Below are 144179 nucleotides of genomic sequence, written 5' to 3'. Positions count from 1 at the left end.
TGGTCTGAATCAGCTGACCGTGAAGGATTCTTACCCACTCCCGCGGGTGGATGAATCACTGGACTTTCTGTCGAGAGGGAAGTTTCTCACAACACTAGACCTCGCTCGAGGTTACTGGCAGGTCCCCATTGCTGAAGAAGCTAAACGAAAGACTGCTTTTATTATGCACTGTGGCCTGTTTCAGTTCAGAGTCCTTCCTTTCGGCCTGTGTAACGCCCCTGCGACTTTTCAGCGGCTTATGAACAATGTTCTAGCTGGCCTGATTTATAAGTCCTGCGCGGTGTATCTAGATGACATTGTTGTCGCATCACCGACCTTTGAGCAACACCTGCTTGACTTAAAAGAGGTCCTTGGTAGGCTTCAGTCCGCTGGCCTCTCTTTAAAGCTGAGCAAATGCCAATTCTGCCTTTCAGAACTCACCTTCCTTGGTTATCGGGTTACGCCGGCTGGCATTCATCCTGACCCTGACAAGGTGAGAGCTGTGACTGACTTCAGAGTGCCGACCACAACAAAGCAGGTGCGACAGTTCCTTGGCCTAACTGGCTACTATCGCCGCTTTGTACAGGACTACGCCCACCATGCAGAGCCACTCTTCGCCCTCACTAAAAAGGACGTGCAGTTTCACTGGGATGACAAGTGCCAGGCAGCTGTGGACTTTCTGAAACATTCTATAACCTCAGCACCAGTCCTCAGGTTCCCAGATTTTTCGCGTCCATTCTTCATTCACACTGATGCATGCGATGCTGGTCTTGGAGCAGCATTAATGCAGAAAGATGAGGATGGCAAAGACGTTGCTGTAGCATTTGCTAGCTGTGCTATGTACAAATCGGAAAAGCCCTACTTAACTCCAGAGAAGGAGTGTCTGGCCGTGATCTGGGCCTTGGAACATTTCCGACCCTATGTCGAAGGCTTGCACGTAACCATTTACACTGACCACAGCAGCCTCAAGTGGTTGATGTCTCCACCAAACCCCTCTGGCAGGCTTGCTCGGTGGTCTCTTTGCCTTCAAGACTTTGACTTCAGCATTATCCACAAACCTGGAGAACATAATAAGGTGCCCGATGCCCTTTCACGTAATCCTCTACCAGATGTGGATGCCCCCATTGATCTTCTCCCTCCCTACGCCGTGATTGGGAGCATGGACCTTCATGCTCTGCCTTCTGTAATTGTTTCAGACCGCCCGCATGTTCGTCAACTGCAGCTTGAGGACCCAGTCACAGGCTCATTGCTCAATCAGCTGGAGAGTGACCAACAAACTGGGGAGGATAATCAAGATCTGGAAAACTATGTTGTACATGATGGTCTCCTCTATTTCCTCGACCCAAAAACGAAATGTGGTCTCCACCCACTCAAGCAGCTTAACCCTTTAAAGCCGGTCGGAGCGGGCACGCTCCATTTTGCGTAACTATTTTTAAATCCCGGTAGCACTGCAACCACGTAAGCTAGCGCAATAATTTTTTTTGCATATGAAACCAGAGGAGTTGTACTTACATCTTATGCCATCAGCTTGTCCTCGGTCACAGTTTCCTTCCACATATAGCTTTGCAAAAACTGCATAAAAAGCACTTGCAGCAACAAAAACATAATATTCCAGAAACACGCTTTGCCGATCCGATCAGCTGTTTGTAACACTTCCTACGTCCATCAGCGTGAACTGTCGCATGTCTGCCATGACCTGCCCGAAACCGGAAGTGACGTAATTTTGCGGAAATGTAGTTTTTTACGATTGGGGCCTTATGAGCCTACACTTGTGTTTTTAAAAGTTATGTTTGAGTTTATGATTTTCTGTGTTGTTTCTGGGATGCTTACGACTCATATTGCACTGCTGGAAATAGTTTATTTTGATGCATATGCTGTTATTTTGCATATTTGCACTATAATATTTATTTTCGTTTTTCCTGCAGTGTATGAAAATTGGTGTATTTCAAAAATAAAACTATGAAGACACTTAAAATAAATTTCTTGTGGTGGGAAACTAGTTTGTCCAACTTTTTTGTATTTACAGTTTTGAGGGATAAGCCTCTTAAATTTCTCTAACTAGAAATATATGTTAAAAAAACAAAAACGATTTTCAATATTTTTGTAGTTTATTGCACTTTTTTGCAATTTATGTAATTACAATGCACCTAATGCAGACATATTATTAAAGTTTGGGCTATAATGGTTGTATTGATGTATAGCAACTTGAAATGCTCCCAAAAATGGCTCCACAGCATGTAAAAATATAATATAAGCTCTGGCGAACTTGGTTCTATGGTAGGTGTTAAAGGGTTAAACTGTTTGCTCCTACTACACTCCGTGGTTATCTGCTCAAGTATTACCACGATCATCCTACATCCGGACATCTGGGCATTGCAAAAACGCTGACACGCTTGCGTCTCAGATTCTTCTGGCCACACATGAACTTTCAATTCAATTCAATTTTATTTATATAGCGCCAAATCACAACAAAAGTCGCCTCAAGGCGCTTCATAGATACAGAGAAAAACCCAACAATCATATGACCCCCTATGAGCAAGCACTTTGGCGACAGTGGGAAGGAAAAACTCCCTTTTAACAGGAAGAAACCTCCGGCAGAACCAGGCTCAGGGAGGGGCGGGGCCATCTGCTGCGATTGGTTGGGGTGAGAGAAGGAAGACAGGATAAAAGACATGCTGTGGAAGAGAGACAGAGGTTAATAACAGATATGATTCAATGCAGAGAGGTCTGTTAACACATAGTGAGTAAGAAAGGTCACTGGAAAGGAAAAACTCAATGCATCATGGGAATCCCCCGGCAGCCTACGTCTATTGCAGCATAACTAAGGGAGGATTCAGGGTCACCTGGTCCAGCCCTAACTATATGCTTTAGCAAAAAGGAAAGTTTGAAGCCTAATCTTGAAAGTAGAGATAGTGTCTGTCTCCTGAATCCAAACTGGAAGCTGGTTCCACAGAAGAGGGGCCTGAAAACTGAAGGCTCTGCCTCCCATTCTACTTTTAAATACTCTAGGAACAACAAGTAGGCCTGCAGTGTGAGAGCGAAGTGCTCTAATAGGGTGATATGGTACTACAAGGTCATTAAGATAAGATGGGGCCTGATTATTTAAGACCTTGTATGTGAGGAGCAGGATTTTGAATTCAATTCTGGATTTAACAGGAAGCCAATGAAGGGAAGCCAAAACAGGAGAAATCTGCTCTCTCTTTCTGGTCCCTGTCAGGACTCTTGCTGCAGCATTTTGGATTAGCTGAAGGCTTTTCAGTGAGTTTTTTGGACTTCCTGATAATAATGAATTACAGTCGTCCAGCTTGGAAGTAATAAATGCATGAACTAGTTTTTCAGCGTCACTCTGAGACAGGATATTTCTAACTTTAGAGATGTTGCACAAATGGAAGAAAGCAGTCTTACATATTTGTTTAATATGTGCGTTGAAGGACATGTCCTGGTCAAAAATGACTCCAAGGTTCCTCACAGCGTTACTGGAGGCCAAGGTAATGCCATCCAGAGTAAGAATCTGGTTAGATACCATATTTCTAAGCTTTTCAGGGCCGAAAACAATAACCTCAGTTTGATCTGAATCAAGAAGCAGAAAGTTAGCGGCCATCCAGGTCTTTATGTCTTTAAGACATTCCTGCAGTTTAACTCATTGGTGTGTGTTATCTGGCTTCATGGACAGATAGAGCTGGGTGTCATCTGCATAGCAGTGAAAATGTATGCTATGTCTTCTAATGATGCTGCCTAAGGGAAGCATGTATAATGTAAACAGAATTGGTCCTAGCACTGAACCCTGTGGAACTCCATAATTAACCTCAGTGTGTGAAGAGGACTCTCCATTTACATGCACAAACTGGAGTCTATTAGATAGATATGATACAAACCACTGCAGCACAGTACCTGTAATACCTACAGCATGTTCTAATCGCTCTAATAGGATATTATGGTCGACAGTATTGAACGCTGCACTGAGGTCTAGCAGGACAAGCACAGAGATGAGTCCACTGTCAGAGGCCATAAGAAGATCATTTGTAACCTTCACTAAAGCTGTTTCTGTGCTGTGATGAGCTCTGAAACCTGACTGAAACTCTTCAAATAAACCATTCCTCTGCAGATGATCTGTTAGCTGTTTGACAACTACTCTTTCAAGGATGTTTGATATAAAGGAAGGTTGGAGATTGGCCTATAATTAGCTAAGACTGCTGGGTCTAGAGATGCTTTTTGAGTAAAGGTTTAACTACAGCCAGCTTGAAGGCCTGTGGTACATAGCCAATCATTAGAGATAGGTTGATCATATTTAAGATCGAAGAATTAATTAATGGCAGGACTTCTTTGAGCAGTTTTGTAGGAATGGGGTCTAAAAGACACGTTGATGGTTTGGAGGAAGTAATTATTGAAGTTAACTCAGAAAGATCAATTAGAGAAAAAGAGTCTAACGTAACATCAATGGTACTAAGAGTAGCTGTAGATAATATTACATCTGTGGGATGATTATTGGTAATTTTTCCTCTAATGATAAGAATTTTATTTGTGAAGAAGTTCATGAAGTCATTACTAGTTAACGTTAAAGGGATGGTTGGCTCAACAGAGCTCTGACTGTTTGTCAGCCTGGCTACAGAGCTGAAGAGAAACCTGGGGTTGTTCTTATTTTCTTCAATCAGTGATGAATAGTAAGATGTTCTGGCTTTGTGGAGGGCTTTCTTATAAAGCAGCAAACTATTTCTCCAGGCTAAATGATGATCCTCTAAATTTGTGACACGCCATTTCCTCTCCAGATTACGAGTCGTCTGCTTTAGGCTACGTGATGGAGAATTATACCACGGAGTCAGGTACTTCTGATTAGAGACCTTAGTTTTCACAGGAGCTACAGTATCCAGAGTCGTACGTAGTGAGGAGGTGAAATTATTAACAAGATAAACGACCTCTGTTGGGGTAGCGTTCAGATAGCTGCTCTGCTCTGTCTTAAAGACATAAAGACCTGGATGGCCGCTAACTTTCTGCTTCTTGATTCAGATCAAACTGAGGTTATTGTTTTCGGCCCTGAAAAGCTTAGAAATATGGTATCTAACCAGATTCTTACTCTGGATGGCATTACCTTGGCCTCCAGTAACGCTGTGAGGAACCTTGGAGTCATTTTTGACCAGGACATGTCCTTCAACGCACATATTAAACAAATATGTAAGACTGCTTTCTTCCATTTGTGCAACATCTCTAAAGTTAGAAATATCCTGTCTCAGAGTGACGCTGAAAAACTAGTTCATGCATTTATTACTTCCAGGCTGGACGACTGTAATTCATTATTATCAGGAAGTCCTAAAAACTCACTGAAAAGCCTTCAGCTGATCCAAAATGCTGCAGCAAGAGTACTGACAGGGACTAGAAAGAAAGAGCAGATTTCTCCTGTTTTGGCTTCCCTTCATTGGCTTCCTGTTAAATCCAGAATTGAATTCAAAATCCTGCTCCTCACATACAAGGTCTTAAATAATCAGGCCCCATCTTATCTTAATGACCTTGTAGTACCATATCACCCTATTAGAGCACTTCGCTCTCGCTCTGCAGGCCTACTTGTTGTTCCTAGAGTATTTAAAAGTAGAATGGGAGGCAGAGCCTTCAGTTTTCAGGCCCCTCTTCTGTGGAACCAGCTTCCAGTTTGGATTCAGGAGACAGACACTATCTCTACTTTCAAGATTAGGCTTAAAACTTTCCTTTTTGCTAAAGCATATAGTTAGGGCTGGACCAGGTGACCCTGAATCCTCCCTTAGTTATGCTGCAATAGACGTAGGCTGCCGGGGGATTCCCATGATGCACTGGGTGTTTCTTCTTCACTCACTATGTATTAATAGACCTCTCTGCATTGAATCATATCTGTTATTAACCTCTGTCTCTCTTCCACAGCATGTCTTTATCCTGTCTTCCTTCTCTCACCCCAACCAATAACAGCAGATGGCCCTGCCCCTCCCTAAGTTCTGCTGGAGGTTTCTTCCTGTTAAAAGGGAGTTTTTCCTTCCCACTGTCGCCAAAGTGCTGCTCATAATTGAATTGAAATACAAGCACACACACAGATGAATCGACAGAGACATGCACCCCCACCTGTACTGATACCTCCACATTCACACAAATCTAGGCTCAGCATATGGTTCTGGTATTCATAAAGTAGGTCTAATGTACACAGTTCAATGCTGTTATAATATGTGAACATACGTGTTGACATATGTGTGATCTGTGACCTTTGGAGTGCGCATGGCGCCTAGATGTCTGCCGTATATGGACAAGGGAGCCTTCCCTTCCAGAGGGCCACCTTAAGTACGAACAGATGTGGGAGCTGTGACATACAAATGGAGTCAAGAGTGTTGTTCTTCTTGTTGAGGATGGACATCAGCCAACTGCAAACATCTTCTTAAATTCAGTTGTGTAAATCCACAAAGAGGAGCAGGTCAGCTGATCGCAGCCTGCACACAAAGCAAACCCAGTGGAGCTTATTATGAGACGTGACTGTGAGTTGCGATTCTTTTCTCTAAGCTGAGCCACTGTACAGAACTTATGGTTCCCTAACCTGCTGACTCCTACTGTAACCCCTGACTGAACTCATTTTACTGTTTATGTGTGGAGGCAAAGGCCCCTCTTAAATGCAGGCAACAGAAAATAGTTATTTAAAAAAATGATCTTTTGCTGCATGTCTCCTACATAACAGATGACTGAGTACTTTCATTAGAATAAGAGTAATATTTGTACTATCGTCAATTTTACTTCATTATTATATTAATGTAGCACAAGGTTCAGTTACCCTTGTAACATATGGTTAGTAGATTGTCCTTCCTGAGAAGAAGGGACAATTGATATGCTGGATAAAGGATGTTGAATATGGAGCTGTCAGGCAGGAGGAGAAGAGGAAGGGCCCTAAGGGAGCAGGCAAAAAAAGAAGGATTTAGGGTTGCTTTCTGACCGACTGTGTGCTTGGCAGACTTCTGCAGCAGCTCCTGGAGTTTCTGGTACTTTGTGTTTTTCTTAATAGTTTTTTTCATGCTAAGCGGTCACTCTGTATTCACATACACTTGGGACCAGCTACTAGTGCTCTCCAAAACAAGCTGCTGTCCGGAGCCAGACTGGTCATCTAGCAGAAACTCAAGAGGAGACACTGCAGGTGCCGGGTGGAGGAAGAGTTAAAGCAACGAGAAGGACATGTAAACTCCATTTCACTGGGCATCATGGGGAACATGAGGTCTTTGGCTAATAAGATGGATAAATTCAGCTTTTTCAGTGTTCGGGTTGACGGACATGCCAAGATGAATGGTAAGAAAAAGACTGGAGGGATTGAAGTATTTGTTGAAGAAAGGTGGTGCAGTTCAATCCATGTTACCATGAAGGAACAGCTTCCCCCGCCTGACATTGAACAAACTAATCCATAAGGCTGGAACCATCACTGGTCAGAATTTGGAGGCTTTTGAGTCAGTGAGTGATAGGAGCTCACTAAACAGACTTCTTTCCATCATGGATAATCCACCTCACCTGCTCCACTCCATACTTCTGAGGCAGCAGAGCTACTTTTACCTTACACTGATTCGACCCTACTACCAAAAAGAATGCAGGAAATCATTCCTACTGTTCTATATCAAACTGCATAATAACTCTGTATACCCTCTGCAGCCCGAGACTTCGAGGACACCAGAACGCATGAGCATCGTGATCGTGTCGAACCTGAGCCACCAGCATCCTGTGAGCCCTGTACTGGCCAGGCCTTTGCTACGAGCCTCCTGCTCTGCTCTAACATATGGATGGATGGGAGTTAACTTTAAACTAGATTTTACTCCAATACACACATGGACAGCTGGAGACCCAATAGCTGAGTTGACATTCCTGTTATACTCCTTTGATATTCTCAACTTGGGGAACATGCATCGTTGGAGCATTGTAATGTAAATTCTCTGAGGAGGAATCACTGCCTGATAGCAAAATTTACATTACCAGGTCCCAAGCAGACTCACAGATGCAGAATGAACTTTAGAATGAACTCCAGACTTTTTACTGATCTAATTTAAGAAGAAATTTACACTAAATGAACAGACTGTGGCTTTTCAAGTGGTTTTAATATATCGTATTAAATTATTGTACTAAACAAATTAGGTACACCAGTTAAATTGCTTGTTAACACAAATGTCAATCACATGACAGCAACTCAATGCATTCAGACATGCAGACACGATCAAAGCAACCTGCTGATGTTCAAGCTGAGTTCAATCAGAATAAGGAATAAAATGGTTAAAGTGTCTCTGAAAGTGGTATGGATGATGGTGCCACACAGACTGGTCAAAGTATTTCAGAAACTACTGATCTACTGGGAGTTTTTCTCACATCTGTCTGTACGAATTACAGATAATGATCATAAAAAGAGAACATATTCTGAGTGGCAGTCCTGTGGGTGAAAATGACTTGTTGATGGTAGATGTCAGTGGAGAACAGCCACACTGCTGATATGGAAAACACAGCTTCCAAGATTCAGTTATCTGAGTGAAATTCTATTATTTTCTTTAGCGTTACCCATCAGCAGGTATTGGTCTGTATGTGATTAACCCATACAATCTATAGATACACCTTGCTATCCAGGTTAGCTAATTCAATTCAAATTGTAATTTAAATTAGCTCAGTGATTGTTTTCCTTCTCTTTGTCCTGTTGTTCATTATTGTGCATCCTGTTGATCTCAGTCCTTCAGTGCAGGTTGGTCTTCCTTCCATCTTGTTTCTCCAGTGACAGCCATCATCTGCCTTTTCTTATCTGGGACTGAAAAAAAAATCAAAATGAAACTAAAAAGACACAAAAATTTGAAACATTAAATGATAAGTTTATTCATTTTAAGATTACCTACAAATTTAGCTTGTTGGCTAACACTTTATACCCAACACTGTATAATAATGACAAACTATTAAGGGATTAAGCATTAGTACAGTATCAGTAAGTGCTTAATTCATTGTTTAAAAAACATTACTCCTCAGTATGTAATTTATAAATGTTTATGTTTAGGCTGTGTAAAATGCTCAGGAGACAATTCTGCACATAACAGCAGGGTGCAAGGTGCTAGCAGGCACGGCATAAATCGAATGCCATAACCAAGCAGCCAGCATAGTGTACAGGGACATCTGTGCTGAGTACGGTTTGCAAGTACCAAGGGCGGGCGGGCGGGCGGGCAGATAGGTAGGTAGGTAGGTAGGTAGGTAGGTAGGTAGGTAGGTAGGTAGGTAGGTAGGTAGGTAGGTAGGTAGGTAGATAGATAGATAGATAGATAGATAGATAGATAGATAGATAGATAGATAGATAGATAGATAGATAGATAGATAGATAGATAGATAGATAGATAGAATTTCACCATAAACTGACCATGACCAGGGGCTCCCACAAGATTTCAGTCAGAGAAGTGAAAAGAATGATCAGAAAAGTTGTCCAAGAACAAGGAGAGCTACAGAAAGAATTGGAATCAAAGAAAACAATAAGCAATGCACTCAATGCATATGACTCCATACTGAAGACATGTTGAAGCTTTCATCACTCACAAAGGCTTTTGTCCAAAGTATTAAATATATTTCAGTAAATGTGCTCAATGTTTCCCTGTGATGTTTTCTAAATATTACACATAATTTGATTTGTGGATATCTATGGTTGATTTTTTTGCATGTGTGGAATGGATTGGTTATTACTGACATCTGGTGAGAATGTCATGTCAAAAGCACCTTTAGAAATATGTTTATTTTGAAAGTTGGTGACGTGCTTATTTAACCCACTGTATCAATGTACATCTAAATTGTTTGTTAATTACTTCTAAACAATACCATGAACAAGTTATAAACGATTCTAATCAAGAATCAACTTTTATATCTGTATTTATAAATTACGCACCAAGGAGCTTTTCAAAGGATAGACTTAGTACTTAATAATCTCTTACTTATGCTTAACAGCGTGTCAATATTATAAAATCTTACCACTTGTTTAAACTTTCCAGTATGTTGTGAAAAACGTTTTCACAGGATTGTGTAGAGTCCTGTGTAAAAGACCATGTGATTCAGTAGCTTATTGAACCACCGTTAGCAGCAATACTCTGAAATAATAAGAGTATTCTTCATTTTTCAAAGGACCACATAGCGTCTTACATAACTTTCTTTTCATATGACTGTACGCTCCGGCAAACACTCCAGAAATACTTTCCCCCTCTGAACTCATGTTACGTTATGAATAGTTGTCTCCTTTTTAATATATATGCAGATACACCCTGCATCTCTACATGTATGGAACTTTCATAGTATTTTATAAATAGTCAGTTAAGAGTATATATTCAAAGTGTGGTTTAATATATTTTGTCATAATTAAAACAACCATGACAAAAGGGGATAATCAACTTACCAACACTGACACTACACACAAATGTCCACAAATAGTGAATACATTATGAACAAAACAGCAGTAGCAGTAAATTCTCCCAAACAGTGAGGCAACAACAGCAATATAACAGTAATTATCAGTGTTTGTTGGCTCTGTTAAATGGACCAATATGAAAAATAGAACAGGAAACAACGGCTTTTCAACAGGTTTTGAAGCCTGGGTTGTGCAACTAAGACAGATTAGTCTGTCACTGGTACACTGCTTCAGGGGAATTTTGCAACCACAGTGCTTGAACCGTTTGAAAAACATTCACTGGTAACTGGCTGTAATGCTCTTCTTTATGATGAGAGAGATATAGTTAAGGTATTTTCTAGTAATACTAGTAGTACCAGGATTGTTCATTATTTTTTGTCTGGTATAAAAACCCTTTCTTGCATTTAACAGATCACTGTGCAATCGTCTCAAGGCTATTTAAATAACTTGGAGTTGAAGAAATGTTGAGTTTGTCAGTAATAAGGAAGTGGCCTAATGTTACACAAGCTATTACAACACTTCACACAATGCTGGTACCGCTTAAAGTACAAATCCTCCTTCAGAGCCAATTCCACTGAGCCGTGACCTAAGCCTTATAAATATTAATGTTCCCTCAACATGTTGAACCTTCTACTGCAATATCCCATTTTCAGAAAATGTTTGATTTTAATTATTTTAGTTGATGACAAAAACATTCCTTCATGTAAAACATCCAGTTTGGACAAACTCACCAGTTTCCACCTCAACATCTTGATCCACTCATCTGCCTCCACACCCGTCTTAGCGCAAAGGTAAAATGTTCGATCTGGAAACACGAGACTGTGGACACAGAGAGCAGAAGGATGAGTTTTACAACATCCTGTATTCTGACGTTTGTGACTGTGTACGGTGTGTGTGTGTGTGTTTGTGCATGTACATGTAAGAAAAAACATCCATCCATCTTCTTCTGTCTGTTGAGGGGTCCCATTCAACTGACTGACTCACTATCTTACAGTAAAAAAGACCTGTAGGGCCAGATTTACTACAATGGATGAACTAGGATGAAGTAAAAGACCAGGCACTTCATATAACTAATTCATTCACACATGCACTTTTTCTAAGCTGTTAAGCGCTTACTATCTAGCATTCATACACCAAACTGGAAGAGGATTGAACCACCAACCTTCCAGTTGGTAGCTGACCTGCTCCCCCACCTGAGCTACAGCCACACCAAATGTAAATACATTCATTCACAATGCAACCCAACAACAGCAGTGCAAGTCAGTGTAACGTTACAAACAAGCAGGCCTGCTGAAGGTATAAAAATGTGTAGCGATACAGTTGCAGCTTAAAACTTGTAACGTGCTTATTTTAAGTGTGATTGGTGCTGCTATTCTCCCCCTGAAGGGAGTATGTACTCAGCTGTGTCTGTTTGCAGGACTAGCATCCACAGTTTTCAAGATATGTTCAATTTTGTGTGGTGGTCGATACGAATAACAGTTCGAGCTGATTTAATTTTGGTGAAAAGTAAAAGTAAAGTCAAGTAAAAGTTAAGGTTCAGGGTTGTGCTCTATGAGTCTTGTAGTTTTTTTTTGTTGTTGTTTGTTTATTTTTTGCTAGAGCTGGAGCAGCACAAGCCACATATTTGGATCTGGATTTTTAAAGTTACAGTGCATCATTATTGCAACCTGTGTAACTATCCAGCTTCAAAAGGTACACTGAAATGATCGCATTCCATTCAGCCAAAGAAGTGTGTCTACTAAATTAATGCAACAAATGTTTCAGGAAAATGGTCAAATTAATGGACCAAAGATGTGCTGTTGGCTTGCCCAATTATTTTTCCACAATGGCCTTTGTGGCAAACAAAGTTTTGCAGGGGGAAAACAGAGATGTCTCACAGCTGCTGAGCACTTTGCAACAAATTTGTAATTTTTTTCATATCCATCATAAAATTTGGCTTGTAATGTTCAGGTTACTTTATTTGTCCCGATAGGCTGATTTGTTCTGCAGTCATGAGTCATCCATTCTCACATGCACACTGTCAGTACAACCATAACAGACAACAAATGAAGCTTATGCATAACTTCAATCATTTTGATTTCAGGAAGCATTATCTTTCGACCCCATCACAATCCCAAACCGTGAAGCTCTCCTGTGTAATAGCTGGAGTAAAAGTTCCTGCATTGCATTCTGTGAGGCCTGCAGTCTATTCTCCTCTCAGCAATTCTTGTTGCCAGCATTCAGCTTCAGTGCTGTGCAATCTTAAGAGTTGTTAAAAACCTGTCTGGAAGTTCTCATTATATATACCACCTTGGGAGCGCTGTCTCCTCAAACTGGCCTATGTTTTCATTGGCCGCTGCAAAATCGCTCTCTCCCTGGGCCACTCTTACTTCCACAACTTCAAATGCATCAAGTCCAATTTCAGTTACTAGAATTGCTACTGTTGTGATTTTTAGGGGGAAAAAAGTTCTCAAATCCTATGATTTACTATGCAACAGCATCACAAACAGCAGACAACAGGAAACAACAGCGAACAAGCTGTTAATCGTGACAAAGAAGACAAGGAGATCGAGGTTTTAAATACACACAAGATAATGAAGGAAGGGGGAACAAACACAGCTGAAACTAATAATGGTGGATGAGAGAGACGAAGTATAACTAAAAACAAAACACAAGTGTCAAAAACCACCCCAAAAAACATGGGAAGTAACATAAACATGAAAATATCTGACCCAGAGATGGGAACCTAATAAAGAATGGGGACAGAAAAGGGAACTAAGGTTATCTGTAACTAAAAAAAAAAGAGCTGAGGGGATAAAGAACAAAACAATAAGGAACCAATAAAAGGAGTGAAGGATTAACAGAAACTACAATTCAGTTCAATTCAGTTTTATTTGTGTAGTGCCAAATCACAACAACAGCTGCTTCAAGGAACTTTACATTCTAAGTGATTTGGCAATAGTGGGAAGAAAAACTCCCTTTTTTTTCTTTTTTTTTTTTTAAGTTTTTATTTTCATTTTTTAAATTGAAAACAAACAACAAACAAACAGAAACAAACAATAAAAGACATTCACAGTTATGGGACAGAGTAGGTATCATCAACTAGCCAAAGCTTGACTGGCCATTATGACCAAAAAAAAATAAAAAATTCTCAGGAACACACTCTAGTATCTTTATCTTTCAAACATAGCCTCAACCATCTGAGGACCGAGCACAGAAAATACGGGCGTATTAATAATAATAATAAAAATAATAATTATAATAGTAACAGTATTGATAATTACAGAAATTTAAAACAAAATAAAATAAATAAATAAATAAATAAATAAATAAATAAATAAATAAATAAATAAATAAATAAAAAAAAATAATAATAATTTTTAAAAAAGGAAGAAAAAAAAAAGAAAAAAAGAAAAACATATCGTGTGAACCCCTCCCACCATCCCCCCACCCCTTTACCCCTGTATGGCTCTCAACTTCATCACCTTCGTGTATCCAAACAGCCCATATTTACACCCGTCTATACACAAGAATCAGCACAACATTCAAGAATTCTGATCAGAAGGGCCTAACCAAGGATCAATTCAGGGTAAACCCAGAGGAATTTACGTCATCTCTATATTCTGTCAAGTCCAAAGACGGTAATACTGAAAGAAATGGTCCCCAAATTTTTTTAAAGGTTCGGTATTTCCCTTTTATACTATGCGAAATCTTCTCAGGTGTACAGTAGGATGCTAACTCATTAATCCAATATCTCAGTGTTGGAGAATTTTCAGATTTCCAATGTGTCAGAATACATTTTTTAACTGCAGTACTCGCAAGTAAAATAAAATATTTCTTGTGGTAATCCACATTTATAGAATCTATGTCACCTAAAATCCATAGTTTTGGGTCCATTTCGACTTGGATCCCAATTACCCTTGAAATTATTTCAGTAGTCCGTCTCCAGAACTCCTCTATTACTGGGCAATTCCACAGCATATGAAGGAGATCACCATCTATCACCTTACATCTCAAACATTTGGGAGAGTAATTAATATAAATTTTATGTAATCTGTAAGGTGTATAATATGTCCTGTGGAATATATTAAATTGCATTTGTCTATGATTTGTAGAAATTAACATGGTCTGTGCCTGTTCCATTAGATGGTACCATTCTACCTCTTCATAAACATAGCCCAGATCTGCCTCCCATTTTCTTTTCAGAGACGTTTTGTTGCAGTCAGATAATATTTCATTAATAATAGTGTATATTGAAGATGCTATTCCTTTTATTGACTTCCATGGTTTGGTGCAAAGATGCGTTTCAAAAGGACTTTCTTTAGGAATCTCAGGGAAAGTTCCTTTGGTTTTTTCTTTGATCCAGTCTCTTATTTGTAGAAATTTAAAAAAAATTTGGTCTGGAAGTTTAAATTTTTCCTTTAGTTGTTGGAAGTCAATAAATGTATCATTATTGTATAGATCGGCAACAGTTCGAATATTTCTATCCTTCCATCCCCGCAATATGGAGTCGGAAATATGATGTGAGAGATCAGGATTGCCCCATAGGGGTGTCCTTCTAAGAAAAGAAATATTTATTTTTAGAAGTGAGTGGGATTCCTGCCAGGCACGGAAGGTGTTTAATATCATCGAGTTATTTGTGAGCTTAGATAAACATTTTTTCGTACCTAGAAATGGGACGTCTTTTAATGATATGGGATTCACCTCATATTGTTCTATTGGAACCCATCGAACCTCACTCCTCTCTGCATGTAACCAGATCAAAATTGATCGGTATTGGGAGGCCAGATAATAATTCCTAAAGTTTGGTAGGTTGAGTCCTCCCCTTGAATAAGGGGCCTGTAATGAGGAGAGTTTAACTCTTGGGTTTTTCTTTTGCCATATGAAGGAGGTTATAAGTTTATTTAATTCTTTGAAGAAACTTTTAGGAACATTTATAGGGAGACACTGAAATAAATAGGTAAACTTAGGCAAAATGTTCATTTTAACAACATTAATTCTCCCTATGAGGGATAATGGAAAATCCATCCATCTCTGTGTATTAAGTTTAGTTTGCTCCAACAGTTTAATATAATTTAGTTTGAATATTTTATCCTCAGATTTACCAATTTGTATGCCCAAATATGTAAATCCATTATTACACCACTGTAGTGGATCTGTAAGAGCTCTAACACGATTATCTTGTATATTTAATGACATAATCTCACTTTTGGTATAATTTAACTTATATCCTGAAGCCGCACTATATTCTTTAAGACAATTCATTAATGAGGGAATTGACTTGAGAGGGTCCGTTATATATAGTAGGAGGTCATCTGCATATAGGGAAAGTTTATGTTCACTTGTACCGAATTTGATTCCAGATATAGCAACATTAGTACGAATGGCCACTGCTAGTGGCTCGATCGCAATCGCAAAGAGCAAGGGAGAACTTGGACAGCCTTGTCTACAGCCTCTGGTTAGGGAGAAAGTGTCAGAAAGCACATTATTTGTTATAATATTGGCTTTGGGGGCGTTAAATAGTATCCTAACATAGCGGGTGATCTTTTCTCCGAAGCCCATGGCTTCCATTGTCTGAAATAGAAAGTTTGGTTCAATCCTGTCAAATGCTTTATTAGCGTCCATGGAAATTATTAGCAATGGTTCTTGATTTTTTTGAGCGGCATTCAATATGTGGAGCAGGCGCCGCACATTATCTGCTCCCTGTCTGTTTTTAATGAAGCCTGTTTGATCGGCATTTATTATCTTAGGCATAATGTCCTCCAATCTATGTGCAATTATTTTAGATAATATTTTATAATCTGCGTTTAAAAGGCTAAGTGGTCTATAAGAGTCACATCTCTGTTTGTCCTTGCCCGGCTTTGGCAATAATGTAATTGTTGCATTTTCCAGTGATTCCGGTAATTTGTTATTTTCTAAGGCTTCTTTAATCATATTTGTAAGTGGTGTCAATAATTTATTAGAAAAGGCCTTATAGTAATCAGCTGAGAATCCATCTGGTCCAGGGGTCTTATTATTTTGTAAACACTTGAGGGCTCGAAGAACCTCCATCTCCGTTATATCTACATCAAGCAGTTCTTTGTCCTCATTATGTAATTTAGGAAGGGTTATTCCATCTATGAATCTTTTTGCAGCAGTACCATCGACCCCTTGCTCAGATTTATACAGATCTTCATAAAACCGTTTAAACTCTGCATTTATGAGTACTGATTCATCAAAAAGTTTATCATCTTCCGTTAGAATTGTCCGTATAAATTTCTCCGATGTTTCTTTCTTAATTTGCCAGGCCAGTAATTTACTTGTTTTGTTTCCAAATTCATAGTAGTGATATCTAGTTCTGGCCATAGCTGCTTCTGCTCTGTTGGTGCATAATTTATCATACTGCAACCTTGCTTTTGTTAATGTATTAAGACATTCTTCCTTTTAAAAAAAACTCCCTTTTAACAAGTGGAAACAGGTGGCAGAACCAGGCTCAGGGAGGGGCGGGGCCATCTGCTGTAACTGGTTTGGGGTTGAGGGGCCAAAGACAGAAATAAGACATGCAGTGGAAGAGAGCCAGAGATAAATAATAACTAATGATTAAATGCAGAGTGGTGTACAAACACATAGTGAGTAAGAAAGGTGAGTGAAGAAGAAACACTCAGTGCATCATGGGAATCCCCCAGCAGCCTAGACCTGGCCGGTCTTTAAGTCTGACGTTATTAGCCATGTCTAGGTCCAAACACCGCTTCAGGTCCCAAAGTCAAACGAACACTGCAGCATTACTGAGAGTTAAAAACTGTATAAATTCTTTCATCTGTAATAAAATGATCAGCGTTGCTGCTTTACCAGGTGTAACAAGTAAGTTTAACATCCAGGCATCCATGAAAACAGGATTTATTACATTTAACAGAGTTAGAAGTTAGCTCGCTAGTTTCCACCTAAGCATGATATAGCATGTTCTGACTGAGAGATTTAAAATTAAAACGTACAGCTCTGCTATCACTTCCAACATAAATGAAGTGGGGGGCGACTGTGGCTCAGGGGATTGGGAAGCTCATCTGTAACCGGAAGGTTGCCGATTCAATCCCCCTGCTCTCTCTGTCCTGGTCGTTGTGTCGTTGGGCAAGACACTTTACCCTACTGGCCAACACCAGCAGGCCCACTCTGCAGGAGTTTGTAGAGTGGTGTGACAGCTCCAAACTTGAACTGAACGTGAGCAAAACCAAAGAGATGGTGGTGACCTTCTCCAGTAAGCAGAGGGATCTGGCTGCTTCAGTTACCACCATCATCCACGGGAAGCCAGTGGAGGGAGTTGAGGAGTACAAATACCTGGGAACCATCTTTGACAACCTCCTGAAATTCTCTGCCAACACAGAGGAGATTCTCAGGAGGTGCCACCAACGGCTATACCACCTTACGAAACTCAACTCCTTTGGAGTCAGCACAGCCATCATGATGACTTTTTACTATCCCTTCCTGGGAAGCCTCATGACCTTCTCCCCACTCTGCTTTTTAACTCCAGCCGATAAGACCATTTCCCACACCAGAAACATAAACTACACTCTTTTTATACTGCCGACACTTTACTCACTTTTACTCACTTACAGTTATTTATTCATCTTTCAGTCACTTTAATTTTAAAACTGTGCAGTTTTGAAACTGTGTATATAATGTATATTCTGTGTGTTTATTATCTCACTCTTACTGCCTGTTTATGCCCTGTCCTTATCTTTAAAACCATGCTGCTCTGTTGTATGTTAATTGCCCCTTGGGGATAAATAAAGTCTTTCTGATTCTGATTCTGAGATAATCCATCCACAACACAAGGTTAGCAGTGTTGGTCAAGTTACTTGAGGAAAGTAATCAGTAACTAATTACTGATTACTTCCCCAAAAAAGTAATCCCGTTACTTTACTGATTACTTATTTTCAAAAGTAATTAATTACTTAGTTACTTAGTTACTTTTTAAAAACACGATTTACAACCTGAACAGGTAATAAAGTGATAGATCTTTCAGCCCAATTCTACTTTTTCTGCATAATCCATCATACAAAATGTAATCAAAGGGAAAAGTCTCTTTTTTTAACTTGTTTTATTAGTTTTAATCTTTTAACTTTATGCATCAAGCAAAAATGTAATTATATGCAACATTCTCTGACTGGAATAAATGAGTTTAACATTTCCCAGTGTCCCAGTGTCACAGTGGATCAGGTCAGGAGGCAACTGAGGAAGCTTCGCCCCAGAAAGGCAGCAGGCCCAGACAAGGTGTGTCCTAGGATGCTTAAGGCGTGTGCTGCTGAACTTGGGGAGCCGCTACAACGAGTCTTCAACCTCAGTCTGCGACTGGGGAGAGTGCCCGCCCTATGGAAGACATCCTGCATCGTCCCGGTCCCTAAAAGGAACCGGCCCAATGAGCTGAATGACTTCCGACCGGTGGCACTGACGTCACATCTTATGAAGACTCTAGAGCGGCTCTTCCTCAACCTCCTCCGACCACAGGTACAACATGCCCAGGACCCACTACAGTTTGCATACAAGGCGGGTGTCGGAGTGGAGGATGCCATCCTGTACCTCCTACACAGAGCCCACTCACACCTGGATGGGGGAAAAGGCACGGTCAGGATACTGTTTCTTGACTTTTCCAGTGCCTTTAATACCATCCGGCCCTGTATGCTTCAGGAAAAACTGAACAGGATGGAGGTGGACCCCTGCCTGGTGGCTTGGATCTCCGACTACCTCACCGACAGACCACAGTACGTCAGGCTGAAGGACATCACGTCTGACACTGTGGTCAGCAGCACAGGAGCACCACAGGGAACTGTGCTGTCCCCTCTTCTCTTCACCCTGTACACCTCTGACTTCTGCTACAACTCTGAATTATGCCACATTCAGAAGTTTGCAGACGACACGGCCATCATGGGGTGTATCTGGGATGATCAGGAAGAGGAGTACAGAAGTCTGGTGAGGAACTTTGTCGCATGGAGTCACACAAACCACCTGCAACTCAACACCTCAAAGACTAAGGAACTGGTTGTGGACTTCGGGAGGTCTAGAGCAGGTCCACTGCCAGTTCAGATAGAGGGGGAGGAGGTGGAGGTGGTCAACAAGTACAAGTACCTCAGGCTGTGGGTGGACAATAAACTGGACTGGTCATGCAACACAGAGCACCTGTATAAAAAAGCCCAAAGCCGACTGTACTTCCTCAGGAGGCTGAGGTCTTTTAACATCTGCAGGAAGCTCCTGAGGATGTTTTACCAGTCGGTGGTTGCTGGAGTACTTTTCTATGCTGTGGTGTGCTGGGGGAGCAGCACAGCAAAGAAGGACTCATCCAGGCTGGAGAAACTGATCAGGAGGGCTAGCTCTGTGGTCGGCATGAAGCTGGACACTCTGGTGACAGTGGCAGAGAAAAGGACACTAAAGAAACTGCTGGACATTATGGACAATGCTGGGCATCCTCTGCACACGGCCATTAACAACCAGAAGAGTCTGTTCAGTGACAGGTTGCTTCTCCCCAAGACAAGAACTAACAGACTTAAAAACTCCTTTGTCCCACACGCCATCAGACTGTTTAACTCCTCTCTGGAGGGGAGAGGGAGGGGAAACAGGAGGACAAAGGAGGGGGGAACAACTAAGCTGTAGTGCCTCTTCACCTCACTGTACAATACCTTGTGCAATACTTTTTGTAAATAGTCAACAGTGCAATAGACTCAATACTTGAAATGTGCAATTCACTTGTATTTTTATTTTTTATTCCTATTTATTCTATTTATCCCCTTCGTATATTTTATTTATATTTGTCTCTGTATTTATATATGTGTGTGTGTGTGTGTGTGTGTGTGTGTGTGTGTGTGTGTGTGTGTATATATATATATATAACAATTCTGTAACTGTAACTTCGGTCGTTGCTGTGCTTTTTGGAAGTCGAATTTCCCAGAGGAACCCACCCGAGGGATTAATAAAGTTCTATCTTATCTTATTTAAACCTATTTTCTGCACATTCCAGCACATAAAATAAAATATTTTTTGTGTTTACACTCAGTCTTTCAAATAGATGCAAGTAAAACACAGCAGAAAATAAATAAAGTCAAAGACTCAGCGGTCCTGTTGGATCTATTTTCACCTGTAAAGCAGGAGTGGGGTAGGCGGAGGTTTACCCTGGTGCAGGTGTGCCGCGGTCAGTGGAAGAATCCGCGAGTTTCTCTGTGAGTTTCCCATTACGTCATAGCTACTCGGTGCTTGTTGGAAGTTTAGGGGTTTTTTCGCTGTAAAAAGTTTTCTTCCCACGCACAGCGGACACTAATGTTTTTGTCACTTTTTATGGAATCAAACTCAAAGTAAGGTCAGTACTTCCACACTTTAAACGCTGCACGCTCATACTCTCTCCCACAATCGATATGTGATCCATTGTTGATCTGCACACAGCTGTTGTCACTAACGGCGCACTCGCTTACGTCACTGTCATGAGACATTCTTGCAAAAAATCACGGTTTTAGTAACGCAGTAACGCAGCGTTCCTACGGGAAAGTAACGGTAATCTAATTACCGATTTTGCAATAGTAATCCCTTACTTTACTCATTACTTGAAAAAGTAATCAGATTACAGTAACGCGTTACAAGTAATGCGTTACTGCCCATCTCTGAAGGTTAGTCATTAATACATAGCTGCATGGGCTGGGCTGTAGTTACATCATATTGTTTTAAAAACTGAGCTTTAAAATCAATAGCAGTAATAAAAACTGAGAGAAGCCGACAGTGATCACTGGCTGTTTTTAGGGGCTTGTTCGCATTAATTAGAACAAGATACAAAGCATTAAAACATGTTAAAAAAAAACAAAATCCAACAGCCTTATTAAACGCAGAGTAGTTTGGACCCCGAAGCAGGGTTCACCACGTCATCACTTAACCTCCTAGGACCTGGCGTCCACATATGTGGACATCACATTTCGGGTTGTCTAGACCAAAATACAAAATTTTGCTCTACAAGGGCCTGATATCCATTTATGAGGACATTGTACTGCCTCTCTTCTATCAAAATTTAAAGCAAATGTCATCATATGCGGATCTAATTTTTCTCAGAAACAAAAATCAGGTAAAAAAAACAATTTTACATTCATCTGGTCCCAATCAGCCCAAATGGCAAAGAGAAATTAAAAATGCATGCCATGAAAGAGTTCTGGTCTTAGGAGGTTAAAGACGGGATTTCAGCATAAAAAAGGGAGGATTCAGGGTCAGAGTAAACAACTCCATTCACACGGTCATGACATGCATATTGCTCATTATGTGGAGAAACTGTGCAAGGGAGGGCTGAAGATGGATGTTGACTCAAATGTATTAGTTTGCACGTAGACAGCTATGCAGACATAAAAAGATAACAAAACACTGAGAAGAGACCAGGGCCCTGTTTCAGGAAGCCGGTTTAGTGGAAAAACTGAGTAAGTATACCCTGAGTTAACGAAAACTCTGGGTTTTCGGTTTCACAAAGCGAGTTCAGCTGAAGCCTCAGTGAGTCACTATGACGACACACGCCGTGAAGCTAACCTGCCCCCTAGCAGGTTTACTACAACTAACCCTGACTGTCTCCGCCCCTTTGTCGGAAACCTGACAGTAGGAAGTGTCGGACATGGCGTGCTCCTTCCTTGAAGAGCCAGTAGATGTTGAAGCCCAAATTCTCCGCAGAGCTCTCCGCCGGGAGAGAGTGATCAGAGCGCGTTTGGACATTTTATCATTTCCTGATGATTTCCTGTGCGAACGTTACCGTTTCTCAGCACAATCTATAAGTTATTTGAATAACATCCTCAGGCCATATATTACGCATGTGACACATCGCGGACATTCTCTCAGTTCTGTACATATTATTTGTATTGCACTTCGGTTTTTTTGCAAACGGGAGCTTTCTGTATAATATTGGTGACGCTGAGCACGTTTCCAAGGCTACCGTCTGTCGGGCAGTCAGGAATGTTACAGTTGCACTGAAACGTCTCCTGTACTCGTTTGTGGTGTTCCCCGGTCATAGACCCACAAGATTTATCAAAGAGGGATGCCACAAAATTGCAGGTATCAGGATGACCAAAACTTAATTCATGATGTGGTGATACTTGGACTACTACTTAAATTTTACATTTATTCTCACGGTTCCCAGGCGTGATTGGCTGTACAGATGGCACTCACATTCCAATCATTGCTCCTTCAGTAAATGAAGGAGACTATGTGAACAGGAAGTCTTTCCACAGCATTAATGTACAGGTACATAGTTCCCTGTAGCATTTCAAACTAACAAATTATTTCATTATAGTAATGGATGCTAATTTGTGTTCTCTGCACTGTGACGATCATATGTGATGCTGCCAACATTATCACAAATGTGGAAGCCAAGTGGCCAGGCTCTGTCCATGACTCACAAATATTCCGTGAATGTACACTGAGCACAAAATTTGGACATGGTGAGTTGAGAATACTTTAAAATATATAAAGACCAATTGCTTCAGGGACATTTGAACTGAAGTGTATCCTTCTGTCTTAGGAGAGTTCACTGGCTACTTGCTTGGTGATAGGGGGTATCCATGTTTACCCTATTTGCTTACCCCTTACCCTGACCCTGAACCGGGCCCACAGCAGCGATATAATCTGGCTAATTGCAGGACAAGAGCCAGAGTTGAAATGACTATCGGAATGCTTAAGGCCCGGTTCCAGTGCCTGCAAAGACTCAGGGTCACCCCAGAAAGGGCATGTGACATTATTGTGGCATGTGTGATTCTTCACAACATTGCCACAATTAGAGGAGAACACTGTCCTTCTGAACCAGACATCAGCAGTGATCCAAACCATGAACATCCTGACCCTCCCACGGACATACAAGATGGAAGAGCAGTCAGAGACACCATATGTCACAATCATTTCTTTTGACCCATCACCTCAACATGTTGAAAGAAGAATAAACAGATTTTTTGTTCAACTGGCTTTATTGGTCGCCTGTGTTTCCTGTACACAAAGTATTAAAAGATGTAAACCTCATAAAGTGTCTCTGTTGCTTCCTCCTCTGTAACAGCTGTCAATGTTTCTTCATTATTTTCCTGTAGTAAAGAAATAAACAACATTGCTGTTCTACTGTAAACTCATATAATCTGTGGAGTATTACTCACAACTGCATGTTGGTCTGGCTCAACAGGAGGCTGCACCAGATGCAGTACACCACCACCATCAACTGATAGAATATGAGGTTTATACAGGTCACTTATAACTTACAAGGGACCAAATGGCAATTAACAAACATACCAAGCACCTTACACTTCATTGTCATTATGCTCTCAAAGACAACCAAGACTGAGGGAAGGCAAAATCAGTAGGAAAATAACTTCACTACAAAATAATCCATTATGGTAAAGAGTTTATCAAATGAATGAGCAGCACTGCAAAGGTGACTGTGAAGAAAGGATGTATGCACATCATGTATTATTTTGAATTCACCCCCTATGTAGGCACTTGTGTCTTGCGGGGTTATTGCCTCAGAGGATGTCCCCGCAGAGATGCCTTCGGCCACAGGGCGCCCACTGTTTTGGCTGAGGGCCAACTGCTCAGCCTCTGTGAGTGGTGGTGGTGGAGGACCCCCACCTGTTTTTCGGGCCTCCGCTTTTTTTCTGTTGGCTATAACGGGCCACATTTGAGCATACAGAGTAAGCAAATATGTACTTGTAATGTGCTCAGATAATTTCAATAAGTGCTTACAGAAAGAAAATTAATGTAGCCTCTAACTGCAATTGATTTACATGGGACAAACAGACCAAGCACTATGGCTCATAATACAATTACACCTTACCTGTTTGGACTATATTTTTATATTTCATTTTTACTTGCTGCCAGGAACGTTTGGGGCCTGTTGGGTTGCACCTGCGCTCACATCACATCACAAAATAAAATGTATAAAATAACAAATAAAATAACATATGATAAAATAACGTGTTAAATGGGTGGAAATCCCTCGATCAATGTTTATATTAACACTCACGCATTGACTCTGTCGGCTATGTTTTGCCATGCATGCTCCCTGTCTTTTGCAGCTGAGGCTGTGTTACTTTTTTCCGCGGAATTTGCGTGTTATCGGCATATGCTGCCATCAGAATTTCGGCCTCAAGCGCTGTAAAATACATTGACCGCGCCTTCTTTCCCTCCGTCTCCATGGTGACTCGCTTAATCTGTGCTCCGCTTATCAGGGCTTTATGTATCCTCGTCCGCGCGCTTCACTTGGGGTTAAAGCAACTCCGCGTTGACTGAACTAATTGTTATCAGCCTTTCTGAAACCGAATATTCCGAGTTGGACAGTTCGGGGTTACTCAACCCTGAGTATCGTTTTTCACTCTGAGTTTTCTAAACCGGCTTCCTGAAACAGGGCCCAGGACAGACTTGACACAAAAGGGTAGACACACATAATAAATACAAGAAATCAAAAGCTAGGAATATAAATAATGAAAAATCAGAGGCACTAGGAAAACAGAGCTCCAGATGAACTAATACAGAAAACTAATACAGCACAAGAACACAAGTCAACCTATCTTAATGATTTTAATCAAACCCAGGACTATGACACCATCCGCTGCAGGGTTTTTTGTTGTTTTTAGATCTACTGTCTCCCACTTGTCCAGTTTCTTGTTTTATTGCACACCATGCCAACATATGTTAAAATGTAGGCCAATAGAGTCTTTGGATATTGTTTATGCAAAAATATTATTTGATACTGTCAAACTATGTTGTATTTGGCATTTTTCACAGATTCAACTGAAAAAAACAGAAACACATGAGGTGTTGCTGTGACAAGCTTCAAATTCCTTGAAGGTCTTTGAGATTTAAAACTGGTTCTTTGTTGTCTTTTATGGACACTGGTTCACCCATTGACTTAGTTGAATTAGTTGCCTTTTGCTTGAGTGATTGATAGGTCCATGATAAGTGGTTAAACAAAAGAAGAAAAACACATTCACCTGAGAATGATCTGACTGAAAATGACTGAAATGGCAGCCAATGACAAACAAAAACATTGAAAGACCTCCAGAAAGCCTGGAGAACTACTCCTCAAAACCATTCACAGAAATTACGAGCAAATCTGACTGCTTGGTAATAAAATATGAAGAAAATCATGGAAAACTGAAGCTATAATATTTGGCCCCAAACATCTCAGAAACACACTCTGCATCCAAACATGGATTTCAAAACTTTGGCGTCGTATACTTCTGTGAGAAGTCATTTTCAACTAGGATCCTCTTTATAACCTTATAATACCTATTTATAAACTGAGTGTTCTCAACTGTAGATGGACAGATTTAGGACTCTTGCCTGCTAAATATTCTTTAGAAGTTATTTTGACATTTTGCTAAAACACATTAGACCCCCCCCCCCCTTTTTTTTTTTTAAATAACCATGCAATAGTTTTCACTGTCACAGGTACAATTTGTGCTTTCCATTTTGGCTCAGTATCTCTTAAATCAACTTATTAACTTGTGGTGGCTCCGAGTGTTACTGAGCCTAGCCAGCAATTTCTACTTTGCCTTGTACCTTCCATACAGAGATTTCTCCATATTTTCCTAATGTTATATTTTTATTTTGGGTTCCAGATTTTAACCAAAGTTCAAAGCTTGTAAATCCTCCAAAATGATTATTAATTATGATTATTAATAACAATATCTGAATATGAGTGTGGGTTGTGACAAAAATTCAAGTTAATAATTTGGTAAAATTATACCAAATCAGGCTGAGAGGTAAGGCAGTGAAAGTTCATGTGTTGGCCACATCTACAAAACGCTGTGTTGTGTTTCAGTTAACTTTCCAATATCCACCTTAAAGTAAATGATCACTTTCTCTTTATTCTAGTTAGGCACGTTCCTCAAATCTGTTGTTGGGTCACTTACCAAAAACAGTTGACTTTATCCTGAGAGTAGTCAAACTGGACTGCAGAGCAGGACCTCAGATCTAAGGTTCGAATGGGCTCCTCACACTGCAACAGAAAAATGATTCTACATACTTACTGTGCACATAAACAGGTAAAAAACACCTTCCCTGACATAAATGTAGCAAAGCCTTATTTTTGTAGGACAATTTTTAACTGCAGCTGCTATTTATTTTTAGCTCTTCCAGTAAAAGTCTAGCTATGTCCTCTGGCACTCATTCCAGCTCCGGATTTTCTGTACATCGAAACAGCTTTCTATGTTACATTACATCAGTAATACAGGTTACTGTGTTTGTTTACATTTTGTTACTGCTTTTTATGTTTTAATGTGTAAGTTCAATAAAGAAGATGTGTATACGCTCATCTGCCTGCATTGCTAGGTGTCGGGCAGCTTGTGTATTCTTTATATCACTAATATTTTTTAGTTGTGTGCAGCTCAGTACTGAAATATCAATTCCTCCAGTACAAGATATCTGTGTTCTAGAATAGTCTCATATTAAAATATCAATATTTTAGTTACTTGGGGAAAACTGGACTTTATCATTACCAGGAACATGGTAGAAAGTACAGTAACTATATTTTTGGAATAGTATAAACAATTTGTAGGAACTACTTCTTCTTCCGCCTGTCATAGGGATATACGAAATGTGTCACAGCTCATTCAGTTGACAATGTTGGCTGATCGTAAGCGGAGTCATGTAAACAGTGAAGATGCGTTTTGTGACACATGCAGCAAGGCCACAAACCTTGTCAAACACAATAAAAATAAATCATAACACAGAATATGATGAGTTTATGATAGGGCAAACTGAAGAGGAGAACAGGTTCTTCACTTCCATTCAGTTGTCTTAGATTTTAGCCAGGTAAGGTTCTAGAGTAGAGCATTTAAAGTGGATTTTGTCAAACCCATGTTCCGTGTTCGGCGTGTTTAGTTTTGCTTCCCGTGTGGCGTCATGTTCATTTGTGTCAGCTGTGTTCCCCGTGTGTTTCTACTTATTTCGTTACCCATATATGTATGTAAGTCTCCTTCTGTTCATGTCATCATCTGTTAACCTTCCCTTATCTCAAGTGTTCATGTATTTCCTAGTGTTCCTGGTTTTCATGTATTTAGTTTTACCAGTTTAGGTTTTTGTGACTAGTTTAGTTTTCGGCCACACTTCTTGTTATAATCTATTTCCGTTTCCATATTTCGTTTGTCTGCAATTGGGTCCACTGATCTCCACTCCACACGGTCTGCCATCGCAGATCGTGACAAACTGTGCATGTAGCCGTCTCCCTAATTTCCTTCGGGATTAATAAAGTATTCTGATTCTGATTCTGATTCCAATTCATGGTAGTCTCTGTCTCCCGCTGATAATGACTTCAGCTGGGCATGAGTGAGAGGCCAGTAGTTTTTCACTGGTGGTTTGTGAGAAACAAATTGTGGATAAACCTCTGGTCTTTCACTATTAACTGAAGGGAGACCAGTGTGCGAAGTAAGTTGGTGCTGGCGCTGCTTTCACTACACAGCAGGCATTAGCAAGTAAAAGAGTTTCTGTGATTTATCATTCTAACAGACAAATTTCCTCTTGCTAACCATCTTGGCCAACATTTGTAATGTAGAAAAGGTGGAGTGTGGAAAAATTGTTGTCTTTATTTCATAAGGATGGCAACTCTGACCAGTCAACAAAAAAAAGCATTAAAAAAACAGACAAGTTGACCAGGTGCAGGCTCAGACACCACTTTCTGTTAAACATCTATGAGAAATCACTTGGTTGACTCAATAACCAGCCGTTTTACCAACACTCCACCTTCATATTTTGAATTCCCCCTATGAATACGTCTGTGAAAGTTCTCAGTCACTCAGGTCATTGTAGTCTGAGGAGCTCGGAAAGAAACTGCTCAAGCCTTTTTTTTCCAGATGATTTTTATGTTATTAACATATTTTAATGTATTTCTTATCAATATATAGGTCCATGCTTCTGAATAATTAACTTTTTTTCCCCAGAGATATGGGGTCCTCCTGTAGGCCCACCACCCACAGGTGGCATCGTAGGGGTTGGGTGCAATGTGTGGTGGGTGGTGGGAACTGGGACATGAAACATGACTTCTCTGAAAGAGGTGACGTTTAGTTAAGAGAAGTGGCCTGAGATAGTGCGTGAGGTTGAGAGGTGGTGATATAGTCATGCACAACTCAATGCACAGCTTGGACTCTGGAACCAGTCTTCTGGGGAGGGATTGGACTCTGTTCCACTCTGGAGTTGCCCTTGGTGTAAGGCAGTGGGCTGGGGTGGATATCTGGGCATCCCCTGTGGCTTGCTGCCCTTACATTGGAGTTTTTCTGGTCGACAAGAGGGTTTGTTCCATGCGCGTTTCGGTTGGGGAACGGGTCGTGACTGTCGTCTGTGAGTACCCGGCCTTCTTAGAGGTATTGGGTGAGGTGCTTGAGGATACGCCACCGGAGACTCTATCATCCTTTAAACTGGAGGCTGTGTGTGCTTAATGTTGTCAAGCTTGTTATTCACAGGCTGCTCCTAAATACGTTTATAATAAATGGTTTGTTTTTGTGGCAAATGTAGGTGAAACGCTCGTGTTTCCATGGTAAGAATAGAGCCATGCCTTAAACCAAGCAGCAAAGCAAAGAATTTGTGTCAAGAATCTTTCATAATCAAATATTTTAAATGCTCAGTAAGTTGTTGCAACACTAGCCCATAGTGTGTGTGCCCACATTAAATGGAGACAGGCTGACAATGTACACACTGTAGGCTACCCTACGAGGGCCCCACAGTGGTGGGGCCACACATGCCCCATTCTTCACACCACTAAGGCCCAAAAGGCCCAAGCTCCACAGATCAGGGTGGTGCACAGGATGAGTGGGGAGTAGGGTCATGACATGAGAGTCATGCATCGTCAAAGACTTGGAGGAAGGTCATGTAGGACTAATGTCTAACATTGTAGTGATTATTGGTTATGTTAGTAACCTGCTCATTCACACTCAAGTTCTTCAAAATGATTCCTGATTGTGCCTACTCTTAGGTGCCCGAGTGTCAAGAGGCTTGCCTGGCCTGAGGGCTGATATCAGAGCAGGCAGGAGTGAAACTAGAAAGAGGACACATGTTTTCATGTCAGGATTTTTTGCTGGAGGGTGAACTTCCTTGAATGGACCTTCAAAGGTTGTAATTTCACAGAGTCACTGTATAGCGGAAAGAAGCTGAAGAGTTTTGACAATGGAAATGAGAGACCAGATTGTCGAGCAGTCAGTATGGCTGCAAAACCAAGCCGAGGTCTGCTGTTGGTCTGCCCTTGGCTTCTGAGTATAATGAGACAGTAGCGATGGATCTACATAAAAAAGGAACGAAGATGTGACTGGCACACTGCGCTAGACTGGGCACTTATGGCTAAAAACATGCTTAATCTACATGGTTATAGTCCACATCAACTTGTGTTTGGCCAAAACCCCAACCTCCCTTCTGTGTTGATGGAAAAACCACCTGCCTTAGAGGGCACAACTGTAAGTGCAGGAGTAGCTGAACATTTATCAGCATTACATGCTTCCAGGAAAGCATTCACTGAGGCAGAGTATTCAGAAAGGATCAGGGGGGCACTACCCAAGCAACTTAGGCCAACAGATGACAAATATAAGGCAGGAGATACAGTATACTACAAATGAGTCGACTGTACAGAGTGGAAGGGTCCAGGTGTAATTATTGGGCAGGATGGAGCTGTTGTATTGGTAAGACATGGTGGGACTCTTGTAAGAGTACAGCAGTCAAGGTTGGGTAAAGTGGATACAGAGAGTGGAGATAAACAAATACTGCAGAGTACTACTGATGCTGACACTGACAACAAAGACTCAGTTGAAAATGATGAGACAGAAGCACCCGATGGTGAACAGAGTAAGGAAGAAGACATCACTAGTGACAGAGAAACTAACACTACAGTAACATGTCTGTGACACAGCCTTCTACATACACTGATCCTGTCTCCTCTGCAGATGTAAAGTTAAGAGCAGGACAGCTGATCACGTCACTTGATCACTTACTAGCACAGACGACAGCGTTCAACATACAGCCAGAGTATTAGGCAGAGCAGGGAAAGCCAAAGGGCAATACAAAAACGGGTATAATGTGCAATATCTTGAGCTTGATGGTAGTTAAGGTGAAAAGAAAGCTGTAGACATGTCACTTGTTGATGGTCTTTGCACTGAACCTGAAACCAGAGATGCAGATGTACTCATAACAAAAACATCTCCTTTGATGCTGCCAAACAGGAGATTTAGAACTGGCAAAGTAATGGTGTATTTGATGAAGTGAAAGACCAGGATCAAAAATGTGTGTCTACTAGATGGGTCTGTACACTCAAAGAAACTACTAATGGTGTTGTCCCAAAGGCCCGACTTGTGGCATGCGGGTTTGAAGAAGTTAATACTCAGGAACTACAAAAAGACTGTCCAACATGTGCATCTGAGTCCCTCAGACTGGTGCTAGCTGTGATATGTCAAAACAAGTGGAAAGTGAATTCAATGGACATTAAATCTGCCTTTTTGCAGGGAATGGAGCTGTCAAGAGACATTTATCTTTGCCCCCATCTAAGGCTGACAAGGACAATGTTCTATGGAAATTTAAAAGGTGTGTATATGGACTTGCAGATGCTTCACTTCATTGGTACAATAAGGTCAAAGACATTATGCTCAGCACTGGTGGTAAAATATCACAGGTTGATCCCGAGGTGTTTTATTGGCAAAAGGAACAATCTGAGATCACAGGAGTGCTTGCATGTCATGTTGATCATTTCCTTTGGGCTAGTTCAAGTCACTCTGCAACTCATGTCATTCCTGTACTGAAATCTACCTTCCTATTGGGGCGTGAAGAACATGACAGCTTCTTTTTAATGTTGGTATGGACATTTGTACAGTTAATGACGTAACGTAACCAACTTTACATTGACAACATACAACCGGTTCAGTTACAAGCAGCACAGGCTGTAAATCAATCAATCAATCAATCAATCAAGGCTTTATTCGCCACATGCAGGTTGCCCTGCAGTGAAATGGGACACCCCCCCGACCTGACACACACAACACAGACATCACATGGGGATAAAGGTCGGTAGCGTTACAGAAAAACACTGAAATATACACTACAATGGGAAAGTACAAGAGGAAAAAAAGAGGCCTCTACTCATGCTGGGCTCCTGGGAGGACAGTATGAGAACAGGATACAAAAAAAACTCCTCTGCACATTATGATGGTGGTTTTTCTTTAGTGCGAACAACTCATGGGAATTTCAAAGCTGTTCTTAACAGTCCGACACTGGTCTCTCAATCTCCCGTTGGAGAGCCGCGAGCTTCTCCATGATGTGATCAAACTTGCGCTCCGTGGTCTTGTCATTCGCTCAGAGGTTATTCTGAGTATTCACAGCAGCCGTAAGCTTCTCCAAGATCTTATCCATGCTGCACTCAGTGAGCCCATTCTGAGAAGTCGCGCCTCGTCCCATCGTTTCAATCCCAGCGGACAGTCTTGTGGGGGTTTGAACAGCTGGTTCCGCTCTCTTAATTCTCCAATAAGTCAGGGCCAAGCCAGCTCCGATCAGCATGAACCCTGTTATCAGGGTTTCGAATAGGTCGATATCTTCAGCGTCCTCGATCGACAGTCCTGCCAGGCACACGATCCTCCATTTCTGCCACCCGTCCATCGTGTATCCGGCAGGGAAAGTCCCTCCAGGACACTCGGGCTCTCCCGAGCCCAGACTTCTCGTTGAGAAAAGGGTGTCAATAGCATTCAGAGACCAGTTAATCAAATCCATAATTCTCTTTTAGGTTTTAAAGAACGACAGTGAGAGACTGTTCCAGGGAAAAGTAAAAACACGAGACAAGACAAGGACATAAGAAGCTAAGCGGGGAAGATAAGGGAGAAGAGAGGAGAAAAGTGTGACCGCCTTCGCCGAGAGCCAAACGAGAAGAGGGAGAGGGAGGCTTCTTTAAGCGAAACAGAACGGGAGCAATTCAGGTCAAAATAGGACAGATTTTGTGGGTTACCAAACAAACGAGGCCAGATGTGATGTTTGACACATGCAGCCTGGCATCTAATATTAAAGATGTAACTGTGCAGTCCATTCAAGTGAACAAAGGTTTCTGTAAACCTAAGGCAGAGAAAGTAACTCTTAAGTTTCAGCACTTGGGTAACAGTGAGGATTTGGCATTGGTTGTTTTCAGTGATGCTTCTTTTGGTAACCTTCCTGATGGCTGTACTCAAGGAGGGGCATTAATCGTCCTTATGGGTAAAGGGGGAAAGTTTTGTCCTCTCTTTTGGCAGGCTAAGAAAATCAGGTGTGTGGTCAGAAGTACACTGGCAGGAGAAACTCTTGCCATGTCAGATGGAATAGACAGTGCAGTCTTCCTGGCAGCACATTTTTCTGAGCTTACAACTGGTAACACTGGTCTGAATGCTGTTCTGTTGATCTGTGTGACTGACAATCATTCCTTGTTTGATGCACTCAAGTCCACTAAGCAGGTTACAGAGAAGAGACTGGGGCTAGAAATCAGACAAACCCGTCTGAATTTGTTGGTTTGGTCAGATTCCAAATCTCAACTTGCTGATTGTCTGACAAAAAAGGGAGTTTCACCTTTAATCCTTCTACAAGCACTAGACTCTGGATACTGTGATCCTTTGTTTTTTTGCATTAAAATGCACTGTTATTTATTTTGTGTAGTTATAGTATGCTTCAGTTAAAGTGAAGCACATCTGAATTTCTTGAATGTTCATCAATGTTGACAAGTTGTTGTTTTTTGTATATATATATCGATAGATAGATAGATAGATAGATAGATAGATAGATAGATAGATAGATAGATAGATAGATAGATAGATAGATAGATAGATAGATAGATAGATAGATAGATAGATAGATAGATAGATAGATAGATAGATAGATAGATAGATAGATAGATAGATAGATAGATAGATAGATAGATAGATAGATACACATATGTTTTAAACCTGTATGTTTATATCTTTATTTTACAAGAAAGAGAGAGATTGTTAACTTGTTGTTTTCTGTTATATCGCGAGAGTGCGGTAGCCTGCGGTGAATTGTGGTTTGTGTGCGTGTGCGGGAAAATGTGGTGTGGAAATGAAAAGCTTGTGTTGAGGCTACAACGTCGTGTCTTTTGAGTTTACAACAGAACCAGTTTGGAATCAGTGAGAAGATACACCAATAAGATGTACATCTTTGGACTATGAGAGGAAACATAAGCTTTCTGAAAGATGGCAGTGCTAGCCACTGCACCACTGAGCTGAGCAGACTTACCATTTTGTCTTTGAAGTATTTAAGTTCATATCTGTTGAGCGTGAACCACCTTTGCTTCCAGTTCTGCAGAAAAGATTGACAGCATATATAAAATCAAAATCAAATCAATTACTTCAATGTTACTTCATGTCAAACTCTGAAGCCATGTTTCTGAATTATTCTTGTTTCACACAGTTACATAAGATTTCTGTCTGCAACGAAACACAAACAGATTTCCTAAGTATTTGTGATGAGAATCAGTTAAGTAACTGTTCTTGCATGTCAACTGCTGTTACCTTCACAATTGCCCCTTGCTTCACCAGGAAGCCTTCCTTTGTCCCCAGCTGAAAAAATAGAAAATACATTTTAAATTGTAAACATTTCAAGAATAACTGTGGTTTATTCCAGTTTAAGCTGCATACTGTGAATAAGTCTTGGCTATATAATCTTTAAGTTAAAATAACTTGTGTGAATACCCATTACGAATAATGCAACATATTTAGATTTTATTTAGAGTAATGTGACGTACAATACAGAGTAATAGGTCATAGGTTTATCACACCAAAAGTTGCTGTGGTCAGATAATCATTGTCCGTACATAAAGACTGAGGGAGAAATCTGAACTTATTGCAGTTGTTGCTAGTTGAATCCAAACGTGCTTATCACAACTGCAAAGCCTGATCATTTGAGCACAAAAAAGTCTCCATAATAAAAAAAGACTTTACGAATTGTTTAGGCATCATCAGAGCACACTACTTAATATTTAAACATGTGAGAGCTGCGAGCTTGTATTTATGACGAAAAAGAGCCCTTCCCACGAAATTCGTCAGATGTTGCTCACATGAGACTACATGGGTGTTTGCAATGGTTGTCGTACCGAAGGTGCATTTGCTACCAGATCATTTTCTGTGCGTCCTGTCTGTATGGCAGTGTGAACTCGCACAGATTCATAAATAGATGGCTCCTCCACACGCCATGGATACGGACTCTTCAAAACAATGAGGGTTCCTGGTTAAGAGACAAAGGTTGGTTATATGCCCGGCAAGCCGACTTTAAAACACGGAAGAAATAAAGATGGACGTACATTCCTGTTTGTCAGTATACTTCTTGGGTGTGTTTTAATGCAGTCTTTATGTGTGCATCATAGCTAGCATTACGTTTTTTGATGAAGATCATGGTCTGCATACCTGTGTCGCTGCCCAGCAGAGGTTGGTTAGCAAAGTGGTTGACAAAGTCTTGAAGGGTTGGAAACTCATTAAAACCAAACACATAGCCATTGCTATTTCGTGTCACCTGAAAATGCTTCACTGAATCCTTTGCCCTATGTCAAATGACAAACAGCATAAATGTTTCACTTTAAAAGTCATTCACAAGTAGAAGTACACTAACCACAGACCTGCAGATATTTAGCTTCAAAATTTAGCAAGTACGTGTTTCCTTTCTTCATCATTGTTAAGATTCACATACTTGCTTTTAACAAAGTGTTTCTAGGTGGTTCACTATCACCTCTCTGTTTTTCTCCCCACACACATGTGTGTGTATTTATATCCTTGTGGGGACATCTCATTGACATAATGCTTTCCTTAGCCGCTTACCCTAACCCTAACCATCAAAAATGAATGCCTAACCCTGACCCTTACTCTAAATCTAACCATAACCTAATTGTAACCCTGACACTAAAACCACATTTTGAGTCTCAGAAATGCCTTCAAACTCGTGGGGACCTGGATTTTGGTCTCCATGGGGGCTGTTTGTCCCCACAAGTACAGTAAACTACCAATTTTTGGTCCCCATGAAGATGTTAATACCCGTCCACACACACGCTTTGTGTGACTAATACTAGAATACTTGGTGAAAACTGCAATGAAAAACTTAAACCTTTAACCTCGACATTAAGGGGATCTGGTGACTCTGTTATTACTAAACACACCAGTGAGAAACCAAACTGTGCAAGACAAGACATGGGGAGCAAGGCGAATTTAACTAAAAGTAAAAAATAAAGCTATAATCAGGTAAGATAACTCTGCATCTGTTGTGACATCATTGTTTTGTCACTGTTACGGTTCCAAACCCATGGTGCACTTCCCTCGTTCACTCACCTAACGGACAGGGCGAAGCAGTCTGATCCCTCATTACTGTTTCTCAGGAGGTAACTTCCATCCGTCCCATTGGACAAGAGAAGGGCCTCTGCAGCATGGCGAGACAGGTCATAGTGGTACCACCTTCAAGGCAATAGTAATATGATTTTTTTTTTTTTTAAATCTAATAAAACCATTGTTAGATAAATGATATGAAAGGTCTAATTTTTATCTACATTTTGACACACGGCCCATCTTTTAGCTACAGTTCATTCTGTGTCAAATTGATTTCTAATATTTCAACAGAAACAACAGCAGTCTTTATACAACAGCATGGACAAATCACAGTAATCATCTGAGCTTGTGCTCAATTTACAAAGACTTGGAAAAACTTATTTGGCACCTAAAGCTGCTTGCTCAGTGTTACATGCTGAAACTTTTACATACAACACTGTACAGCAATGTTATTTCTCCATTTCACAACCATAAGCAACATTGGTGAGTGTTAAAATGTGACGATTTTGGACAACGACTTTAACAGAGAGTGAAGCTGGAATTAATCCTGGTCTAAAAAATGCAGATTTAAATAATCTGCCGTGGGCTTCATCTAATGTTTTTCCTGAAGACCAGGTCTGAATGAAAATGCTGACTTTTATAAGGAAAGTGTACTGCTGGGACTTCTGTCTCATATGCAGAACCTGTATGCTTTTTACACTGTTGTGCAAAATTACGTGAAAGAACAGGCTTATGTTATGATTCAAGGTCATCTCTGCAGTACTGTGAACCTCAGACTGTATGGAAATATAAAGGGAACTGGTAAAAGGATGTGAAAGTTCTTAATTTGCATTAAAAGTTGCTGGGACTGTTTAAAAATATCACTGAAGGCAACAGTTCAAGAAAAACCGCTAGATTCAAAAGGTTCTGATCATATTTTAAAACCAGCTGCAGAATTATCCGTTTAAATTCCACACTGAACATTACGTTTTTCTATTTCTTGTTTGCAGAGTGGCAGTCCTGAGTTTAAATGCACCATCTGGCCGGAGCCTTTCTGTGTGGAGTTTGCATGTTCTCTCTGGGTACTCTGGCTTCCTCCCACAGTCTAAAGATGTGTGATAGTGTGGTTAAATGTTAAAGGGCGTTTAAGTGAATGTCTGTTTCTCTATGGTAGCCATCTGCCTCCCTGACAAGGATAAGTGGAAGAGAATGGATGGATGGATGTTTGCAGCGTTATTGAGGTATCATATACGACTGTTCCAGAAACTCCATGCTGACTTTATTCAGTGCATTTATAGTAAGACCTCGTTTGTCAGAGCAGTCTGTGGATACATCCTGAGGATTGTGGATTTGGAATTTGTTGCGTTTACAGAAAGCTTCTCTAACAATTCGTGAAATATATAAGCACACTAAAAGTTCAGTCACCATGTGTGCAGCATCCTGTGGTTTAACATTATATTTGTCCTTCCTCAAAAAAAACAAAGTATCAACAACGTTAGAACATACCATCGGTATGATAGAGTCACAAGTTATTAGGCCAGTATGATCGTAACCGTTAAATACCAGCTGCGTGTTTTCGGAGTTGAGTCTCGGGCGCAGTTTTGTTCTGTGCGGCTTTAAATCGAAGCGATTTTGTCGGCACCCGACTTCCGTAAATCAAACAATCAAACAAACAAACAAACAAACAAACTGCTTTAAGGAGCGGAACGGGCAGTCCTCGACATCTCTGAAACGCGCCATGGCGCTTCTTTTGGAATTGCAAATATTGTCCTGAGTGGGTCTGATATGTGCAGGAGGGACCAGAACACAACAGAAAACTCCACAAAACATTACACGGAGAGAATTTATAGCTGAGCGAAGTGTTAATAGGCTGCACAGTGAGTCGGTACTGGAACTTGTTTTCGGCATGTTACAACTGACAATATTCCCCTCGTGCAAAGTAAATTAGAAGTGTACACATAACTTACGTAACAGCCTGTTAACACGGAACTCAGCTGTTTAATTTTTGCTTTTAGAAAACGTTATATGATAATCATTTATGTTAGTAAGTTACAATTCTTGTAGATTTCAGTTTCACACTGTTTCACAAAACACTGATTTAAGAAGCACATCCTGTCATTCCTAAATACACAGCACAAGACAGAGACGATGAAACATGTCACAATATATGGTCTAAAGATAAACGAGTTAGCTCTTTGTAAAAGGACTTTACCGTGTAACAACAGTGGTATAAAGCTATGGTCTTGCTTTTTATCCTGCTCATCAAATTGGTGCGCGCTGGTGAAGAATCGCGTAAAGTATCGCTTTTAGCAGCTTAATGTTTTCCAACAGGTGAAAGGTGTTTATAATTCCTAACCTGGCCTTACCCAAGACTCGCTAACTCGTCACTCAAGTCCTCGAAAGATGCATCACTGAAAGAACTCATCTCTCCAGCAGATTTCAGTTAACCTTAGTTCGGTGTTGGTCTAACTAGTGGAGCGGCCAAATAGAGAAGTAAAAGCTGCTCAGCTCAGTCACGCCTACAGGAAATACACACGCTCACCAACCGCTGAATTAGGCACACGAGATACTCCGACACCGTGCAGCTGCCGCAGATTTGTCACCTGCACATCCAAGATGGAATCTGCTGTTCCACCCACATCCCAAAAGTGCGTTAATGGTTTGAGGTCTGGCGATTGTGGAACCCCCATTTGCGTTTAGTGAACTCACTGCCTTGTTCAAGAAATCAGTTTGAGATAGTCTGAAGAACACTTAACTATACAGCATCTAACACTTTACGAGATAATTATAATATAAATTGGGAAGCTGAAACACTTAAATACTTGGGAATAATTCTAACTAAGAATATTTCTAATCTATCACAAGTAAAGTATGGTCCCATAAAATTTGGTTTAGATAGGTGGAATCTGGTGCCTTTCTTAAATTTAAATTCAAGGATATTAGCAGTGAAAATGAACGTACTCCCAAGACTCCTCTATTTATTTAGAACTTTGCCTGTTGAAGTAAGTCAAACACAGTTTGGGGAATGGGACAAATGGATTTCGCGCTTTATTTGGCATGGGAAAAAAACAAGAATTAAATTTAGATCTTTACAGTTAAGCAAGGCAAAAAGGGGGGGCAACGCTCGCATGCTTACAATACTACTATTATGCATCTCAGGTCATCCCCCTGCTGCAATGGTGTAACCCGAATTTGAAAGCTAAGTGGAAATCCATAGAATTCAATACAACCCCTAAATTCCAACTACGAGCCTCAATTGCGGATAAAAAAAATTGGCAGACCGTTTAGAAGATAAAGGACCATGGATTAGCCACACTTTAAAAATATGGAATAAAGTGACTAAAATATGTGGTAGTGAACGAATACTAAAAGTATTTAGATGGTGTGCTTATGACACAGATTTTAAACCAAATGAAAGTGATAATAGATTTCAGTCCTGGATAGAGAGTGGACTAACAACATTCCATTCCTTCACACATAAAGGGACACTACAGAGTTTCCAGTCTTTACAAATAAGAAATGGCTTAAGACAAGTAGATTTCTTCAGGTTTCTTCAAATGAAGGATTACTTTAATAAACACTGCAATATCCCAAACCCAAATATGGTTGAGTCAGAAATTTTTAAGATAGTTAAATTAGCATAGGATAGTTCTCTGGGAAAGGCAATCTCCAAACTATATGATGTGCTCCTTCAAGCAAGGAAGGATACTACTCAAAATGTTAAGATTAAATGGGAATTGGAATCGGGGATGGGTATAACAAACGAGAACTGGGAGAGGATTTGTAATTTTCATTGGTACTCAACAAGTTCTTTATCTTGGAGAGACCACTGTTGGAAGAACATTATTAGATTTTTCAAAACCCCTCATCAAACTAAATATAAAAATGGGACAGCAGAATGCTGGAGATGTGGATCAGAAGAGGCACATCATTATCATATCTTTTGGGACTGCCCTAACTTAAAAAATTACTGGCTGGGAATCCCTAAAACTTTGTGTGAGGTTTTTAAGAAAAAATTTGACATCAATTTTGTAAATTTGTACTTGGGCTTGGTTGCTGGCTCGGTCCGGGGAGGGGACACAAAACTCTTACAAGCGCTATTAGCGGCCAGCAAAAAATCAATAACCAGAAAGTGGTTAAATCCAACTCCGCCAACACTTGAGGAGTGGTTTAATGTGGTTTTCGAAATGTTTAAAATGGAAAAATTGACATTCTTTTTAAAAATTCGAAAAGACAAATTTTATAAAATATGGAATAAATGGATTAGCTTTGTGTCCCCCATCCGCCCTGAATTTAGGTAAGACCAGCCCTGAATTGGTGTATCTCCCATGTATTGTACAATGTCAGGTTGACCCTCAACTTCATAATATGTACCTAATGTAGTCGTTGTAAATAAGTTAAATATGCTGCATTATGTAACACACTGTCAAGCCAATGAGTTATTTTTTTTTTGTTATCAGAATGTAAAACAAAAGGACTAAGAAAAAGGTTGTTTTTTCTTATCCTTTTTTTTGGCTAAATAATGTCAATGCACTTTATTGTAACAAGTCCTTTTTTTTCTCTTCAATAAAAATATAATTAAAAAAAAAAAGAGATAGTCTGAAGTTTGTGAAATTGTCCAGCAATCAGAAGATGATAAAGGGATGGACATAGCAGCCTGTGGTGTTCAGTGGTGGTCCTAGCCTGTTTGGAGTCCCGGGCGAACACTCCCTCTGGCGCCCCCCCGCCCCATAAACACACTCTGATAGTTTCAGGATGAGCTGCCATTATCCAATCACACATCTGCTTACCTGCATCTTTTGCTTGTTCCTCCTCCTCTTCTTTTCTATTTTTTCTAAACTGAGCACCTGATGGCTTTGAACTTTTCTTGTCCATCTTCCATTGGTTTTAATTGTGCGCTCCAGTATGAACACAAATCCACCAACTCGAGGATCACCACAACATAACCTAACAGATGTACACCCAAGTTCACAGATTCACTTTGTCTAAGGTGTATTTCTGGGATTTCACACAACCCAGGATTCAAATCATGAATACATAATGGACTTGGATTTACAACATTATAAATGAAATGTGCTCTATTTGGAAGCAGCCGGTGTTGTGCCAAAAAGTGATTGTCTGCCAGAAAGTGATTGCCGTCCGCGGGAGCGCGCGCAGCTGCTTAAAGCTGCAGCGCCTGGATTACTTGCGTTGCCAGCTACTTCTGTGCAACTGATATAACGTGGGGGAAAAAAACCCAAACACATTTATGCCTTTGTTATTAGGCAAAGGTATGCATTTATGGAGCTTTAACGTTTCTTGTAACCGAATTATGACGCTTGTCAGAAGGTTGCTTTCAGTGTGCAGCGCAGTCACGAATGACTACACGCATCACGATGGAATAATTAATGCCTACAGGTTTAGTATGTCTACTCTCGTTGTTCATATTTGTTATAAGACTGTCGAATAGTAGTTAAAACAATAAAGACCTATTGTGCCAGTATCACCATGACTCTTTCTTGTTTGTGCAGAATAACGACTGAGAACATGGCATTTTAGCGCTACCAAAAAGTGATTGTGGCCTATAACTTGTCACTGAAACAATATTTCGGCTTCAAACTTGTTGGATATATTCCAGAAGGGTTACATGTGATATATTATATCCCAAAAACTCTCCAAGAACTGCCGAATAACTTTTACAGGAACAATAAAACTGATAATATGCAATTTCCAACCTGCCAAAAAGTGATTGTGGCCTATATCTTGTCACTGAAACAATATTTCTGCATCACACTTGTTGGGTATCATCCAAAAGGATCATATGTGGCACATCATATCCCAAAACAGTCTCTAAGAAATGCTGAATAACTTTTAAAGAACCATTAATACCCATAATATGCAATTTTCAACCTGCCAAAAAGTGATTGTGGCCTATATCTTGTCACTGAAACAATATTTCTGCATCACACTTGTTGGGTATCATCCAAAAGGATCATATGTGGCACATCATATCCCAAAACAGTCTCTAAGAAATGCTGAATAACTTTTAAAGGATCATTAATACCCATAATATGCCATTTTAAGCCTGCCAAAAAGTGATTGCCACCTATAACTTGTCACTGAAACAATGTTTCTGCTTCAAAATTGTTGGATATCATCCAGAATTGTTACATGTGACATATTATATCCCAAACACTCTCCAAGAACTGCTGAATAACTTATGCTTATTGTGTTTATATTCTGGAATATATGATCGTCCTGAAGGATGGCATCTCGGATCTGTCTCAGTGTGATGGCATTATTTGCCATCACCATGCTACAAATCTGTCTTTCCTGTTGTTCATTGAGCAGTTGTCCTCTGCCACCCACGTGAGGTTGTCGTCCAATCCTACACAAAGAACAGAATACAGTAAGTTACCAGTGTAATTGTGTTATTGTTTTACTCACAGTAACTTCACCACAATCCTAATGCAACATTGCACAGTGACTGGAATACTACTCTAAACTGTATAAATGATGTAATTCCATAGTTTACAGTAATTAGTTCAATATATTTCTTGTCATATTTAGTATCACAACATTCCACTAGTCCTCTCCACCTGCTAGTATAGACCTACTACTGTAGGCAGATGCACACAAAATCTCTACAGTAAGTTATACATTCTTTGCCTCACGCACAGTGCCCTGTCCTATACAGCATGTAACTCCATCATAGATTACATAGAGTACATACCTGTTTTCCCTGCGAAAGGTTTGGATGATGGAGGAGACTGTAGAGCGAGGCACATTCGGCTGCACTCGACGACCTGCCTCTGCCATTGTGAGGCCATGGTTTATGACATGGTCTATAATCGTGGCCCGAATTTCATTCGGGACAGCACAGTGTCTTCGCGCTCCTCGGGCTCTTCCCCCTATTCCTCCACCACGCATTCTCAGTCCTCCTCCTCCTCTTCCTTGAGGAAGAGCTTCCCCTTGTCCGTTTGCTTGGCCTTGTCTATCCATGTTCAGAGCCTCGGACTGGCTCTGGTCAAGCTCTATATATCTGTGTTTGGCAGCACACAATCATGGAACACACCTGTGTGTGACGCTCCCCCTTCGTTAGTCTAGTTTCACCTGACTGTCATCAATTTATCAAATATTCAAAGAAATTCATGTATGGTATTCATGGTATTATGTTCTTGACCAATTTTGACAATTGAACAGACAGTTGTGCATGCGAGTACTTATACAATGACATCATGCTGACATGTTTTGGAGGAATAATCATTAGACTGAGAATCAACTAATCAGTTTAGATCTACAGGATCTATTCATTTGGAAAATGTGCTAAATGTGGGCTAACTGTATAACTGTAGGCTACGTGTACTTAATCGTTTGCAAAGATGCACTGAGACAACTGAGACATGTACTAAGGCATTTGCCATTTGATAAAATGAATGAGAAATGCCATTCTGTTGTGAACATTTGCCAAGAGGTTTGGAGGTTTGTCTGTGTTATTTTGAGAATGTCATTTCTGTTTCAAGAAATGAGCCAAACCAATCGAGAAAAACTGTAGCAAACATGCCATATTATCCATATTCATATGGATAAAAAGTGTCTTTTTTTGCCAGCATCTACGAACAAATATAATTCTATGAAGTTCTTCTATATAGTGTGTAACTGTTATTACATTTATTGCTAATGCAGTCATATGGCACACTGACCTCTGAGGAAATTTTAGATGGCACTCATCATCAGAAAGGTTGCTGACCCCTGGTGTATTGTATGTACGGTCGGCAAGGTCAATTTCAGATGCAGGCAACTGCAACCGACAAAATAAAGGCATCCATTCATTCCTACAAGACTGCTAAAGGAAGTCATTCAATTAATTAATGTTTTAATCTTAAATATGATCTCTATTAAGCAGACATGTACCACAGGCCTTCAAGCTGGTATTAGTTGAACCATAACGTAAAAGACCCAGCTGTTTTAACTAATTGTAGGCCAATCTCCAGCCTTCCTTTTATCTTCCAAATCCTTAAAACAGCAGTTGTAAGCTAACTGATCATCTGTGGATGAATGGTTTATTTGAAGAGTTTGGGTCAGGTTTCAGAGCTCATCACAAAACCTAAACACTTTTAGTGAAGGTCAGCGTTAAAGGAAACTTATTGTCCCCAGTGGGAAATTGATTTGCAGTTTGTCCACACACCGAACAACACAAAACCCCCAAACAAGCAAAAGAGGAAGAACATCCCAAATTTTATCTGTAGCAACAAAGTGCAATGTGCAGTAGTGATGGCAACAACACTTATGGCTTAGTGTTATTGAGCATAACAATAGCAGCAGGTATAAAAGACACTCTATGTCTCTCGGTCTTCCCTGCGGCACTTTATACCAGCGACCTGAGGGAAACAGGTGAAAGTCTCTAAAGAGAGGATGGTCTGAACATGACATGACAGAGGTTGCCTTCCTCAGCACTGAGCTGATTAAAACAGATTCAATAAAACTTTTATAAAAAAGGTAATCATCTGAGGTGAAACGTTAAAATCTCCTTAAAAAGTACAATCGTTGTTTTACCTTTTTTTCCCTGTAGAGTCAAAATGTGACTCAAAGGACAGAGCCTTATCAAGAGCAACCTCCAAATACTTATGACTATCCACCAGTTCAATGGCTGCACCATTTACTACTGTTGGAGGGGGGCTTCCTGAAGTAAATTACCATGTCCTTAGTTTGTAAGGTTTTGATCTTTAAGGACTGATCACACCAAGAAGCAAACTCATCCACAGCAGGTCCATGGGACGCGTACAATGACTGTGTCATCTGCATATTTAATGAAATGCCTTTCAGCCTGTGTACTATGACAGTCATTAGTGTACAAAATATATAGCAGGGGAGAGAGAAAACAAAGCTGTGGTGAACCAGTGGAAGAATTCAGCTGATTGGAAAAACAGCCGTTTACTCTCACACACACTGAGATCTGTCAGTTAAAAAGTCTAAAATCCAACCAAGGTTACAAATGATCTTCTTATGGCCTCTGACAGTGGACTCATCTCTGTGCTTGTCCTGCTAGACAGCAGCGTTCGACACTGTCGACCATAATGTTTTATTACAGTGATTATAGCATGTTGTAGATATTAATGGTACTGTGCTGCAGTGGGTTGAATCATATCTATATAATAGACTCTGACTTTGTAGACTTTGTTCATGTAAATGGAGACTCCTCTTCGTTATCTTCCTCCAGTCTCCAGTAAAACTGTGAGGAACTGGCTCCCTGTCAAATCCAGAATTGAATTTAAAACCTTTGTCATCACATACAAGGTCTTGAATATCCTATTTTCATTTCATATATTCATATATTTGTTAGCTGTTGCCTTCCTTTGGGCTTGAAACAAACTGTCCATTCTCCCCATCCCTTAGCATCAACTAAGCATTTTTGCCCAGAGAACTGCCACCAACTGAATATATTCTCTCTTTCTTTACAATCCAATGTAAACCATAGAAAAATGACAGTAGTTTCTAAACCACTCAGACCAGTCTGCATGGCACCAACAGTCATGCCACTTTCAAAGTCCCTTTTTTTTCATTTCCCATTCGGTGCCTAATTTGAATATCAGAAGGTCGCTCTGATCTGTTGAGGCCATACAGCAACTGAAACATCAGCTGTCCCACATTTTTGAGAAGTGTTTAGATAAAACAGGGCAGCTAATCAGCGAAATTGGGCCAATCAAATGTGAAAAAGTGGCATTTCTACAAATCTAACTTTAATTTACTCATATAACAATGTAATATTATTAATAATATTTTTATGTGATATTGTTGTTAACATAATTTAATGGATTTAAATTATACTGAAACACATGGATTATTCCACCCTCTTGCAAGAAAGCCTACGTTTACTGTCTCCTTGATGCTTGAGATTTGGGAGCTGGAAGACAGTCTGACAAGGTCGAGGTATGAAAGAGGAGGAATGAGTCAGAAGCACGACAGCATACATGCATGTGAATGAGAGGCAAACATTCAGTGAAGATGCAAGGAGCAGAGGTAGTGAAGGCAGGTAACTTTAAATACCTGAATCCATCCAATGTGCACAGGAGAGGTGAAGAGGAGAGTGCGTATTTAAACTGGATCTGCCTTTTAATCTTATTTAGTATAATAATTGTTTTATGTACGTCTTATTTTGACTTCTGTGTTTGCTTGTTTTATATTTTATTTTTATAAGTTATATATCATTTTATATGTAAGTTACTATGTTTGTGTGTGCATGTGTGCGTGTTTATCTGGTTAAATTCAGTTTGGTTCAGACAAGTCTTCACGATAAAAATCCTTAATATGTTTTTGAAATTTGGTTTTGAAACATGTAAATCTATTTTTCTGTTTCCAGGCTGTGTATCTATTCATTTAGTGGCACAGCAATTACTTACATCAATACTGTGATTTTAAACGAGGGCTTCTGTTTAAACTGCAGGACAGATGAAAACCTGGTTGGATTCATTACAAACATAATCCAAAGCATAAAAACAAGGAGCTGAAAGCTATGACGAAAAAATAGAATAAATGTTTAAATATTGATCAGTCAAACCTGAGAAACTGATCAGTGTTTGTCTTACTGTCATTCAAGTACAGAGGTTAATTAGAGCCTTTGTTGAATGCTGAGCATCATAAGAAAAGAAAATAACGGGACGGTCTAGTATTAAGTCTTGACAGATAAATGCTTCACGCTCTGCTGCAAAAGCAGCCGTCAGTAATTTCTCCAGACCGTGGTCAAATTTGGTGCCATTTTTTGCCTACACACCTAACTTCTTACGTCAAATGATGTGCCGCACAGGTTCACAGGATTCTCGCACTCTGCCAAATCTCATCAGAATCCAACTGACATACAAGATAACGCGTCACCACAGCTTACACATGAACCGTGTGTGAGCTCCAATCCCGTCCCAAGCACGACACCAGTGCGTTTGTTCAAGAAAGATTATATAAAGATAAACATTGGGTGTGATTTTTAAACAGACGCTGAATGAATCACATGGATGGATTACTTTCACATACTTTATTCATAAAATCACAGATGCATACTTTTCATTCATACAAAACGCAGCCAGTTATATTCAGTGTTCTTTGGAGTCAAAGTCTTTTACTGAACCAAAACTTCTGTTCTGGCTGTGATGTACACTTCAGTGCGGCACATCAACAGAAACCTTTCCTTCAGTTTCAGGTATACTTTTCTCAGGGGAGATTGTGCATCAGTAGAGGTATCAAGTGCAACTCTCTGCATGTGCGTAGCTCTCACGCTAAGCTGGGCTCCAGGCCAGCGTTGTCGGCACCCGCCGAGAGCCTGTTGGTTTTGGAGTGGGTCATGTTCCAGCGCTGCATTCTCCTGCGGTAATTTTCAGAGTCCACTGTATCCATGTGAGCTGATTTCAAAACTGTAGATGGGTGCAGTGTGTTGCATAAAGCTTGAAAAAACAGCCTGTAGAGAAGAGCACATCAGTCAGTCCTCTAGAGCTGTGGCTGCACGTGACATTTTCAAACTTCATTGATTTCGCCTTTTTTTCTATTAACGACTTCGCTCTAAAGCAGTGGTTCGGTTTAGACTCTGCTTCATGCTGATAAAAGTCCTAATTTAGAAAACAATATGTAACGTGACATTTTGATTAGACTTTAACAAGCAAGCGGTTCCTTGTGGAGTGCCAGCCAAGTCTGGCTCCTGACATATATGATGGTGCTGTTACACGTTTGTTGCCTTACAATTAAGTAACGTCAAACCTTACACCCTCAACATTGACTGAAAACAGCTCAGTTAGTTTGTGAGTAAAGAACTATACTCAAGACAAAAACACATCACAACAACACGTCACCTTAAGGTACTCTCACTCACTGATAAGGGAAAATAAAACTAACCCACTCTAAGTTTGATCAACCCCCATTTCATTCCAGTCAGTTTTAGGAACACACACCAAAAAACCCCTCTGGGTTTTTTAAAAATGCGGACCAAAAGAAGGAAGTTTGGCCCTTCCAAACAAAATATGCACAATATATGACATTTTATTACTTCTTCTTCTCTTTAAACAAATAGACCAGGCCGTTCGAGGTAGGCCACTCCTGGTCCGCTGTTGGAACGAACTCCTGATGCAGCCGTTTGTTTAGCCTACCCTCAGACTTACTAAGTGAGGAGGATATAAATATGTTTGTGTTAGACGGAGTGAATGGGCTGAGCCCCTACTGAAACCCCAAAACCATGAAATCCAGCTGGTTAGCTGGGCTTGGACGTATATGCAATAAATAAACACAGAATAGGTGGCCTTCTGGCTATCAGTGTAAAATCATGCATCATGCATATGTTACTTACTACACACACTATGTAAAGTATGTTTTTAATCATATAAAGTCACATTAAAATAGTTTTATTTGTTCCTGTGAAAAACTGAGTACAACTCATGATTCAGTGGCTTATAGAAAGTCCTTTAACAGTCTGTATCATCACTGGGGAGGAATTCTGCTGCACTCTTCTCTTTGTTTCTTCAGTTGTTGAGATTTCCAGGCATTTGTTTCTGCAGCGCTCTCTCAACATCCAACCGCAGCATTTCAATTTCAGTTCCTTGTTTCTTTTCTTTTTCAGCCACTCAGTAGAGTTGCTGATTTACTTGAGGTCACTGTCCTGTTGCACAGCGTCAGTGACAGCAAAGTGCCCAGGTCCTGTAGCTGCAGCATAACAAACTGTTCTCGTTTGCTCGGATGCAACCTAAACCATACTGCTGTTCTCTTTACATGAACAGACTTTCTCCTGAAAACTCTTACAAGCAAGCCACACTTGCTCAGCACCAGTAGGGGGTGCAGCTATCAATTATTTTAGTAATCAAGTAATCCATTTATTATTCCACTGTTTAATCAAGTAATCAGATAAGAAATACTTTTGTCTTATTAATGAGAAATAGTAACTATTCAAAAGAGAAAGTTGAACTGCATACAACACCTGTCAAAAACCCCTCAACCCTTTGATTGTATGTACGTACCATATTTAAATTAAACTTTTAAAGAAAACTTTTTCTTAAATGCAAAATTATATAAATAATCTCATGTACTGTCAAAGGTCAAATCAAATAAGATAAATGTACCTTTGCTCTGTCTGCCTGAAAAACTTTCAAATTAGGGAGCAAGTTTTTGTGCTGCTGAAAACAGATGCAATGATGATGAACACATTAAGTAATGTAAATAATATTTAAGTATTCAACCCGTAGCTGGACTGGCCATCGGGCATACTGGGCATTTGGGCCGATGGTGATTTTTCGTTTTTATGGGCCGATGTTTTTTTGTTTGTTTGTTTTTTTGTAACTATATAAACAATAAAATGTGGTGGATTGGCCAGATGCTGGCAGATGTGTAAAATGTAAAAATAACTCAGTTGTTTGGTGGTGGCTATGACGGAGCTTCCACAGAGGCCAGCAGGTGGATGAGGGAAGGGGAGGCAGGAGGAGAGCCCCGAGGCAGCCACCAGTCCGAGTGTCAGGTGAACTGAACTTCAGGTAAGAAGTTATGACCTGCAGTCTCTCTGGGTCAGATATAAACCAAGTTTAGGTGGAGTTTATTTTCGTTGTGCTGAGTTTTTACCGTCAGTTACAATAACTCATACTGCGTTCTAGCCAGCTTGACGGAGTTTCTATACAGCTGGGTGGGTGCTATGATGTTACTGATAGTGAACTTTATTTTATTCATAAGGTTAATTATTAGAGTTTCCAACCATTCCGTAAAAAACTGAATCGTCTCACATTCAGAGAAAATATTACGCGTTTCGTGTTGAGGTGAAAAGGAACAGTTTGTCCCGGACTTCAGCTACAATGGAAAAGACACAAAGCTGGAATTATTCTGTGCACAGCTGTTTCTTCTTCTCTCATCCTCTCCCCCTCCCTCTCCTGTTGCTACTTCAATCATGAAACTGATCAATGATCAGCTGATCGGCTTTTCTCTCTTGTTTATTTATCGCCCACTTTGCGCCAGAAACAGGAAACCAGCAATGTCGCGCTAAACAACAGCAGCACGTTTAAGCTTGATCAGCTGTTGTTAGAATTTATTTAATATTAATTTCTAGTATCAGCTGATGTTTGCTGGAGCCACAGCTGTAAAGCTGCTGGTCATGATGTCGGTTTGGTTATCTGGTGAGAGGGAAACATGAAGATGAAACCAGGAGATGTCCTTACTGAACCATCAGAGCTGAACAGGTGATGGAGAAACAGGTTTACATTTTAGGTGACATGGATGAGTTGAAGTTATGAACTGTTTCTGAGAGACAAATAACACCAGGATCCTTTTCTAAGTAGCTGACAGCTGGTAACTGTGCAGGGGCGGGTCTAGCAAAGTGTTGCCAGGGGGGCAGGTAGGGCATTAACAGGGAGAGGGGGGCACAAAGAAAGACTTTCTTATTCTCATTTAAAATGTCTCGCTGTTATTAAATAATTATCTGAATCTTGCGAACAAAGTTTTTATCTGACGTAAAATGTATAGAAATCGTACATATACCAACAAGACTGTACATCACTGTCACAACAGCGTCTGTTTTCATTCAAAGGCTTTATGGCTTTAATACCTGGTGGGCCGGTCTCTAGTCAAAATGCCCGGGCCCAATCTAACAACAACGAGTTTAATGGCATGTGTAAAAAAAATGTGGCTTATGAAAAAAAGCTCTTATTTTCATATTTTTAAATTCTAATGCAACTGAATTAACACAATGTTTAACATTAGAAACTGTAATTCATGCTTTTATTACATCACGCCTGGATTACTGTAATTCCATTTTAATAGGAGCTGGGCACTTTGTCACACTTACAATTAGTGCACAATGCTGCGGCTCGATTTTTAACTGGTAGAAGGAAATTCGACCGCATCACTCCGGTTTTGGCCTCCTACATCGGCTTCCAATCAAATTTAGGATCCGTTTTAAACTTCTTTTATTGGTTTTTAAATCTTTAAATGGTTTGGCACCCGTTTATTTGTCTGATTTGTTGAAAGCCTTATGTTCCCACTCGTTCCCTCTGGTCAGCTGAGCAACTGCTGCTTTCAGTCCCTAAGTCACGGCTGAAACTCAGAGGAGACCGGGCGTTCTCTGCTGTGGCCCCGTTGCTTTGGAACAATCTTCCTCTTAATATTAGACAGGCTACATCAGTGCCGTTTTTAAGTCCAGATTAAAAGCCTATTTTTATTCTCTGGCTTTTAACTCTTTGGATGACCTATTAACTTAATGACCTATTAAATTAACAGGTCATCTGCATAACGTCTGAGGCTTACTGCAGATTACTCTCTGTGTGTGAATGGAGCAGCTACAAAGTTCGTTTTTCTTCACGTTGGAGTTGATCAGGTGCTTTGATGAAGGACTCGGCACTCTAGATTTTTCCCAGTAAAGGTTTTAATGGTCATCACTGGAACTGTGCTCCTGTTTTGGACGCCAGAAACACGTTTTCTTTCACTCAACCTGAGCTCGGTTTCTCGGTAACGCCTCCGCCTCTTCGTGGTGTGTAAACTACGGAGCCCCTCTGATGACATGGTCCAAAACATAAATAAATTGTGGCCACAAAATTCTACTTTGTGCCCTCGAAATACTTTTTGTGGCCATGAATTGGATAGAACGTGGCAACGAATTATGCATTTGTGGCAACGAAATAGATAACGTGCGCACAACATATTGATACAATTCCTGGACAGCTGCGTAGAGACATAAGCATAAGTAGGCTAAACCTATACACCGTGGACAGAGACGGTATGATTGAGTTTTATTTTAGGCTGGGAATGAGCTACAAATGCATTCTGAAAAGCCTGGCAATGCAAGGAACCATTATTACGGAGAGACATTTAAACAGGACATCGAGAGCCCAGTTGCTTTACAGACGTAAGTAGGACCTGGACACCGGGATAGATTTTATTGTCAACCAACTGCAAGGGAAGGATCACGGTTATCGGTCAAGTGTTTCATGGGCACAAATTAGCATTTCATGCGCACGTTATACCTATTTGGTGCCCTTGAAATAGTATTTTGTGGCCTCAATATATTTATTTTTTGGACCATGTCATCAGAGGGGCTCCGCAGTAAACAGATGGATTCTGGGAATCCATCCTACCAGGAAAAACATCCTACCCAATGTTTTTGCGCAGACGCGGCGCATGCGCACAACACCAACGCCAAATTAACTTCCTTTTCTCTCACCCATCCGGAATACTTCTTAAGGTTATGGTTAGTCGCAGGTCACCGTCAAATTATAATACGGGTAGGACGTTTTGCCAGAGTAGGATGGTTTCTCAGAACACCGGCTCCATGTTAAACTGTCCCAGAGTCATCATCACTGCGGCTGCTAGCAGCGTTTCTGTTTCAAACTGAAGGCTGTGTGGGCTTCATGTTGTCAAAACGTTATAGTGCAGGTCTGTTTTTAGTAGCAAATGCGGGTAAAGCACTCGCGGTCGTGTCGTTTAACACGTCGACACACTACAGGGCCTCGTGTGAAACGAAACATTGTAGCAAAGAATTTTTTGTGATTTTATTACTCAGTGAATTGTTGTAGCCCTATTTCAGTCTTTGCCTAATTTCACTGTAATGAACTTTAATATTAAAAGGTGAACTGCATCTAGCTGTCGGACTGCCAAAACCAGTCCTGTGAGAATCTTTTTTTTTGTTTACAACTGTAGTTATGTGTGTCGGGCTGTTTACTATTTACACATATATATAATACATGGAATTGTATGATTTCAGTTTTAAAACCATATAATTAAAGGTTAATATTTAAACCTTTTCCTAACAGGATCCCTTAAAGTGCTGTTGCCTACAGCTTATTATATATGTTTCTTTAAAAATACTGCAATATTTTAATTATGTATTAATTTTGATTGGTCCAATTAAAATTAGTGTTTCCAAAAATAGAAAATTGGAGACTCCAAAAGACCCCTGGAAACCATGGTAACCAGCACTATTTTACCTGAAGCATATGTCTGGTCATAAACAAATTAAAATATTTGTATTTAAAAACGATCCTGGATATCTGGGTAATGTTTTAGCAATGAAAGTGATGTCAGGTTTCCTGGGCTGTTGACTCAGTGTTTTCAGTTTGTACTTTGTCTCTGTTTATTTTCCACGTGCGTCCGGTTTTCTTGTGTTCGCCTCTGTCTGTGTGCATTCAGTCAGCCAGTCGTCTCATGTCCTGCTCATCCTGCCTTCACAATAAACATCCTCAACCAGCCTGCGAGTCCTGCGTTTGAGTCCACTCTGCCACATTGTTTAATTGAAATATGGAAACCACTGGAGTGACAAAACAAATTCAGTGTATAGCTGTGTCGGTGATGACGACATTGGCACCTCCAGGTGTCATTAGAGTAAAGCTCTTTATTATTAATGAGTTATGAAGTGCCCCCAAAGGAAATACACTACCTGTACATGAGTTTTTGCAGTGTGTGTGTGTGCGCGTACCTGGGTAACAGAGCTGCCACAGTAGTGAGAACACATGTGATGTAGAAAAGAGAGTGGGACATTTGGAGTAACTCAATCCCCAGAGGGTTGACAGGGGGGCTGCAGGTCACACAGAAGCCACTGAGGAGCAGTACAAAACCAAAATAGGAAGTGCAGCTGAGCACCAACACGACCATATGAATCCATGTCTGCAAAAAAGAAAAAGATTCAAAACTCCAGAGCACAACTAAAGAGAGAGAGCTGCTCCTGAATCTTTCCATTTTCAGTTCTGACTTGGATTACATTTTTCCTCACGCTCTACACCAAAGGTCGCAAACCTAAATGAGCTGAGGGCCACTTTAGTGTTCAAGTCATACAAAAAACAATCAAACAACAAAAAGTGTAGGTTTTCTGTTGTTTTTTAAATTTCAAATATTGTACAACAAACTGCAAACGTGAATGCAGATTCTTGTTTCGCACTCTTAACTAACTGAAGCCTTTCATTGAACTACCAGATAAACACATTGGTCCTGTCTTTGCGGACAGACACGTGCAGCACTAATTTTGTTCGTATGTAACAAATCAAAGTGCAGACATAAGTGTACACATTAGTGTGCGACTCTCACTGAACTAACACAGCCAATCCCTCAGCATGTTCGTGCTCTCTGCTCATCTTGCCTTCATATTAAATCATTTAAAGAATTTATTTTAAGATTGCACACAACAGCAAACAAATCTTCAAGGGACAAACTGCATTAGATTTCTTCAGGTCAACAAGTAGTGGTGACCTGTGCTGTGAGTTTGAGACCCCTGCTGTACCCCCTAATATAACACACATAACCTTTAAGCTACACACTTGTTATTGTAAAGGCAAAGTAGCTGAGACACAGCCCAGCTGAAGTATAAATGATTTTGAGTGGTGGTGGTGAGTCTGACCAGCGTGTTGCTCTCGATCACTTGGTGCAGCAGAATAATGAAAAGTGCTGATGCGTTGATCGGTGAGCCAAAGGACAGCACCCCAACATCTGATCCTGCGTATGCCTGTGAAAACAGAAAAAAGTCCCCTAAAACACTCTCACATGAAAATCTTAGAACATGAGGAGAAGACAGACAGACCCACGTGCATGTAAATAGAAGGAATGTGATAAGTAACGATTTGCATGGTGTACTTACAAAGTAAGGCACAAAAAAGCAAACGAGGCTTTGGTAAAAAGCATCCAGGACCGTGATCCAGAACATGTATGGAACAAACGTCTGTGAAGACATCACAATCATCTGTTACACTTTCTAAACAAATATGAGTGTTACTGATGTCACACATGCAATACTTGTTTGGCTAACACAGGCCACGACACTTCAATGAAAAACAAATGACCCATGCTTAACGATAATGAGGTAATGAGCTAGGCCAGAGGTCAGCGGTAGCACACAGATAAAAGGACCAACAGAAGTATGTTGGGACATGATCATATTGGTATGCATTTCTTTTTGTGCATTGTGATTTTTCTACTATATGTAATGTACACATGTATGGCTATGATAGTGCCCTATTTTCCATCTTCTGTTTCCTCTTTCTGTGCAAATAATAAAATGATGGCAGAAATGTAGCTGTTGACATATTAATTAAAGTGAATTTATGTGTTTTCCTGTTATACAGGACTGCTGTGATCATGTGTATGCACATTATGAGTTAGCAGCCCGGTTAGTGTGAAGCCTACATTAGTAGGTATTAGAGTTTCATCATAGCAAGTGCAGAACCAGTTTACATTCAGTAATTTAAAATACTTTGAAAGCCAAATAAATGTAGCGATCAATAAACTTTTCATAATTTAAGCAGTTTTCTTTTTTCATCGACGTGATGCAAACCTGCTGAGACTTCATGATGCTAACTGTGTCCGCTAAGGTTTTGTGTTCATAAGCTGCTCTGTTTCAGAAAATACATTTGTTAGGAGCAATGACCATACTCTAGAAAATGTTTGACAAAAATGAAAAAACAAATGAAATCCTTAAACAGCAACTGCCTTTTGTAGAGTTTGTACGTCATTTCTGTGGCATGTATGTGTTTGCAGTGACCTTGGAAGTTTGTGCATCCTGGTAGAGCTCGGGCAGCTCCATCAGAGTGTCAGCAGGTAAATCTTGGTTGAGAATGCCGTAAATGAGCGGAGGAGCTGATGTGAAGATTAGATTGAAGAGGATGAGCACCCAGGAGTTGGTCATGACACTCCCAGAAAAACCACAGAAGAACTGATACCAGAACAGCAGATTCACATACATCTGCAGGTAAGAAACACACAGTCAGCAGTGAGGAATTTCCTTACTTAATACTTTTTTTATCCTTGTGTGAACAACGAATTGCTCTAAAATCTTCTGTGTTTTGTAACGAATAAGTGCCATTTCTGGGAGATTCTTTAGTTTCAGGCAGAACATGAGCAGCTTTGGTGCAAGGAGGGAAGGAGCTCAGTGAACAACCATGCTCCATGCTGACACAGAGAACCACGGCTTTGTCGTGGTCGTAAATCACTGCACCAGCTCTTTATCCTTTCAGTGATACGATGATAAATGATTGTTCATTGATCGTATGTTTGATTTAAGCTAATAATGTGTCCTTTTGGCTCACACGTAAGGAAAACATGCAAAGTCCACATATAAAAGGCCCCCAGCTCTCTTTCTAATCAGGAACCTTCTTACTTTAAGGTGTCATTACTAATCTCTGCACAGGCAAAGCTCAACATCAACAAGTCCTCTGCATCATTGCAAGCTAGAGTAGGAAGGCTGCTGGGTGCCTCAAACCTGTGTGAGGTGTTTTGGGTTTGTCAGACTAGTGTTGACCTCAGGACAGATTTGAGACATGCTGGGAGAGCTGGACTCAGTGGCCGGGGAGAAGACCTGTCCCACAACAGGAACCCTCCAAAGTCATATTAAGTCTTATTAAATGTAGTCGTTAGTATAATAGGCAGAATAAACCGGAAACAAATATTTGGATGCAGCAACATGACAGAGACAAAACTGCTGTAAGACTAAAACAATGATTTGCTGTTGTTTTCTTGTGAGCAGGTGAGTTTAGGGATGACAGTGTAACTGCTGTGAGTTCAACACCCGCCTTAATGCGAAACGTCAGTCAAGCCGTTTATAACCTTTTTTATAAAGCTGTCAAAAAAGACTCTTACCACATTCTTGTAGATGAAGTATTGAATCATGTTTGCAAGACGAGAGTAACACCAGTGGCCGTGAACCAGCAGCAGCTTGCTGAGGTGTTTAAACCGTGAAATAGCAAAGTCACTGGACATCACAGCCTGGAGAAAGATTTAAAACAACAAAAAATGACCACAGAGCAAAATAATGAAAAGAAGAAGAAAAAACGCAAGCGTTAGCCTCATTTAGCGCCTGCTGGTGAGTGAAACCAGATGATACGGGCGAATGCAATATCACACTGAGTCTAATATAACCACAGAAAGCTACAGCTCTCAAAGAGTTCTCTGTCATGGTCTTGGATGGGAGGCTGAACTAAACCGATACTAACAAACAGTAGCTTCATAGTATTCTGTAAAGACCTCGGTTTGACAGTATTTTTTGTTATTACTAGTATTATTGTCATTTCTTTTCTTTGTTAATACCTGCATTCCCTCCTGTCCAGATATCCCAATGCCCACATCAGCCACCTGAATCATGCTTACGTCATTGGCTCCATCACCTGAAACAGCAGCATTGTTTTCCACTAGTTCGTGTCAAATTATTTCAAGCAGTGATGTGATAAATAAAGCTGACAGTACTCATGCAATGACAGATCATCTGTATTTCAAATGTTTAACAGACAAAGGGTTATGAAATGTCTTTATGGAATAATAAACAATCAGCTCCAAGCTGCTTTTCTGTTGGCTGAGTTCTTACCCACAGCCAGGGTCATGACACCAAGATGGTCCCGGATCAGCTGGACCACTTGGCTTTTCTGCAGTGGAGTGGAACGGCAGCAGATCACTGCCTTGCATCGCCGGCTCAGCTCCAGGAAGTTGCTCCTCAATTCGTCCTCCAAGGCCCAACCCAGCGTCCGGCCATCTGTGACCAGAATGAAGCTGCTGGACATGGATTCCCCATTTCCAGTAAGGGCAGTCAAACTCTCACCACCCTGGACTTCCAGTATGAGATCCTCAAATAAAGCTGCACAAGCATCCTGAAGGAAAAGAAAGGACCGTTATGTGCCTGAGCGGAGCGTAGCTGTTATATAGCAACTGTTTCTTTCATGAAATTGGTGGGCTGCTTGCTGCGAGTGAGTTCAGACATGGCTTCTCCTGCCCAGTGTTTTATTGGATTTGATTGATTGTTGGTGTTTTTTAATAAGGGGGAAAAATCCAAACCTACATGGCTCTGTGTGAAAAAGTGAATGCCCCCTAAACCTAATAACTGGTTGGGCCACCCTTAGCAGCAACAACTACAATCAAGCACTTACGATAACTGGCCACGAGTCTTTTACAGCACTGTGGAGGAATTTGGGCCCACTTGTCTTTGCAGAATTGTTGCAATTCAGTGACACTGGAGGGTTTCTGAGCATGAACCGCCTTTTTAAGGTCACGCTAGAGCATCTCAGTCTTGTGAGACTTCACCAGAGGTGCAAGCATCACAGCACATTTATGTCAAACAAAGTGAAGATAAAACACAGAAAAATATGAAGGAGATTTTCCTGGGCTGGATTTTTATAGTAGATAACCCCCAGTGAAGTGAAGCAGAGCGTCGTTACAGAGGTTTTGTTAGAGACACAGCTAAGCGTTTTGTAATTTGGCATAATATGTAAAAGTTGAAATTCACTGTGAATTCGTTTACCTGCTCTTTTGCTCTTTTAGCTGTTTGGCGGTTGTTGAAATAGTTTTGTGAGCTTTAAGCTGAGATTCTGGTGTTTCTGGCAAAATACATTTATATTTAAAAATCGATGTCAGGATTTAATGAATCGATATCGCTTTATTCAATATAAAATCTATTTGAATCTGGAAATTGATGTTCTTAAACCCACTCCTACTCCTGAGGCTGCAAGTGTCTTGCTTTCGCTGTGTAGTAAATTGTCTTGAACGTTCCAGCGAATAGGTTTATGCTACAAACCTATCACTAAGCAAGCCCTCAGGCATGGACAGCTTGCTGTAATTCGAATCTTTCAGCAGCTCCAATGATTGGCTAACTATCCGAGTTGCAGAAAGCGGTTTCTGCTGCGTATTGGTACTTGTATTTGTTTAGATTTTTATTATTTTATGCAGTAAAAGAAGCATTTTCTTTCCTAAAACAATGAATAACAATATAAATAAAAATAGAACACGTTCATTAGCACTGGTAAAAGTACTGGTCGATGGATGAGTCTACAAATGTCTATAGAAACCTTGTCCAGAAGAAACAACCCATCACTATGTTCCTCACCAACAAAAAGAAAGAGGACATGCTCTAATGCTCTTCTTTGCTGTACACTACATTCATCTCACACACAGTTGATTCACTGTGTACACGAACAAATGAGTTTTTAATAAGCATTTATAAGAGTGTAGACAGGATTTATAAGAAAGGTTTTTGAGGGTTTCATGACTGAAATATATAAAAATAATAAAATAATCATATGAAAAGTTTCCCTCTAGCCCTGTGGGTGGTCTATCCTTCAAGCTCGGGTCCTCTACCAGAGGCCTGGGAGCTTGAGGGTCCTGCGCAGTATCTTAGCTGTTCCCAGGACTGCGCTCTTCTGGACAGAGATCTCTGATGTTGTTCCCGGGATCTGCTGGAGCCACTCGCCTAGCTTGGGAGTCACCACACCGAGTACTCTGATTACCACGGGGACCACCGTCACCTTCACCCTCAACATCTTCTCGAGCTCTTCTCTCAGCCCGTGGCACTTCTCCAGCTTCTGGTTTTCCTTCTTCCTGATGTTGCTGTCACTTGGTATAGCTACAGCTATCACTACAGTACAGCTGGTTTACGCTCCTGCCTTCTGTCTCTGTGGTATGCTTCTTCAAGTGGCTGGCCAAGGCTGTAAGTCTTTGTTTGGGAGTTTCCAAGGCACGGGCAGCTCTTAGGTACCTCTTTCTTCAACTTTCTACTTTCAACTTCCCTCCGTGCTACCTTGATCTTGGCCTCTCGACTCCTTCTCCATGAACTGCGCTGCTCCTTTGGGCTGTTCATCATATAGCCAAGCATCTCCATGATCACTGCTGCTGTGGTGTAGATCAGCTGGTTCTTTTTGGTGATGGTTGCAGTACGGACTCTCCATTATGGTGCATTTACATCTTCTAGTAGACCTTCAGAGGGTACTTAACATATTCTATGTAACCCACTACGGAGGGTCCAGCTTTACCATGATCCTATCTTTCAGGTCAGTTTCTCTCGCACTCAACACTCCATCCGTCATACTTGGGGTGTCATGGTGTGACTGCTGGGTAGTCACAGGAGCATGTTTAGTGAGAGACTGAGATGAACCAAACGCACCCATCTCCCTGTACAACTCCTCCATCTAATGCAAAGGGCACAGTGTGTGAAGAAGACCTTACACCCTTTTGCACATGCTCTACAGTAAAATAACAAAGATTTTTTCACTCACTGACCTTGCTTCCACAGTTAGCTGTCAGCAGTTTGTCACTGGCACATAGAAGTTTGCAGGCATAAGCGATGTTGATGGCTGTTTCCTGTTTGTCTCCAGTGAGAACCCAAACTTTAATCCCAGCCCTCTGAAGAGCAGCAATGGTCTCTGGAACCTCCTCCTGGAGTCTGTCTACAATCCCTGTGGTACCTGAAAACACACGCATACGCTTTAAGTGCTGGTATTTCAGCTCTGACATCGAATGATTTAAGTCTGAGCTGCAGTGACTACCCAACAGAGTGAGGTTGGTCTCAAGCCTCTGAGCTGACTCCAGAAGAAGCTCCTCTCTGTTCTCTATGCTGCTCTCTGCCAGCATGTGTGCTTTCAGCCACAAGTCATACTCATCCTCCTTCAGAACCTGCAGGTAATCAATAACAGATCAAGCAAATATTAGTAACTACAAAGTCAGTAGTTGGCTGTCTGTCATGTATTCAAACCGACTGTGGGATCTTTCAATATGAATGGGAAATGAGACCAAGAAGCAACAGTGGGGAACAGAATCACAAAGCTCCAGTTCAGACAGACAGTTCAGTTGGGTCAAAGATTTTCACACCAGTGGTCTGCTGGAGCTCGTTTCTAAGGCCTCTGGCGGTGCTATCATCCTGTTCCTCCTTGCACGAGGGAACAGCTAGTGCAAGGAGGCCCTGTGCAGCTTTACTAGATTAACTGCTTGTCTCCTGGAATCTCCTCCATCCTCTTCAGACTGTGCAGTGACACAGTCTGAATGTACAGCAATTTGGTCAACTCTGTTGTTTTAAATGTGCTATATAAATAAACTTAGCCTTCATCTTGTGTTAGCTTAGTTAAAATCATTAGTGTTACAGGAAAATTTTAACCTTCAACAGAAAAATTACAAGATGATCATTTAGCCTGGAGAAATAGTTTGCTGCTTTATAAGAAAACCCTCCATAAAGCCAGAACATCTTACTATTCATCACTGATTGAAGAAAATAAGAACAACCCCAGGTTTCTCTTCAGCACTGTAGCCAGGCTGACAAACAGTCAGAGCTCTGTTGAGCCAACCATCCCTTTAACGTTAACTAGTAATGACTTCATGAACTTCACAAATAAAATTCTTATCATTAGAGGAAAAATTACCAATAATCATCCCACAGATGTAATATTATCTACAGCTACTCTTAGTACCATTGATGTTAAGTTAGACTCTTTTTCTCCAATTGATCTTTCTGAGTTAACTTCAATAATTACTTCCTCCAAACCATCAATGTGTCTTTTAGACCCCATTCCTACAAAACTGCTCAAAGAAGTCCTGCCATTAATTAATTCTTCGATCTTAAATATGATCAACCTATCTCTAATGATCGGCTATGTACCACAGGCCTTCAAGCTGGCTGTAGTTAAACCTTTACTCAAAAAGCATCTCTAGACCCAGCAGTCTTAGCTAATTATAGGCCAATCTCCAACCTTCCTTTCATATCAAACATCCTTGAAAGAGTAGTTGTCAAACAGCTAACAGATCATCTGCAGAGGAATGGTTTATTTGAAGAGTTTCAGTCAGGTTTCAGAGCTCATCACAGCACAGAAACAGCTTTAGTGAAGGTTACAAATGATCTTCTTATGGCCTCTGACAGTGGACTCATCTCTGTGCTTGTCCTGCTAGACCTCAGTGCAGCGTTCGATACTGTCGACCATAATATCCTATTAGAGCGATTAGAACATGCTGTAGGTATTACAGGTACTGTGCTGCAGTGGTTTGTATCATATCTATCTAATAGACTCCAGTTTGTGCATGTAAATGGAGAGTCCTCTTCACACACTGAGGTTAATTATGGAGTTCCACAGGGTTCAGTGCTAGGACCAATTCTGTTTACATTATACATGCTTCCCTTAGGCAGCATCATTAGAAGACATAGCATAAATTTACACTGCTATGCTGATGACACGCAGCTCTATCTGTCCATGAAGCCAGATAACACACATTTTTGACCAGGACATGTCCTTCAACGCACGTATTAAACAAATATGTAAGACTGCTTTCTTCCATTTGTGCAACATCTCTAAAGTTAGAAATATCCTGTCTCAGAGTGACGCTGAAAAACTAGTTCATGCATTTATTACTTCCAGGCTGGACGACTGTCATTTGTTAAAAACTTTCCTTTTTGCTAAAGCATATAGTTAGGGCTGGACCAGGTGACCCTGAATCCTCCCTTAGTTATGCTGCAATAGACGTAGGCTGCCGGGGGATTCCCATGATGCATTGGGTTTTTCCTTTCCAGTCACCTTTCTCACTCACTATGTATTAACAGACCTCTCTGCATCGAATCATATCTGTTATTAACCTCTGTCTCTCTTCCACGGCATGTCTTTATCCTGTCTTCCTTCTTTCACCCCAACCAATCACAGCTGATGGCCCCGCCCCTCCCTGAGCCTGGTTCTGCCGGAGGTTTCTTCCTGTTAAAAGGGAGTTTTTCCTTCCCACTGTCGCCAAAGTGCTTGCTCATAGGGGGTCATATGATTGTTGTGTTTTCTCTGTATCTATTATTGTAGGGTCTACCTTACAATATAAAGCACCTTGAGGCGACTGTTGTTGCGATTCTGTGCTAAATAAATAAAATATAATTGAAATGAAAACTTCAGTTACACTGAAGGATCAGATATTAAGTTATGACTGGACAAGATTAGTAACAAATTTAAATGCTAAATTTAAAAGCATTTACCTTCCCTTTTCACAAGTCTCTTTTATGTGACCTGCTTCAAACAACAAGAATGCACGGGGCAACGTATCCAATGTTTTTTTGCATTCTGATGTCCACGTCCAAAACACAGTTTCAGAAGAGCAGATCCATGTTAAAAATCTCAACATCACATGTGACCTGTGTAGTAAGTTTAACTGGATTCTCTAAGCACTGCAATTCTCTTTTGCTTTATCAGTTCTCCATCATGTCTTTCCTTGATAATTTACAAGGAGCTTGAGGACAAAAGATCAGGAAAGTGTTAAATCTTCAAACTGATTTATGGCTGTCTGTGCATCAAAGATCTTTGCATCCAGCTAAAGTGAGAAACCATTAAATTAAATACTACATTGTGAAAGAGTGTATTCATGGACATTCTGTACAAAGCTATTTGATTTCACTTCTCAGAGATGTTACCTTTTTAGCGATGCAGAGTGTGCGGAGGCCTTCTCTGGCATAAGCATCCAAATGTTTTTGGGTTTTTTCTTTGATGTGACTGTATACCTCCGTCTGATCTGCACCGGAGAACAACAAACACACATATAAAACACAAAGGAACACTGATGAAAGACATTGCTCTTATTATAAATGTCATTTGTTCTAAAATCATCAATCAGTAGGAAATCAATCTTAAATATTCCTTTTAATTACCTGTGGGGCTTTCAGCCAGGTCCATGATGACTGAGTCCGCACCCTTGGTGAAAACCACCACCTGTCCCGTCAGAGGGTGGCGAACCACTACGGACATCCTTTTCCTGTTGGAGTCAAAGGGCAGGATGTGGAGCAGCTGGATAGCCAGGGAGCCGATTCCTGGCAGATCCACGAGCAGGCTCTCTGCAGAGCGACCCCTCAGGGTACAGCGGTATGCTCGTGCTGCATGGACCAAAGCTGCCTCATCTGGACTCTCTGCCTCATACACCAGTTCATCGGTTATCTCTTCCACTTGTTTGGTCAGGTCTTGCATGCTCTGTCTTGCCTCATCAGGGTTTGTCTGTGTATCCTTTAAGTCATCCTCTGTCTCTTGGTCCTCCACATCTTGTTCTTCCTCCTCTCTGGCAGATAAGTCTGGTTTAGAGTCATTTTCCTGGCTTGAGCCTGACACGTCTGTGGTGTTGCTCACGGGAGTGGAGAGAGTGAGAGAGCCTCTCTTCCCCCTAATAAATAGCCTGCTTTTTAAGCTGTGAGGGCTGCCTTTGATTTGGGAAGGGGAGAGAGCGGAGAAGGGAGAGAAACTGAAACGCTGAAACATCAACTTAACTTCTTCCAGAGACTTTAGAGGTGTCCGTTCTTCAGGTATCTGTAGGAACAAGAAAACAGAGTCAGCTGCTGGAACTCGTGCTAAAAAAGTCAAGACGGTTTCCCCTGAAATTATTCTTTGAATTTTTACACTACTGAACACTGTATTTTTAATTAAAATGTAAATGAATCAAGCCAGAATCTTTCCCATTAGTCGAATCTCTGCACAAAGTGAAAACCAGCTACAGCTTTGTTACTGTGGAGTATTTTGTGTCAACTGACGAGGAATAAATATCCATTAGACTCAAAAATAGATATTGTGGTGATGTAAAGTGGAAAATCACGTCTCGTGATTTTCATGTTCAAAATCATGTTCAACCTTTACATTTTTAGGCATTTAGGCTCTTTAAGTTATTTATATGATGATTAAGAGAAAGTAAGGACTATTTTAATATGCAAACATATTTCAGCGTGCCGTATTGTCAGAACACGTCCGATCGTCTGGAGTCAAAAAAATCATGTTGAACTACTTTGAGTCTGGACTCTGAAGTCATGTCCACACTCGTCTTCAGTCGAGTTATCATTCCATTATTGATGTAACTTATATATTTGATTCCTTATCAGTTCTCGCTGTCTCTGTTTGAGGGTCACCATCATCTGTAAGCAGCGTATCAAAGACTTTACATCCGTGAATATTAACAGCATGTAGTATCGTCAAATGCTTGTTATGGTCAGTGTTTGGGTCATTACTCAAAAAACATAATGTATTACGCAGAACACCTTTCTTTAAAGGGATGTAAGTAATCTGTTACACTACTTGTAACATTATTTTTGCATTTTTCCATAAAATGGTGAAACGCATTGTCTCATATATACATGCAGGACACACATATTATCTTTCTCTTAGCAGTGGCATGCAGTGACTTTTACAGAACAAAGATGAAAACAGATAAAAGTGCTGCTGACCCTGCACCTGCTCAACTTCCCTGTTTTATTATAGACCAGACACGGTCAGAGCCACAGCCTTCAGCTTCTTCCTGTTAAAATGGAGTTTTTCCTCCCCACAGTCGCCAAAGTGCTTGCTCATAGGGGTCGTCTGATTGTTGGGCTTTCTCTGGATTATTGGTCTTTATGTTACAATACAATGTTGGCCCTGCGACAGACTGGCGAACTGTCCAGGGTGTACCCTGCCTCTCGCCCTATGACAGCTGGAATAGGCTCCAGTGCCCCCCGTGACCCTGAAAAGGATAAGCGGAAGCGAATGGATGGATGGATGGATGTTACAATATTAAGCCCCTTGAGGTGACTGCTGTTGCGATTTGGCGCTGTATAAATAACTGCAGCCACAAGATGACAGTAATGTTAATGATGGATACACATTCTAATCGACAGGCGAGGAGCTTTATGGCAGCGCTGTTTGTCATCAAAGAGAGAAATCACTTTACTTTGGTACATTTTAAATATTGTCAATAATGTTTATATTTGACAAGTCCTGATGGAAAGCCACTGGTATTTAGATATGAACACAAAGCCGGCAGCACAAAGCAAAGATGAAAACAGGACAAAGAGCCTTTAACTGCCACAGTGATTCTACTGTAGAAACATGTTGGAAACCAAGGCTGCAGCCTGACTGCTCATCCATTTATTACCTTTATTACCTGTTTAACACCAGGGTCTGGCAGCTTGACTGTTGGTGTTTGTTCAGCTTTAACATAAATCTGGGTTCTTGGCTAGCTTAGGTTTAGTCTGTGCTGTCTGTGCAGGGACTTGTAAAGAGCTGAAGTTGTGTTAGCAGCGTAATGCAGTTGTTTCTGTCGTGGATGCAGTTTCCACTTTATTATCATGTCTATATCTACACTGTAGACCGTGCCACTGTTTTCCTCCTCTAGCATACAATCTGAAATCAGCTGATTGTAGCACAAGTGCAAGTGGAATGGGTAAACGGATTCAATAGGCAGGCAGACAACAATGTCAAGGAACTGAACTACTGGGAATCAGTTCTTTTATCATCACAGTCCTGACACACATTTGTTTTTCTATCCAAAATGTCTGAACAACATTTTAATCCAAGTCAGGAAATATCAAGTCCTTTCACACTGATATTCTAAAGATTACGAGGACCTCTAAACATCACACTGAATGACATCACTCTACAGACTAAACTAAGCAAAATGTTTAAATAGGCTCGTCAGTACAGACAAAAGAGCAAATTGTTCCAACAACACCATGTAAGTCATTTCATTGTAAATCAAAACAAATGTTGGAAACATCTCTTATGTGTTATTTACTCACCACATGTCGAGGCTGGTTGGGCGAAGAAACCACCACACTGTTACAGATGGCCAGAGCCAGGAAGAAGTCAGTTATGTAGGTGAGTTCCATGCTGGATGGAGTCTCGGATGAGGAGTGGTTTGTCAGCCAGTTCAGCTTCCTGCCAAGTGCGGGGTCTGGTACCACCTCCTTTGCCTGAACACAGGAGCGGCAGGTGCTTACCCAACATGCCAACAATAGGAATAATATGTAAAAGCAGTGGAGTTCACTACATGCAAAATGTAGTGTGAGAAATATGCAAAAAACTAAGAATTCAAAAAGGGGGCAAAAACAGCACTATATTTACCAGTAATTAATAAAACCAACTTTTTATAAGGTCTCCAAGCCGAGTTTTTGATGTGCATTCCATAAATGTTGAACTGTCTGCTTTTGAAACCGTAACTATGAAGTGAAGTCAGCATACCGAGGGAATCTTCTGATTATCAGGATTCACTTACAGTAATATTTGCAGTCAGGAGAAATGATCACACAGAGCTGATTATTACATATTTACTCAGGGATTCTCCCACATTCAAATTAAAGAACTGCCACTTCCAACATCTGACCAATCACAAGACATGGACGGATGTCCTGACAGCAGAGCAACTGAATTTACAAATGAAGAGAAACTGTTCAATCGGCAAAAAGCAGTTAAACACTCTGCGCTGTTTTAACTGCAGCAGCATAACAGCTACAGATGGTGTAGATTAAAGTCTATCTGAGGACAGGAAGGAAAGCTGGCAAAGGTGCTGACTGTGTAACAGACTTATCAAAATGTAATATTTGTCTTTCACAAACAGGATGTGATGCAATCAGTATTTCATTAAAAGAATGTTTAAAGGACAGGCTTGTGGTGTTTTTTAAGAGTTTGAAAGTAAAGAAGTAATATAAGCACAAAGATAGGACTAGACTATGTTTTATTATATTTTAGGTCAACAAGTACAAATAGGTGTCCAATCCTAGAATTGTATATTAATACCGACAGAAGAATAAAACTGCAGCCAGTAGGAAAAAAGAATTTAAGGAATAAAGCTAAGGATCCAGATTTTATAGATTATATAACACAAAGACATTAGATTTAGACATTTTCTGGTAAGTGATTAGTCAGACGGTGATGATGTCATACCTGCTAATCTCTAATCTGGACCATGACCACGAGTTAGGTTTGCAGCATAAGGAGATGACTTGTGATGAGGCTCATCTTTTAATTAGAAGTCATTTCAGGTAACAACACTGTTTGACCACATGCACTACTGTCACCACATTTGTAAGGTGTTTGTCTTCTCTGTGATAGCAGAGAATGTTGGTGTCGTTGGGTAGTGAACCAACACTTGCCCAAAATCGCCGGCCTAGGGGATCCTCACGCACCTGGTTAAGCAGTGTGCCAGTGTGTGTTGTTATAGTAAACAGTAACTACTTTGTATTACTGTAACACAAGTCTCAACATGTGCCATTTCAAAGTTTTGATAACGTCACAGTTAAAAAAGGACTGACTAGATTTGTTCAGACTTTTAGCTGGCATTGTGTTTGGAGTAGACATGGCCTCTGATTATATACCCCAGGGTCCATAAATTATAAAATTACAAAATGTTTGTTTTATAAAAACATCTTTTAACATGAGTATTATTTTAACAATGCAAACATGATGTCTGATGTGTGTGAGAGAATCTGACCATGCGGCTGCAGAAGGCGCCGGTCCTGGGCTGGACGTGACCCGACAGTTGATCCTCCTCCATTGGCTCAGCAGTAAGCGTGTGAAGAGACGCAGAGCTGCGGTTGCAGCTGAGAGAGCGACAGCTCAGAGATTTCCCACTGTAGCCTGACTTCAGAGTCACAGAGCAAACAGCCGTCTCGGTGTTTTCTGATTCGTACACCTCAAGCCTTCGAGCTGACACACATAACAACACATCAACAATGATACCATGCAGGCTGTCATTAGCATGCCTGTAGTTTAAGGACAATGTGTGCTGTATTGTCTAAAATCTAATAAATCTTTATACATTCTCCACTGCAACCACTGAACATCCAAGGTATGGACATTGAGGCTGTGGACAGCTACAGGTACCTTGGTGTTCATCTGAACAATAGACTGGACTGGACTCATAACTCAGACGCCCTCTACAGGAAAGGGCAGAGCAGGTTGTACCTGCTGTGGAGACTCAGGTCGTTTGGAGTGGAGGGCCCACTCCTGAAGACCTTCTATGACTCTGTGGTGGCTTCTGCTATCTTTTATGGTGTGGTCTGCTGGGGCGGCAGCATCTCTGCTGGGGACAGGAAGAGACTGAACAGGGTGATCCGAAGGGCCAGCTCTGTTCTAGGATGCCCTCTGGACCCAGTGGAGGTGGTGAGTGACAGGAGAACGGCGGCTAAGCTGTCATCCCTGTTGGACAACGTCTCCCACCCCATGCAGCAGACTGTGACAGCACTGAGCAGCTCCTTCAGTGGGAGACTGCGGCACCCACGGTGTGGGACGGAGAGATTTCGCAGGTCTTTCCTCCCCACTGCTGTCAGACTCCATAATAAAGACTTTAACTGAACAAACACACACATCCATACATATGCAATAATACTAAGTGCAATAATCCTTTCTGTCATCGTTGTATTTTTACTCAGTTGTATATAGTATTTGTATTTGTATTCTATTTTTATCTTATTGTATATTTATTTTATTTTATTCTACTGTATATAGTATTTTATTTTATTCTATTCTGTACAGTTGTGTACTGTATTTATTCTTATTGTATTCTAATTTTTGCCTCATAACTTTTGCACTGTCCACTTCCTGCTGTGACAAAACAAATTTCCCACGTGTGGGACTAATAAAGGTTATCTTATCTTATTTATAATCAGATGTCAGAATGTTTTATTTACTGGATGTTATTCTCCTCCAGTTCAAGCATTTTGATGTTAATTTAATTAAATTAAGTTTGTTTGTTTTTTAGTTTAGTATAGTTTCATTATAGTGCCAAAAAACAACAACTGTCACCTCAAAGTGCTTCAAATCTCTGCTGATACCATTTAGACCCTCTTTCTTTCATTGTATTAAACAACAATAGAGCATAGACCATGGAGCAACAGCAGCAGACTGAAACTTGACGTATGTCATTAAATTAGAAGAACAGCTCTATTTAATGCTTAACTGAAATCGCCAATAAATTATAATGAATATCCATCCATCCATCCCGGCCACTAGGGGGAGTAGCTTATAAACCAACAACTCCTCCAGCTCCTCAGAATGTCGAGGCTTTTCCAGGTCGGCTGAGAGAGATAATCTCCAGTGTGTCTTGGGTCTACCTCCCCTCACTGATAAAAATGATCAACTCAATCACTGGTGAAGTCCAAAACCCACAACAAGTCAGAAATATTACCAGCAATGTAGACCAAGTTCTCAGTGTGATTGTACGCATGTGGAAGGTGCATTAGGGGAGTGGGATTCCCCATATACCCACAGCACTTTCCACAGGACATGGTCATATGCTTTCTCTAGGACCACAAAGTGTAACTCCTACTACATACCTTTGAGAGGATAAAGGTCTGGTCTAGTGTTCTACAAGCAGGACATAAACCGACTGTTGCCCTGAATCTGAAGTTAGAGTAATGGACAGCCTCTCTTCTCCAGTATCCTGGCATAGGCCCCTAGTCCCCAAAGTCTGTTTCTTCTATAGAAGGTTGTCTGTGGGACGGAGGATATGTTCAAACTCGTCTTTCCACTGCCTGACTATATCCTCAGCTGAAGTTGGCAGGACCTTAACTGCATTATGCATGTTTGAGCAGAGCACTGCTTTCGCCTCCTTAGTCACCTCAAAGAATTGCTTTGAGGTGACCGGTAACTACTCCCACACCTGAGTTCAGCAATTTCAGCCATTGCCAAACCTGGCCTGCTTTTAATTGTTAGCTGCCTCCAGAGTCTCACAGGCTAACCAAGCTGAATAAAACTCCTTCAGCTTGACAGTCCACTCCCATTCAACAACCCAAGGGTGCCGGAAAGCAACCCTCTTGTCCTCTGGGAAAACCAGGCAGCAGGCCGGGGGATAGACAGACCCTTGTTGTTTCCTCAGGCTACACCTGACCGGGCCCCACAGGCTAAAGGCCGCCTACCAGGCACTCTCCCTGGGCCCCCAACCCAAACTTGGCCTCAGGGTGGGGGTGTGGCAACTGTATCCTGGCCAGCGTGAACTGATTGCTTGGTTTTCTTCATTTCACAGGAGTCAATGAATTGCTTTTCACCTGGCCTTCACCCAGGACAACTTTGCCTAGTGAGACCTTACAGAAAACAAAGCCCCTGACAACACAGCTCCAAGACACACAGTCCTCTACGACAGTAAGGTGGTTTTCACAGAGGGATAATGATCAAAAACAAATACACTACGGAGAAGCAAAAACATTCAGATGAAAATGTTTTTGTTTCATGCTGTTCTTTGTTTTACTCCTTTGTGTCTGTGGAATTCCATGAAGAAGTTTAGTTTGTGATATTGAGTGACAACGATATTCTAGACAATGACCTCAACTAAAGACAACATTGTACAAAAGTTTAAGGCACTAAAGACAAGGTGAACATCTTGTCTGTATAAATGCTGTTGTGTAAGCACTCATCGTCCTAGCTGCATTCCTACTGTAATTACAGAATTCCCTTCAATGCTGAAAATATGTTAACAACAGAAGTCAATGAAATTCAAAGCATTCTAGCAATAATAGCGGTTTCTACCATTTTCCTCATGAGGATATTCAACTCCAAAGATACTGCAGCGGCAAAACACCATCTTATTTTCTGTCAGCGTTCCTGTTTTATCAGAGAACAGGTACTGAATCTGACCGAGGTCCTCGGTAATGTTGAGAGCACGGCACTGGATCCTAGAGTCCAGCTGTTTGTTGTACAAGGATAGGTCGTTGTGGATGAAGTAGATCTGGCCTAGTTTCACAATCTCAATGGACACGTATAGAGAAATTGGGATCAGCACCTGTTGAACAAAAAGCATTAATCCTTCTAAAAAATTCAAGCACAGGTTCCTGTGATTTTACACCATCAAGTTTGTGTCATTTTAAAATTGTTTTGGTTATCCTAGAAAAGACCACACTAGCAGCAAATGAGAGGCCCAAGTCTGAAGTTAACATACCTGCAACACAATGACCATAGTCCAGAATATATAGAATCCAGCCAGGGCAGGAGGCGTCTCAGTATCGACCTGGAAGATGGATTCTTTAAAGCTGTTCATCCAGAGGCCGTGGCCTGAACACAAATGAAATCCTTACTGGCCATTCCTCGCTGCTCTTATCGGCAACATACAATGTGCACTATTACAAAGTTTCCATCAGAAGAATACTGTGACCAGTCAAAGCTGTTGTCAAGTGAGAGCTGTGATACAGCAGTGTCAGTACAGACCTATAGCAGCAGTCAGGCACATAACGAAGAGTAGGACCACACACCAAAGGATGTCTGTATTCAGGTGCTTCTCCAGCTTACTGCGCTTATACCTCGGCCCGCTGTTGTTCATCATGGCTTTAGTCTCATGACCTGAGTCCATAACAAGAGAAGAACACAGCCATCTATGAAGACTTAATCTGTTGAAACTACATAAGCAAGACGGGAACAGCACTCTTTATTCATACACAAGTCAACATGTTTTACAGCCTCTAAATCTTTTAACGCAGCTTCCTCAGTCGCTTTGGTCAAACTCTGATAAGTAATAAGTGATAAGTATGTACAACTAATAACATTGTTTTTGCTGTAAATAGTTTTTAATATTGAGACATGGCAGCTTTTTATTAACTAAAATTCATGAAATTCTAAAGTGGGAAATCAGGTAATTTGTGTTTTTAAAAACCATTAATAAGGACGTTTTGAGGAGCTTTTGGTCTACTACACTTTGTCAGGCAGGTCCTATTTAAGCGATTTCTTGATTGAGAACGGGCATGGCTGTAATCAGGCCTTACAGTTATTACTGTAGGTTTTTACACAGGGCCATGTGGGTTTGGGTTTTTTCCCCTTAATAATAAACATGTCCATTCAAGTGTAAAAAACATGTAAAAAAACAAAACAAAACAGGAACTCGGGCAAACATTTTTTCACACAACTGTAAATGTCTTCACTTCCTGTTACTCTACAAGACAGAGCAACTTCCAACAGTCAAAATTGAATCGAGTCATTACCAGTGGACATTTTCGCCAAATCTTTGGCAAAGATTTTCTGGTCTCTGGCTTTTCTTTGATCATGTATGGCATCGAGAAGCCAAGATGAGACTTATTATGAACAGTGGCTATTTATAATTGTCTTTTCCTGGAACAGTTTAAGAATACAGATCAACAAAACGTTGACCCTAACCCTATTTATATATTTATATTTCACAAAGTAATAAACAGTGATGATTCCTGGGCGTGGGGTTACCATGGACAATAAGTATGAAAAGACAGATGGAGGCACTGGTACGGTTCCCATATAAAGCCTCGAGCTGGACGTTTTCTCTGTCCCAGTCTTGGTGTTTTAAAGCTGAATGTGATGAGCCAGGGACGGATCTGCTATCGAAACTGCAGTCTCATGGATAACAACTTGTAAGTGGGAAATTCTCCATTTAGAATGAGCATAACTTAATGTTCTGTTTAGTATGACTTCGAGCACATAAGGTTCAAGTAAAAGAGATAGCTAAACCGCTTTTACCACATAAAAACTTACTATAACTAAACATACAAGTTTTTCAAATAAAAAGAGTTTATGATATCTCGAAATCTGCTTGAGCCACACTTCTCCAGTTTTTCCATCGTCAGGACGTTAGCCCTGTTGTTCTCAACTACCTTTGGTGTTGACTCTCAGTGGGAAATTTAGTGCATACGAGGTGCAGATGTTCCTGTAAACTGTTGCAGCCAGTTGGTTGTGTATTATTGGTCTCCTGTGGCTGAAAGTTCACACCAGGTAAAAGTGATGGAGGATTTAAAATTTGGAAAAATAAAGGCATTCAAAAAATGAAAGACCTATATGCAGACGGCATGCTGCTCACATGTGATCAGTTATGTATAAAATATTTAATACCCCCAAAGCACTTTTTTAAATATTTACAATTGAAAAACTATTTGTCATCAAAACTGCAAAGGATTGCTGAACTTCCACCATTGACAAAAATAGAGGAGGCATGCATTAAGAACACAAAAGGGAAAGGTTTTCTCTCTGTATATTATAATTTACTGATGCTTTCCTCCAAAGACTCAGCAGCAGATAAACTGGATGCTTGGAGAAGCGAGATCCAAGAGGACATAGATGAAAACAACTGGAACCAGGCTTGCTTAAAAGCACAAAAACAAACAAACACACGCTTTAAACTACTGCAATATAAATTTCTCATGAGAACCTATATAACACCTGTCAAGCTTCATCATATGTCCAATGATATTCCGGATCTGTACTAAATGTTTAGTTGAAAAAGGGACTCTTCTTCATTGTCTATGGGAGTGTCCTAAAAAGATGTTATCAAATATCTGTCCGAAGTGTTTAGGGTAAAAATCCCTTTAAAAGGAAAACTCTGTGTACTTGGAATATATCCAAGGGAATTTAAGCAATCGGGGGAAAAAACTAAATTACTGGACTATGGATTACTTCAAGCCACTGCGCTATGTTGGAAGAGTATGGATGCTCCCTCCATGGGACTCTGGAAGAAGGAAATTGCAATCTCTCTAGGCCTGGAAAGACTAACATATATTGCCAAGGGCAAACACTGGGACTTTGTGAATATGTGGAAGCCATATATGGATATTTTAGGGAGTGGGGATGAAGGACATTTATGAAAAAGAAGGGAAGGAAGGGAAAATGTTGTCCATCCTAACCCATTGTATTTTTGTATTACTGTGAGAACGATGCTCATTTCTACATTTGAATGTGATGTAGGCAGGTTTGATGTATGGATGGGTGTGTGAATGTGAGGGTGTTCAGCATTTGTTTGTATTGCACTATAAAAAATTTCAATAAAAATATATGGGAAAAAAAAACAAAAACAAAGTAAGAGGCCAATATGCGCAAATTAACGAGTAAAATGTTGTGTTGAAACAACATTTTCAGTTTTTCTTATGAAAAGAAATTCCATTTCTTTTATGGATGTAATTTGTTTTAAACTTTGGAAAAAAGCCAGTGTAACTGTTAATGTTCAGATATGACAAAATAAAACTGCAAGCTTACCAGCATAGACTACGATGCCTACCACCGTTTCAGTGTTGCGTATGGTGCAGCTCCTGAGCAACAGGTTGCCACTATGGAGGCCTACACGAACCCCATTTGAGTGCTCCCTGTGAAACAAAATACACACACAAACTCATACAAAGACAAAAACAGTTGGCAATACAGTGAATACCAGCCTCTCTATGAGCAGTGCTCATTTTGACCACTTGAACTGGAAACTAAAAGGCGGTCTGAGGAAACCCTGACACATGGAAAAGTAAAAAGGGCTGACATCAAATAATAAAAAAAGACACTCACTTGTCAAATTAAAATATTTGCCGTACAATGTGTTCCTAAATAATCCAGCCAGGCAGCTGACAAAAGTCTATTTTTGATCGTCACCGTGTTTCCACGACAAGGTGACATCAACTCCAAACAGACAAATAAACAAATGTGTTAAAACACTCGAATAAAAAGAGACTCACATGTAACCTCTAAACCTGCTGAGGTCATTGTTGGGGTTCTCACACTCAATACGACTGTGGAAACTCTCAGGAGTGAACTCTTCTCCCTGCAACACAGACACTTTCTATCAAACATGCAAATAAATACATGTAGAAAGTCAAGTAAGCGAAGACACAAACACACAAAAGAAAAGACTAGCACACACTGTTGTGTAAGAGTCCCTCTTATTAGTGGCATTGCTGCAAAGCAACAGCTCCTTTGTGTGCTGCGAGCTTCTATTCAGACTGTTGAGATTTGATAGTTTCTGAAATGTTCCACTTTTTCTATTGATAGAGTCACATTGACTTTGAATGGAGAGACCAACCTCTCTTCCCTTTAGGCTGAATTTCTCCCACACCATTTGTCCTGCAGACATTGTTGTCGCACCAAACTGAGCAGCATGAGTGTGCCTACAAAACCACCTTCTGTCACGATCCTGGGTCTTCTGACCCAGCATTTTGACTTTTACTTTTTCTTTTTATGTTTATGTTTAAGTTCATTAGGTTATCTAAGTTCATTTGTTCATTCCCCTTGAGTCTTCTACCCCTGTGTTTTAGCCTCCCTTTGCCCTTTGTGTTTCATGCTGTTTGTCTTATGTTGTCAAGTTTGTATTGTCATGTCTGCGTCTCATGTTTCCTCTTTTATTTTGAAGGTCCATGTCCTACGTCAGTGTAGTCAGCTTTGCTTCCTTTGTCTCGTTAGTGTCAGCTGTTTCCCCATGTGTTTCCACTTCCCCTAATCACCCTTGTGTGTATTTAGTCTGTGTGTTTCGGTTCATTCTTTGTCAGGTTGTCTGTTATTCACGCCATGTTTCATGTCCAGGTTTTTCATGTTGTTTGTTTAGTTCTCCCAGATTAGGTTAATGTTAGTTTTATTTCAGTTTGCCTTGCCCTTTGTTTGTACCTTTTTTACCAGCCTCATTAAACGGCTCGTTGTTAATTCATGTTTTGTTCCATTTTGTCTGCATTTTGGGTCCTCTACATCACTCCATACAGTCTGCCTCTGCCAGACTGTGACACCTTCTACGGTTTTTGAGTTATTTAAAAAAAAACTTTCACCAAAAAAAAAAAAAAATCTGTCAGACGTGTCAAATGTATTACCTGCAGTGGGAAGTCTGAAACGACTTGTCTCTGTTTCAGGTTGGTCTCCCCATCTAGGTTGGCAGTTTCAATGTAACAAACCCCATGAGGGTCAGAGGAATACAGCAGCAACATGTCAGCTGGGATAATTTCATTACAGGACAAATGAACAAAGTCCCCAACTTGAACATTTTTCCAGCACTGGTCAACGTAGGATTGCTGTGTGCTATGGGACAAAGAGAGAGAGAGAGAGAGAATTAAGTATCAATCAAAGAAAACAAGTTTGTTGGCACCTCTTGTGGCTGTAATCCCAGAACCAGGTGGTGGACACCGGAGATTAAAGAAGCCGTGCCAATGAGTACCCAGAGGCTCCAGCACCCTGCTGACAGGTACCAGCAGGCCAAGCAAGACAGCATCTCTGGCAAAACCCTTCAGCCAGATGATGGCAGAAGACTTTTTGGTTGGCTTAAAGCAGTTCTGCCAAACTGTCAGTCAAGTCAGGAGGGGTATTCTAAACACAACATTGAACCGTTCGATACAGTGCTTTCGGTTCGGTACGCATGTGTATCGAACAATACAAAATTTTAAATTTATTTTATCAACTTTTCTTCCGACGATGCCGTCTGTGAGTGCTCAGTGGATCTGCGTTCGACTACTGCGTCTAGGCTGCACAGGATCTCATTCAGATCTGGCGTTTGGAACTATCTTGGTTTTCATGTGACACATGACCCTGAAGGTAAGCTTGTCATGGACTAAAGTAAAACAGTATGTTGGATCTGCCACGCAATGCTCAATTCTTGGAAACTAGTGCGTTAGCGCAGTTAGCTCGTTAACGTGTTGACGCCGTCCAGCCCCACGCACGGGGCGATCCGCGGTAGCTCGTTAACGGAGATTTGCCGTGTTGTGGCGTTAACGTCATTTCAGATTAACGCTGACAGCACTAGTGGGAACACAACGAATATGACTGCACATTTACTCCGACATCATCCTAGTGCAAAGACAAGTGGAAGCAGACAAAAACAACAAGCACGCATGCTACAAACTTTACCCGAGTCATTTAGACAGCCGTTAGCACAGGATTCTCCTTATGGGGACCTGATATGTTTAATATGCTGCTGAGAATATAGCCCAGAAGAAGAGTATAGTAGAGCTTTTATTTTGGAAGGAGACATTTCTCTGTAATAAACTCTCTTTTCCAAAGATGAGTGATTTCTCGATCCGATTTTTTTTTCTCATTATTTTTTTGTTTCAGCAACATTAAATTTAAAAACTGTACTTATGAGTTAAAATACATATTTATAATTTTAATAAATGACAAATTAAAAAGGCATGAACTTTTTTTTTATCGAAAAGATATCGAACCGTGAATTTAGTGTATCGTTGCACCCCTAATATATATGTGTAATGAAAAATGATTATTTTACATGCACTCTTTAAATCTGCGGTTTATTAATTGTCACTGAGCAGCCGTTAGCTTTAAATCTGATCTCTCTTCTTTCCTGCAATGTCTTTCTTGCAACTTTGTCCATCTGTTAGTGAAGTAATCCCTCTTCTCTCCTTAGAAATACAGCAGCTAGACCTTTAGCTAGCAACACATTGTGCAGCAAACTGCACACAGACAATTCGTCGTTTGGTGATGTTGAGCTAATATTAGAAATGTTGCATTTGAAATGTTCTAACAGTTAAAAAACTAAATGTTGCTCCCTCCAAGCTCACTCTTCTTCTGTGGGGCTAGATGCTGAAGTGCAGCAATCACAACTTTTTTCTTTTCTTTTTTTTAGACGAGTACTTCTGACTACAACACCTTTGCCCCACTTTAAGCCCTGAGTATAAACTATAAATGATACAGCTGAACTTAAAGTAATGACTTGTTTTGTAAGTGTGAGGAGTAGAAAGTACAGATACTTGTGTAGAAATGTGGGGAGTGAAAGTAAAAAGTTGTCAGAAACATAAATACTCAAGTAAAGTGCAAATACTTGAAAATTAGTATTAGTACTTAGTAATCAGCAGAAGTGAGTAACAAAGTTGAGTTTATTTGTGAATACTGTAAACGCTGCTTTCTGTAAAACCCACTGTCATGTTTTTTGTCAAATATAAGTTACATTGTTAGAAGTTACTTATGAATATTTCTGAAAAGTTAAACATCCAAAGAGTTGTTGGACTTGTCAGTTCCTGTTTTGTGGAACCTGCTTTAGTGGAAGTCTTGACCCACCTTTGACCACATCTGGTTTAACAGCACAGAGCAGGGTGAAATACACTAATGCATAATTTCCCTGTAGACTACAATATAGTTGATATGTACATGTTTTTAGCCAATGCTGTGATATTTCAAGCTTCATCTGTGACCATAGGAACTGTAAAAAAATTAATTAATACTATATTACCTACGAATATATTACAGCTAAGTGACTGAAGTGCTTGACATGACAAAACATACCATCTTTAAAGGGACCAGTATATTCAGGGCCATTATAATAAAATTGACCCTACCTGCTGTAAACACGACACAGAAGCCCATTGATCAAACGATCAGTCTTAAACCTGCGGTAATCTTCGCAGATATCCTTCAGAGCTGTTAATGACAGCACCAGTACAATAGGAACCAGAGCGATCTCTGGCTGAAAGGCTTCCACAACAGGGACAAAGTTTAGTGCAGCAAGGAAAATGAAGTAGACGTTAGCGAACCGGTGGAGCTGCTCAAAAACATTCTTGGGCAGAAAGGACAGAAAGGAATACTTTGTTGTCCGGATCTTGTTGCTTTTATACAGCTGTAGGAGCTCCTTCAGTTCCTCATTCTCTGTGAAGGAAGGTACCACGGTCCTCTTCATCCGGTGGTGCTCCTTGGTAGCATGAGGGCAGGATGGTTGCTCCGTGCTGTTCATGAGTCCACTGTTGCAGCCGATAATGTTTGTCAATTTGTCCCTAATCGTAAGCCTTAATTTTCCATGACTGCATACAGCTCTAATCTGAAAAATATTCTCCTTCAGCTTTTATTCTGTTCTTTCTTCTTACTCATCCTGCTGTAGAACTGTTTTCCTTTTCCTATCATACCTATCACGGCTGTGGAAGGCAAGGTGGGAATGATCAAAAGACAGCTGACAGTCTTACAGAATTCACTGCCACTCCTCTAAAGGGAAGCAGTGCTGTAAAGAAACTCAAAGTTCAAGTTTTATAACTGCCAGAAAACACAGATCAGATACACCAGACAGCAGAGTCACAAAGCAAAGATTGTTTCCTGACAGTCCCCTTAAGATCAGATGAGTCCTTGTCCACTGAGCAGAAGGAGTTTTACATTGTTTTTCTATGTTTGACTGTAAAATGTGAGATCTACAGTGCAGTCACTGGCAGCACCCATGTCCCCATTGGCAGAGGTTACAGAAACCATCTATTTTTTAAATGTATATTGTGACTGAGAGCCAGGCTCAGCTTTTTCAGACCTTGGTTATATAAGAGACTGAGCATGTCTTCATTTGACTGATGAGAGTGCAGTGAAAGCTTTCAGCGATGAATGCTGTGGTTGCCATGAGCACAGGATTAAGAAAGCAGTCAGAGGGCTTGAGCACTGTCACTGCTTAGCTTTATAAGATTTGCACAGAAAATTAATACTGCTGCAAAAACAGCTGATTGTGGGCAGAGCAAACATGCAAACTCCACACAGGAAGGCTCGACCAGATGAGCATTAGAATACAGAAAGCTTCACTTCCTGCCCAGCTCACACCTTTACAGGCAGCACTTTAACAAGTTCATTCATTTAGTATAGCTGAATGTCCTTAAAACAAAAGAACTCCTAACGGACTTCATGAGGCACAGACAGGTGGGAAGCAACAAAGTATAAATACTTGGTTACTGTACGTACATAAAATTTTGAGCCATCTGTACTTTACTTTTTTCTGCTAACTTTTTACTTTTACTGCCTAAATTTTGAAACAAATATCTGTACTTTCTACTTCAAAACAGACTGGTTACTTTTGGTTCAGCTGCATCACTTACAGCGTTTATACCCTGGAGTTAGAGGGCCAGAATGAGTGCAGGTGTCCTGTTGTGTTTGCGGAACTACAAAATCTAGCTAGCGGGATAGAAGAGGAAGAAGTATGAGGGGAGTGATGTTCTTTTTAAGTGTCAGGTCATTTTAAATTCACCGTTTCTATCAGCTCAACAAACATCAGCAAACACACAAACTGTCTGCAGTTTGTCGCACGGTGTGTTGCTAGGTAAAGGTCCAGTTGCTGTATTTGACAGGGAGAGAAAAGAAAGAGCGCTAACTTCACTCAGAGATGGATCATACGTGGGATTTGTTTATTATCTGTTTTGATCATTTTTCATATTGTGAAATGTCCTGCATACCAAAATATACAAACTTGTGTTATTGAAATGTTGCATGAAAGTACTCAGAAGTTTTGTGCAGGAAAAACAGGTTAGTTTGCAATAATGCAGAGAATTCAAAGTAAAGACTGATACGTCAATGGGACTTCTTCAATCTCAGCTGACTGCAGGTTTCCCCAACCTGATAAACAGGACATTTGCACAATTCACTGATCACATTAACTTGGTGGACCAAGACATCAAAGGGAGGATATGAAAAGTGGCAGGTTAGCCTTCTTAGACTGTGAGATTTCCATCAGTAATGGGCGACATCTAAAACTGATGTGTACAGTAAACCTACACATACGGATCAGTATTTAAGGTTTGACTCTCATCATCCACTGGAGCACAAACTGAGTGTCATCAGGACGCTACAACACAGAGCGAACACCATCCCCACAGACACAGCAGCCAGGGAGGCAGAAGAACATCAAGAAGGCCCTGAGTAAATGTGGTTATCTCAGCTGGACTTTTGTCAAAGCTGGGAAGGCTCCTAAAGAAAGCTGCAGATGATCCAGGAGAGACAGACAACCTCTGCCCAAGAGAAAACCTGTAGTGATCCCGTACGTGTCAGGAGTATCAGAGCAGTTGAGACGCATTTTTTCTAAACACCGGGTCTCTGTGGCTTTTAAACCCCAAAACACACTGCACCAAACACTGGTCCACACCAAGGATCGGGTCCCCCGACACAAGCAGAGTAACATAGTTGTTAAGTGCAGGAGGATTGCCAGGATTTATACATCGGGGAAACCAAACAACCTCTGGCTAAGAGGATGGCACAACACAGAAGAGCCACCTCGTCAGGCCAGGACTCTGCAGTCTGTTTACACCTACAGGCCAGTGGACACTCTTTCAATGATGAGGACCTTTTACTGGAGTATTTTCTAACACAGGTATCTGTACTTCTACTTAACTAAACAAAGTCTGTACTTTTGCAATCTGTGCTCCTGTCATTATAAATAGAGAACGGGTGGAATCTGTCTCCACCTTCAGGATTCTGGGCACCCACATCTCCACAGAGCTTAGGTGGACCCACAAACACCATCGCCCTGGTAAAGAAGACCCAGCAGTGGCTGCACTTCCTCCGTGTCCTGAGGAGGAGTAACCTGGACCAGGAGCTGCTGCTGGCTTTCTACGGCTCTTCAGTGGAGAGAGCGTGCTCTCCTCCTAGGGTGCCTGGATGTTTGTTACGCAGGAGCCACAACTGAGGCCATCGCCAGCTCCTCTTGTCTCAGGAAAACCAGCGCCATCACAGGCGACCCTCACACCCCGCCCACCACCTGTTTGATCTGCTGGACTCCGGTCGGCGCCTCAGGTCAATCAGGTCCCATAGCTCCAGACTCACTAACAGCTTCTTCCTCTGGTTACCAAACACTATCCCCCCACTCCCCACCCCTGCCCACTCATCTCACCAATCTGAATCCTGATGATCTGAGTTACCCTCATCACTCAGGCCGCTCACATAAGGACTCCTATTTGTTGCACTACTTCCAAGCAGTATGCAACTTTTTCTCTAATGTGTGCCTCACATATCCCTCTTGATTGTAAAGATTTCTCCTGATTGCTATTTATATTTTATTCCAGCACAGCTGGTGTGGGGCACCCACTATTTCGCTGTAAATGTACAATGACAATAAAGGCCTATTCTATTCTATTCTAGTCCACGGATTATTCTTATCTATATTAATGCAAGTAAGAAAATTGCATTTCCTGATGAACTGGTCCTTAAACTAAAAGGTTCACTTACCCACAGAATACTCGAACTACATTGTTGTTAACCTTCTTGTCAAACAAGTAGCGTCTGAAGTCTTCCAGGGCATCTTTGATGGCAATAATTATGAGAACCACCAGCAGAGGAATCATAGTAATTTCCTTCTGAAAGGCTTCAACCACTGGCACCCAGTTTAGCAATGTCAAGAACAGGAAATAGAGGTTTGCAGCCCTACAGAGAGAGGAGCAAATTAGTACATGGAAGTAACAAAATATAGTCACTGCAGTAGTGAAGCCAAATGAGTGGTGACCAGTTATAATGGATGTGCTGTACTGGATAACCAATACGGATCTTCTGTTAATCCAGTTTACATATCAATTCAGTTCAGTTTCATTCAATTTTATTTATATGGCACCAACAACAGTTGACTCAATTTAATCCACAAAGACTACATTGAAAAGATGTGTAATAGACAAAACATATCATACAGCTAACAAAGAGGTGAGCCTCCCAGAAGCTCGACATTATCTAAATCTCAAATTGTAAAGAATTTAAATTCAACCACTGTAGTAACTAAAATTGTTAAAAGTCAGGAAATCAAAGAAATGAAAAGTACAGTGCTGATAAGCAAAAATGGTTATACATATATATATATATATATATATATATATATATATATATATATATATATATATATATATATATATATATATATATATATATATATATATATATATATGTATATGTTTGAAAAACAAAATAACTGTCAGGTCTGACCTGTGAAACTGCTCGAACAGATTCATGGGAATGAAAGTCAGGAAGGTGTATTTGGTAGTGGAGATTGCATTGCTTTTGTAGTTTCTGGATACACGTTCATAATCCTGTTGGTGACGCCCATTGCGGGGAAATACCGTCCTCTGCTTCCCACAGACCCTCCCCCGAGGGCTGTGGGTGTCCAGCAAGCTGCTGTTGGGCAGCCCATCAGAGTACCAACCCCGCCTTGAGTCTCCTGCTAGCAGCTGCCGACAGCATTGCTGCACCCAGCGCAGCCGCTCCATCTATGCAGCAGATGTGCTAGGTAGGCTGTGAGGGTACCGAGGCCAGGCTTTTTATGGCCTTTGGCTTCTGTGTGCTTCACGATGATCTTTTACAAAGTCACCATCCTAGAAGGAGAAACGACAAAATTATTATTTTACAGATTAGAGTTAAATGTCAATTGCCTATGTAATATTCTTGATATTTATATTGAACTACTTGTTTATATATATTACAAAATATAAGAATTCGCTCTAAACTTTGTAATATATTGTATTGTTTAATTTGTTTAGTGTGTTACTGTTGTTGTCTTGGAGCAACTGTAACATGCATCATTTCCTTAGGGATTATTAAAGTATTCTGATTCTGATCAAATCCAGATTTTGTGGGTGTAACGTAACACGGAGTGCTGTGACTGTGTGAGTTTCTACTGATAGTTAATCCTGCTTTAATCAAATCAGGAATCTAATCAAGACTCAGTAAAACTGAATAAGAATATAAGCGTTAGAATTTAATAATTCTGATGTTTAAACCATTCAAACCTGTGTGTGTGTGTGTAAAGATTTTAGGTTCCTTATGCATGATAACCAGATGAAGTCAATTTTGAGTGTATTGTGTTGATAAATACAGACGTTCACATATTGACTGAGTAAAAATATAGATGATAAAGGAAAACTGTATTTCTTATCAATGGGGTAAAAGCATAATGCCAACGATGTGACACCACGAGAATCCTGCCATTAAAGAAGTTCCCCTTATGTTTCATGATGATACAATGTCAGTTTGGAAATACACGGAAACTCTGAGCATCTAAGAGGAGGCCTGACATGCTAGTAGCACATCTGAATGGCAGATTTATTGCCATTTATTGCCACTGCATCATTCCATGTTTGGCACTGATCACCACCTGCACTCATGTATATATCATGTATATATCTATCCACTTAGCACTTTTAATTCTTATTCTTATTTTTATATTTTTATGACAGTATGTTTGCACTGAAGCACCGCAGCAATTTCCTAATGTTGTAAACCTGCTCAACATTTGGCAATAAAACCCTTTCTTCTGAACAGCAGAGGATCTCAGTTCCCCATTTGCTGTATAAAAAAGTATGAAACATTAAATAACACTTTTGAGTGGAATGACTGGCACATCTACACTCTGTACCTGGATGTAAAGCTGGAAGCATTCCTCCTCACAACAGCAAAATGATACAAAACGAATAAAACAAGCTGAAGGAGGGTTCGCAATGATAGCGAAAAATGAAAACACAAACAAATAAGCAATATAATTTTTTTTCTTTCTTTTTTTGGTTCAGCCAATTCAGGAAAACACTGAAAAATTTGTTGAGACAATGTACAGCAAGATGATGTGCAAGCTACTCCAGAGGTTAACTGTAGGAGCGACTTTGGCTGATTGTAAGTGAAGAAGCCGGGCTGCCACCAGCAGCAGAGCGCCTGCTGCCCCGACAGAGAAAATGTGTGTTTATTTACTTATTAATGCATTTTAAATATGTTGAAATGTTTTTATTCCTTTTCTAAGTGGACTCACCTCAAAAGCACGCTTTTAGTTGCACGTTATTGCTTCAACATCACAGATTGTTAGTTCTTATAAGCAGGTCGTCATCCAGGCCTTAATGTGTTTCAGACATGTTTCCAGTTCAATCAGTGTGTGTCACCAGACAAAGCTGGGTGTCATCTGCATAGCAATGAAAATGTGTGCTATGCGTTTGAATGATACTGCCTAAGGGGAGCATGTGTAATGTACATTATTAGGAATTAGGCCTAGCGCAGCACCCTCTATAATTAAACTTAGTGTCTGGAGGAGACTCCTCCTTTACATGAACAAACTGGATTAGATATTAGCCATCTGTTAGCCAGATATGATTCAAACACGTTAGCTAATGACCTTTAATATGCTCTGGTCTCTGTAATAAAATATGATGGTCAACAGTAATAAATGCTGTACTGAGGTCTACCGAGATAAGCATAGAGATGAGTCCACTGTTCTTGCCCATAAGATCATATTAACATTCACTAATGCTTTTTGTACTCTAATGAGTTCTAAAACCTCTGCAGATAATCATTAAGCTGTTTGATAACTACTCTTTCAAGAATTTAATTGGGCCAAGGCTGCTGGGTAACGTTAAGTGAATGGTCTGTGGTATGTTGCCCATTAATAGATATAAATAGGTCATATTTAAGATTGAAGGATTAATTAATGGTAGAACTCCTTTGAGCAGTCTTGTAGGAATGGGGTCTGAAATACACGTTAATGGTTTGGAGAAAGTTAATTACTGAAGTTAACTGGATGATCCGGGCATGTTAAGGATTATTGTGAATTATTATTATTAATCCTTGTGTCATCCTTAAATTCTGCATCCTTTCCACACCTTCCTGAAGAAAAATGTACACACACAAAATCTACCATAAAATCCTCATATAGCAATATTTTTTCTACAAACACTCACACACAGACACACACATCCTCTCTCAATCCATTTATCTGTTTCTCTCAAACACACACATATTCAAAGCCCATCAAATTTGTTCACACTTCACAGGTTCTGTTATTGAAGTTATCAGTGTTGTTGTGGTTTGCACAATAAATCTTTCCAAATCACTCTCGGGGCTCCCTGGTGGTCACACGGCTCTGTAATATGACTGGCAAAAATACAAGAATGTCATACATTGGCCCACCAGGGGAAATGATTGAAACTGGTGGAACGCAGTAAAAATGTCAAACATCACCACTTTTCTTTGAAATGAAACCCTGACATGATAGAATGCATGGTTTTATACTGAACAGGAGTGAATGGAGCGTTTTTGTCCAGAAACGTGTGGAGAGCACTAGACAAAAAAATAGTAATGCAACCAAATTAATTGTGTTGCTCATCTTTGACATGTCCAAGACTCTAGTCGCCACCAATACCCCATCACCAAACTATTTATTATATGGAAAATATTTTGGATTTTGTGAGTTTTTTCAATAAAATACTAACAATTCAAATACTTAAACTGGCATTTAAATGGTTACAATCCTGAAAATAATTTAATGTTTGATCACTTTGAAAAGGGCTCAGTTTAATTGATTTGTTGTGTGAGGGTTTTATGGCACATTTTGCTGTACACGCCAAATGAAAAACAAAAGGCCGGTGAGGCACAGAAGGCACACGTGTTATTATTACTCTCACGTCGTAACTTTCACTGTAACTGTAACTGATCTAAACCCTACACTGCAACCTTCTACGTGACCTGACGTGCACCTCCACAGAAATGTAGCTACACGTCGGGTCACAGCACACAAAAATGACTTTAAAGGCGTGGAAGGTTGCGGTGTACGGAGCAGTTTCCGGTTACGGAGTTAGGACGTCGATTTCCCGCAGAAGTCTAAATCAAGCTTCAGCTTACTATGGTGTGCACGTCCTGGTGCGAACCATACAGCGGTTTTTCTACACTACTTCTGCAAAAATAACTGACCCGTTTGCGGCCTTTCCAGAACATGAGTTGTGGTAATTGTTTTAAACAATTGACCCTAATGACCATCGGTTTTACGACTAATAACCTTTACACCACAGATTAATTAAGTCCCCATTTAAGTCTTTACAGCACCTCAAATAGAAAACGAACGTTTACTGCACGGCACCGTTAAGCCACGCCTGTTTGCACAACTTAGCCCGGGTTGTTTTGTCAGAAGCCCGGGGTCTTTTGGAGTGTAATTTTTTCATAGTTAGATGCCTGGCTGACAAGTGTATAAAACAAAAACTACACACAATATTCGAAGCACATAGTGCACACTGTGGGAATTTACGACTGTGCGTAAATCCCCCCTAATATTGGTATGATCCGAGCTCAGACACTAAGTGACTGAGCGAGGGGGCGGGGCAGCTGCTGCCTGCGAGTGAGCTGTTGGAGAAACGCAGCCAGGCAGACAGAGGAGAACTGAAGTTCGACCAGGTACCAAAGCAAATCATTCGTACTGTACAAATAATGTAAATATGACGGTGAATCATGAAAGATATCAAAGTGATCACTTGACCCATGTTACGTTACTTGCTCTTCAAGTGAATCAACAAATGAAAAGCCGAACAACAACAATGCTGTTTCTTTAGAGAGTCTTAGCTTACACGTGTGTTTATTTCATATTTTCAGTTGTTTCCCTCCACGGCTAAATAAATCGGTTTCAGTAATGCACTGATATACAAGAATGGACATAAGGAGCTTCTTTCAAAGAAAAAACTCTGGTAGATGTTATTTTATATATTATGCTTTGTATGTTGTTCAGTATATTTCTATGCAAAACAAGAGGAACTTCAATACACAGCAGTATATTCACAGCTGAAACCAGATATTTACACTTTATGGAAAACACAAGAACATTTTTTTTACTGCACAACATCAATTTAGAGTAAACTTGTTTTGTTTTGGATAAATAAATATTGAAATATCTTTTGAATTAGTTAAATGTCAGAATACAGAGAGACAGTGTATATGTGCTCCTAAATTTGATGAAAGTGATAAAAATAGAAGCTCTAAGTTTATTGTTAATTAATAAGAAACTGCAGAAGATTCCATTCTGAGCTGAAGAAGCTTCTGATTGGTTAGTAGAGTCCATGTGAGTAAACTGGTGGCACAGCTGTGGATGCATATAAGGCAAAACACAGAGGCTGTTTCTGTGACATGGGAACATCAAGAGATGTCAACCAAAACACCAGGAAAAGAACTGTGGAGCTCCATAAGTGTGGCTCAGTTTGAATACAATTTGGTGCCATTTACAATTAAGAAATACAGACAGTTTATCTCTTTACTCTTAAAGTTAACAAATATGTTTTTTATATTTATCTAAAAAATAAACATTTAGTCTGATTTGATGTTACAATTAAAAAAGTGTTTTTATCCGAAGAGTCTGTAAATATCTGGTTTCAACTGTATATTTGATGATGTTGGTGTTTGGCTTGATTGTCAGCACAGAGAGAGAGATGAACAAGAGCAGGTGAGACACACATGTTAGTCAAATGGTTGTTTACCAAAAGTATCAGCGTATCACAGGTCCTCATGTATCTCGTACCTAGTGTTTATTTTTAGGTTTGTTAGTTTTCAACTTCTGTATTTATTAAGTTATGCAGCTTGTTTGCACAACAAGGCTAAATAATTATATAAACCTTTCTCAATCTAAATATTGGACTTTGGTAGAATTAAAAAATAAGTGTAGTGCAGGTCTATGATGATTTTTAGTGCTACTATCATCTAGTTCTGATTCTGGTTCTGTCTTGGTTAAGTCCTCAGTAGTCCTGATTTTGAACTGTTGTAGTCCTGTTTTAATTCCGGATCAGTTCTGGGTCTGGTTGAACTGGGGTTTAGTCCTCGTGTCTTGATACAGCCAGACTTTGTTCTGCCTCGCTGCTTAATTAAAAAACTAGTTTAAGGTGTCCTGCAGATGTGATATATATTTTTTCCTATATGAAGTCATTCTTTTTTGAACAAAACTCAAAACAGAGCCAATTAATCTTTCTTTTCTTTTCATTAATCCCCCCATCACACATGCATACTACCATTTAAGGCTAAGCCCCGGGTGTATCAATGTCTGCCTCTGCTTAGAAGTGAAAGAGACTGTAAAGACTTTAAACGACTCCATACTCGAAGTTGTGGAAACAGCTTTAAGCTACCACAATCAGCTGTACACTCAAGCTGTGTTAAGCGATTACACAGAGGTATCGATACTCGGCCAACTACAAAAGAAAGTGTCTCCGTCCAGCAACTTAGAGGCCTACAGTTGTTCGTTGCTACTGTAATGAATGGACAAAGTCCCCGAGTGCGTTCACGCCTCTATCTGAAAAACAGACATTTTTCTCCAGCAGTTATCGACAGAAAACACGTACCTGCTGTTTATTTCCTCACGCCGCCCAATTTTAAGTTACTACCAGCAGTAAATGCAGCCTGTAGATTCGGTCACATCGTCGACAGACAGTACCGAGAAACAAAGCAGGATGTGAGAAATAGTCGCTCAGCCACGAAACCTTTCGCTCTACAGCGGAGTGTCGTCCAACCGAATTCCCAATGCAAAGGCACAAATGTCATATTGTCTTCAATGGCAGGAGCATGTTAGTAGCTTTAACTGAAATAGTCTGCGAACCATCTTTAATCTATGAACCATCCAAATGATCTGACGGAAGTACTGTGGGAATTCACATTTGCAGCTATTCCCTGAAAATGTTTCCACATTTTCAGCGGTCGCGGCTACACTACATTATTAGGCTGTCATCAGTGTGACAGTTTTACTCTTGATATATATCCGCATAAAACATTTCTCCTGGGTTTTCTGTCTATTAACTATTTGCTTGAACTCTTTGGAGGCGATTGCGATGTTTGGGTTTATTTTTCCCGAAGCGTTCTGAACGCATCCATGTAAGTCACGTGACTGACATCAGCTGATCAGTAGTGCTGATGGCGGAACTAACTGAAAACATGGTGGTTTTACTGAGTGCATTAGCTAACAAGGACTGCCGAAAAGTAAGTCGTGAAATGTGATTTAGTTTTCTAAATGTCCACCAGAGCCACGGGCGATTGTACCTCGGTAAATACTAAGATATGTTTTAGATTTCTCCATGAGAGCTCCGATATTTCAGCGAAGGCATTTGTTTAGCAGCCCATCCATTGCCCACATATTGCTTCTGAATGTTCTCGCTACATCGTGTTATCTGAATGAGCATCTATACCTCTAGCACCATACTAATAATGGGGTGGCTGCAGTTTAGGAATTAGAGACAGGTGTCGTGACAAGGTAGGTATCCCCGACAGAATGGGGAGCACGCGCCGGGCTGTCCAAATGTGGGGCAAACAGTGTCCCTCACTCTTGATTTTCTGTTCACAAACACTTCTTATAATGACCGACTACTCCTGAAATTTTGAAGGTTTTAGCTCTTTATACAGTAAAGTTACAGGAGGAAGCAAATAATTATCAGCTGAAATATGTTTTCCGATAAGACGTGAACACAATAAATGTGTTATTTTCAGTTGTAACCCACAAACGTAACGGTAACGCAGCGACGCTCATCTTTCACTGTTTCACTAACGTAAAACTTCCAATGGAGGCGAAGTCAACTGCATCCGCGCTCCCGACGCCGGGGAAGCAACCTACCTTGGCACGACATCTGTCATATACTGATCAAAGGGTTGGTCGTAGGAAAAAAATGTGTTTGTGTGAAGAGCGCTTTGAGTAGTGATAGGTCAGATGATACCGAAGCGTTGGTGCGTGTATCAAGCACAAAGGGTGAAAGCCCGTGGGTGGATTGCTGGAGGAAAAGTCACATGACTGATGTAGCTGGTGATAAGGTGTCAAATTATATTTATGGGGAAGTGCAACTTTCGACTCATTTGCATCCGAGCTGAGAGGAACAGAGGAGGCTCTTTGGTGCTGTTAATGTTTTTGGCTCGTCATCACCAGAGGTGACAAAAGTACAAACTTTCTTTACTTCAGCAGAAGTGCAGATGCCTGGGTGAAAAAACACTCAGTAAGACCTAAAGTACTTGAACAACGTTTTTACTTTAAAGTAAAAGTGAAAAAGTGCAGGCTCAAAGTAAGAAAGTACAAAGTAATATTATTATTATTATTATTACATGAGGGTTGTTATATAAGGGTTGGCAATACAGCCACAAAATCATATCGCAATATTTCAAAGAAATTTGCAATAATGATGATATGTCTGAATATAAAAAAATAAAACTCGTTGGTGGTTGCAGCTTACAGATGGCAGTGTTTATTAGTGCAAAGAAAATGAAGGGCATTTCCATCCTTCCTACTTACTGTGACTGATGACACACTACCAAACAGAAAGACCTCAGAGGACAGGATTAGGTTAGGGATGGGGTGAAACCGAGGCACATGATCCCCTACAGGGAAGCAGTCAAAAGAACAACACAATAATGTCAAATATGTAAATTAATAGGCCTAGTAGAATGTTTCATGTGTCGCACTACCAAGCGCCAAACTAGGATCCTCACAGTATTTCCTTGTGTTTAGCTGTGCCACAGGGTGGTGGATAGTCTGTGTGGGCGGGAGCCTCCTCACAGGGGGGATTACAGCGCCACCTGGAGCCTGCAGGAGTGGCTGCAGCTGCTGGACTCGCTGACAGCTCTGTTCCGTTTGGCAGTGGTCAACAACATCTCTGATGAAGTGGTGAGAAAGTGAAACAGGTTGGAAAGGATATGAACTGGAGTGTGTGGTTTCTGGTGCAATGATAGTTTCTGAGTACATAGGGACTGAACAAACTAGCCACAGTTTGCTGCATGCAGTCGATTGGTCATTCACTCAGCATTACCATCCATCCAACATGATAATACAGCCATTTGTGATCAAAGTTGCTGCTAAAAAAACATGACGAATGACCAGGTGGGAATAGCAGGTGTGGGAGTGAGCTGTAGTCAGGAAGTAGAGAAGGTTGGTGATTGGCTGCTTCGGTCTACGTGCTAAAGTATCCTTGGGGAAGGTGCTGAACCCCAAGTTGCTCTCTCTGATGCAGTCACTGGATCAAAAGCGAGAAAGGTGAATATGAAATTGAAGCATGTTGTATAAAGCTCATGTAGGTTAGACAAGCACTATGTCAGAACTAATCTATTTTAAACAGCTGGTTCTGTTCAGATTTTACAAATGTTACATGTCACGAGTCAGCTTTTATGAAACGGAGACTTTGAATGTTTGGTTTCAACCATCAGCGTGACCCTAGTTTAATATAGGAAGAAATTGTCTTTACTTTTAATAATAGGTACAGTCCAGCTCGATGCATGGTGAGTGGGGTTCTTTTAGGTGAGATTTTCAGGTCTTCTCTGGCCGATTGTGTTGCAGGTGCTGTCCCAGTTGTCAGATGTGAGCAGCAGCCAAGCTGAGGTTGTGTTGAGTGTGCTCAGAGCAAGAGAAGAGGAGATCCGCTGCGCCCTGCTGGACAGAACCAACTCCATCTCCTCTGCTACTCTGCAGGACTTTGATTGGCAACTTAAGGTGACTCGTTATTTTTCAGCATGTAGTGGAGATATCATCTGAATTTCAGGAGCGGGACCACTCCTCCTTCACGCCCCCTCCGGCCTCAGGCTATAAAAGCCCCCCTTCTCCAATACCTGCTGTTCTCATTTTCATGCCCCACCCTGCCCCCCCATTTTTCCCTGTCTTCTCCTCTCTTCCTTTCCTTCATTCATTTCTCGTTAGTACATGGGGATCTGCCCGGCCCGAGAGCCGTCGCCAGTCCCCTTCGAGGCCTTCCCCAAACCACAGCACCAGTCACACTTCCTCATCGCCCATCGTTAGCCAGGATGTGGTGCCAGCTAGTGAAACTGACTTACTGTTTACTGCAGATATCGTTCTAATTTAAATATCACATCGTAGCTTAACATTCAAAACTGAATGAAAAGAAGCAAAAGCATCTGAATATTTACAGCTGTGGATCTCGACCTGGCACTCCCAGCACAGGAATGTCTGGAATCAGCTTAAAAAGTCTGATTCCTGTGAGTACTACGCAGTAGAGGAGGAGGAGACTCGTTCAGCTGTAACTGCTTCTCAGTCTAAAATATAAAACATTTTTTGAGTTATTTCACACTTTTACTACATATTTCCATATGTGTTCATTCATAGTTTAGAATTTATTTATTTAAAAGGGACAGTGCAGTTATACATAGTTCAAGTGCAAGACATGAGACTGATGTACCGCACACAGGTTTATAGCTACTGCTAATTTACAACAATTGTCCCTTGTTGGGCTCACAATCTAAATAAATACATATTACAATAAAACATATATTTTCATAAAACCAAATTACATCAAATACAATTACAATTGATAGACAATAATTTAAAATAAAATTAAAATCATCAGATAAAATGACTACAACTTTGGTTTCCCTTTAACCACACTTTGACCTTCAATGTAAAGGATCTAATGTCTGTAATCAGTTTGATATTGGTTGGAAGTGTGTTCCACGGGTGGCAAGCCTTTATAGAAAAAGCTGACTGACCGAATGTAGATCTGCGATATAATATCTTGCAGTTGCCGTTCACCTTACTCCTAGTAACACGATTACTGTCTTGTCTCTGAATGTATCTACTGAGACACTCTGGGGCCATCCTATTTATACATTTAAAAACTAATTTAAGATAACACCAATGATTAAAACTCTTAAAACTAAGTAAGTTATATTTCTGTAAAATGTGACAGTGATGCCACCGAACCGATTTTTTTTTATCCATTATTTTTAAGGTTTGATTATATAAGGACACCACAGGCTGAAGTGTAGATGGTGCTGCTTGGGTCCAAACTGTCATACAATATGAAAAATGCGAAAATATCATAGAATGCATGAATAACTGAGCTGCTGAAGTGGGTATATAGTGCCGAATTAACTTGAAACAATTCAGATTAGCGTTGACCGTCTTAGAGATCTTCTTTACATGCTTGTCAAGTTTAAGATGTGAATCTAAAATTATTCCTAAAAACTTAAAATCTTTGACCTCCTTTATTTCTTCGTTCCCTGGGTTGATTTTAAAATCATCAGATGAATTTCGTTTCCTAATCGAAAAACACAAGATGATTTTGTTCCAGCCATTGCTGGACACCATTTAGATGTACCGTTAAGGTGTCTGCTGCTTCACCAGGTGCTACGTGTATAACTGCATCATCTGCATAAAGTTGGCAGTTGGCTTTTGGGCAGCTGGTAGGCAAATCATTTATAAACAAACTAAACAGCAACGGGCCAAGAACAGATCCTTGGGGAATACCCATTCTGTTTTCCAACATGGACGACTCTTCTTTATCAGCCCTCACACACTGCTCTCTTTTGTGGAGATAGGACTCAAACCAATCAACTGCTTTCTTTGAAAAGTCAAATTTTATCAACTTAGTATGTCATGGTTGAACACTGCACCCACAACACTACCATTATCCAGATTACACTTAATATTTTCAACAAAACAGCAATTTGCCATTTCTGTGGAAAATTTTGGTCTAAAACCAAACTGCATTGGATGAAGCAGTTGATTAGTCTCTAAGTAATCAATTAACTGTGCTGCCACAACCTTCTCAAGCACCTTCGAAAGAACAGGGAGTATGGAAATTGGACGATAATTACATATCAAATCACGCTCGCCTCCTTTAAAGACCGGAGTAACTGCAGCCCTTTTCCAGTCAGTTGGGGATGTCCTATTTCTTATTGATAAATTTATAAGATGTGTCAATGGTTTTGTCATGAAATCTCTATATTTTTTTAATAAAACAAGTATCCAAGCCATAAACATCCTTTGCCCTAGAATCTGATAATTTCTTAATAGCCTCTGTGACCTCTGCTTCATTAACCTCTTCAATAAAAAATGAGTCTGATGAATCGATAGGGCTATTTTTAATAGTTACAACTGGAGAGCTGAAATTTTGCATTAATTCTTCTACAGATTGTATAAAATATTTGTTAAATTCCAACAAACATGTTACTGGTAGTGTAGTCATGGCTTTCTGTAGTAGTTGTTGTTAGTGATGTGTACCAACACTCCCTCTACAAAACACAAGTGATAGCCTTAACTACACTGAGAATGGCAGAGGCTCTAAAACTTAACATGTTTTAGTTACTGAAAAAACCCAGCCTCGTGAACCGGGTCATCTAGAATCTGAAATATTACGTTTCAAATAAATCAGCTAAATGTTTTGTCTTTATTTTGTAGTTTTGACATCTTAGTTTTGATTGAGTAGGTGTGTCCAAACTTTAGTAGTTTTGCTTTGAGGTTTTCGATCATATAGAAATCAGAAGTTTTTTTCCCGCAGAGGTGGTTATCACTATTTCAAATGATAATATGAAATCTTAACCTTTCCAGATAGTTGTTCTTGTTCATGACTACCACCATATAAAACTTTACTGATAAGGGATTATATGGATAATTTTATGCAATCACAAATTCAGGCAAGCAAAAATAATTCTAAACAAACATTGGCAGAGCACAGTGGCCTGTCGACCTGTCAGCAACACTGGGATCATTTGTAGCTCATGTTTCATTTGTGTTTGTAGAAGGCAATTTTTATCCCACTGACTGGTCAAAGACAGCCGCATGAGTCAGTGAGCTGAATTCTTAACATTGTTGTTTATTCTGGTAGCATCGGTTTGACAAAGATCATACTCATTGTCAGATTTCCTTGTAAGCACAGACATTTCATCTCTTCTATGTTGTTTTTCTCGTCTATTCCTTCAGTTAGCTCTGTCCAGTGATAAGATATCATCTCTCCACACGCCTCTGCTCAGTCTCAGTCTAGATGTGCGAGAAAATGGAGTCCTCCGGCCTGTCACTTTGGAGATGAACAGAGATGAGCTAGGCATGCTCATCAGTTCATTAGAGTCTGCTAATAAGGTAAAACATATTAAATGCATTAGAGATATATACACACTACTATAACACTACTATATACAGTTTTCTTAGGAGCGCATATGGTAGTATAGCCCTTTGCAGCATCTATTTAAACATATGCAAGTATCTTGGGTGTGAAATTATTTCCAAAGTATTTGTGCAAACAGTAAATATTTGCACTTCCATTCGTTCATCCATTTCCTTAACTGCTTGATCGAATTCAGTGTCACGAGAGGGCTAGAGCCTCACACAGCTCACAAGGCCAGATACACCCTCGACATGTGGTCAGTTTGTGTTCACATTCACATCTACTGCCAGTTTAGGATCATTAGTTAACATAACACGCTTGTCTTTGGCCTGTGGGACAAACCAAGAAGAACGCACCCAGGCACAGGGAAAGTTGACACAAAGTCCCCAACCCAGTCGTAATGATTTAATGGTCTTCATGTCTTGCAGGTAGTGTTGCAGCTGAAATGATGGAAAAATTGTGGATTACTAATCTCCTTGAAGACCACAGAGCATCCAGAGGAGGAATATTATGTTCCTCAAGTGTGTGAAAGAGGAGCTCCCATATTTTGGACAGGGTCCTGTAGGTTCCAGCCATAATGATGTGATGAATGTTCCGTCATGTGCTGGAGCAGTTGGATACCTACACTTTGTTTTCCTTTTGTTTTTAGTTTTTTGCACCATGTTCAATAAATGTTTATTTTGCATTTTGTACTGTTGAATTAAGTGGTGTTTATTGATTTTAGCAGCAGTATTAACTGACATGTAAATCCAAAGTAGAGATAAACTAGTTTTCCCTTCAAGAGGGAAATTTTCACTTTTATGTGTATTTTACAGTCTGTTTAATTTCATTTTTCATGAAATTGGCACTCCCATATTCACACATTACTAATCTACATTTGGTATCTAAAATGTAACAAAAGTGAAAATACATTTTAAGAAATGTTTTACATCAAAACCACCTGCTGAAGTTCACACCAAGCTCCGTAATGGGAGGGAAGGTGATTTAAGTGACTTTCAGTGTGTCATGGTTGCTGGTGCTAAATGGTCTAAATATTTCAGAAACTGGGATTTCTTTCAGGTTTACAGAGAATCACCAAAGTAAAGAAAAATATTCACTGAATAGTAGTTCTCTGGGCCTTATTGATGCCCGAGGTCAGAGGAGAATAGTCAAATTGCTTTGATATGATAGAAAGGCAACAGTAACTAATAGTAAGTAATAATAATAATAAACACAAGACATAGAACACTCATTTGTTATCAGTTGCAAATCTTAGCAATATATCTAACATAGACAATTAAAGGCATCCACCGGGTGGTCTCTACTGGCTCGTTGCTCTTAAGGAAGCGGCTTGGGAGCAGCAGTTCTTGGAGGTTGTCATCAAGCCTGACATACAAAGAAACAAGCTAATCAAGGGCAACAGGTAAATGTTTTGCAGGTTACTCAGGCCATGGAAGAAAGCATCACAAGTGTTTTTTCCTTCCACCCTTCAGTCCACTGAATAATGCACCACAATTTGCTTTTGCTGCAGCAAATTGTACATGCAGTGAGCAGTTACATCAAAGTAGGTGTTTTAACAAACACACCCTTTGTTAATAAATTTGGCATACGACAACTCAGAATTTGAGTTTATGACAACCTGTGCTCATTGTAGGATTCTGCCTGTCAAGAGATTGTATAGGTTATAGGTTAGTTTAGCAAAATCTGAGGTTCACACGTTCAGTGAAGCTGCTTGGAAACTAACATACATTCGTTAAAAAACCTTGAATTTTTTCCAGCTCAGCGGCGAAGATTTCAGGTGAAGGCAGAGCTGTTTCAGAGGATTCTGTGTGGAGGAGATAGAGTGAGCAGAGGGGACATCTGGGCCCTCTACAGTGTGAGGAGCTGCAGATGAAAACTCATTTTGACAACAAATGAATTGCGTCATTGCATTGAGCTCAACTACCTTTTCGAGCAGAATGTCTTGGTTTGAAGCGAGGCAGTAAGGGACAAGCTCATTCACCTGTACTTCTTTAGTAGGTGATTGTTCTGTAATTAACCAGCAGACTGCTTATGCACATAAGGTAGGAGGGAAGTGCAGACAGCTGGGGCAAACTAACACAGGTGCAGACAACACAAAGAAGCAGGGGAGGAAGTAAAACCAAACAGACTGGACAAGAGATAAATGGCACAGTGAGAAGCAATGTCAGGAAATGAGAAGCAATAACTAAATAGAGGAACAAAGACACAGAACTAAACTAAACATATACACAGCAGGAACACTGACTAATTTATCATATTTAGTAGGAATGGTAAACTTGGAAGGCTTAAGAATTAGGATATAAAGATATAAAGATTGGAAAGGTTCGTGATTTGGATTGTTTGAAGGTAAGATTTCATTTTGATATCACAGTGAAAATTGCTAATCTATGTGCTCTCATTTCCAATTCCATCCATCCATCTTCATCCACTTTATCCGAGGCCGGGTCGCGGGGGCAGCAGCCTAAGCAGAGAGGCCCAGACCTCCCTCTCCCCAGCCACCTCCTCCAGCTTATATCTCTCGGCTGGCCGGGGGAATACCAAGGCGTTCCCAGGCCAGCCAAGAGATATAATCTCTCCAGCGTGTCCTGGGTCTGCCCCAGGGCCTCCTCCCGGTGGGACATGCCCGGAACACCTCACCCAGGAGGCGCCCAGGAGGCATCCTTGTCAGATGCCCGAACCACCTCAGCTGGCTCCTTTCGATGTGGAGCAGCAGCTGCTCTACTCTGACCCCTCCCGGATGGCCGAACTTCTCACCCTATCTCTAAGGGAGAGGCCAGCCACCCTTCGGAGGAAGCTCATTTCTGCCGCTTGTATCCGCGATCTCGTTCTTTCGGTCACTACCCACAGCTCGTGGCCATAGGTGAGGGTAGGGACGTAGATCGACCGGTAAATTGAGAGCTTCGCTTTTACACTTTTACCTCTGGTGCAAATTACTGACCTCTGTCATCATTTTAGGTGGGGGAACTTGCACAATCGGTGGCTGACTAAATACTTTTTTGCCCCACTGTATCTGTACCTGAGCTGAGGTGACGCAAAAAATTTCCCCATTGTGGGATCAATAAAGTCTTATCTTATCTTATCTTATCTTAGACTTTCCCAGGGAGGCTGAGGAGTGTGATTCCCCTGTAGTTGGAACACACCCTCCGGTCTCCCTTCTTAAAGATGGGGACCACCACCCCGGTCTGCCAGTCCAGGGGTACTGCCCCTGATCTCCACGCAACATTGTAGAGGCGTGTCAACCAGGACAGCCCCACAACGTCCAGAGCCTTCAGGAACTCGGGGCGGACCTCATCAACACCAGGAGCTCTGCCACCAAGGAGTTGTTTAACTGCCTCAGTGACCTCGCCCCCGGAAATTGGCGGGTCATTCCCCTCATCCCCAGACTCTGCTTCCTCCTCGGAAGACGTGTCAGTGGGCTTAAGGAGGTCCTCGAAGTATTCCTTCCACCACCTGACAATTTTCTCAGTCGACGTCAGCAGCGCTCCGCCAGCACTATACACAGTGCAGGTAGAGCACCGCTTTCCCCTCCTGAGACGCCTGATGGTTTGGCAGAATCTCTTCGAGGCAGTCCAAAAGTCTTTTTCCATGGCATCACTTTCTGAGAATCCTCAGAAAAATGGACCTGACGAAGGAGCTGCTGATCATCTTCTACCTCTGCTCCATTGAAAGTGTGCTGATGTAACACATGGGGACACTAAAGCAATCGTGCCAGAATGTCATGCTAAAAAGAAAGATTCTTTAAAATACAAGGGGGAGCAAGCGAGTCAGCTACCACGGGCACAGAGATAAAGCAGGTCTGATCAGAAACAGTTTATTACTAGGCCAGGGAGCACAAATACAACAATTTTAAGAATACCCTTAAAATGTACGTAATAAAATGTTGTCAATCTACTAAAACAAAATAAAGCAATTCTAAAACCCGTAAAACTACCATTTTCTACATTCACTAAAAACCCCCTGCTATAATTACGCCACATGTTCATTATGGGTCTATCAGCAGGCCAGGAATTCCGGCTTTAGAGCAGAGTCCACGCCAGCCCCATCTTCGGCAGACAAGGAAGAGCCTCCCATCTTCTTGTCCTTCCACGGGCCCATCATATCCCAGCCCAGCTTGCGCTCTGCACCCGAATCCATCATGCGACCACCGCCACAGCTCCCCTTGCGTCGGTGTCCTGTAACAAACAAATAGGGGCCAGAACAATGGTCCCAGAAGCGGCCCTGGCTCATGGCCATGGCGACCCTTTCCCAACCCAGCTGCACCCAGTAAACAACAGTAGAGACTAGTGATGGGACGTTCTGTATCGAGGCTTCGAAGCTTGTGTCGAGTAATGGAGGGGGCGTTTCCGCGATGCGCGTATCGAGGCTTGCATCATTTATGGGAGGAGCTGAAAATGATGACGTCTGAAGCCTCGCTGCCCGACTGTACCACGTGACTGGTTCATGAAGTGGTTCGAACTTTGCCGCGAGATATGACAGCGATATAAACCCCTCAGACTTCATTCAAAATGTGGGTGTTTGATGGAGAGTTGCGGTTAGTGAGAGTTAGAGAGAGTTTGGAGGTTTATGAGAGTGAGGAGAGAAAGTCAGGAGAGAATGGAGCCAGCTAAGAAGAGGAGGATGTCCTCCCCTGTGTGGGAACATTTTGATTTCATTCCTCCCAACAAGGTATGTAAATTTCTACAGAAGATGTATTTTCATAATACTGATGGTGCAATACAATTAATATTAAGCTGTCTGTACTTTTGTACAAGGTGAAGTGTTTGCTATGTGCCAGGGAGCTGGGATATAACAACAACACCTCATCCATGCTTAGGCACTACAGAGCTTTGCATGAGAATAAGGGGGACACCGATTGTGGAGCAAGACCAGGTGAGCCATCAAATGCCATGATAAATATAAACTAAATGATATACCAATATTATACAATATTATACAACTGTTATAAGTTACGTGTGTGATATTTATATCTGTGCTTTGTCTTTATTGTCTTTCCTCAGGAGAACAATCTCAAATAGATGAAGACCTGGTCAGCATGGTGATCGAGGACTCCCAGCCATTTAGCATTGTGGAGGACAAAGGATTCAAAAGATTTGTTAAATCATTAAATCCTAGCTATGTTCTCCCCACTAAAAAGGTCATAAAAGCAGTGAAAATTTAGTTTTTACAGAATAAAATGTGAACAGGCAGGACTGAGGCTCAAAGCCTCAGTGTGTAGCTGTCCATACCTCAACGTTACAAAAGCACAACTACTGTCCACACCCCAACCACACCTCACCTCACAGTAAATGATCATTTCCATTTCAAGCATTTCCAAATAATCATTTTCCATACTGCCACTATAAATATACACAGTATACTGCATCACTACAATATACATGTTTTACACACTCCTTTTGATGTTGACATTTACAGGCTGTGTGCAAAAGGCCACACTCTTCAAATTCATGCCAGCTATTATTTTTACGTCCAGTAGGTGTCCTGCTAGAGCAAATGAAGCTTCAAGAAGCTTTGCGCTGGGGTGAACCAATTGGATGAAAAGCTTCAGTGCTTCATGAAGCTTCATCTGCCCATCACTAGTAGAGACCCTACAAATGAAGGCAGAGGTAAACCTCTGTACTTAAGACCAGCGCTCACCACTACTCTCTGCCAAGTCTTCAGCTTACCTACAGTTAGTTCTGGTTGTCACTGAGTATTCATCAAAACAGATTTTTTTCATGGTGAGATTAATCCTGTGCTCTCAACCTGCAGTCAACCTGCTGTCTGTCATTTCCTCTGCTGGCCATATTCACCATCATCCCGACGCTGGTCAGTACGAGACAGCTCAGTGCAAAAAGCTCTCTTTTTCACTCACCTGCCCTCCTGTCACAGCACCCACGTAACACCTAGAAACAGCACTGCCTCACCCGGACCTCTTCCCCCTCTCGTGCCTAAAAACCTCCACCTGCCAAGTAAGACAAGATCTGTTTATACTTGGTTCTCATCTGGACTCCATCAGCCTCGTTCTTAACTCTGTTTTCCTCTCGTTCTAGTTCTCCGTGACACCTTGCTGCATTACCTGTTCCAAGGCCCCGTGCACATTCCCCCTTGCCACTGAATAGGTCAGGGGTCGGCAACCTGCGGCTCCGGAGCCGCATGCGGCTCTTTAGTCCTTATACTGCGGCTCCGCGTGGTTTGGGAAAATAAATTAGAAGTATTTAGCTGAAGTGTATTTTATTTATATTAGTTCTTTTTTAACTTGTAGAAATTGGAAGATTATTTTCATATTGAAATATAAAAATAAAATTATATTCTATTATTTTTTCATCGCTCAAAATAAGCGTCACACTCGCGGAAGCCGGTGTACCCGCCGAAACGCCGTACATTTATTGCCGTACATTTATCAAGACTTTCAACCCCAGGTAGGCCAGTTATGGATCTTCGAATCCACATTATGTCAGTGGCTATTCTCCACTGTGAACTATGTTACAAACAAACACCGCTCACGCCTCACAGAGGACAGCTTACAGTCCTGCATAAAGATGAAAGTGACCTAGCACAGCCCCGATTCGCAGACGCTGTGTATTCTGCCCTCACTGCTACAGTGGATACAGTTATGCAGATAGATAAACTCCTCAACAACTGACAGGTGTATCGTCCCTTTTATTGACGCTGCCTTCAATTATCAACAGAGTGAAAAAGCAATGCTTTCTGTAAAACAACAAAGAGGATGGATGCAGATGTTTATCCGAACATGCTGAGTCAGTCTTTTCTCAAAGTGTGCTGCATTACTAACTCTACAGCTAATAACAAACAAATCTTGGCATGAAAGAACTGTAGTGACTCTTGCTGATGCGAAGAAGAACTACACCAGCACACTCCCCGTCTGACATCTATTGGATGTCATCACCATCTTTAAGGATCAATGTCTCTATAGGTATTTCGCAGCAGGAGTACAGTCTCTGTCACTGGTCTTAAGAAGGTTTTAGATGTTGCTCCAGAAGTGACCTTTACCTCAATCTTTCTGACATGTCCGTCTTGGCTAGGAAAGGTCTCAACAACCACCCTCATGGGCCAGTGGTTTCTTTTAGCTCGACTGTCCTTTAGAAGAACTAGATCTCCCTTTTGAAGATTTTGACTCACAGATTGCCATTTTCTTCGCTCTTGGAGTGTCGGCAGGTACTGTTTTCCAACGGTGCCAGAAGACATTTGAAAGATGTTGCACTTGTCTCCATTGGCGTCCGTACAAATCTTTATTGTCAAAGTGGTGTCCATCCATCCATTCGCTTCTGCTTATCCTTTTCAGGGTCGCGGGGGGGCGCTGGAGCCTATCCCAGCTGTCATAGGACGAGAGGCAGGGTACACCCTGGACAGGTCGCCAGTCTGTCGCAGGGCCAACACACAGGGACAGACAACCATTCACACTCACATTCATTCACACATTCACACCTAGTGGCAATTTGGATTATCCAATTAACCTATCCCCACAAGCTGCATGTCTTTGGACGGTGGGAGGAAGCCGGAGTACCCGGAGAGAACCCAAAGTGGTGTGTAGGTGGTAATCCAGTTTTCTGCGTAAGGAGGGTAGCAGGCGTAAGAAGAAAGGGGCAATCTGGATCTGACGAGACTGGTAGTAGCGGTCGAGAGTTTACAATAGCGGTTACCTCTGCTAGAAGGGTAACGAGAACCTCATGGGTCAACAGGCGAACTGGGTTGACAGTTAGCATAGAGTCCAGTATGCACTTCACGATGCCGATCATGCGCTCCCAACTTCCTCCCATATGAGAACTATGAGGAGGGTTGAAGATCCATGTGCATTCATTCTTGGATAAAAAGTCTTGAATTTCCTGGTTGTCGCAGTGTTTTGAAGTTATTCCGAGCTCCTTGCACGCTGCCAAAAAGTTGGTCCCACAGTCGGACCTTTACTGGTCCTCGGATAGAGATGAATCGTCTCAGAGCATTGATAAAACTAGACGACTCCATCGTCTCGATGACCTCAACATGAATGGCCCTGATGCCCAAGCAGGTGAAGATGACGGCCCAGCGTTTGCTGCTAGCAAGGTCTCCTCTTGTTCTCCGAGAGCTTATTGTCCACGGTCCAAAGACGTCAACTCCGACGTAAGTAAACGGGGGGCAGACTGTCACACAATCGATGGGTAAGTCTGATATTTTTTGCATTTCTGTGTTCCACCTGAGCTCGCGGCAAATTACACAGTGGTGGATGACTGAGCTGATGCTCCGTTTCCCACCTACAATCCAGAAGCCAGCCGATCTCATGGCTCCCTCTGTGAAATGGCGCCCCTGGTGCTGCACCTGTTGGTGGTAGTGTCGGATTAGTAGAATAGTTAAATAGTGGTTGCCTGGAATGATAATGGGGTGTGCTTCGTCACTTTCCATGCTGGCTTGTGAAAGGCGACCACCAACCCTGAGACAGTCTGCATTGTCTTTAAAAGGAGAGAGTTTTCTGAGAAGGCTCTGTTTTGGAATGTCTTTTTGGGCTTGAAGACATGTGAAGATGTCAGGGTAAACCTCGTGTTGAAGACCACTGAGAACAACGCTCTTTGCCTTACTGTAATCTTCTGGACTAAGACTTTTGCAGATATGCCAGCCATGACACTTTTTTGGGGGAGTGCTGTTCCTGTAACACCTTGCAATATGAATGAGCCTTTCTATTGCTCTCAACAGTGACCCTCAAGTAGAGAAAGACGCAAATCGTCCCGTTTCGAGGAAAGAAGCCGCGACATTAGTTGAAAGTGATGTCGCTGTTGGACGGATCTCAGGATCTGATTCAGGATTGACTAGTTCAAAGGTATGTTTAGTCACTTCAGGAGTTGATCTCAGTAGGTAATCTGGTCCTTTGAGCCATGTGCTTGATGAGAGTGCACTAGCTGGGATTGATCTTGAAGCTATGTCGGCCGGGTTAAGCTCTGTTGGAACGTAGTTCCACTGCTCTGGGTTGGACGATTTTCGAATCCTCTGGACGCGATTGCATACGTAGACGTAGAATCGTCTGGATTCATTCTGTATGTATCCAAGTACCACTCTGCTGTCTGTGAAAAATCTTGTAGAATGGAAGGGAACATCAATTTCCTCTGTGATAATGTCAGCAATCTCGACAGCAAGAACAGCTGCACATAGCTCGAGCCTGGGGATTGTTATTTCTTGCTGCGGTGCGAGTTTTACTTTGCCAAACATGAATCCCAATGAGTGCTACGGCTCCCCCGAAGCTATAGAGAACGCACCGCTCGACAGATTGGACTGTTTCCCCAAAATCTCATACAAAGATCCACAACTGTTGAGAGAACTACAGGACCTGCTCCTAGAGATAGATGCTGCAAAGAGTGAAAGTTACATTCCAGGTCTACTCTACCTCGATACAGCGAGAGGCATTAATCCAGTGGTGGAAAAACTCCCCTATGCTATGCAAGAAAAATGGATGAACTGTGGTTCTAAATACAAAGAGGACCATCGTGTGTCATTTCCACCATTCTCTGCATTTGTGGCCTTCATCGGTAGAGAAGCAAAAATGCGCAATGACCCCAGCTTTAGGCAGTCTGTGCCGCCGCCTCCTGCCCTTTCAAAGACGAATGAACTTTACGAAAAACACGCTAAAAGAGAACCTATCTCAGTCAACAGAACCAAAGTTGTCAGTACGGAGCCAAAATCAACTCCTACAAACATTGAGGACCCAAACCGGCTCTTCAGGTTGTTTTGTTGCTTTAATTAATTTATTATTAACAATAATATAAAATTATGCACAAAAGGAATTACTAATGTAAAAAAAAGTGATTTTATTTAAATATGTTTATATATAAATATATGCGGTGGCTCCTAGAGACAAAGCACATACAAACTCCAAAACACATTTCTAGCATGAACTAAACTTCCAAAACAGAGCTACCTAGATCACTTAAATTACACAATTGAAAGCATGAAAGCATATGTGTATTGTTTGTGTATTTATACACAAGCACTCATATATGTTCAAATAATTAAAAAATACATTCATTTATCTATTACTCCCACACACCAAATCCGGTGTTCCAGATCTACTGGCGTTTAGATCTACTGGCGTTGGTCGAACAGATGTGTGGCAGTCTTGCGTTTCAGGAGCTGCTACCGACAAACCAGCAAAAAAACGCCAAATGTGTCATCTGTGACACTTGTGAGGTTATCTCAAACACACTCCGTCAGTCTTGATGCTGTTGAACAACAAAATGTTTAAAAATGTGGCGAGTTCACCTGGTGATATCCTCATGCGCGACGCGATCGCGAAAACAGCAAACAAGTAACACCACGCCGATGTTGTTCACGGGACAGCAAGAGTAAATGATCGGGAGACTCTTGTCGTCGTTATCGTTCCCCTCGCACGGTTTATTTCTCCGGTTTCAGCGTTTTTGCTTCACAACTAAAGCGAGCAGTTTACTTTGTGCACTAACATGGACTCGAGTCAACCACTGGCCAAGTGCCACAGCCTACAGCCAGATCAACTTGTGACACACATCTGCACCACGTTTGAATTCGTTTCATGCACATTTGTACCTTTCAATTGTGTCTGTTTGTGCTCTCTTTCTCTCTCTCTCCCTCCCGCTCTGTTCCTGTGCTACTGCCAGTGTAACTACCGCCCCTCCCCCCTCTTCCCACCACAAAACACAAGAGCCACGTGTGAAGTGAAAAAAGTGTGTGAGAGAGAGAGGGTGAGAGAAAGAAAGAAAAATAAAAAAAAACGGCTCGCGTCGTTCACGTCAAAGATCCGGCTGTTCCTGACTGACACATCACCACTGTACCAGCTTTTCAGCTCACAGCCCGACACAACAGCAGAGAGAGCACAGACTTTAAGGCGGCTACGCGTGATTGCGGGTGCCGCTCAGGTGCGTCAACCTCCCCTGCAGCGGTGCTGCAGACCACGCCCTGCCACACACAGGTAAAATACATATTTAAGCAGAATTTTGTAAATATTTATTTTTCTTTCTTTTTTTTAGCAGCATAGAGCTTTTTTTCCCAGTTATTTTTTAAAAGTCAGGTCAAGGCTCCAAAAGCTCAAAGGCGATATAAGGGTGGCGGCTCACAACAGTTTTAGTTCAGCTGGGTGTCTTTCCTTTTGTTATATTTCTTTAAGAGTTCAAAATGTGTTAATTACTTAAATAAAATGTAACTTTCTCTGTAGCACTTCATGGATTTCATAAGCAGCACACCTTAAAGTTGTTAGTTTAGAAGTTATAAAACAGGTTCAATACTTGAAATCTTGCTTGTGTTGCACTTTATTCTGTGTTTTTATGGAATAAAAACATTGAGATGATGAACCATCTGTCTTTTTTTTGGGGGGGGGGGGGACATTTTACCTTATATGAATGTTTATCAATTAATAATAATTTTATTTTATTAGTTATTATCAGGTATTACCAACTAGCAAACAAGAGATAATTTTACCTAATTCCAATGAGTAAGTAGCTGTTGAATAGATACGTAAATATGGGGTAAATTTGACCCAATTTAATTATTTCATAGCTTTTTATTGAAGGTATTTTATACACAATATATTGAATTAAATCTACTCCAAAAAGTCAATGCAAATTGTTATCTCGGATTTATTGGGTAAATTCTATAGATGACTTCTTACAGTGCATATATATTTCAAGGACCTGCTGACAAACGGAGAAATCCTGAAGAGTATAGAGTGGAATTAATGCAACTGCCTTCCTACTTAAAACTCCATTCATGAACAACACAGCACTGAATCAGTTCATCAACTGTTCAAGCAAAGGTTGACGGCCTGTGGTTGTTCCCAGCGGACAGGTGGACAGGCTGTGCACAGCAGATCGTGCACATTATGGATTGATTGCACAGCAGCACTGCGCTGCACCAGGCTACATCTTCACGATGACCTCTGTTTTCTTCCTTTCAGAAAGACTGATGTTCAGAGGAGGTCACCCAGTCATGTGATGGCTTGATCCCTGTTTTTACACCCACATCCAAATGTCCTTGATCTAGCCACTAAAGCTCATTACGCATTGGATGCATCTGTCTGTGAACGAGTGTGTGGGCAGATAAAGGCTTCGAGTGTATAGAATAACATGCACTGAAGCCTTGATTGTGACTTGTAGTGTAATACAATAAAACAAAACCTGTCCTTTGAGGCATTGTGGTAAAACGGTTAAGTTTTAGATCATTTAATACAAAAGGACGGATGATTCCGTGACACCGCTGGGCTATCAGCGCAGCATCTATCAGAACACTGTTGCTACCACTGCAGATGAACTACAGCAGAGTCAGCTCTTTGGCAGCAGCCTCCTCCCCCTCCACACTTATCATGGACCCATCTCACATTGTTCCGTCGCTACACTGAGCATCATCGGTAGGATTTATACGCGACCTGACGAAATTCCGCGATTTCCATTTTTGGCGTGGACAGCGCTGCGTGCTTCGCTCCAGAGGAGAGGATAAAACTCCTGCTTTTCAGAGAAGCGCAAGACAAAGACATGTATCACTGGCTGCTCTACGTGTTTCTGGGTGTCTGGTAAGTGTGTGTTGATGCAAATGAGCAGCAATGTCTCGATCGAGTTAACACCGACAAACGAATTGAGATAATGGCTGCAGATGTCGCCGCCTCTGCGCTCTGTCCTCGACATAATCCGCTGCGTTTTTCTTGTGGTGGTTTTATAGCAGGATGCTATTTGAGCTGTGGTGTTGGAGGAGACCACAGCGCAAATAATCCTTATTTGTCAGCAAAACAGTTTGGCTTTCATTTCAGCGTTTTTCTCAGTCGCGTCTAATAGATTTTTATTTGACCTCCATACAGGTTTATTACTGAGAAGGTAATAAGGCTTTATCTGTCTTGTTACATCAGTAGAATATCCTGGGGCTCTTCGTGAACACATAGCTGATTATTTAGTTCTTGGACTGACGCAAAAGACTTCTAATACTCAGGACTTCTGTCACCAAGGTGTAAATTATGTCATGACTCTCTGAATCAACTTCAGCTTTATTAACACAACCCTGGCACCAGTTCTCTGAAACAGTCACTTTAAGGACTTTGTAAGGTAAAAACAAATATTTGAGAGAGACTCATCAGTTGATGTGCAGCAGACCCAGGTTCAAGGAGCCGCATCCATCTACTGTGACTAGTTGGGGTTTGGTAGGAAGGAGAAAAGAAGAAACGAGAGCATAGAGAGACAGAAGATTAAAATTAATGCAGACGCCAAAAGAGGGGAGTGGAGAACTGAATAACTGCTCAATGCATCATTGGAAGTCCTCCAGCATCCTAAAGCCTTTAGCTACAAAAATGAGGCTTGGTCCATAAGTATAGTTAAAAGTATTCTTAAAAGGAAGGTTTTAAGCCTTCTCTTAAAAGTAGAGAGGGCGTGTCCGGTAAATCCTAGCTCGGAGCTTATTCCACAGGAGCCTGATAGCTGAAGGCTCTGCCTCACATTCTACTTTTGGAAACTCACCAAACCAAAAATAAGCCTGAAGTCTAAGAACAAAATGCTTTACTGTTAGCACGCAATACTAACAGGTCTTTAAGACGTGATATGGCCTGATTATTCAGGACTTTGTATATGAGAAGAATCATTTTACAAACAATTCTGGATTTAACACAGAGTAATAAAAAAGGATATCTATCCCACTCTCACTCGTTTTGGATCAGCTGAAGTCTTCTCAGGGAACTTTTTTTTAACCTGTCCTGTCCAGCAGTTGTAGCAAGCAGATTAATGGTCTAAATGCTTTGTTGTGCCAAACATATTTCCCAACAGGGCCAACGTAGACTCTCTGTAGGCTCCTCTTGGTAATGTTTTGGTTGTGTTATTATCCATATTATTGTCTGTGTGGATATTATGCTGGAGCAGGCAGTGGGTCTAGAACAGATTGGCAAAAGATAAGAGAAAAAAGTGGAGAGAGGAAAGAGAGAAAAGAATGGTGATGGGGGAAAATCCAGGAGGAAGCAAACAGACAATCTGGATCTGTAACAAAGCACTCACAAGCAATACACGACACCTGAAAGACAAAACAGGAAGGTACACAAGCAAATATATATTTTCACTGTGTGTGTGTTGGTGTGTGGGTGCATGTGTGTTTGTGAGTGATAAAGAGAGTGGATGTGAGCGTGTGTTATAAAGCCTATTTGAAAGAAAAAGGTCAGAAATTGCAACAATGGGAACTTTCAGGGAACTTTTAGAAAAGCCTGCTAATAAAAGTCTTTTAAAAGGAGCAGTCTGTAAGAAACCATAGTCGGGATTCTGTGAATTCCAGCCTAGAATTAACAAATGCATGGTCATGTTTCCCAGCAGCCTGAATGAGATAGGTCCAACTTTAGCAATATTTTAGCAGAGATGACAGACGTCCTGGATATTTGTTTATTCTGGATATTTGTGGCTGTTGCTCAGGTATTAGAACAGGTCACCTACTAATCGGAAGGTTGGTGGATCAATCCCTGTTTGCTCCAGTCTGCATGCCAAATATCCTTGGACAAGATACAAACCCCAAGTTGCTCTTTGATGCATCCATTGGAGTGTGAATCATTGAAGACTCTAGTGGACCCAGGCTCACCCAAACTGGGAGCACTGAAGATTGAAAAGCAACAGAGAAAATAACGAAACAAACAAAAAATATGTGTAACAGTTCTGTGGAAGCTCAGGAATTGTGCTTTACTCTAAAATTGTAATAGTGTTTCTATAACGTTACTCTAACCTGTGAGAGATTTTGCTCAATAAACAACTGCGTTGCACCCCTGTCCTTTTATCTGCTTAATATTGCTAAAAGAGAAGCGTTCTGTCTCTGAGTGATACTGAAAAGCTAGTTCATGCAGTTATTATTTCTAGGCTACTTTAAAAGCCTTCAGTAAATCCAAATCACTGCAGAAAGAGTACTTCAGAGAGACCACTGAATGATCTGGGTGCAGCTTTCATGTGGTGTGGCCACTGGAGTGAAGTGTGGGTAACCAGGAGGTAACAGTGGAGGACCCCGACCACTGAATACCCAGTTTTTTTTTCTCTACTGTGTTATATTGAGCCTCCCACTCCAACAGCTTACAGTTATGATTATGATGTTCTTATTGTCTTCAATCAGTGATGAATAGTAAGATGTTCTGGCTTTGCGGAGGGCTTTCTTATAAAGCAGCAAAACTATTTCTCCAGGCTAACTGATGATCCTCTAAATTTGTGACACGCCATTTCCTCTCCAGCTCACGAGTCATCAGCTTCAGGCTACGTACTAAGTTCCTACACTTGGCCTTCCACTAAGTCTGCACAAACAACTCTCAACAACTTTTGTACTTATTTTATTCTGAGTGCTCAGTATGCAATTAACTATTAAAGTGATCTAAAATTAATTACAGTCCCCATACCGTTTGCTGGGGATTTATTCATGGATTTATTACTTCCAGGCTGGACGACTGTAATTCATTATTATCAGGAAGTCCTAAAAACTCCCTGAAAAGCCTTCAGCTAATCCAAAATGCTGCAGCAAGAGTCCTGACAGGGACTAGAAAGAGAGCAGATTTCTCCCATACCCCTATAATATACTACATTAAATCCAGAATAAAATTTAAAATCCTGCTCCTCACATACAAGGTACTGAATAATCAGGCCCCATCTTATCTTGAAGACCTGATAGTACAGCCCAATTGAGCATTTTGCTGCCAGACTGCAGACTTACTTGTGCTTCTTAGGGTTAAAAGTAGAATGGGAGGCAGAGCCTTCCACAAACAAACCCTGACAGGCACACCTGTGAGGTGAAACCATCTCAGGTGACGACATCATGAAGCTCACTGAGAGGCTGAGGGTTGGCAGCGCTGTCAACAAAGCAAAGGGCGGCTGCTTACAGGAATCTGAAATATAAGACATTTTTATCCATTTTTCTTTGCTGCATCATTCCTTATATCTTGTGTCATATATTTAATGTCCTCAGTGTGTACCTACAATGTAGAAAGTGGTAAAAATAAGGAACCAACCAATAAAGGAGAAGGTGTGTCCAAATGTTTTGCTGGTAGTATATGTGTGTGTGTGTGTGTGTGTGTGTGTGTGTGTTTGATTTTCACAATGTTTTCTCCTCCACAGTTCAGCTATTGAACCCAGTAAACAGGACGAAGAGGACTATGAAGATGTACCCATAAATAAGACCTGGGTGTTATCACCAAAGGTCTATGAGAGCGATGTAACGCTGATCCTTAATAAACTGCTGCAAGGTTATGACAACAAACTACGGCCTGACATTGGAGGTACATCACTTCAATTTAGCTGACCTAAATTCACAATTATAGTTATCTTAAGGGACTTTTCATTGTATGATAAAGATATTACAACATTAAGTCATGTGACACTGTGTGGCAGGCAGAGCTTGGACCCAAATGCACTTAGAAACAAAGGGAGTAACTAAAGAAGGCAACTTTATTTGCTCTAACACCATACTACAAACAAAAATACAAAAAGACTAACAGAAACAACCAAAAAACTAGAGAACTAGTGACAGAGAACTAGGAGGCTCAGAGGTTATGAGGGGAAATACAGCGTTCACAGGAGACATGGGAACACACGACAAACAGGGCGACATGACAACGAGCAGAAGGAGACTGAGGACTTAAATACACACAGGATAATGAGAGGAGGCAACAGGTGGAAACAGAGCTGGGGTTGATACAGACCAACAGGACAGGGGGAAGAAAACAGGATACAGTGTACACAGGACAAGAGACTGTCAAAATAAAACAGGAAGTACGATAAACAAAGACTAAGACACAGGCAGGACAGTGAGAGCTGGGGGAAAAGACAGACATGACTGACTGAGAAGACAGAAAGGGAACATCAAACACGGAGACAGGAGATAAACAACATGAAGACAAGGCTGACTAAACACAGGACTGAGGAAGAACTCTAAGATTACTAAGAACCGAAGGCCATGAACCTCAGAATCACATAGAATATTCTTAATAAGCAGTAATGTCCAGAAACACTGGATCCAAGACCCAGAACCATGACAATTATAGAGTGATTAAGTCTGCACTGCATGCTTCCACAAGTATTTAGATAGACTCTTATGAATTCAGATTTAATGATAAATATTTTTTCTTTCTTTTTTAATTAAAAGTTCAGTAAGAGTAACGAGTCACCTCATTACTGTTACATAAGTAAAGTCTGTGAAGAATATAGTTCGCCAAATAGTGTCGCTCAGCATATGAACTTGTGTGCTGTCGTGAGTATCAGCTCCCCTTTGGCTTCTCTCTTCCACTGTCAGGTTGTGCAGAGTTGATCTTCAGGGCAATTTTGGAATAATAGTAGAATAATAGTATTATTGTATTATTCTATACAATATAAAGCGCCTCGAGGCCACTGTTGTTGTGATTTGGTGCTATATAAATAAAATTGAATTGAATCTTTGATCTTCCATCTTATGCAAACACGAGAGTTGCTGTTTAGAGTTAAATTAAGACACATCTTAGAAAAGGTCAAATAATTTTCCATCATTTCTGCAATTCTGACCACGCTTTCAGTAAACATAACTTCACCCCCACCTCCAAATCAGTGATGTGCAGTATATCTCTCTGTTGTGTTTCAGTGAGGCCCACAGTGATTGAAACAGCTGTGTATGTCAACAGCATTGGACCAGTGGACCCTATCAACATGGTAAGCCTGCCTCTCAACATATCTCTAGATTCTTTATCCAGGGTTACTGAATGTCTTTACAAACCTGAACAGTATCTGGACAACTTGTATTCATGCTACAGTTTGAATGCCCTTTCAAAGAAGTCCCCTAACAGTATTTTTCCATGGCTTTCAACTTCAACCCACTGAGGAAGAGTCCTCCTTGTTGAAAACTCTGTTTAAATAAAGTGAAACGTGGTTCACAGTGCCAACAATTTATTAAGGGGAAATCTCAATATTTAAGATTGTAATTGATTTAATTATTTAGCAGTTTTAACACTTATTTAATGAATGTTGATCATTTGATTTCACTCTCTATGGTCAACGTGTCATCAAAGTCATTCAAAGGCATTTGAACAAACTTGTGTCATTTTTATAACATCTCAGTGAAAAAAGAGAAGTGATAAGAGAACATCTGAGTCAAATATGCAACACATTATAGAGGTGGCAAAAGCAAATTCTTCTAGTAACTGTTTAAAAATTGTTCTGGTTTGTTTGCATGATTCCCAACATCTGTTGCAGGAATACACAATTGACATCTTCTTTGCCCAGACATGGTATGACAGCCGCCTGAAGTTCAATAGCTCAATGAAGCTGCTCATGCTCAACAGTAACATGGTAGGCAAAATATGGATTCCTGACACATTCTTCCGGAATTCCCGAAAATCAAATGCCCACTGGATCACTACTCCCAACCGCCTCCTTAGGTTGTGGAGCAATGGGAGAGTCATGTACACATTAAGGTAGGACAGTTTTGTAGCCAGTTTGCTAATGTCTTTGAAAGTATTTGTCATTTGTGCAGCTTTAGTGTGTACATCTGCTTTTTGTCATGTAGTTCTCTTTTAAGTGAATCCAATTTGTCAAAGTCTGATAGTTTTTTATGTATTTACGCTCTTAAATAAAGACAAGACATACGGTGACTTTAATACTATTAGGCAGGGAAAAACAATTCCGACATATATTATTTTTTTTCTGACATAATTCTGTTTCTGTCAGGTTGACTATAAATGCGGAGTGTTACCTTAAGCTGCATAACTTTCCAATGGATGAGCACTCGTGTCCACTGGAGTTTTCAAGCTGTAGGTGGTCAAACATATTCCCCTCTCATTGCTGAGTCTGTCATCTCAACTGCAGTTTCTGTAATTTATCAGAAAATCATACCGACTAAGCCTTTATTCGCCCTCTCCTTGCCCACTGCCCCATCTGCTTGAGGCTGGCTACTTTAAGCTTGTGCCAATCTATCATCTACTTCACCAGGAGAGAGAGGAAGCCACACAGTCCCATGTCTTGGACAGACTTAATGAATTATGCACTTTTTTCTGTGCTGTCACGTTGTCCGTTTCATCCTTCATTTGTCACTTGCATTGTGCTTTGGCTGCTCATCTCTTATTGTCTCAATCTTCTTCGTAGTTTCGCTTCTTCCATGCTAGAAGAAGGACAAACGCATTACAGACATTTGGTGTAAAAACAGCTTTTCATACTTTTTTGTTTATCTTGTTAATGAAGTCTGAGCATGTCAATGCAAATAAAAGTTGATATTTGCTTTTATCTTAATCAGAGCCATTGTATTTCCTAAACATAGGCCTTTCTTAAGCTTTGTTAACATGTAACCCATAACCTTAGAAGTATTAGAACGACATCCTTAAATGTGCATTTTGAATCATTTAAACCTTTGAACATGTAAACATTATAGAAGTCAGATGAATGTATAAAGACTTTTCCTTTTTTTTAATACACACCTCAGGTGGAGCTTCTTGTCAAAAACACCGTTATGTATGTTTAGGTATGTTTATGTTTGGGCTGTAGATGGTTATCCTAAAAACGAGATCATGTATCGGTGGCAGAGACGAGCAGTAGAGGTGGCGGACCAGCGGTACTGGAGACTCTACCAGTTTGCCTTTGTGGGGTTGAGGAACACGTCTGATGTCGCACACACGCAATCAGGTTAGAGACTGTAACCAAGTTCACTATCATAGTATCAAAGTTGACTTTAATCTTATGCTACAAGCTGTCGTTGTTTTGTGAAAGCAGAGAGTCAACATTGTCACGTGAATTTGCTTTTGCCCTTCATTTATTAAACTTTCAGGGGAATATGTCATCATGACAATCTTTTTTGACCTGAGTCGGAGAATGGGTTACTTCACCATCCAGACCTACATCCCCTGCAGCATGATTGTGGTTTTATCCTGGGTCTCCTTCTGGATTAACAAGGACGCCGTCCCAGCACGAACATCTCTAGGTTTGATCATTTAATTCAGGCACAGATAAAATCAGGCTGTAAATGTTTCTGTAAATTACTGTAATATCCTTTAATCTTTGAAATATTTCTATATAATGAGCTGCAATCAGCTTTTGACTATTCTTACTATAAATTATACAGCACACATTATGGTCTGTGATATCTGAAAGTTGAGGGTTAAGTATTCTCCCTGTGATGGTGTTACTGGTTTAAGGTATGCAGGACTATAAAAGGAAGATTGCATACTCTCTGCCCAATAAATAAACGTAACCTTATTTTTCACAATCAGCCAGTCTTAAATTGAAAGTTGTTTACTGCGTTGCTTTTTCAGTGGAGTAAGTGTTTCATCACTGCTCACACCAGCGTCCCTGTCCAGCACATCCTCATCACTGATAGACCCGGCCATACGAGGTCGTGCTCTGTGTCGTGTCATAGCCAGAGGTCGTTCGGTTACAGCATACACTCTATCCTCTGGGTCTTTTTGATATGATGCCTTCTTCTGTGCTCACTGCGTCTATGGGGATGGTGTTCGCCCACCCAATGTATATTCCAGTGGACGATGAGAGTCAAAACTTAAAAACTGATCTATAGATCGCCTTGAGGCGACTGCTGTTGTGATTTGGAGCTATATAAATAAAATTGAATTGAATTGAATTAACAGGTGAAGATGGCAGAAGTACACATATGCTGTACTTAAGTAGAAGTACTAGTGTAAAAATATACTCCAGTAAAAGTACTATTTTGTATTTTTACTGGACTCTTTCACATCCTGCTGGTCTGAGCAGGGAGACAAGGAGGCCGTTTATGTGGAAAGACTGATCAATGGTTATGGCAATTTGTATATTAAGGATCATGAAACTGACCTCATGGCCCGTGTTAGTCACGTGTTAGTCACTGGTGCCAGTTTGGTAATTATGCAGATTTACTTTTTTAAGGCTGGGAAGACCTGCGGTCATTGAATGCATGATGGAACCACTGAAAATGCTGCTTCATGTTGAACAGAATCAGCTTTCTGTCTTGTATGCTTCCACTCTTGCTATGCTAATTCTTTAGAAACTTTGGAAGCATTGTGGTAAACTCAGTTCATATTATTTCACTTCCCCTGTCTCTTATCATGTGTGCCATGTGCTCGTGAGCAGGAGCATTCACAGTGATATAGTAAAAGGACACAATAGTGACTGAACACTCAGCTATTACATATAAATTAGGTGAATAACATATATGTGTTTTTATTTTTCCTTTTCTTTATCCTGTCATAATTTAGATGACTAACGAAAAGTAATTTAACCAAATAAATGAATATTTGTTATGTTTTACTTTGAACAAAGTTAGGAAACAATGTCCAAGTAAAGGCTGATGTTGCATACACATTAAAAATATTACTTGTCTGTTCTGCAACGTAGAAGTTTCCTTTATGTCTTTAAGTCTTACGAGGTGCTGCTGCTTATACTACTGCAATTCTTCCGTTCAAGTCAAGCTAAAAACAAGTCCAACATTGAAACCACCTTGTTTTTATGTGTTCATGAATATTTGTAGGACTGATATTCTACCACTAAATTCGTCTCAATCCTTTTAGGCATCACCACAGTGCTTACCATGACGACTCTCAGTACCATCTCCAGGAAGTCCCTGCCAAAGGTTTCCTACATCACCGCCATGGACCTTTTTGTCTCTGTCTGCTTCATCTTCACCTTTGCTGCTCTGATGGAGTATGGCACTCTGCACTATTTCACCAGCAACAGGCAGACAAAGAAGTCTAAAGCCAGCAACACACAGGTACCAGATTTTTCTTTGATCCCTTCTTCATTAAAGAGCCACAGCATCAAGTACTAACACGGGGAAATGACTGTGTGTGTTCCCTCTACAGCAGAAAGCATCAAGCATGGTGAATATCCGGCCCGGCCCGTCGCTGTTGCAGATGAATAACATTGTACCCTATCACGGGGAGGATGATTACGCTTATGAGTGTTTAGATGGAAAAGACTGTGCCAGCTTCTTCTGCTGCTTTGACGACTGCCGTTCAGGTGCCTGGCGTGAAAACAGGATGCACGTGCGAGTTTCCAAGATCGATTCTTATTCACGAATATTCTTTCCTACTGCTTTTGGCCTTTTCAATCTGGTTTATTGGATAGGTTATTTATATTTATAAAACTGGCACCTCAAAGGACAACCGGAGTGTATCGTATACAAAATTTCCCAGAGACTGAGCTACTTGTATATAGTTAGAAATAGGAGGTAGTCATTTTAACGGCTTACTGTTACCAGCCGTCCGATTCCAGCAAGATGCAAAAGTCAAAATAGGAAAAGAACCCTGAATTTCATTGAAGCTATAGTTGTGGACATTTGGAATTACATCAAATGTTTGCACGGGTTAAACTCGAGAGAACACGGAGGAGTTTTTGGCGTCACTTTTTAATATAGTTTGTTTATTCCTTGCCACTGTGCTATTGACATTGTAAAGTAGGAAGAAGAAGGTGCATTGTAGCTGTAATATATAATGGCAAACTATTAGATTTTTTTAACTCTTTTAGAAAAGCCAGTAGCTCTTATCATATAACTAACCTGATTGTCAGCAGGTCAGCAGCCAATATTTGAAATATCAGCAGTGTGTTTGAGAAATGTCTGGTCCTGTTGGTCATTAGTCGTTAAATAGCTGAAAAACCGGAGCATCAACTGGACCAGCTTCTGCTCAGAATCTAGGAAGGATAAATTTGTAGTATTGGCCAAACGTTGAGTTGTCGAGAAGCGGTGGTTTTTACAGAGGCCTGATTTTATATCATAACATCATAAAGATGATGCACTGCTGAAGGCACAATTCTGAATTTAAAGGAAGAATCAAACTAGACTTGCATTTCCTTTTATACATTTTTGCTGCGTATAAAACACAGCGTGACTTTTGCCACATGACAAAGAGCAAAGTGTACTGAAACGTTTTCAGTAATATTGTCTTAGAATTACAACATTTTCAACAACATTTTAATGGCAGCTTTCAACAATTTAAGATTTTTACTTAAAGCTTGCTTTGTTTCCTATTTTTCCTCAGAGATGACAGAGGCTCATAAATCTTGTAGCTATGTATTTTGCAGTGAGGTAGAAAGCACCATTCACCATATATCCCTGTTTAAGTCACGCCAGTGGAAATTTGGACTCCTGTTCTCAAAATGATGATCTTAATATTTTGGACTTCTGTTGTTCTGCAATACTCAAATCAAAATTAGGGCTATGGCTAAAATCATTCACTACTTGCTGGATATTGGACTGTACAGTAAATTTCTCATTTGCTGTCTGGAGTACGGAGAGAAGTTACCTTTGAAAGTGTTACGAAGTTGTGATATGATCCACAAGCGTGAACTAAGATTTACAAATCAGCGATTTCTGTGGGACTTGTGCAGACTCACAAGTGCGGCTCCACATACAGACACAAAGCAATGTGACCACACAGGAGCTGAACGTAATAAGTTGTGGAAAAATAATCAGTATTTATTCAGATTTGGTTTAAACACATTTGTAAAATAGTTTCACGTGCTTCATATTTGTGTCTTGCGCATTAGTGAGTCCACAAAAGTTACACACAAATCACTGCACACATTTGTAAGTCTAAGTTTATGCTTGTGGATCATATTGTACGCATTCGTAACCATTTTAAGACAGATTTCTCTTCATGATGCCATCAAAGTATCCCACAATGCCTCGTGAAAATAGCGTATACCTGATGGCCAGTACCTGAGCATTTCCTACCATCGTGCTCAGCACCAACAGAAACATGTCAGATGGAGAAGAGGAAAGAGAAGGCGGTGCCTTTGCTTGAAGATTCACTGTTAAAGAACTACTTTTGGATTCAGTGTTGTCAAAAAAAGCGCTGCAGTTTTAATTTGCGACAAATAATGTAAATCATGAAGCTCAAACTTTGTTTTTAAAAGGGCTCAGTACTACGCAATTGTGGTGATGTTAGCCAGTGTTAAGATATTGGATTTTATATAAACAATGACTGTGTGTACTAATACATTTAGGATTGGGTAATTTCCTACTGTTTAACAAATGTGCAAACACAAAGTGCTGAAATGAACTCACAGCATTATGAAAAAATACTGAGAATTACATGTAACTGTTGAAGGACGCAGCTTTCATTCCTAAAAATACTCATTCTTAATAAATGTACTAGTTATGGTTTAAGGAGCTCCAAAGACTACGACGACCTGGATGACTGAGAACCTTCACAGATATACTAGTTATGCTAGCGCATACTATGTGTCTGCATAGAACTGGTAAAGCAAAAAGAGATTAAAACAAAGGTCAGATTCAATTCAGTTTTATTCATGAAGCGCCAAATTACAACAACAGTCGCTTTATATTGCTAGGCAGACCATTCTTATTCTTTAAAACGTCAGACTTGGAGATAATATGAATAGATATGCTACAGCAAACTCTCCCATAAGAAAACTACAGATAATAGTTTAGTGCATTTTCAGATACACCAAAGAAACATTAAATGACATTTAGTAGAATACTGTGTATAAATGTTACACTTTAGTTTCTTTGCATAAATTCTGTGCATGTCTTGTTTTGCTGTGGGGGGAGGGGGGGGGGGGGGGGGGCTGCAAATGTAATCAGGTCTCCATGCACAGTAGTCTTAACCTTGCCCATAGCGTTTCCTTATAGCCATAACACAGTTGTTCTGACAAAGGTGACATGAAGATGATTTACTCGCTCGAAGGTGTCAATAGACATGTCATTCTCAAAGAAGACAAAGAAGTGGTAAACTATGCAAACATTGACAGTGTAGTTATTGTTAAAGTGTGTTCATTTCTAGTTAACCGTCACTGATCGAACCAAATTATGTAAAATAAGGATTACTGCAATTATTAGTATTAACAAAACAGTAAATAATTAGATAACAGATCATTAGTAATGACGTTCGAGCTCTGAAACCAAAAATCAAGCAGAAGTCTCTGATCTTCTATAGAAGTCAAATATGTCATTTTTGCTGATTCAGGTCAAAATAATTAAAAGCTGAAAGAATGCAGTGCAGAAGTTGATGCAGCCTTATAATCCTGTTACTGTACCAAAAGGAAATGACATACATGGTTTACCAAACTGTGGCCTGACGCTCATCATGACAGTGCTTTTAAATACCACAGATTGCATTTCAATATAGTGCTGATGAGATAAAATGATATTTTGCTTTTGATTACTAATCGTTCATAAAAAAGTGTGCATTTTGTCAAAGCTGTGTCTTTAGTGTTAGCACTGATAGCTTGTCTATGGCGAGACAGGGTCTACAAAATGTGATGGTCTTTCATTCGCCACAGCTTCAACACACCCCTCTTGTAACTTAAGATGATTCCAATGCTTTTTATTTATTAAAACAAATATAACAAATGTTTATTGCTTACAAATACCTGGAATGATTACCTAAATATTTGCTCTAATGATTGAATAATATTTTCCACAGCATTGTTTTGTAAAGTAGCTCATTTTAAAAAAAAGTGCTGTTTTCATTCAGCCCAGAAACCTCAAAGCATGTTGTGTGATCATGAGCATTGTGAGAGGAAGACTGGTATAGAGCTGTATGTTCATTCTACTCAAGCCATATTAACACATCTAGCACACATCTGTGATACAGTGCCATTCTCTGTAATTGTTGCTCATACTGTATTGTGGCTACTATCTCAATACACTGTGACAAAATAAATCAGTGCCTAAAAACGGTTCCAATGGTTTTACATGACTGGATGTTGAAGTGGGAAAACCTCACTAATGTTTATCATGTGAGAAACTGTCAGTCAGTATTAACCATGTTTTTTCAATCAGTATTTCATAGCCTGCCACTGAATTCGTGTATTTATTCCAGTCACACAATTACTTTTAGCCATGCTTCTTGTGATAGTTAACAACTTGTTGTTTATGCAATTGAATATTTTGTTGATGATATTCCTTATATAAAATTGTTTATCTATTTTCTTTTAAACTTGTCCTGTCCGGCAGTTTCAGGAGCACACTTCTGGACTTTGTTGTGTCATACACATTTGCTTTGCCAAGAGGAGCGCTATAGACTCTGGGTTCCTCTTGTTAATCTTATTTTATCTTGTTATTCACATTATTATCTCAAAGTCTTATTATGCCAAAGGTGACGGGTGGTGAGGGCCAGAATAAAAATCAGGATCTATACAAAAATCTTTGCTCCGTTAACCTGACTTCAGCCCAGGAAGCCTTAAGCATTGGTTTTCGTCTTTACCTGTTCTGGCTCAACTGGGTCCTTCTCTGCAGTTCACTGTGGAGGTCGATGCTTCAGGTTCTGGGGTAGATGCAGTGTTGTCCCAGAGAATGATTGATAAAATGCAGCCCTGTGCTTTCTTTTCTCATCGCCTGTTTCCCACAGAACACAGTTATAATGTGGGGGACCAAGACCTAGGCTTCTCCACTTCCTTGTCGGTTGCTCACCTGTAAGAGATCAGCTGATTAGCTCACCCGTTGCTCATCAGGTTATTATTCTGGCCTCTTAAGACTGAAGCAAACAGTCAGTCATCATCAGATCATTGTGTCAGGCCTCAGTCATGTAGGGTTTGCTTGATTTCTGCCAGTCTAGTACTGGAATTAACCTGTTTCTGTGTATACTTCTCAGCATTTTCTGATCCCTGTAAGCTTTAGTGACTGATTGCATGTCTTTGGACAACCTGTAAAATCTTTGTCATCTCTCTGATGATGTCACAGCATCACAGACAAGGATTTTCTTTGTCCACTTAGTCTATAAATAAACAGGTCCATCATTCTGTTGGTTTCTTGACAAGTTCAGGTGGTTGAGACATTAACTAGGGTGGTTCTTAGGTGAGGTGTTTTGGAAATATAAACCCTGGAAGAAGCTCAAGAAATGCTGGAGAGATTATGTGTCATGGTTCACATAATCTCTCCAGCATCTCTCAGTGTCTCACCAGAAGAAGTGGAGAAGATGACTTTGAGGAGGGAGGTCTGGGCATCTCTGCTTAGAATGCTCATCCCGCAACCCTGAGCCAGCTTTGACAAGTCAGACAAAGCAACAGCATCAAACTGACCAGCAATGGCAGCAGTGTCTTGCTGGAAAAGCTTCTCAATTGCATCTCAAAAGGACTGCCACATTAACGGCTCCAGTGAGAGAAATTTAATTCAGTTCAAATAATGCCAAATCAGCTACTTATTGGAAGGTTGGTGGTTCAATCCTTGGCTTCCCCAGCCTGCACGCCAAATATCCTGGGGCAAGATACGAACCCCAAGTTGCCGTCCGATGCGTTCATCGGAGTGTGAATGTTGGTTAGTTTGCACTTGAGTTTAGAAGTGATGTGAGTGGGTGTGAAAGGGTGTATGAGGCATGTGGTGTTGAGAACTCCAGGAGAGTAGGAAAGCACTATATAAGAATCAGACCCCAGTATGTGAGGCTGCAGGACTGTGTGCCTGAGGTGGTAGTCTGTAGCACGGGGGCCCCACAAGGAACAGTGCTCGCCCCTTTCCTCTTCACCCCGTACACTGCAGACTTCAGTTATAACACGGACACTTGCCATCTCCAGAAATTCTCGGATGACGCCGCCATTGTGGCCCGGGTGTCGGAGGGAAACGAACTGGAATACAGGGGGGTCATCAACGACTTCGTCAGTTGGTGCAAACAGAACCATCTTTGCATCAATGCCAGCATGATGAAGGAGCTGGTGACTGACTTCTGCAAGAAGCCACCTCCTATTACACCAGTGAACATCCAGGGTTTGGACATTGAAATGGTGGAGGAGAACAAATACCTGGGTGTTCACCTCAGTAACAAACTGGACTGGTCCACAAACACTTTACAAAAAGGGTCTAAGTCGTCTCCACCTGCTACGGCGGCTGAGATCCTTCGGGGTGAACAGGACACTCCTAAGGACGTTTTACGACACTGCGGTGGCGTCTGCTATTTTCTATGCTGTGGTCTGCTGGAGTGGTGGAATGGCAGAGAGGGACAGGGGGGAACTCAAACTGGTCAGGAGCACTGAGCAGCTCGTTCAGCAGTAGACTTTTGCACCCACAGTGTAGGAAGGAGCGCTATCGCAGGTCATTCTTACCAGCAGCTGTCCGACTAAATTACACAGTTTAACATGGTCATCCTACTCATCAGCTTGTTTCACTGTACATTTTATATATAGTTATGTACAGTTTTTCTATACATATTCTGTACATTGTTACCTGTATGTACGAACTTCAATCGCTTATGTAAATAGGACCACCTTGTGTCTTCCTTTTATATTTTATATTCCCCTTGCTATAAAAGCTGTGTAACACCCACATTTCTCATCTGTGGGAAAATAAAGGTTTATTCTATTCTACTACCAGTCAGAAGTTTGGACACACCTTCTCATTTAATGGGTTTTCTGTATTTTCATGAATAATTACATTGAAGGCATCAAACTATGAATGAACCCATGGGGAATTATGCAGTAAACAAAAGAGTGTGAAATAACTCAAAACATGCTTCATATTTTAGATTATTTTGCTTTGATTCTGCTTTGCACACTCTTGGCATTCTCTTGATGAGCTTCAGGATTTCGTCACCTGAAATGGTTTTCCAACAGTCTTGAAGGAGTTCCCAGAGATGCTGAGCACTTGTTGGCCTCTTACTTGTGGTTGCTAGCATATTTAAAAGTTGTAATGGGAACCAGTTGGATTCAGAGGAAGAGACACCCTGTTTACTTTTAAGATTAGGTTTAAAACTTATAGTTTTAGCTTATAGTTAGGGCAACACAAACAAAACAGTGAAGAAGGCGCAGCAGCGCCTCTTCTTTCTCAGGAGACTGAAAAGATTCGGCATGAGCCCCCGCATCCTCAGGACCTTCTATCACTGTGCCATTGAGAGCATCCTCACTGGATGCATCACCACCTGGTATGTCAACAGCACCGCCTACAACTGCAAAGCTCTCCAGCGAGTAGTGCGGTGCTCTGAACGGATAATTGGAGGTGAGCTTCCCTCCCTCCAAGACATCTACAGGAAGCGCTGCCTGAGGAAAGCGGGGAGGATCATCAAGGACTCCAGTCACCCCAGCCATAAACTGTTCAGACTGCTTCCATCAGGAAGGAGGTTCTGCAGCATCCGGTCCTGAACCAGCAGACTGAGAGACAGCTTCTTCCATCAGGCCATCAGACTGCTGAACACGTCATAGACACCTCAGCTTCACTACTGGAACTTTAACATTATGCACTCCACACTGTACAGTAATGCCACTGTTTTGCACATATTCAACTCTGTATATTTTATATATTTTATTTATTGTTTACTCTATTTAATTTGTAAAATATGTGTACACACACACACACACACACACACACACACACGTAGGAAAATATTTAGTATACACATCCAGAAATGCATATACTATTATATATTGTACATATATTTATTACTTTCAGATGTAGCCATTCTTGTATTTTGCACATCTCTGTTGCTTGTGAAGCTCGCACACAAGAATTTCACTCACATGTGCTGTACCAATGTACCTGCACATGTGATGTGACAATAAAAGTGATTTGATTTGACACTGGCAACACCTAGGCCAAGTGTTTTTGACCCATTAACACCATTTTTTGGGTCATTTGCTGGTTTGCTCTTTAAACAAATTATGTAAATCAACAAAGGCAGCTACAGATATAAGTCTGGGATCCTCTTCTTTGCTCTCCCAAAGGCAATAAATTCCTCTCCCTTTGGTTGACACCACTGGCTATATGGGACAGAGCAGCAGTGTATCATATCATATCGTTTCATTTTATGTATGTGTTTCCCAAAGTCCAACAGACAGAACCAATATCAATGATAAAACCTTGGGTGTAATAAATACATTTTTTTTAAAAATAGTCTTCAAATTTACTTAAAAAACACAGATTCAGTTCAATCATCTTGTTACATTACACTATTCTGCTGGTAAACAACTGTAGAATCACTGTGAACATCGTGTGGTAGGGGTACACAAGACCACTTAGACCAAGATCATGACATATATGCCGACATTATATTGTGATTCTGTCTTCCCATATGGTGATATCAATGTTCAGGTATAAATGTGTAGTTTTGTATGTATCAATATATGGTCAAGTGATCAGGGCTGTGATAAAAATATGTTTTGTCACTTTTGTTAATTATCCCCACCAAATCAAAACTGATGTATGAGCCCAACCCAAGGCTTTGGACATTTGTAAAATCCTGCTATGAGGCGTAATCAGATTAGGCAATAGGCCACCTACGAAACAGGCCCTTGCCTTCTAAGGCCACATCCAAGTGAGACGGATCCATGAATCACTGAATGTAGTGTAAAGCGCTTTGGGGTCCTTAGGGACTAGAAAAGCGCTATACAAATGCAGGCCATTTTACCATGAAGCAAAAAGTCAAGCAGCCGTTATTGTGAAGCACATATACAAGAATGTGTTTCAAGTAAAGTTAGGACAAATTTAATTTATGCTGCAGTCACACTGCATTTCAGGACACTCAGGTGTAACAGCATTAATTAATTACATAGGAATACACACTCGTCCAGTAAGTGTATGAAACCAACACCTTACATGTCTGGGACACATGTTATGAACCCCTTGTAAAAGAAAACTGGGTGGAGTTTTTCACTTTGACACTAATTTTTGTTCTTTGGCAGTGTGAAAGAAAATCATCCCAACAGAAGGTTTTCTAACAGGAGCATTAAACCATATCTCAGTCTTCAAACACTGGGCACATCACCTCAAAACCACTCACAGTATCCACATGTGAGACACTCAAATCCACCGACCGATAATTATTGTTGGACAGTAACAGGCTCTCTTTAATTAATTGACGAGGACCCTAAAATATATCTACATGTACAGTGTTTATTTGGTTGACAAGATTTGACCAACATACACATCACATTTGCTTCTTTTGTTGAACTGTTGTCCGCACATTGTTGCCTTCTACTTTGGGAATGAATATGGACAAAGAGTCTAGGTTCGCTTCAACCACCAAACAAATTTGGGCGTTTTGTTTATGGTCTTTACTTTATAGAAAAAAGTAATCCTGAAAAAACGAGTTAAACATTAACTAGTTTTAATTAGTTAAAGATTAAACAAAACACCTCGGATAGGTAAACTTGTGTTATAACTACATCGCAACATAAATGAACAGTGACCTTTCACTAATAATCAGTAACAGTCTGAAAAGAATAACATTCAAAGTAAGTTTCTGAATAAGCAACATGCACAGTTAAGGACTCAAACACCAGCTCTTCAGACGTGGAACAGATGTTGAATCCAGAAATCATTGGTCACAACCTTCAGTTGTCTTCCTTATTCACTGGCTCCTTTACTGGTCTTTTATGCTGAGCACTGGGTCCACCAGTTTATTATGGACATGCATTAAACCTACAACAAAAATGAAAAGAGTAAAACAAACTGCTGGGATGTGGACTCAATGCCTGTCAAATATCTAAGCTAATGCTAATCTAATGCTAAGCATATATAAGTAAATATGTAAGTTTGCAGCTCTCGGTCTATTTGTGTAGCTAAATTTAAACACAAGTGTGTTAAAAAAAATGTACTAGTTAAGGTTTTCCACACATTGTTGATTTTATTCTACAAGCTTTTGCATTTTTCAACATATTTAAATATGTTGCATGAGGAAAGTTGTATAAAGCAGTCAGGTAGAGAAACATAAGAACCAGCCCATTTATCATTTGTTAGCTAAAGCTAAATTGTTTGATCGCTTTAAGGATGACATTTTAGTCCTTTTGGTTCACATACCTGTACTTACGGTACACATTTAAGTCAGTTAGCATTTTTCTAATCAGTTACCTGCACTGTAGCTTTTTAGTTAAAAATAAGCAGGTATTAGAAACAGGCACACACAACAGGAGTGACTGGTACCTTTGAAGTATTTGACAGTTTTGACTCTGAGTTCCAAGGTGGCATCCTCATCACAGACAAAAATGGTGCGTGGGTGCTGCTGGAACGCTGATACTGTCCACATGTGGTTAACTCCCTCCTCTATGGCTTTGTAGAGAGCAAAAGCTTTGTGTGCTCCCGTGATAAGAATCATCACCTGAGCAGAGGAAAAGTGTGTTAAAGTTTTATTGTACTGAAATGACTATATTTAGCAGCAGCCACAACCATGGTTATTCAAGCAACTTTATATTGTAATTGTTATTCGTGTGTGATCGAGTACGTGACAGGAGTGCTGGACTTTTTTCATATATAAATGAAATACAATAGACACTGTTTTTAATGCACCTATCCCAAATTAGATCCTGATTCGTCTTTAATGGTGAGAGAGACTAGTGAAAACGTCAGTTTGTAGTGGTTTGTTGGAAGTTTGGAGATAGTAATGTTCAAACTTTTGCAGTTTAAAAGGGTTGGAAAGAAGGTCAGTGGAGCATTTTTCAAAAAGTACATCTTGACAAGTATTTGATATATGAAGCTAAAGTTTCACAGCACTTATTATTTATGTTCAAATTTTTTGCACGATAACATTTTTGTACAAACTGGAGACGGCCGAGTAGAAAATGTCTGCAACTTGAGACGGAGTAGCCCTTACAGAAGAGAAACAGTCTCAATAAACATCAGCTGGTAAAATATTCGCTGTCAAAATTCTGCGTGCTGGCTTTTCTTAAGGCCTTTACACACACAAGAGGTAAAATTTGTGCAAATATTTTGCATGTAAAGTGTGTAAACAGGACAAAAAAAGGACTGAAATAAGTGCCCTTTAATCTGACCTCCTTGGCATCCATGACAGTTCCTACACCAACAGTCAGAGCCATTGTGGGAACCTTGGAGAGGTCATTGCCAAAGAAACGAGCATTTGCCACAATGGTGTCCTTTGCGAGGGTTTTCACTCTCGTTCTGGAAACCAGGCTGGAGCCAGGCTCGTTGAATGCTATGTGACCATCAGGACCAATACCTACAGAACAAAATTCAACAGCATGTGGTAAAGAGCATAAAATGAAATGAATTGATCCCTATGACATAGTAGTAGGTGCTGCAACGGTGAAATTTTGCACAGTTTTCTAACTACTTCACTCCTTTAACAACACAGACAAAGATGCGAGGGCGACATATTTTTCTAATTTCATCTACAGCGGCCGAGGGAATTCAAACCTTTTATTTGCCACAATCAGCCAACCTTACTGTTCAAAAAGCTCTTACGCCATCTGACCCTGAGTTCATAAGAGAATTACTCATTCTCTGACGCCTGGCTGTGTCCCTACGCATTTTAATCAGACTGTTATTGACCCTCTTTTTAAAAAGTACAGTGCATTTATGTGGACCTCAGATCTCGAGGGCTTTAAGAGGCGCATCGAGTGCTCGTGCTTGTGTTGCATCTATCCCCTCAATCACACTCTTAACACCTCATACACTAAGGCAAACCAACACATGCAACCAACAGGCCACTTTATAACAGACAAGCCGGGAGGAGAGCAGGTGGGTCTTCTTCCACCCCACTTTCCTAAACCCTGTCTGGGGGCGGGATGGCTGTGCAGGGGGCGCTGCTGCATCCGTCGTGAATATGTTGTGTCTCAAAGTCAAATGGAAATGATTACACATGCTTTCATCTCGCCCTGATCACTGTCATTTGCTATTCCTCTGCCTGAGCAAATCATCTTTGGATTGCCTATAGATGGTTCACAATGCTGCTGCGAGGCTTCATGTGACACATGCGGACTTCAGTGATCCTTTCAGAGCCCTCCACGGTCACATGACTCCACATATCATGAACTGCTTCAGCCATACAGCACTTAATAAATAAACCTTACTTACTTACATAATGCAAATTTAACAACAGAGCAAACAACATGGAACACAGAATTTGTAAACCAAACAATTTGTAACGATAAAGCTATTTTTGGCTGCTCGCTTATTCACAGGAGTTTGCCACAGCCGGTGTGCCCAGTGACCATATATTAAATTATCTGGCCACTGAGCACACAAGTAATGCTATCTAGCACGTTAGCATAAACATTGCTACATTCAAGAAGAGTAAATATTGATGGATGATGAAGAAACGAAAAAAACAGTTCAAATGAGGAGCTGTCTGTGATCGACTCAAGCACAGAAAAGAACAACTGCCTTGAGTTCAGGCAACTTTGCACAATAACAGCGAACGAGATGTGGCAAAGGTACAGTTTACTCTAAGCTAGCAGGTTTTCCTTCTAATCAAAGGTTAAGTCATGCCAAAGCTTAGAACTCCAAATCGAAAAAAAAGGAAGCCAAGAATAGATTTTTTATTGTTTTAGCTGTTGGGTTTATCTTTTATTTCTTTGTATACCATTGGTGTATTACTTATATTAATAATATCCCAACAGAAAAACGCCACTCCACTTGTGCAGAGATAGAAACAACAATAATAATAATAATGTAGTGAAACAGCCACAATCTGCAGTCACAACACTTTCACAAATAGTTTGCATACCACGCAGCACTGCTGTGCAATCTATATCAAAAGCCACACGTCTGACCTCCAACAAACAACTCGATTCCTCCAGCTTCAGCGATCTTCTGCTCATAAGCCTGACACTCCTCCTCCAAGTTCTGTGCATTTCCATCAAGAATGTGAGCGTTGGCTGGATCAATGTCAATGTGCTTGAAGAAATTGTTCCACATGTAGGAGTGGTAACTCTCGGGATGAGCACGAGGTAGACCTGAACAGCAAAAACGTGTTTACTGAGAGTGAAATTAGTAAGAAAAGCCGAATGAAAAAGAAATAAATAGCTCAAAGTAACTAATCGTGTAGAGTATCACTCTTGATCACTCAGTTTGATGAAAATCTCTTCATACAACTTACTAATGTTAGTACATTCTGTTACTGCTAGCCCAAAGCTACTGAGTATTTTAGTCCTGTTAAGCCTGATGGTGGACTACAATGAGAAATAAATGGTTTAGTGAGCAGTTCTGAGCTCGAGGTCACATGTTTCTGTGTCATGAAACTGTCTCTTTTTACTTGGCTAAGTCACCACTGACACCTAAGCTGAACACATAACCTGATCATGAGGTTATTTAAGCAGCCTAAGATCAAAGTGCTCTGTTGGGGTGATGCGGTACTATGAGGTCCTCAACATAAAAAAATGGGACTTTGTATGCAAGGGGAAGGATTTTAAATTAAATTCTGGATTTAACAGGGATCCAATTAAGATAAGCTAATATGGAGATTTGTTAACATTTTAATTGATGCCCAACGCCACTAAATTATTGTGTCTCCTGCCATCTGGTGCGAGACGGCTGCATAAATCTGTTCATCTGTGCCTCATCTTTCTGTTAACACTATTAGAATGAAATCGCAGATACAAGCAGAGGAAACTAACTTTCTCTGAAAGGTGGATGGGCTCCCCTTAGCAACAGGGTAAATTCAGTCCTTCAGGAGGGGTTCAGAGTAGAGCCGCTACACGACATCGAAAGGAGACAGCTAAGGCTGGCGCCTCCTGGATAAGTTGTTCTGGCCGGGCACGTCCTACCGAGACGAGGCCCCGGCATAGGTGCTGCACATGCAAGCGGCATTAAGCAGCATTGTAGGAATGGGGTCTAATAGACACAGTGGAGGATGTGATCAGAGAGAAAGAGTCTAAATAAATATCAATAGGCAAGTATCAATTATGAATATTTTCCCCAAATGGTTAAAATTTTATTTATGAGGAATTTCAAGAAGGTCATTTCAAGTTAAGGTTAAAGGAATGTTTGGCTCAGCAGAGCACCGACTCGTTATCAGCCTGCATACAGAGCTGAAGACAAACCCACGGTTTGTCTATTTTCTCCAATCAGTGATGAAAAATATGATATCCAAGCTTTATGGGGAGCTTTTTATAGAGCAACAAACTCTTTTGATGCCATTTCCTTTTATGCGTTATCTGCTTTTAGGTAAGTGTTTGAGGGTTACAACCGAGAATCAAGTGGTTCTGATTTGAGCCTGTGATGCTGTAACACTACTGATAAGATGATAAACGTCTGTGGGCCCGTTTTAAAACTGGCTGTAACATTTTTGTTTCTGTTGTCAACTGTGACATATCAACTTTAATGCAGCTCATTAGTCACAGTTAACACACTGTCACCAGACTTGAGCCAGCTGCAAAGCTGCTAGTTTACACTGCTGAAATTCTGGTTTTGTCTCCCAGTACACGACCCCACCTCAAAAACACTTTCTCCAAAGAGCCCACTTAGAGTTGCACAACTAATACTGAGGAAAAAGCTGAGTCAGTTATCCTTTAACTCACCGACATATTCATCCATGTTAAACGTTTTCACATATTTGAATGAAATATCACCATGTCTGTAGTATTCAATTAACTTCTGGTAACAGCCATAAGGAGTGCTACCTGTGAGAAATGAGACAAATCCTACTTAGAGGGGAAACACAGACTTCACATTGCAGGACTCATTTTTCGCAACATGGGTATTGTTGTTACTCACCTGTTGGCAAGCCCAGAGTAAAGAACCTGTCAGCAGAAGGCTTAAACTGGACTATTCTGTTGCGGATGTATTTTGCTGCCCACTCACTGGCCAGATCATAGTCGTCGAGAATGACCAGCCTCATAGTAGTAAGCTCTCACTGAGTGTGTGTGAGAAAAATACAAGTTGGAAAAGTAAAAACTACCAAGTGTGCGCTTAGCTTATTTCAAATGCCTCCTCCGATAAATATTTGTATCTGAACAATCTGTCTGTATTCCTATGCAGAAAGGGCCAATGACAAACAGTCATTAGTGTCCAAAACTATACTTTAGTAAATGATCGGAAGTACTTGCTAATGCTAACAAGTGAAGCAAGTCGACCGGAGCGGAATATTTCACGTGTAGTGGTGTGTACACGTAATACTGCACAGTCTCGGAAATGTTCCGCACAGGATCGGGAATTACAAATCCGCAGCTAACACGCGTCTAACATTAGAGCGATAACACAGGTTACCTGCAAAATCTGTCGCTTGTCAGACCAGGAAGCAGGTGATCGTCACGTGATCATCTGCCCGTCAGCTGATACGTGTGGAACATATGGAAGTCCGCGTGGACCAAAACATGTTACATCGAAACACTAGCAGCAGTGTTACAACTTGAATATTCTTCTTACACTGAATAATGCTGGCAGTCTTTTCTCAACACCATCTTCTTCCTTTGACTTCTCAGGCGTTGCCTCAGTGGATCTCCTACCCTGCTGGTCAACAGCACTGGTGACAGTCCGTGTTTACCTGCGCCTCAAAAATCCAACATCACGTTGTCAGTGCGCCCCAGGGCAGCTGTGGCTACAGTGTAGCTGCCATCACCAGTGTGTGAATGTGTGGATGACTGGATGTAGTGTAAAGCGCTTTTGGGGTCCTTAGGGACTGAGTAAAGCATTATACAAATACAAGCCATTTACCATTTATTGTTGATGATCTGAAGTTTTCATTTGCCAAAAATCTGACACTAATAACTGTTCTGATGCAATCCTCCACATTTACACGGGCCCCACGTGGTTGGAGTTTTTTCACTGTTGTGTGACCATTATGTTAGCTCGAGGTAATTCTTTAACATCACCTGGAAGTACTCATTAGGCTTTCCAGTAAGAAAGTTTGTTTTCAAGAATTCTTTTACTATATCTTTATTGATTACAATAAAGCTAAGAAATAATTCTCCATAGAAAGAATAAGAACAACTTTCACAATCTGCCATTTGGCAGATTTTAAGACCTGCTTGGACTTACACAACCCCCAACCCAGAGGGTTTGTTCCCTCTCCCAGCATCAAACATAGGAGACATTGAATGTGGAAACTACTACACTCAACAGAAACAATGAGAAGAAAAGACAACTTGTGGTTCCACTAATTCATAGGTGTCAAACTCTGGCCCGCGGGCCAAATTTGGCCCGCAGCCTAGTTACATTTGGCCCGCGAAGCCATACCAAATTACTATTAGAGCTGGCCTACTGGTATTATACAGCTAATATATATATTGTTTAGTATTAAGCTTTGCTTGTTCCATATTCAGTTTTTCAGCAAAACTTGTTTGAGTCCATAAGAAAAGATTCATTCTTATATCTGGAGGAAGATTTTTTTTTTCAATAAATATTAACGTTAGCCCGCGACCTTGTTCCAGTTTTGAATTTTGGCCCACTGTGTATTTGAGTTTGACACCTCTGCACTAATTGATTTCACATTTAAATGGTAGCATCCAGTGCTGACATCAAGCAGAGTGAATGGCTGAGCACATTGGCTTCCGCAAAACGTGAGACCAAATTTAGATTTACATAAATGGGATCCAGTAAAGTTAGTTTGTGTACATGGAGATTTTGTAGCCATCTGTCCACAACCACGTACAGTACAGTCAAAGGTCAAATCAAATCAAATCACTTTTATTGTCACATCACATGTGCAGGTACATTGGTACAGCACATGCGAGTGAAATTCTTGTGTGCGAGCTTCACAAGCAACAGAGTTGTGCAAAATACAACAATGTAAACAAGCAAAATACAAGAATGGCTACATCTGAAACTAATAAATATATGTACAATATATAATAGTATATGCGTTTCTGGATGTGTATACTAAATATTTTTCTACGTGTGTGTGTGTGTGTCCAAACCTTAGGATTGCACATGTCTCAACTCTGTATATTTTTATATTTTATTTATTGTTTACTCTATTTAATTTGTAAAATATGTGTACACACACACACACACACACACACACACACACACACACTGGGATACTGTGCTGCATTTTGCTGTTATTTTTTATGCTTTTGGCTTAATAGCAAAGTCTGTTAGTACTCAGAACACAATCCACTTTGTGCTGAAGAGTTAAATGGTGCATCAAATGCCCTCTTTTATGTGAGTGCATACAGAGCACACACTAATTAATGAAGAATCTCTCATTTTGAAGGGAGTTTCATTTTAATGGAGAGAGAAATTATATCAACTAAAAATCACACACTCACAAAAAACACAAGTTATAAACTGATTCATATGTCATTGAGTGAATTAAGTGTTTTAATCACAAAACATAACTTAGTACTTGGCGCAGACAGGTTGTTAGCGAGAACAGTGGTAAGATGTTTGTGATCTTGTTGTTGATCACCAGGTTTGCACAGATCTCAGGAGGCATTTTGGCGAACTCCTCCCCCTCCACAGCTTTTTTTAAGGTTAAAGAGGACATGAAACGCTACACGTGTAAAGCGTCTCTTCTACACAGTCCTCATTTATAAAGTGCTTTACAAACCCCAACATTACAACTAACAGTTGGATTTTCCTGTTTGAGTCCAACTAGCCAAACAACTAACAGCCACTCAGGAGGTCAAGCTGGTTATCTACTGATCAGAAGGTTGGCGGTTCGATCCCTGGCTCCCCCAGTCTGTGTACCAAAGATCTTTGGGCAAGATGCTAACCCCAAGTTGCTCTCCGATGCATCCATCAGAGTGTGAATGTTAGATAGTAAGCATTTAAAGCTGAAGAAAGTGACTGTGGCATGTTGTGTAAAATACTTTTAGTGCTCTGGGAGAATACAAAAGTGCTACATGTACCATTTAAACAGACAGTGGGCAGTATATCCTGGTTTTCTTAACATGAAACTCACCGTTGCAGTCAGGTGCACCACGAATGTGATCCCCTTAAACTGATTTTAGTCTTGTTAGTTATCGATCCTATCACTAGTTTGCCAACATAAATCTATTACCACAACCAACCACATGATGTGACGTGCTGTACTGACAGAAGATGGTGCTGAACATGTTTTTAAAAATCTAAGCTTGACATAGTGTCATTTCTAGCAGGGCTCGGTGTATATTAGCCTTTATGTGTTTCAGAGACTGGCTTGACCGCTCCATTACCTTAAAGTGCTTCTCCTTTGTTGCCTTGGCACTATAATTTGATTCATCGTCATGCTGGAAGATCCATCTTCAGTCTTCTGGCTGAGGAAAGGAGGTTTTCATCCAAGACTTCACAGTACATGGCCAACAGACCGAGCAGCAGGTATTTTCTTGCTTCAACGTCCACCTCGGTTGGAGCTTTCGTGTCGCATATTAATTACATCGTTGGACACACAGAGGCGTGTGGAATGGAAGAAATTGATTCTGTGGAGTGGTGTGCTTCATAATAATTAGTCGCGATCAGGAACATCTGTAACTGATTATGGTCTGTGTGCCCATCACTGCGAGCCAGAACTCTGACGGGGTTGTTGGGGAATTAAATAGTCATTTCATTTGATGATACACAAATCAGTGGATACTTTTTGAGTGTTTTTCTGGATTTTTGGTTGACATTTTCTTTCCACTAAATCACAACTATAAAAATGATCAACTGTTCATTTCTTTTTAAGTAAGCAAGCCTACAAATTCAGCAGGAGATCAAATAAAGCTTTTCCCCAACTATATATCCCATCTGACTGATAACCATGTTACAGAACAAACTTCTTGCAGACTTCTAAAGTGGCAAATGTGTTTTTTCCTGGTAAAACATGTTCGTGCTAAAGTGAAACTTGGACTAACCACTGATCAGTTCTGCAACTCAAATAACCCGAGGAAACATCTGTTGACTTCTCTTTAGAAGCCACTAAAACTTAAAAGATTAAACTCTAATAAAACCTGTAATCATGAAGTATTATACAGCATGATAGAATTGATCAGTGTAAGGAGTTTTTATACAAGTATTTGGGATAAATTAAGGTTGGGTAAAAGTTCTTTCACAAACCTGTCATTGCTCATGTTTAAGGTGTAGTAAAACTGAAGCACTCTTTATACCTTTGTTTTTTAAGATTTCGTGACGGGATTTCTTTTTACCCCCAGAGTAGGTGGGAAACATCCCACTCACAAAAGAAGAAGAAAGTGTACTTTATTGGTCCCCGTGGGGAAAATCCCTCTCTGCATTTAACCCATTCACTCAGTGAGGCAGTGGGCAGCCACTGGGCGCCCGGGGAGCAGTGTGTAGGGACGGTACCTTGCTCAGGGGTACCTCAGGGTAGCTGTTCAGGGGAATCGAACCCCCGACCATCCGATCATGGGGCCACCACTCTACCTACCACTGCCCCTGTAAAAATATACACTAGTCTTATATATATTTTCCTTTTTTTTAAGTTAATGTAAAACCTTCATCAAAAACAAACAAATACACAGAAACAGTAACTGTCATTTATAATTTAATTCTGTAACATACTTCTTGTGAGGAATGCCAACAGATATCCATGAACTCAACGCATCAGAGACAATCTTGGGGGAAGTTGCTCTGTGTTTAGGATGTGGAGTGGAACTGTCAGAGAGGTAGAAGAGTTAAACGGTAAAACTTGTTCCATAAGCGTCTCTGCAGTTAGAATAAATGTGATGGTCCCAAGCTGTCACTGAACACGGACACTGAACATGCCAAGTAAACTCTTAAAATGGCCATGCTACTCTTTCTTCTTGTAGTCCTCCAGATGAGCCAGGATCCACCCTGATGGTCCCAGGATGGTCAGGGAGAATATACCCAGTCCAACAGCAGTTTCCTGGACATCAGAAGGTGAAAGAGAGGGCACATTGTCAGCTGTGAACCCGCACTATCACAAGAGATTTTTTTCTTCTTTCTCTTTTAAGGGGGGGGGGGGGGGGGGGTACTGCAACAATTCATTGAGTAACTCAAATAATTCAACTATAGAAAAAACAAACAAACCTCAAATTCATTGATGCTTCACACACAGCCCTGTAGCATGCCAATGTCTCAATTTTGTATACATCTCATTTTATTTGACTTTGAATGTTTACATATTTTTGCATTTAGGAAAATATTTTCTTTATAAAAAAAAAAAAAAAAAGTAATTTCACTGCAGCACATACACTCAAAGAGTTGTTTTTCTGACAAATGTAGTATGCAGTTAAATGTTTCAACACTGCAATTTCTATAATGGAAACCAATGAGCAGTTCATTCTGGAAGACCTGTTTCTTTTCTAATTTGAATTTTCTTTTTCTTTGCTCACGTCACAAGTAAAAAAGTATTTCCTATCCCATTACTCAATTAATCCATGGAATAACCAATAGATTACTCAAACACTAAAGTAATCGATAGCTGCAGTCAGAGTTGAGAAGGACTAGGGCCTTATGGAGTTGTACAGCATCTCACAAAAGTGAGTACACTCCTCACATTTTTGTAGATATTTGATTAAATCTTATCATGGGACACCACTGAAGATATGAGCTTTGATAGAATGTAAAGTAATCAGTGTACAGCTTGTATAACACTGTAAATTTGATGTCCCTCAAAATTACTCATCACACAGCCATTAATGTCTTAATTGCTGGCAACAAAAGTGAGTATACCCCTAAGGGAGAATGTCCAAATTGCCCCTATTTAGCCATGTTCCCTCCCCTTTGTCATGTGACTCATTGGCGTTACAAGTTCTGAGGTGTGATTGGGGAGCAGGTTTGTTAAATTTGGTGTTATCATTCTCATACTGGTCGCTAGAAATTCAACATGGCATCTCATAGCACTCATAGCATAGCGTGTATCCTCCAGCTTCACTGTGTTAATGTATTTATATTATGCTAACATAGCTGTGTCGCTAGCGATCACATAGCACATCATTATATACCAGCTAGCAAACTTCAGTAACCCTGCGAACATCACTCCTGTCTTCATTTATGTTGGAAGTGATAGCAGAGCTGTACGTTTGAATTCTCTCAAATCTCTCAGTCAGAACATGCTATATCATGTTTAGGTGGAAACTAGCGAGCTAACTTCCTGCTAACTTCTAACTCTGATAAATTTAATAAATTCTGTTTTCATGGATGCCTCGATGTTAAATTTAATTGTTACACCCGGTAAAGCAGCAACGCTGATCATTTTATTACAGATGAAAGAATTTAGACAGTTTTTAACTCTTAGTGACGCCGCAGTGCTCGTTTGACTTTGGGACCTGAAGTGGAGTTTGGACCCAGAAACAGCTAATAACGTCAGACTTAAAGATCGGATTGAAACCAGACACTAGGGCTGCAACGATTCATTGCCATAATCAATGTCGTTGACTGTAAAAAATTTCATCGATGTGTTTTACTCTAAAACGGGGGTGAGCAACTACAGTCCTCAAGGGCTGGCATCCTGCAGGTAAATTCAGACATGCAGTTGTACCGAAAATAATGATACCAAACAAGGAAAAGTCAACAGTTTTTAAAAGTGAAAGATAAAAGGTAAAATCAAAAGTAGTCAAAACCCTTGACCCCAGAGGCTTTATGCTAATTCAGCTCAGAAGCTCTGACATACAGAGGAAGATGTTTCAGCAGTTTGAAAACTTCAGATTGTGAAACATTGCAAAAAACCACTGAAAGTCTTGGTTTCATCTCCTCCTATATCAGTGCTTATGTGGCGATATTGTCTGGGTAGCAACACCTGGATGATCTGATATCCTCATCATCATAATAAATGTTGTTCCAGGTTCAACATTGCAAGTGACCAATCACATTGTTGTGACGTCCCCCTTTTGTGCCTTTGAAAAATCTACTTCACTTGCGAGAATAGAAACCGCTTCTGTCCGCCGATCCAGGAACTTGAATTCTTTGAATTTCAGGATACTTTTCTTTAGTAAACGGTAAGCATTATACATATTGTCCTTACAGAGGCGGTTTCTCTTCTCGCAAGTGAAGTAGATTTTTTGAAGGCGTTTGTTTTTTTTGTTTTCACATTGCAAGTGATTGGTCACTTACAATGTTGAACCTGGAACAACATTATTTATGATGACAAGGGAACAACACTAACACAGATCGTCCAGCGACACCTATCGTTCAGGAGGATACTGCAGTGGTTTCCTGCGCCTTAATGGCAGGTATAGCAAGGTTGCTGCCATAAGTGAAACGACTACTACAACGGCCTTAATGGCCCCATTACTTCGGGTATACTGGGGCCAGCAGTTGATATAATTTTCGGCGGCGAACATAAAAACAGCCTCGTCGCAAGTTGGAGTGAGCAGAAAGATTTAAAAAAGATGAAAGTTTACTTCAAAGTTTCTTGAAAAGAAAACGAGTCTCAAGCTTGTATAGAGGGAGGTTGTAAGACCTCCCTCTATACGATATGATAGTCTCCGATCTTCTACACACTTGCTTAAACTGACAGAAACGACACCTTAAAACCGGCCGCGCCTCCCACGAGATCCGCGCAAGGTTACATAAATTGAGGCGCACGACCGGCCTACAGCACGTCAAAGCGCGACGCCAAAGCCCCCCATGTAACGCGGGAACGTTACACCCTGGAGTCTCTAACATTATAGAGACTCAGATTAGTTTATTATATTTAAAAAAAACCCACTTACAGTCAGAACAAAAAATACATTAAGCTCCGACCGCTGCACAGACAGTGACCTCGTCAGCCAAGGACAAACCATAGCTGCTAACACATTTAAGCGCGACATATCAAATGTAGTTCGCCGATAGATCAGACTTACAAAGGAGCCGATCTTGTCCTTCGCTGGTCTAGTGTAGATGCTGGCTCTCTGAGCCACGACGTGTCCCCTCAGGACAGGAGCAGCACGGCGGGCAATCACTCCTAGAACTCCAGGCATGTTGACGAATGATGGCTACGAAATGCGTTGGTTTCTTCTCGGCAACAGAGCAGCTCTTCTTCGTCGTCTTCTTCTTCGTGCTGTTAACTGGCCGTTGGCACACAGTTGAACTGGTGCATTACCGCCACCAGCTGGAGCTCATTTAGAACACCTTATATTCTGTTTAATGTCCGGCATCCTGTTTGATTAAGCATGTGTTTGTAGTGGCTGTGATGACCATATATCTCTGAATTAAAAAAAAAAACTATTCATAAAATATTAATAACAATTAATAACAGAAGAATAGATAAATAAACAGGCATGAGCAGAGTGACAGTTTTTTAAATTTAATATTTACATTTAATATTTTGAATGTTGTGGTCCAAATTTAACATAATGTTCTGACAAACATTTGGTAAATCATTATAAAGAAAATAAAAGTGGTTCAAGTAAGGATCCTTGGGGTACTCCAACCATATAATCAAGGTAAAGAGATTTCTTACCACTGTTAACAGGGGGCATTAAAATATGACTGAAAAATTATTGTGAACTGTTGGCAAAACATCTGGTTAAACATATGACATTCAGACATTCTCAAAAAATGTGATTTATAGAGCACCAAATCACAACTTAACAGGCCTTTATATTGTCAGGTAAAGACACTGCACAACGCATTGTGGGGAAGATGGGGAAGCTTAACTTTAACAGACTTGTGTTTGCTGCTGAATCATATACTACAGATCCATAATATAACACTGATCGTAGTTGATTAATGTATCTGCCCCTCAAATCCCAATCTATCTAAACTAAACAGCAGACTATATTCAAAAGCCAACTCTCAACATCAGTTGCCTCACGAACCTGTTAACTGCAAGGCATATATGTCATTCAAATAAAAACTAACAACAAAAAGTTGGCAACACAAAGAAAAGCTCCCTTTTAACAGGAAGAAACCTCTGGCAGATCCAGAGTCAGCTATCTGCTGGGGTCACAAATAAAACTGGGACATATGGGCTTCTTCTGTATTCCTCTGTATTTACACATGGACGTGGACATGGATCTGTTTGAAGCTGGCACTGTGAAATTTGTCTCAAAAGCCCATGTGGGCATGTGATGTGGTCTATATCAGCCATAGACCACACACGTATCTAAGGTTGTGTAGTGAACGAGAGGAATATTCCATGTAGTCTTAGACATTTGTATGTAAAAACAGTTTTTGAAAGACAATATGATTTGTGAAGCTGAACTTTATAATATTTTCCGTAAATAATCACAATCTTTATCAGGTTTGGATGTACACATTTGTAAAATAGTTTTACGTGTGGTCAGATTGCTTTGTATTTGTGTCTGCATTGGTGTATGCATTTGTTAGTCCTCAAACGTTACGCACAAATCATTGTATACATCTGTACATCGTAGTTTATGCTTGTGGATCATATTATATCCCTTCGTAACACTTTTGGGGCTTGCTGCACTTTCAGAAGGACATCTGTAGTAATGAAATATATTAATAATGTTATTAACCCTTAAGGACCCACAGTGACACTGGTGTCACCGCCCCTTTACACTTAGAGAAAAACTATTTATAATGGTTTAACATCTACTGCACAAACTAGTTCAGTCATCTGACAAGTGAGGCACTCTGGGTGTTCAAGACACCATTTTCAAAGTCTTGGTCCACCTGGTTAGCTAATGAGATCACTATGCTAATTTTAAAAACTTTCTATTCTTTTTGCAAAGGTAAGCTTTTACTCATTCAGCAATTCTAAACTTTAGATAAGATGTCATAGGTCACTTGTAACCTAGTTTGGTAATATTTCTGAAACAATTTGATCTAGAATCAGTTTGTTAAATATCGCTGTGACAAATATGTCACATCGGGCATTAAACTCCAAATTTTCTTTAAAAAACTGATGTGACATATTTGTCACAAAAAGACAAAAGCTGATCATTAGCTTAGTCAGTTTAGCTCATTCAGTTATTTTAAGTAAATGTATTCTTTGTTGTTAATTCTCAGTCATATTTAACTAAATTCAAGCATAACTAATTTATTAAAATACCTAAATTTGTGATGGAACTTTACTTTAACTTTGTTGAGGCGTTTTTCAGTTACCCCCAATTTTTTGTCATTTTCAGTCTTTTGTAGAATGGATAAAAAGAAAAAATATAGTGTTCAAGATCCGCTGGAGTTTATCACTGCAAAGGACAGTGAGTATGAGGGATGTGAAAGTAGCTCAGATGAAGATTCTGAAGACCCTAATTACATCCCCCACAAAGACGTGGAGAGTGATGAATCAAGTGAATCCAGTGATTCACTCTGTTGATGAGCAAATGGTACCCTTCAAGGGGACACACAGCCCAATAAGGCCGTATGTGAAGGGAAAGCCCCAACCCTGGGGGTTGAAAATCTGGGCCTGGTGCTCATCCTCTGGTATGCTCCATGATTTTGTTGTTTATCAAGGTGGTACTGGGAAGAAGACTTTACTTGGGATTGGAGGAGATGTTGTGGTGAAGTTGTGTGAAACTCTGCCAGCTGAGCAAAACTACAAAGTTTTTGCTGATAACTTCTTCTCCTCAGCCCCACTTGTGCTCACACTTCTTCAACGACAGATCTACTTTGTAGGAACACTTCGTGGAAATCGCATAGCAGGTTATCAGCTTGAAGATGAAAAAAGTCTTGCCCAGAGAGGCAGAGGATCTGTTGATGCCAGGGTGAATAAGGAGGAGAGCATGGTTATTGTGAAGTGGTATGACAACAAATCTGTTACCCTCATCTCATCCTATCCGATTGTTCAGTCTGACGTCACTAGCCGTGTCTGGGTCTAAACTCCGCTGCAGGTCCATATATCAAACGATCACTATGGCATTACTGAGAGTTGAAAAACTGTCTTAAGTCTTTCATCTTTAATAAAATGATCAGCGTTCTGCTCTACCAGGTGTAACTATGACATTTAACATCCAGGCATCCATGAAAACGGAATTTATGACATTTAACGGAGTTAGAAGTTAGCAGGAAGTTAGCTCGCTAGCTTCTATCTAAATACAATATAGCATGTCCTGACTGCGAGGTTTTGGAAACAAATTAAAACGTACAGCTCTGTTATCACTTCCAGCATAAATGAAGACAGAAAACTAAACAGCAGTGACGTTTGTAGGGTTACTGAAGTTGGGCTAGCTGGTATATAATGATGTGCTACGTGACCGCTAGCGACACAGCTATGTTAGCATAATATAAACAAGCTAACTTTTTTTCCACTCGATAAAAGTTAACGTGAGTGTTCTCGGTGGTCAGGAACAAATGTAATCGCATGGCAGGATGCTGTAAAAGGACCAAACTTCAGCCAGGAGAACAACTGAGATAATCCATCCACAATACGAGGTTAGTCATTCATATACTGCTGCATGGGCTGGGCTGTAGTTACATCCTAAGGTTTTAAAAACTGAGCTTAAATAAATGATTAGCGGTAATAAAAGCCGAGGGAGGTCAACAGTGATCACTGACTGTTTTAGGAGCTTTTTGAGATTAAATAGAAGAAAATGCAAAACATTAAACATGTTAACAACACAAAAGCCATATTAAACGCAGACTACTTTAGGCCCGGAAGTAGGATTCGTCACGTCATCACTTAATAATCGGATTGTGCAACTGAGCCTCAAGATACAGTCCGTCGCTGGAGCAAATCGGGCAAGGCATTTGTTGAGGTTAAAAGGCCACACATTGTGAAGGAGTACAACACATTCATGGGGGGTATTGACCTGCTTGACGCCTGCATTGCAAGGTACAAGTACCACATGAAGTCACGGAGGTGGTATCTCTGCCTGTTCTGGCAAGCCATCATGCTTGGTGTTGTCAACGCATGGTTGATTTACCGTTGTGACTGCAAGCTACTTGGTGTCCAAAAGCCACTGAAACAAAGAAGCTTCCAGGCAGAAGTTGCCACAAGCCTGATCCTTTGGAAATCACACAGGGGCGCCCATCACAGAGCATCTCATCACCATCTCCACCACCCAAGAGAGTTCGTGTTGGAGTTCCAGAGGATGTCCGGACTGATGAGGTTGCACATTGGCCTGTAAAATGTGAAAAGCGAGGTCGGTGCAAAAATTGCAAGGTGAATGCAACTACCACCCTCTGTGAAAAATGTGATGCACGTCTTTGTTTCACAGAGGAAAGAAATTGCTTCAAAAGTTACCATTACCAAAGGTAAACTTCTAACAACTGCAATGAAAAAAAGCCATTTGAGCAAGTTATTGACTTTATGTAACATTCTTTTCTATTTTGGCACAATGTTTTTATATGCTCATGTTTTTAGTTCATTACACCTCTCTAATGTTAATGTTTTTTCAGTGGCATTTTCAATTGTACCTCCAACATTGGGCTGATTTATTTAATTTTTTTTTCCAAGAAGCTTGTTGAAGTAAACCAAGAAGTGTTACCATCATTATCCATGTTAAGAATTTGAAAATAAAAAGGAAATTCTGTTTTTAAAAGCAAGAAAGTGTTTACAGAATTACTTTCTAAATATAGAACAAATGTACCTTGTATGCCCAATGTGACGCATATGTGACATTTCAGATCTGGGGCAGTGGGTGGAGCTATTACAAAAAAAACTTCATAAATGTGTTATATATCATTCATTTGATATAACTTACAACCCCCGTAATCTTCATGAAAGTAGAAATAGGTATAATCATCATCATCTAATAATAATATAATATTAGTTCGTATGACTGTTACTATAAATGTTTGATTCATTTACTAACATAATCATCCTGCTGTAACCAGGTTTATTAGTATGCTGCTCGGCAGATACCCATCACTAACCCCAGCAGTTAAAAGACATATA

The 144179-nt window shown here is 40.6% G+C and overlaps 5 protein-coding genes and 1 long non-coding RNA gene across 13 annotated transcripts; 3 read left to right on the top strand and 3 right to left on the bottom strand.

Annotated features, from left to right (window-relative positions):
• Window positions 1-8035: 8035 nt before the first annotated feature.
• Window positions 8036-38123, bottom strand: dapp1 (dual adaptor of phosphotyrosine and 3-phosphoinositides). 2 transcript variants are annotated; one of them, XM_026152809.2, is made up of 10 exons: window positions 37965-38123; window positions 35626-35748; window positions 34714-34847; window positions 34404-34534; window positions 33823-33870; window positions 33548-33610; window positions 26224-26309; window positions 11101-11188; window positions 9940-9998; window positions 8603-8746 (listed from the first exon to the last, which is right to left on the bottom strand). In XM_026152809.2, the coding sequence occupies exons 1-10, from the start codon at window positions 38021-38023 to the stop codon at window positions 8737-8739; spliced, it is 801 nt and encodes a 266-aa protein (XP_026008594.1). In that variant the 5' UTR covers window positions 38024-38123; the 3' UTR covers window positions 8603-8736. The 2 variants fall into 2 exon arrangements, with proteins under 2 accessions (XP_026008595.1, XP_026008594.1); XM_026152810.2 differs by lacking the exon at window positions 9940-9998 and having other exon boundaries at window positions 8036-8746.
• On the top strand, window positions 21727-23425 carry LOC145422518 (uncharacterized). The gene is made up of 2 exons (XR_013903831.1): window positions 21727-22770; window positions 22851-23425. It is a non-coding gene; the product is annotated as an uncharacterized LOC145422518 (long non-coding RNA).
• An 8465-nt stretch (window positions 38124-46588) lies between the features above and the next one.
• On the bottom strand, window positions 46589-89955 carry atp10d (ATPase phospholipid transporting 10D). 3 transcript variants are annotated; one of them, XM_080293481.1, is made up of 23 exons: window positions 89782-89955; window positions 82386-82771; window positions 81645-81839; window positions 75557-75761; window positions 74438-74523; window positions 73974-74080; window positions 71196-71327; window positions 70930-71042; window positions 70521-70773; window positions 67489-67703; window positions 65798-65971; window positions 62921-63566; window positions 62687-62784; window positions 59808-59934; window positions 59542-59726; window positions 56864-57143; window positions 56590-56666; window positions 56143-56268; window positions 55049-55249; window positions 54149-54229; window positions 53912-54016; window positions 52997-53184; window positions 46589-47023 (listed from the first exon to the last, which is right to left on the bottom strand). In XM_080293481.1, the coding sequence occupies exons 2-23, from the start codon at window positions 82664-82666 to the stop codon at window positions 46840-46842; spliced, it is 4059 nt and encodes a 1352-aa protein (XP_080149607.1). In that variant the 5' UTR covers window positions 82667-82771; window positions 89782-89955; the 3' UTR covers window positions 46589-46839. The 3 variants fall into 3 exon arrangements, with proteins under 3 accessions (XP_080149607.1, XP_026007252.2, XP_026007253.2); XM_026151467.2 differs by lacking the exon at window positions 89782-89955 and adding an exon at window positions 88523-89004; XM_026151468.2 differs by lacking the exons at window positions 67489-67703; window positions 70521-70773; window positions 89782-89955 and adding an exon at window positions 88523-89004.
• commd8 (COMM domain containing 8) lies at window positions 89020-95731 on the top strand. Of its 3 annotated transcripts, none has more exons than XM_026151469.2 (5): window positions 89020-89153; window positions 90664-90819; window positions 91486-91638; window positions 94861-95016; window positions 95470-95731. In XM_026151469.2, exons 1-5 carry the CDS (start codon window positions 89088-89090, stop codon window positions 95488-95490), a joined length of 552 nt encoding a protein of 183 aa, XP_026007254.1. In that variant the 5' UTR covers window positions 89020-89087; the 3' UTR covers window positions 95491-95731. The 3 variants fall into 3 exon arrangements, with proteins under 3 accessions (XP_026007254.1, XP_026007255.1, XP_080149608.1); XM_026151470.2 differs by having other exon boundaries at window positions 89090-89217; XM_080293482.1 differs by lacking the exon at window positions 89020-89153 and adding an exon at window positions 89714-89815.
• Window positions 95732-107400: 11669 nt separating this feature from the next.
• Window positions 107401-117180, top strand: gabrg1 (gamma-aminobutyric acid type A receptor subunit gamma1). Its single transcript, XM_026152452.2, has 9 exons — window positions 107401-107534; window positions 111070-111230; window positions 112565-112632; window positions 113173-113393; window positions 113647-113729; window positions 114457-114594; window positions 114737-114889; window positions 116466-116665; window positions 116757-117180. Exons 1-9 carry the CDS (start codon window positions 107497-107499, stop codon window positions 117036-117038), a joined length of 1344 nt encoding a protein of 447 aa, XP_026008237.1. The 5' UTR covers window positions 107401-107496; the 3' UTR covers window positions 117039-117180.
• Window positions 117181-125711: 8531 nt separating this feature from the next.
• LOC113012419 (glucosamine-6-phosphate deaminase 2) lies at window positions 125712-132079 on the bottom strand. 3 transcript variants are annotated; one of them, XM_080293479.1, is made up of 7 exons: window positions 131939-132079; window positions 131288-131426; window positions 131092-131193; window positions 129346-129528; window positions 127606-127790; window positions 126761-126935; window positions 125712-126259 (listed from the first exon to the last, which is right to left on the bottom strand). In XM_080293479.1, the coding sequence occupies exons 2-7, from the start codon at window positions 131409-131411 to the stop codon at window positions 126201-126203; spliced, it is 828 nt and encodes a 275-aa protein (XP_080149605.1). In that variant the 5' UTR covers window positions 131412-131426; window positions 131939-132079; the 3' UTR covers window positions 125712-126200. The 3 variants fall into 3 exon arrangements, with proteins under 3 accessions (XP_080149605.1, XP_026008412.1, XP_080149606.1); XM_026152627.2 differs by lacking the exon at window positions 131939-132079 and adding an exon at window positions 131780-131919; XM_080293480.1 differs by lacking the exons at window positions 131092-131193; window positions 131939-132079 and adding an exon at window positions 131780-131919.
• Between the last annotated feature and the right edge of the window lie 12100 nt (window positions 132080-144179).

The sequence above is a fragment of the Astatotilapia calliptera genome, chromosome 19 (assembly GCF_964374335.1).
Source record: "Astatotilapia calliptera chromosome 19, fAstCal68.1, whole genome shotgun sequence".
NCBI classification, from domain to species: Eukaryota; Metazoa; Chordata; class Actinopteri; order Cichliformes; family Cichlidae; genus Astatotilapia; species Astatotilapia calliptera.
This window is presented reverse-complemented; position numbering and strand designations above follow the sequence as displayed.

Bases quoted from the DNA above. Each gene is read 5' to 3' on its own strand.
- dapp1 (XM_026152809.2), bottom strand. From the start codon at position 38,023: ATGAGTTCTTTCAGTGATGCATCTTTCGAGGACTTGAGTGACGAGTTA. The intron at 34,848-35,625 runs GTGAGTGAACGA...CATTTGACATAG, and splicing joins TGCTTCGCCCTGTCCGTTAG to GGCAAAGGATTCAGTGAAGC. The intron at 34,535-34,713 runs GTATGCAGACCA...TCTCTTAACCAG, and splicing joins TCTGCTGGGCAGCGACACAG to GAACCCTCATTGTTTTGAAG.
- commd8 (XM_080293482.1), top strand. From the start codon at position 89,729: ATGGAGGCGAAGTCAACTGCATCCGCGCTCCCGACGCCGGGGAAGCAA. The intron at 91,639-94,860 runs GTGACTCGTTAT...CTATTCCTTCAG, and splicing joins ACTTTGATTGGCAACTTAAG to TTAGCTCTGTCCAGTGATAA. The intron at 95,017-95,469 runs GTAAAACATATT...CATGTCTTGCAG, and splicing joins CATTAGAGTCTGCTAATAAG to GTAGTGTTGCAGCTGAAATG.
- atp10d (XM_080293481.1), bottom strand. From the start codon at position 82,666: ATGGAGCGGCTGCGCTGGGTGCAGCAATGCTGTCGGCAGCTGCTAGCA. The intron at 71,043-71,195 runs GTCTGTACTGAC...ATTTGTGTTCAG, and splicing joins GTGCCTGACTGCTGCTATAG to GCCACGGCCTCTGGATGAAC. The intron at 70,774-70,929 runs GTATGTTAACTT...TTTGTTCAACAG, and splicing joins CTATGGTCATTGTGTTGCAG to GTGCTGATCCCAATTTCTCT.
- LOC113012419 (XM_080293479.1), bottom strand. From the start codon at position 131,411: ATGAGGCTGGTCATTCTCGACGACTATGATCTGGCCAGTGAGTGGGCA. The intron at 131,194-131,287 runs GTGAGTAACAAC...CATTTCTCACAG, and splicing joins TACTCTGGGCTTGCCAACAG to GTAGCACTCCTTATGGCTGT. The intron at 126,936-127,605 runs GTCAGATTAAAG...TCCTCTGCTCAG, and splicing joins CTGTCATGGATGCCAAGGAG to GTGATGATTCTTATCACGGG.
- gabrg1 (XM_026152452.2), top strand. From the start codon at position 107,497: ATGTATCACTGGCTGCTCTACGTGTTTCTGGGTGTCTG. The intron at 111,231-112,564 runs GTACATCACTTC...GTTGTGTTTCAG, and splicing joins ACTACGGCCTGACATTGGAG to TGAGGCCCACAGTGATTGAA. The intron at 114,595-114,736 runs GTTAGAGACTGT...TTAAACTTTCAG, and splicing joins TGTCGCACACACGCAATCAG to GGGAATATGTCATCATGACA.